We start from the raw sequence: 125,233 nt of genomic DNA on the forward strand, positions 1-125,233 counted from the left end.
ATTAATGGGAATAGTGAATTCAGAGCGCTGCTTAACACAGCTTCTCATGAATGCTGTATAAATAGGGGATATCATGAGAAAACCTTGAAACGCCAATTCCAAACATCAGGGGACTGATTCCGTTTTTCTGTATGTGCTGAGAAAACTCCAGAGCCTTTTGCGTCGATGAAAGCCTTAATGCGGAATGGCAAGTTCAAAATAACTAAGTATTTATTAGATTAGACATTTGGGGTGAAGCAAGGCTTTACTACAGCAACAAATTATCTGGAATGCTGTGACTTCTGTTTGGATTTATCCTGGAGCAGCTTCCCACCCTGCAGTGCTGTGGAAAAACAGCACGGTTTTGTGATGTGAACAGACTGGGGGGGCTTGTATTGGACTGTCGTGAACAACATGTAGCTATTATAGGGTGTGCTGATCCAGCAGATGTGCTCCTCTCAGAGGACAGACTCAAAGGTAATGCACATTCCTTCTATATCCACAGCAGGCTGACTCCCAGATTTACTGTTTATGGGCACCTTGGCTTGGCATCATAATCACATTCTGCTGTGTATGATATTTGTTTGAAGCTCGGTGGGGGCCGTAAAGTACATTTCAATGCTTTGAAGTGTAAATTCCAGTCTGGTGTACAAGAAGGCGACAAAAGCCTGATGGATACAAGCTGTCAAATCCGTATCTGACTGCTGAGGTGGCGCAGGCTGCAGGAAGGTGTGAGGTCAAATGCAGAGGGTCAGGAGTTGTTTGTGCTCATAGAGGTGATGACAGAGCAGGAATCAGCCCTGACCCAGATAAGCCTCCTCGGCTGAGCTTTGCATCAGACCCGAAACATCCTCGCTGTGAAAAAAAGAGAAAAAGAAGAAGCAGGATACAGTTGTAAACAGTCATCAATATGAAATAAACTTTCACTGGAGATATTGATTTTTCTTTACCTTTTTTTTTTGTCTCCACCCCCACATGTCAGCCAGTGAGGTATGTTGCTGTTTTCATTTCTGCTGATTTATTTATCCAGTCTGGCCCACAGTACCCTCAGTTCATGCCTGCTCTCATTTATTCTCACAGTCTGGGTGACACTTCCCACACGAGTTTTCTTCTGACCACTGATGTCCACGAAGGCTGCGAGTGACAATCAGCAGACATGATGGCGGCCTCCCTTGTGCTCAAGCTGTGGTGTTTCTGTGTGGCCCGTCATGGCTGTGCCATGTTTGTCAGGCTCAGCCGTCAGCAGAGCCCGCATACCACGCAACAGCTTCTGTCGCCTCAGGCATCCCCTCCCCACCCCCCGCCCCCCCCCGAGCCCAAAGGGACTAGAGTGACAAGGGAGAACAGGGCAGACAGAAATAGGGAGCAAGAGAGAGAGAGAAAGGAGAGATGGATTGAAAAGAATGACAGGAATAAAAGATGATACTGAGAGGCGTACTGTCACTCTGATTTAGTGTAAGGTACATGTGCGAGTGTGTTTGCATGTGTGTGTATGAATGAAGTATGTCGCACCCACAGAGAGGCTCATGTGTTTGTGTAATATCTGCACGAGTTGCATAAGTACGCGGGTTTATGCATGCATCTGAGTGGGTTGCATGTGTACATGTGTGCACTCGAGTGCACAGTGGTGTCCATGTGTGTGTGTGTGCAGCACAAATAAAGACATGAAGGCGGAAGGGCGGCCACAGTGCTTATATGTCATCCAGCCCTGGAGGGGAAATGACTCTCTCTCTGTCCCCGACCTAAAGGAGGCAGAGGAGGAGCACGGCTGACTTCTCCTGACTTCTCCTGCGTCTCTGGCTTTTTTCTCACCCTCTGTCAGAAATGTAAAAAGCCTCAGTCACAGCCTCTTCCTCTCTGTGTGAGTCACACACACACACACTTGTGCTTGTTCACACATAGAAGTACATTTCTCATTATTCCACTGTCCTCATCTTATGCCCCTTAACCCTCCTGTTCCCCTCCACTTATCTCTATCTACCTCATGCTTCCTGTGCCCCCATCACCATCACCATCACCATCACCACTACCTTCTCATTCTGCCATTTTCAACCACCCCTGCAGCTAGATGTCAACGTGAGATCCAGTTTTAACCCCTCGGTCCACACATGTACACACAGTCTCTCACATACCCATTTGTCCCCCCCCCCCCCCCCCCCCACAGCCACTCCAATTCTCTCTCAGGAAAATGGAAAACAAACCCAACAACAAACCAAGGCTTCTGATATTTCCTTCCTTCTGTTCAATTAAACATGGCCTCCATCTGCTTCTTTGTTTCCAGCTTTTCTTCTGCAATATTGACTATGGTTGTGCTTGTGATTGTTTCTTAAGACTGTGTTTTAACCTGTTATAACCACAGATGTGAATATTAACACTGGAGGAACATGTCATGGGTGTGTGTGTGTGTGTGTGTGTTTGGCAGTGAGTGTGCTTAGAGGAGGGTGGGTTTGATCTGCTTCAAGGTTCTGTGCCAAATCTTTTTCAGAACATTCAATCTCTGTTCATGTGCCATACCGAGAAATTTATGAAATAAAAATAACGTTTTTTCACAAACTTCAAAGTGAGAGTGTGGTGCTTATTTTTGACACTAGCTCTTAAACTTAAATATTGGTGCCCTTTACACCTGACATCAGAATGCCTTTTCTTTTCTGGGGTTGCGCTTCCCCACATGCATTTACACCTGATATTAACATTTGTCTCTGGTGTCCAGATCGAGATCTGATTGGTATCTGATCATGGTCATCCCCGGTTACGTCCCCTCCCCCTCTCCTTCTGCAAAGATTTCCAGCAGCAGACTCTGGCGTCACGTCCTGTGTGCTACCATATCAACAACAACAGCAATGTTAGCCGCACGTGAAGTGAATTCCTCTTCTCTTTCGAAGCAGGGGAAGAACGTTAGCTGCGCTTGTAGCCACCAACTTCTGTTCAATGTGGTCACAGTGTATTTACTCCTGTATTTACAAGTGGTCAGGCACATTCCGATTACAGTCCGATCACAGAAAACACACTTTAATGCCAGATGTAAAGGGGGCTTGGAGACAGAAAACAACTGCAACATATTGTGTTTGTCTGCAGGTTATTTTGCATGTGTGCATGCGAGCATGTGTGTGTGTGTGTGATTGACTGATTTCATTTTAATGAAATTGTGTTACTAATATTTGTTGATGTGCATGTTCGACTTCACATCATTTTTTCTATCTGTGCTGCAGCAGAGTTCCAGTGAGTGTGTGTGTGCACTTTTTTTTTGTGACATGAACACTGACCTTTTCAGGAGCATGGACACCAAAACCTGGTCGTAATTAGGCAGAACATCATTTTTAAGGTTACCTTAAGATTGTGGTAGGTATTAACTTAGGTTAAGCTTAGGGATAAGGCTTTGTTGAGGTTGTCCAAATGATTGGATGTCAATGCAGTGTCCTTGGAAGTATAGCTGCACAAACCTGTGTTTGTGTGCATGCACGTTTCAATGGCATCACGTCAATGTGGAAAATTTGATTTCAGACTGTGCATCAGTTGGCTGTAGGATGCGTATTGAGACCCAAGCAGATGACCCACGTCTGGGATTCACATTTGCCTGTATGTGTTTTTATTTGTGTGTGTGTGTGTGTGTTTTATGTGTGAATTTGTACGTGCGTGGATGGTGCAGAGTTGTTGGGGTTGGTTAACATTGAGTAACCGAGTCTTCTCGTCATTTGAGGATGAAATTGTTTATTTAAATGTCAGCATTCTCGTGGTTAATTGGCACAAATTAACAACAAAGGCACCAAGCTTGGAAAGTGTTAGATGTGATTTGCCGTTCCCAATTTATCACTAAACTTCACTGCTGACAGCTGAGCAGTGATAGGAGTTGCACTGTGTCCTTGTGAATCTGGAGAAAGCTTATGATCGGGTGCCGTGAGAGGAACTGTGGTGTTACATGAGGAAGTCGGGAGTGGCAGAGAAGTATGTGAGGTCGGTGCACCACATGTACAACAGACAATAGAGAGGTGTGCAGATGGAGTCATGGATGGGTTCAAGGTGAAGGTGGGATTATGTCAAGGTCTGAGCCCCTTCTGGTTTGAAATGGTGATGGACAGGTGGACATAGGAGGTCAGGCAGGAGTCTCTGTGTACTCTGTGTGTATGTTGTTTTGCAGGGGATATTTTAATCTGTAGAGAGAGAAGGGGACAGGTGGGAGAGAGTCTGGAAAGGTGGAGGAGGTATGCACTGGGGAGAAGAGCACTAAAGGTTAGTAGGAGCAAGACAGAATACCTGTGTGTGACAGAGTGAGACAGGTGGTACGGTGAAGATGCAAGGAGTAGAGGTAGCAAAAGTGGGACGGTCTAAATACCTAGGGCCAACAATCCAAAGCAATGGGCACAGACAGGATGTAGTGGGTGGAGACGAGTGTCAGGGGTGAGGTGTGACAGAGGGATAGCAGCACAAGTGAAAGGGAAAGTTTTACAAGATGGTGGTGAGTGAGTCGCGATGTATGGCTTGGAAACAGTGGCACAGTCTAAAAGACAGGTGGCCGAGGTTCCATTGGGAGTGAGCAGGATAGGCGGGATTAGAAATGAGCATATTTGAAGGAGTTTGGATGTTAAAGATGGAGCTGCCAGGCTGGAGGAAAAGAGGCAGACCATAGAGAAGGACAATGGATGTTGCTAAGGACTACATTAGGACAGGTGGTATAACGGAAGTGGACACAAGGGATGGGGCAAGACGGAGGCAGATGATCTGCCATGGCAACCCCTAAAGGGAGAAGCTAGAAAAAGGGAGTGTCCTCACGAGCAGAGCTCATAGCTTTTGTTGGAATGTGCAGTCCTACACAATTATTAATGACCAGGTTTAACCAGTGTTCAATAATGCAATCTGGAATGAAACAATCATTGACATTCAACCAGAACTGTACTTGATTTGACCATGAAGGCCAGGAGACTTGACTCCTGTGGTGGTGTCGTCAAATCCAGGAGCATTGCTTGAATATTAATGAGCGGATAATACATGTGTTTACAGCAATTCTAGCTTTTCTGACACGCTGTGTTCATCTAACAAGTTTGTGATTATAAGGCCAACATGCTGCTGGTATATATTCATCATCATCTTAGTTAAACGCCATAGCATGCTAATTTAATATATATATATATATATGTATATATATATGTTTGTATTGATTTGATCATAAACCAAAATTTAAGAAAATGCCACTGGATGAAGAAGATCATCAAAGCTGTTGCAATTCATCCCGAGGTCGACATGAATCTGTGATCCAATAGTTGCTCAGCATTTGAACCAAAACTATAAATGTTATATGACTGTGATGCCAGAGGAAGATTTCATGACAGCAATCTAATGATGGAGTTGAGATTTGGAATAACGTGGTGGACTTAAAGCAAAGCCAATTTTGTTAACAACGATTTGTGAGGAAAACTTTGAAATGCTGTATCATTTTAATGAGTTGCATTCAGATCTGAGAGACTTGCAAATCACGATATGCAATTTTCAAAACTTGTCTCCAGTGTTTGTCTCTTGCTCTCTTGAGGACTTGATTGGCCCAACTCTTAAAACATTCCTGATGTAAAAGTTTCTAAACGACTGTGATGTTACATTGTGGCTACTTTGCATGTATGAAAATCAAGTCACACAACTCTCTGAAACACACAAACAAAAGGTATAATTACTTTATGCACAATGTTTTGTCTTAATTCATTTTGTTTCACATTTACATGTATTCATAAACAGCACTGAACTGTATTACCTGCAACTATTTTATCTAATTTATTTCCCCCCTCAAACTGCTTTTACTAACTGTGTTAATTAGAAAGCATTTATTCATGTTCCCAAAGCTGGTAATCTATCAACTTAGGTTTTCTCATTTTTTTCTCCAAAGATTCAGTACATTCTGTAATTAGATTATTGTAATCCAGTTAAACCTATTACTCCTGCAGCCTTTGTGTTGGCGTGTGCGTTAAGAGCAGCAGCTGCAAAAATGCAAACAAGCGATGTTGCACCGACGCCCCGGCACAATGAAGCTGCGCCGTGTAAGTTGTGTTAGCGTTTAAAAAAAAAGTGTGTGTAACATGTTCCCTGCATGGATGCATGAACTTTAAGTAGAACATGCAAGTGCTGTTTCTCTCTACAAAAGTGCTGACGTGACACTACCTCCATTTGCATACATGGTTTCAAGGGTGCAGCCCATGGTCAAAGTGATCATTCTTTTCCCTGATACACTCTATATAATCTAAGTAGAACAGCAAGAGTGGACTACACTACGTGAAATGTCCCCTGATTTATATGTGACAAAAAAAGTCACGCATGCATCTTACAGGTGGAGTACGCAGGACTTGTGAGCTGGTGTTTGTAAACGCAGCAGAAGTAAAGTTGGCCCACCGTCTCCGTCTCCTGTGTGCACGCCTGGAACAGCTTTTCATACGTGCTTATGTAACCAGATTAGATTGGTCACACTGCCTCAGATCCAGACGCGGCAGCTTGCATTAGTGGTGATTCAAAGCTCAAACGCTGCACCGCAGACCTCCCGTGTTTCCATCATGGGAACACGGTTTGGTTTGGTTTGGAATGGTGAAGTCCTCGGTCAGGCTTGTGTATCCCTTTACTTGGTAGGCAGCGTGTGCGCTGTGCCTGATGTCCGTGTCAGCGAGATGCGTCACAGTTTAGTGTAAACTGTTGAAATTAGAAGTCATTTTTATAATGGTGGTACATTTTGTCATTGGCTTGCATTAATGGTACACACTCGTTGTCCAAGACTCCTCCCCCCTTTTATAAATGCTGCAGCTATCACTCCATCACCGTTGTCCTTCACCGCTTGAAGCACGGTGTGAGTGATGGAGAGGCTGGTCTCACTGAACACCTCACGCAGCTGCAACTTGGTGTCAGAATTCACCACCAGACCTCGACCCCTTACTGCTCTGCCATCTCTTCCCTCCTCCTCTCCCTCAGTTCTTGGCATTTTTTCAAAATCAGGCATTTGGCAGAGTTTGCTTCAGAAGAGGGGGGTTAGTTGCCCTTTAAGGATAATCTATAGTTTCTTTTTTTTAGCAAAATGCTGCATACTCATCTTTAAACATGACTCTTTCTCATTGGGGGGGGGGTTGGCATGGGGAACTGTGGAAAAAACTAGTGGAAGGATGGGGATTTGAAAAAAGAAGAGGAGGGCAGTCCTAATTATAAAAGGCAACCTGTTTCCGTTTTCTGCCTCTCCTCCTGAAAAGGCCAATTCTTGTGGTACGCTGAAATCTAAGTGATTTGCCCCCCTGCTTTCACCCCTTCTGGGGCCTGTCACATGTCACTCTCCTCTCCGCTGCCATTTGTCTCTGGTTTTCTGCTCTGGTGCTCATGCTGTGTTGGCGTTGGCAGTGTCGTCGTCGGCGTCGGCTACTCTGGGAGGCGTTTGTCGTCCGGAGGTCAAGATTGGCATTAGTCCTGAATGTGAAGGTCAGAGGCAGAAAAAGATGCCTCTGTCTTCTTTAATTCCGTCTGGCGTGATGAACAGACCGAGTCACCCTTCCTCTGCCCCCACCTGCTCACTCTTCCTCCGTATCAGTCCTCTCCTGCTCTGCAGCGATACAGTCGTAAAGTGTAACCTTGGAGACAGGGGCTAATCATCCATCCCATAGCTACCCTTTCAATCCTTCTCACCTCACCACCTCGCTGCCTTTCCTTCTCACCTTTGCCTCCCACCTCCTCTCCACCTTTCCCCTCTTCTTTGTCCCAACAGGCAACTTAGGTATTTCATTGGGTTTACAGTATTTTCTCAATTACCTGCCTAACTCTGTACCTGCACTCCCTCCTATTTCCCCTCCATCCTCCCCTCTTTTTGTTTGTCCTGTGGAAGGACATTTGTTTTCCTGTGGGGGTAGAGGGGAATCGACATCGAGAGATGAGTTATTGATTAGAAAGCAGGTTACGGGGAGAGGTAATGCAACTCTGGGGGGGGGGGGGGGGGGGGGGGGTTAGTGAAGACCTGATCACACGTACAACATATGACATATCCTGCATACTGTATGAGTGCCACTGTAACATATGCCTTGTGTGCATGTTGTTACATGGACACACTTTAAGGTGACAAAATTGTCAGTGATGTGTGAAACTCTCAACAATTCACAGTCTCTTTCGATGAAAAGCGTTTGAAAGGTGATTAAATGACACATGCTTATGGCATAATCAGCCATCTGCAGCAGGCTTTTGTTTATATTGATCATGAAATTTTCTTTTTAATTAGGATGTGTCAGTGGTGTCGTCAGGGAGGAGTTACTTAGCAGTCTTTTTAAAATAAAATTAAAATGGAAATATGAATCTACCACTCACTGCATGGCCTGTCTTTATTAGATCTAAAAAAAAAAAATTGTTGCAACTGATTTGGAACGTCAGCACATTTCACTGACCAATTCTTTACCAAGTATTCCTGTTGTGTCGGAGATCTACTGTGCAATGAGCTGATTTGTTTCGATTGACGTTGCCAGACTCGGTCAAATCCCTGTGGAGCTTTTCCGGACTAAAATGTCTTTCCAAGGCTATGCACATTGGTCAAGCTGAAAACAAGGCCATTTATTTCAGCTTCAGAGACACCATTTTTTTTACCACCCTGTTAAACTCTCTGTAACGTAATGAAAAGCCTACACACGTGGGCCACATGTGGCTCACGCACAAGGGCAGGTATGACACCGGCAGTTTGCAGTTATACCAAGCAGAGAACGTCATCCCAGGAGCAGGTGAAAAAAATCCAGCAAACAACACAAGATGTAATTTATAACAAGGATTTACCCAGGGACACCATTTCATGCACAGCTATCCATGAAGAGATGTCTTTTTCCCTCCTAAGAGCAGGCATATGTTTTGTAAGACACTGGTGGAAGCATGTAACACCAGTTCACCAGTCAACATGTTCGAGTGTGTGTGCAGTAAAAACAGCTCTTTAACAAGATGCCAGAGCCTCCTCTGTGGTTCGCACTGTTTCCCCCCCTTATGTTAACTTGTGATATTGCGCTGTCACGCGCTGCGGTCTGGACCCTGGCGATGGGCTCACATCCACACATCCGTTTCCATAGAGCTCCTCAAACACTGACATCTAACGGGACTCATAGGGCATGAGAGCACTTCAGCCAGGGTGGATTGCAGCCCACTATATGTCAGATAATTATCTCTGATATTGTGCATTCCCAACGAGAGCCGAATAACCCGGAGACAATCTGTACAAACAAGCACGATGCGATTATGAATGCATTACCACCCGGCAGACAGACAGACAGACAGACAGTCAACACGCGACGACTTGTCATGCAGCCCTGCAGAATTAAGAGTCCGCTCAGGTTTCTTACACATTGGATTGGAGATGATTGACATGCAAACAGCAGCTGCTTGTGTAGAGTCAGCCTCTCTTCAATTCTCCCATCCTCACCCCAACTTGCTCTGACTCTCCTCTCTGTGTCTCCTGGTTACATAAAGGAGCTGTCTTCCTTTTATCAATGTGAATGGATTTAATGGCGTAACATGTGATGACTCGCATGTAGGACACTTTAAAGCCCCGTGCTGCCACCTCTTACTTCCATCCCTATGCTGCAGTGCTAAATGATTCAAATTGTTGCAGTAATGACTTGAGGCAAAGGTTTGGGGTGAATCTCTCCCGTTCTCTCCTGTTCTCTCAGTCTCATCAGCATCTTCAATCCATCGATTTTCTAAGGGGGGGGGGGGTGTTGGCTACTGACAGGCAGCAGCCACTGCAGTCCTGCAGGATTGCCTGTGTGTGTATCATTCTGTGAGTGTGAACAACAAATAGGGATAGAAGCAGCAGACATGGGGGCAGAGCCATGTAGTCGCACACCTGTGCGAGGGAGTGCGAGAGCCTTATTTACTTCACTATCTGGTTTATTGAGTCAACCTCCGCGGTCAGGCTCCAGTGCAGCTGCCTGCCTGTCCCTTCAGCCTCGGCTTGGGTGCTTCCACCGCTGCTGCGCACAAAGCCACTAGGCCTTACCCGCACTCATGCTGCCTGACGGTTAAACGCAGCCGGCAAAACCAAATGCAAACCATGCAGGTGCACCGCACCTCTGCGCCCGTGCACTACAGGCCTATTTAAGCATGGACTAGTGGTGGCAGCAGTGCTGCCTAATGAGACGACATTATTTATAGTCCACTGTGACAGCAGCAGCCTCACCATTAGGCTGATAATGAGTCATTGGGATATTGATGGATGCTTGTCTATATTGGTATTCACCAAGGAGCTAGTGACACTTCTCTGGGTTGCCGTGGATACCGACATTGCCAGCAAAATGATCCAGTAATAATAATGATAACAATGACAACACTATGTGGAGATTGACTTTGTATACCACAGGGAAAGAGGGACGTGGACGTGGACGTGAGCACGAGCGTAATAGGGACGGAAGGAATAGAATAAATGTTGGGACTCGGGAGGGAGGTGCGGGGGGGTTGTTGTGTCGGGCGTTTGGTGTGGGTGATTAGTCGATGATCAGTGAAGTAGCATTAGCATTGTTAACACATCCCCAGCTTCGCCCTGCACCCCTGCACCCCTGCACCCCTACACCCCCCCCACATCCCCACCACCCCCTTCCTCTTGCGGCCTCTTTCTTTCTTGCTGCAGCGTTGCCATAGTGACTGAGAAATGTGGGAATACCTCTGTCCTTCAGAGGGAGAGAGAGAGAGAGAGAAAGTAAAAAAGGAAGAGATGTAATGAGAGAAAGGGGTAAGAAAGGAAAGAACGAATGAACGAAGAAAATGGGGACAGAGGATGCTGCGGAGCCGGGGAAGGGGAGCAGACATCACTCACTGGCTGAGCACACGTTAAAAGACTTGTTTAGTCCTCGAAGGAGCAGCAAAAGTAGGAAACATTGTGATTTTTACACACTCATGTACACACATAAACAAATGTGCGTCAGAGTCGGTGCTCTGCTAATGCATTTAGCTCCCGTCACTGGCTCCACTTCCATGAAGGAGAGTTAGTGGAAAGTGTTGTGAGACACACACACACACACACACGCTTTCTCATGCACATGCTGTTAGAGACGCTCCTCACCTGCATTGCCTATAACGCACACACACATGTTAATCAGTGACCCACCAGACTCAGATGTATTTACCTGCTCTCTGTGTTGTGAGACCATGGTTACTATGGCAACCCGTCCAGACTGAAATAGTCTCTATGACTTTTACTTTCCATTGCATGGCATGTTTCCCCCTCACCTTGTTTTTTTCCCTAAATTCTCCCCCTCGTCGTCTGCCCGAACAAGTAAGCGATTAGAGAGACGAGTGAAGTGGTCTTCCCCTTCTTCCTCCCTCCCCACGCTGTTGTCGCTCCTGTTGTCCCCTTCTCCCGCATTGCTCTCACCTTCCTGCCAACCTGCTGCAAAGATCCTTCTCAAATTCATTTTATTGGCAGCTAGCATTTCCATGGAAACATCTCGAAACCATGGCAACTATGTGAACGGAGCCAAATGCTTTCGAAACTGCAGCACTCGTCCCCTCACTCTACCTTTTTTCTCCCTCACACCATTTTACTCTCTCCCTGCTCTTTTACTCATTATAGACTGTTGTTGCAGTCAACCTATATGGATATATATACATATATATATATATACTCTATATACTCTATACATTATAGCATTGCCTTGCACACAGCACGTGACCTCATGACTGCATCTGTGTACTTCATGCATGGATTTGGGCTTTGATGGGTTTTGGCTGCGTGGCTGTGTGAACACATGTGAGTGTCTGTGCATGTTTGCGTTGTCTCCTTGTGCACTCAATGCAGGAACCAAACACGATTACGGCTGAGCACCTAATGCCTGAGCCTCCTCTTCCCCCTGCACGACTTTCCTTGAGCTTGTCCTCTCTCAAGTTTCAGCAGCACGCCTGCCTGTCAAACTTCTGACTCCTCTCCTGGGATGCAGCCTGATGATGTGAACTGAAGTAAGACTGAAGTGAACGGCAGCCTGGGAGTCCAGTCACCGCAGCGCTCTCCTGAGTGCGCTTGGCCCTGCTGCAGGTTCTAGCCTTCAGTCAGACGAAGACCACCACTGATATTTAAATTCTGCTTTACTTTTGAAAGCAGCAATGGGTTTGTCTTCAGTACCTAAATGAAAGTAGCTAGTGAAATAGGTTCTCAGTGAATTTGGACAATACGAAGTACAACACAAGTGGCTGCAGGTGTGAATGTAAGAGTAAGTGGTCGTTCTTCTCTGGGTGTTAACCCTTTGATGGACATGGCGGCCTGTCCACGAAATACCCCGTCTTTCGCCCTATGTCAGCTGGGATAGGGTCCAGCTCCCCCCCGCCACACTCATGTGGAGAATAAAGTGGTAGACAATGAGTGAGTGGACGAGACAGGGCAATAACCCCCATTAATATGAGTTCCAAGCTAGGTTTTAATGTAGGACAGACTGTGGCTTAGTAGTTATAGCGGGCCGTCTTTTGACCGGAAGGTTGGCAGTTCAATCCCTATCTCTTTTAGACTACATGGTGATGTATCCCTGGGCAAGGCACTTAACCCTGAACTGCTCCTGGCAGCTGTTCCTGCAGCACATAAATGGGTGTGAATTGGTCAATGGCAAAATGTAGTGTGAAACACTTTGAGTCAGAAAAGTGCTACATAAATACAGACCACTGACCATTCAATAGATTACGTAAACATAATATTTACTGCCTCATTTACCAGCCCTGATAGACCCCTCCTCAGAGACAGGAGTGGGCAGGGCCAAGAATATCAGCGGCATAACGATTTTTGTAGAAAACAAAAACTAAGCATTTAAGAGGGATTCACAACCCAGACTATACTCAGCGTGACATCATCTTAGCTCTATTAAAAGCTCTTTATTTTTGTTTTTTGAAGCATATATCAGAGTATCTTCTGAGGCTTTGGATGTGACAGCAGAGGGAGACAAGGGATGTGAAGTGTGTGCTGCAGAAATGCGACCAGTAATGCTTTGTGTGACTTTGTACTTCGCTTGCGTGCCAAAGAGGGACGGGCGGAGAAAAAAGTGCTATTAACTGTGAAATTTAATTTGTCCTATTTTGTATCTGTCAGCAATAATTGATGTCTCGCCATAGCTCTGATGTGCCAAAAGGCTTTGATTTTTATCAGAAGGATCTAAATGTGAGGATGTGGTCATACAAGCATAAGGAAACTAATAACATCACTCTCAACACCAAACTGGGACGATAACGTTATTTCCATCCTAAAGGAGGAAGTGCAGATATGTGGAGACAACTCTCTGCATCCCTTTAATGCTGAGCTCTTCTTATTGTCTTCATCAAAGAAACACATTTACACATACAAAGCATTAATCACAACTCTTCTTGAACCGTGATAATCTTCTTCTTCGGCTTCTCTTCCCCTTACACTTTACCCTTCCTTTTTTTCCCCCCAACATTTTTCTGCCCCTAGATTCTTAAAATAAAGTAGTTTGATTTTATTATTATTATTATTATTATTAGCTTCATTGTTTTAATGGTGGAGCCCTCAAGGCATTTTTTTTTTTTTTTTACTCTCCACCTTTTGATAGCATATGAGTTCTTTTTAACAAAAGTGTAAGACCCCAAAATCAGAGGATGCACACATAAAAAACAAACAAACTGTGTGTTAATGCAGCATCAAATATAACTTATAGGATGTTATTCAAAGGAACAAAAACAATACTCAACACAATGCGGATGAAAGCAAAATATACAAAATTCTATTCCCCTAGGACGTCCAAGTGCGGTGGCATGAAATGAATAAAAGGTAAATTCAGCTATCCAAGTCTTTTGAAGACGAGTGAGGACAAGTAAGCAAATCTAATTCAACAATGAGGCTTTTCCACTGCAGAGGAACCTTTGAGAAATAAATAACTAAATAGTAGTTGTAGTTAGTCGTGCCAGTTTTATTTTCTCTGGGGAATATGTGTGTGTTTGTGTGCGCGTGTGTACACCTGGTATTCCTTATGTTGTGGGGACCTAAACCTGTTTACACAGTCACATTATGGGGACACAGAAAATCAAGTCCCCATAATGTAAATGAGGTGCAGCCATGTTTTAAAGTTAGGCTAAGATTAGGGTTAGGTTAAGTGAATGTGAGTCAATGCAATGTCCTCTGAAGTCATGGAAACCAGTGTGTGTGTGTGTGTGAGCGGTGGCTGGGTGGGGGGTTCTGTGACAGACTGGGGTGACAACTTCAACAGTTGCAGGATTCCTGGTTAATGACAAGGAGCCAGCAGTGTTGAAGACATTATGATCAAACACATGCGGCGAGAACAAGATGAACACAATCGGGGGGCTGACAAGATTGAAAAATGCACCCTAATGATATGTGAAAATCAAGCAGCTAATAAAGGAGGACAAGCCCCCTTTGCTGCCTTCACAACATCCCCAGTCTTCCCCTGTGAAGCTTTCATGCCATTACTTGGACTGTGTGCGTTGGGATTTTGAGCTTCTTTCAACCACAAGTCATATGAGGGAAAAGGGAAATGCTATAAATAAAAGTTCAGTCATGTGTTGAGCTTATATGAAGCCGGGGCTGATATTTTTATTCTGATTTGAAGGAGCAGATTAAAGATGTTTTACAAGTGTCAGGCAGTGTGTATTGTGTCACAGTGCCATGAGTGCCGCCTTGCTCCTTTATTCCGTCTGTGTACTGAAGTTCCTCCCAGACCTTTTTGTCTATTGTTTCATACGCTTGAACTGATTTAAACTGCATTCTATGATGATAACAATTGCTTGTATTGTTCTTTTATTGGACGCTACTTGCAGTAGCGCTGATACTGATGGTACAACCAGCCTGACGTAAAGCTTTATAGAAATGTAAGCGACACTCTGTTCTGATGTAGACTGATCCATCTTTGTAGTATTTCACAGAGGCCGGACAACTTCATCCAGACATTTGTCCGACACAGTTTCCATACAACACGGGACTCTTTTTTTTTAGTAAATTAGGATTAAGATCAAGGCTTGCATTATGTGGAAGTGGGTGAATAATGATGGAGAAACCCAAGTCTTCTTCTTCCTCAGTCAGTTCAAGGATTGTACACATGTATTGCATCATCTCCATTCCACTGCAAAGTTTGCAGAGGTTTGATTTTCTTTCCTCCATTTCAAATACGATCCATGTGTGTGTGTGTGTGTGTGTGCATGTCTTTAGTAGGCTGTGTGGACCAGTTGTCAAGCAAACCTATCTTTGTAAGGACATTTTGATCCTGTGAGGTCATTTTGGCTATTCCGCACAACTTTAACAGGCTGTTTTGAGGACTAGGACCTGGTTTTAGGGCTAGGGTTAGAATTGGGTTAGGGTTAGGCATTTAGTTGTGATGGTTAAGGTTAAGGTGTTCATTATGTCTATGAGTGTCCACACAATGAATGCAAAAGCAGCGTGTGTGTGTGTGTGTGTGTGTGTGTGTGCAGCAATGTGGCGACATCATGATGGAGCAGTACAAAGAGCAGATGCATCTGCTGTTTGAAAATTGCCTTGTAGACCTGGCCTTGTTGCATGACCATGCAGATCCATCCCAGCACATAACTGACTGAAGTTACTACTACTGACCCACAGCAGCAGTTTCTGGACTGAGGGAGTTCTTCCTTTCTCCAAAAGAAAAGGACAAACCAGAAGCAGATGCTTTATCTACAGGTAGAATTTGTTAACCATCCGTCTGTCCTCATCTGACTATTTGTAAAGCTCATCCTGTCTTTTTCAGTGACACTTCAGTGAGGAGTTGATTACACTGTAATATTTTAGTCTGTAGTTTTGTTCTTTGCAGTTGTCATCGCATTAAGTGTCTGTGTGAACCACTCGCTGTCTTTATCTGTGCAGTTCACTGGTGTTTTGCATATGTTTTCATGATTTTCAGACCGCTATTCCTTTTTCCTTTCACACTACGCAGATGGATTTACATACGCAATATGTGAGTCATTTGTGTCTGCCAAAACATTAAACACCTACACACAAATGCACGCATGTGTGCACCCACACACGATACGCACAGGAACCTTCTGTTGGCTAAATGTATTCTCCAAACCCATGTTCTCACCTCTACGTAACAATTTACAACATTAAAGGGTTAAATACAGTCAGGATTTTAACACCATTCTTTTCCACCGTCTTTTTTTTCTCTCCCTCTCGCTCATATGAATTCTGAGCAAAACCTCTAACTCAGCAGACATGATCATTACAATGTCTGGATACGAACATGGTTTTGAGGGTGGCCTGCTACGACTGGCAGAGGACGGAGATGGTTCATTACAACTCAACTGCTGAATCTGAGGTAAGAACATACACGTTACCAAGAGATATTACACTCCAATGGAGCAGATTATGTTATTATGAGACTTCACTGGTCTGGTCAAATCAAGAATGGACCTTCTTCCACTCTTTCGGTTCACTTCGGTTCTTTGAGTTTCAGTGCAAAGATTCAGAGAAGTTCAGAGGAGGACATTCATAGCTTTCAAAAGATTTAAATTTAAATTCATAGAGGCTTTCACAGAACTTTAATTTAAGACTATAGTCTGTGTTCGCCATCATCCACACTGATAATGAGACAGGATCTTTGTATGACCGTTGTAAACAGAAGTGACTGCAGCACCTGTGTGAGTGCACCAAACAAATGGAGACTTTTCAGCTCATCTTCAAGTTGAGATCGTCAGGAGGTCGTTGTACGTTCAGCGGTGGTAAATGTGTTGGATTGAATATGCATGATGAAGAGTGTTTTCAGAAAGTGAACACCTGCAATTACTGGTGAGATCTACAAACCAGCTTTTACTCTCATTCCAGCAAGATTTTGAATAAAACCAGCCAAAATGAATCAGCTCTGTTGAGGGTCTGGACTGAACCTTAGGGCTCTTCAAATTCTTTTGAAAAAAAAAAACTACATTTACAGTTCAACTTCAGTTTGGAACCACTGTTGCATCACTGTTGCTCTCTCTCTCTCATTTCTTCAGTACATCAACTTCACATGAAGGCAAAAATGTTGACAAGAAACCATTAAATATGGCCTCAACTTAGGGCTTGAACTTTGCATGTACTCCCAAATAACTCCAGTACCAGACCTACTGAGTCTATCTTGTTAAGACATTCTTTATAAAAGTCATGTTCTATGTGGATGAAACTGTCTCTTGCAGTCATGAAGTTGTTATTGGGAAATGTTCTTTACTTTAATGTTCGGGTTACCCTCTGAAGCCGACCAGGAAAAGACAATGTATTCAGAAGTCTATGGTCTGTTTCCCACTTGATTTATAACATCAGTAAACATTTTTTTCCAAGGAGTAAATGACCTCGACCACGGGTTTCTGGTTTTCTTCAACAGAGCTCCAGACGCCGCGAGACTCAATTTGTTTAAACATGGTGGCAGGAAATGTTTCCACTAACATAAGCACCAGTGCTGGTTTAAAGCCATCAGAGGTCAATGCACACTTAAAATCCCATGAGACTGAGGAATACATGGCAGAACTTGACAGACTGAATATATCTGACCCTTCTATTGCCCCTGGGTGCTTTTCACACTTAGGGGAAACAGCCCGAGCGGAAATAATTTCAGACATGCAGTAACCTGACATCTTCAACTTTCTGATAAACCATCCGTCATCCTACTTTGAAGAACGCTCACACAGAAAAATACACAAGATATTAAAGCTAGAAAGATTCTATTCCTGATGTGATCATTACACAAGTGGAATCTTCCCACTTCCTGTGGGTTTGCATCACTCTGTTTTATTATGCTCACCTCGAGTGTGTTTTATGGCAGTTATCAGCCGGCGAAGAGACGAAGTTGCTTGACATTATTGCCGGTTATTTATCTTATCTGGTGTATACGTGTATGGATTTGAACAGCATGGCTTCCTGCCACTAGAGCTCTACAGAACAGGATGTTTATTTCGCGTATTAGAAGAAAGTAGATGATAAAGTACGGCACATATGAGTTCACACCAGTGGGATTATAAAGTTGGTATCATCTGACGTGATGCCTCTGAACGTCCGCATGAACAGTGTCAACATGGCTATGGGTGATGTCATGACCGGATGCCATTTGATAGTGGCTCAAAAGAAGACATAAGGACATTGAGTGCAATGCTAAGAAAACCGATAATCCTATATGATAAGTGTGTTTTCTCCTTCTGTTTAATTTAGTTCTTATACTGTAATTACACGGATGAGACTCTGTTCCCTCCAGTGCTCTTCCTCTCTCCGTCTCTCTCTTCCTCTCTCCGTCTCTCTCTCTCCCCAAGTCTGTGATTTCATGTATAATTACTTGCATAATTATAGTTTTCTTCCATCGACTGTTTCAAGAGGTCTGTTTCTGTCTCTCCGGTATCCCTTGCCTTGTCTTGTCCCTTGAAAGCTTCTGTGCGCACAATGCCATGCACACAGACACAAGAAGGCTCGCACCCCACTGATCCTGCCTCCCGTTCACCTGGCGGTGAGACTTGTCTTGTCACTCTCTTTTGTCTTGCCTTCGTCTGAGGCTGGTCTGTTCTAATATTGGAAATACAGCAGATACAGTGCACATGAAGAGGCTGATGGTTTACCCCTGGGCTGACATGCTGCCCCATTAAGTATTCATTCAGGCATCACAAACTTAAAGAGCCTTAAGGTGTGTCACAGGGAATGAGGTCAAAACAAATTTCTCTATTTCTTACAACTTAATGTAAAAGCAGAGACACTCGCACAGAAACACTGACGTTAGCATTGAACACCTGCACCTTCTCATGTTGTATGAGTTTCTTAGGGACTTAGGGTTTCTTGCGGACCATGCCACCAGATACAATTAGTGTGATTGCTAAGCAACTGAACTTCACTTTTAAGAGTAAGACCAGCAAGTACAGCTCAGTTGCAGCAACGAGGTTACACATTGTTTTCGTTTTTCTAAAGAATTGGGTTTTCCCAGAATTTTAATGCAAAGTAGGATGCGGCATACACCGCTTTCATGTGTCAATCAACGCAGTGTCACATGCCACACTGTGTCTCTGGTTAACTGACAATAAGATTATTAAAACACCTCACATAATTCACACAGCCACACACTCTTGCAGAGTTATTTCCTGCCTGACAAGGTTCAACATGTAAGTTTCTTGCTGCACTGCAGGTCTACTGTGCAGCCAATCGTGGCCTACTTTCAGGTATCTGGAGGATTTCCCCTGCTTTATCTGGGCATTCTATGTTCTCACCCTATTTGAACTAATCTCTATCAGCATGCCGCCAAGTCAAGGAGGAAATGCAACATATTGTGCTCAGTGTGCTTGTTTCAAGGTGAGTGCCAGCAGTCAGGATTGGGACCTCATGTTTGGCACCCTTCAGGTTCCAAGCTTGAGTCACTGATGCGTTGCTAATGTAATAATACCACATAACCTGCCAATCACAATTATGCCTCAGACCTTAATGATGGTCAGACGTGGTCTTTGTTACTGTGTTCTTACCCCCTCTGCTGGAGAGACATGAGACGAGGACCTGATGTCAGTGGTGGATTCGGCCTGGAGAGTGAAGTGCGCGCGCATCCCCAGCCGAGGCCTGATGTACAATGTCCAAACTTTTTGACGTGTTGTCGGAACTTATGCCTTTTGTCTCTGATTTGTGTCGGGGTGGGTGTGTGTGTGTAAGGGAGGGGCGGGGTTACTTGGGATGGCGGTTGGGGCTCCAGCAGATCAGTGAGATTTTAATTTGGCGTGTGAGGCGAGCCGTGGTGGACTCTCCCAGCAGAGACGGTGCTGTGTTTGTTTTGCGGGTGTGTAAATTAGCGGTAATTCGTTTGCTCAGTAATGACGTGGGAGCGCTAATTAGGGCAGTGTTGATGGGTGCATTAATTAGTCTCTGGTGAGTGATGCTAATGAGACCCTGATTTGGAGTGTGTGTTTGTGTTTACATGTGCATGAGTGTAAGCCACGTATCTAAAGGCCCCCCGCTACAGGTCATGCCATTAGGAATGTTGTAGTAAGAGTGCTTGTAGGAATGGGTAAAGACGAGGAGAGTGTGTCTATAATTCAGCATGTGTGCCCTCTCTCTCTCTGTGAGTGTGTGTGTGAGAGAGAGAGAAGAAAGCAGCAGGTCTATATCTGTGTATAAGAACCCCTTTAATCCCAGTGGCTCCATGATGTCGGCCATGCTTGGCTGAATACTGATCCCTCCGTTCAGCCATCGCAGGTCCGATGGGCCCCTGCTCACACATCACCACACCGAACACCACAGTGAAGAGGCAGAGGTGCAGCCAGTCGGTCACACTGCGGTGGTTTCAGTGCTACAGCTGCATCACAATCATAAATTCATCCCAACCTATAAAAACGTCCCCGACACAAAACAGACAACACATGGAGCCGTAATGGATGAAAGGCTGTTTTATAAGTGTGCTCAGTGACAGGTCCACTTCACAGATAAGAAGGATCCATCTGTGTGTGGTCACAGTGGGGCAGCGCTACTACACTATTCTGTGGCGCCTCTCAGTCAGGAAGTGACAAGGTGGCAGCTTGCTGTAAGAATTACGAATTTATAGCCTTTTACTGATGTGGCATTAATCAAAGCAGTGGGGAAAGGCATGCGTATAGGAAGGGGGATTGGCTTTAAAATCTCACCAGTGATCTATTCTAATCATATTTATTCATGACTATCCTGTTAGACATAATCTACTACTATTCCTGTTTGGCTGCATCCTCCGCAGTTTTGTGCTGTCGCTCATTTCTTCGACTCCCCTTTTTTCTCTTGTAGCTGTGCTGTGGAGAAAAAGAGAAACTTGAATCAGTGCGAGAGGCTACTAGATCACCCTGTTTACAGAAGCTACAGCAGCTCAGTATCATCTGTGGCAGAGCTGCAATTTCCATCACTGGTCAACAACAAGAGATCAGGCAAAGGGTTGAGGAGATGGAGGTTTGTCATGCTGAGCTTTATTGAAAACTGTCAGAAAGAGACTTTATTCTGACCCAGCTCACTCCTTTTGGATTTTTAGCACGATTGGAAAGGAAGTTTAGGCAGCATACCTCGAACTTCAATCTTGCACTCCACCTCATCCTGCCCAAGATCATTGATGGCCCTGCAGGAGTATCTGCCCCCGTCGAACAAGCTTGGCTTGCGGATATTTAAAGTCAACACACCCTGGTTGTTCATCATCAGGTACTTGGGGTCTTCACCGATGATCATGTTGTTCTTCATCCAAACGATCTTTGGCTGAGGTTCAGTGTGTTGGAAGTTGGATGCAACATTGTCAGGATGGAGGAGGGAGCAACAGAGAGAGTGAGAGATGTTGGGAAGGTGTGATAACAGAGGCAGAGGTGAAAGTAGGTCGACATTTCAACCTGACAAATCTTTACCGATTTGGTCGGAAAGAAAAAAAATGTGTTCAAAGACCTTTTTGTCTCCACCTCTTCTATCTTCAGACGTATAAATATAATCCTGTTGCAAAGGCATCACAATCCTATCTGACTGTTCTACACTCAAACTCAGGCACGTAAAGCTTGCATGCTTGCTCCATTCAACACAAATCAGTGTTGATAAAATGAATGCAGGCTGGAAGAACCTTTAGTTTCCTCATTTGCAAAATGCAGCTGAAAAATGACCTACGATATTTTCCACAAATGTAATCTACATCTAGAACAGCATCTTAAAAGGAGCGGGCATTTAATGTCCTTAATGATTTAAGATTCTTGCGAGAGCTTTTAAACATTTAACTGGCTTTTTAAATCAAAGCAAAGTAAGACCTGATCAATGTGAGGACGAGAGGTAGCTGACAACATTGTGAAGATGTAAATACCTTGGGGCATCCACGGACGGAGCAGCTGATGGCAGTGGTGTAACCTGCAATAACACTTCTGTCCACCAGGGGAGCTGTAAACTTGGGGGATCTGCTCATGTCTTGCTCCATGAAGGGTGCAGGGTTAAACTGCAAACCTGGATGGACAGAAATGTGCGACATGTCTCAGTTTATCTCTAACCTACTTTCTAATTTCTTACGTAACAAAGTGCAGACCAGTATGAGCTCCTCCAGTAGACTATGCTTCATCTACCAAACATTTTTCATCGATCTTTCTTGCTCATGTGAGGTCAGTATATTGTCTGGTCTTGTACTAATATTGCTAAACTTGTTTTTACCCATTGATGGGTTGAGTTGATGGATTGAAAATATTCTGAAAACAAATGTTTCTTACTGTATCATGATCATTTAGTCGACATTTGGCTAAGTTTGGATCAGTAAAGGACTTGGTCCTTGTGTCAACGAGATACGCAGCGTGACTTTGTACTGGTGCACCATGGGAATAGACTGCAGGGGTTGAAGAAACACCAGTCGCAAGGGAGTGACACTTGTCTGGCGCCCCAATCAGCTGACTATTATGGTTCTAGCTCCACCTGCACCGTACTCTGCCATTTCTCTGGTACCCCAGGGGAAGGGTACCAAAAATGGAATGGTTTGGGACGGTTATTTTGGTACAAAATAATAGCTAACTGGACTGTTCAACTGAAGGACTTCACTGACAGCAGGTTTAAGTTTAGTATAGATAGTAGACTTGCGAGCTCTGACAATTACTCGGTTCAATCCCATTTCACGTTTCAGCCATTCTCCCTTGAAACTAGGATTCCCCCTCACAGGAATGTGCAAAATGGAATGGTAGGGTTAAGTAGTAGAGGTTAGGGGATTTATGCTGTTGCTGAACAAGGAATGAAGCCGTTTACAAGGACATAATCCTGATGAACACAACACAGGCTTAAACATTTGGGGGAATGATGCAGTGCCTACTGAAGAATATTTGCACGTGTTGATAGATATGACTTCATTTAACCCACCCTGAGGTATTTCACACATTGTTGTCACTTATGTTGTGTCAAATCTGGTGAAACACAAATGCATGATTGCAAACCTAGTGTATTGTTTTGCCTTGAATAGCCATACCGCATTCTGTTAGACCGACAAATTGTTTTAATTTGCAGATTATCATTTCAATTATGAAGACTGGAAAGCGACTTTTGTTCCATCTTGAGGTCAGGTGGGGCACTGTGATCAACATTTCCCACAAACAAGATTGGCTGGTTGGCTGCCAAATGTTCTGGTGGAGTAAACAAACGCAACGACACAACAGTAGCAGCATTTGGCCGGTGGCAGGTGTTAATTTCCCAGCCTAGCTGCTTCCATAATCCACGCCGGCCAGTAATAAATGTTATTTAACACTCTGTCGAAGAATATTTCTGTTCAGCATAATCAGAGTGGATTTAATTTTCTTTTAAATTAGATTCAAGCAATTAATCACAACCAGCAATTAATCTCAACTTGCTAGTGATATCATTACTGTGTTCTATAGTTATATTATATTACATGACATATTTTTAGTCATTTTCGCAAGTAATTGCTAATCATCATTCCTGATTATTTCCTCTTTTCAGTGTCATACCAATTACATACCATAATACTCAGTTTATTTTTAAAGTGGACACATTGTGGCCGACAGCTCAGCTCACATTAGCTGTTCCTTGGAAAAGCAAAAGCAAACGTTATCACATTATGTTGCACGGTGCTCTGCAGGGATTTCATTACCTGTTTTGGCAATGAAGGCAGTGTTCTTGCTCATGCCAGGCTCGTCGCTGAGGCCACAGATGTTCTCAGCGTACACTCGGAAGGAATACTCGTTCCCCATGACCAGGTCCGACACGGTGCAGTTGGGCCTGCGGTTGTGCTCGTAGACCAAAAACCACTCCTGGTGTGAGGGAGACAGATAGACAAACAAAAAGGTGAGAGAGAGAGAGAGAGAGTAGGGAGGGAACCGAAGAATCTCCTATTCAACCTTCACGACCACTCATGAAACATGATGACGACAACATTACAGGAACTTTTGCACTTGTGTGACGATGTAGGAGCACAGATCAAAGCACCGCTGGACACATGGAAAATAACAATGACGCATGAGCTGTTTATCTTTGGACACTTATGTCTTATTCTGTCTTGTCTCATCTCCTCACTGCATAATGACAACAGTTAAGCTGTCCCTTTTTATTTAGGAATTGATTGTTTAATCATTCACCGTGGGACATGGTCCTTAAAACCTTCTGACCTCATTGCTGTAAAATGGAGTACTCTACTGTTCACAAAAATAAATTGCAGGCTGTGACACGCAAATAATCATGATACCAGCAGAGCCACAAATAACAATAATAATAATAATAATAATAATAATAATAATAATAATAACAATAATAATAATAATAATAATAATGATGATAATGATGATAATAATGATAATAATAATAAGGCTGTCCAGATGAGAAAATCATTTGAACATGTATTCATTCATTGTCTATCGCTTTATCCTCCACATGAGGGTCGTTGGGGTCACTGGAGCCAATCCCAGCTGACATAGGGAAAAAGGCGGGGTTACACCCTGGACAATATAGAGACAAACAACTGCTGACTCACACATTCACACCTACGGTCAATTTAGAGTGTCTCATTAAGATCTGCATGTTTTTGGACTGTGAGAGGAAACCCATGCACACACAATTCAATTTTCACTTTATAACACTGTCTTATGCTAACGTCTGCTAGGTGCATTAGAAATATTGACACGTGATCTCAGATAGAGAACACGTGGACACTGATCACAAGGGAAAGGTTGTGCTTTATGCCGTGAAGTGGAAGGAAAATAAACTGACAAGTGACTTTGTTACAGTTGAACGGGCATTAATTCTGCATGCTCGGATTGTTGGATTTTTACCAAAACAAAACTGCTTGGCCAGTCATTTTTGCAGAACATGGCTGCCATTGAGTCGCTTCATTTGAACCCCACATCTCTACTATATCATTGTCTATACACTTGTCGTCATGCGTACGTTAGTCTTCTTGTCAGCCCTCTGAATTGTGTAGCCGATAATCTCGCAGTTGCCGTCGTCTTTGGGCGGCTTCCACTCCAGCGCGGCGTTGAAACCCCACACGTCTGTGACACGCACATCGATGGGAGGACCAGGCTTTTCTGGTGGAATGGTGACAGAGGTGAGACAGAGTCAGAGGATTTTGTGTGAACGGGACAGGTTCATTAGACAATCATGAGAGGAAAAAAAGAGAATAATCAGCTGTCTGAGGTAACTAAATCTTATTTCCCTGACTGTATAGAAATGCAGGCAAGCTGTCTGAGGTAGTGAGAAAGAGAAGTGATAAACACTTCTGGAGCAGGGTAGTTGATTTCTTCCCCCTTCTCTCTCTCTCTCTCGCTCTGTAGAGAGGAAGAAATCAACACACACAGCAGGAGAGATTTTGCAAGGATTGACAGACTAGCGGAGCAAAAGACAAAGGTTCAAGGAAAGAAACTGATAGCTGCATTTATAAATAGAAGAACTCTTGACATAGAAGTGACAAACTGAGAGACAGTAAGCTTTGCCTGGCTGAATTACACAGCAGGAGAATGCAGTGCATTCATCATCAACCACTCTGTGTGGCCTGTTCTATACACAGCACAGTACAGAAATACGGCACAACATAGTAATGTATTTGCCATAAATCTTGATATGAGTGCTCTCCTCTCTCTGTGGAGTTCAGTATAGACTGTGAGCAGAGCAACTGCTTTAGCCTGTTAATCCTTTATGTAGCGTCTCATGCTGAAACAGTAGGCTGACAGAGCCGTTGGGGGGGGTGGTCTGATTAGACGAGTCACAGCCTTTCATTAGCTCAACCTTCTTAGCAGAGGAAGTGACAGAGTAACCCTCAAAATCCAAACCTAATCCCAGTCTACATACAAATAATCCCAGCAAAGCTCTGCCAAATAATCCAAACAGTAACCTGACCAAGGGAGACAGGGCATAAACCGAGGAATGATATGGCTGCCACAGAGCAGGGATAATGCAAGAGCGTTGACTCAGCGCTTTGATGATTTGCTCTACTCTAAGTCCCAGAGTCTTAGAAGTGTAAAATTAGGAGTCATCATCAAATTAGAAAAGAAAAAAATGTGACATTTCACAGATTAGGACTCCAGTCATCATCTCCTTCCAAAAAGGTTATTAACTGTGTACCACGTGAAGTTTTCTAATCTTGGAGAGAGAACTTGCAACCTGGAAGAACATGTCTTTAGGTGAAGTGGAGAGGGTGCTGGTGCTGTGGCAGGACTGACCTACTATCTGAATGAATATGTCGGCGTTGTCCAACATGTTCTCAATCTGAACAGACAGGGTGTACTTTCCAGAGTGGGTTCTCTGTGATGAACGGATGAAGAGGATGGTGTCCAGGCCACTGGTACGAATGCTCACCGATTTGTCTTCTAGGGGAACGCCATCTTTGAACCAGGTCACGATGGGATGAGGTTTACCCTGCAGGGACAAGCAAAGTCATGAAAAAGAATTGTTTCCAAGAAAAAGCTAATCTGTGAGTCTGAGATTATCATAGTCCAAGTCAATCTCTGAGTTTTGACCACGGTTAGTCACGATTGTGAAATGTTATGTGGTGTCCTGCTCTTGTAAATTGTGTCTTAAGAACAGAGTAATGTGAGTCCTCTTTTGTCCAACGTGTAGCCACATCCTCGCTCTCTTACAACAATCTTTTCATCTGCTTTCTTAATTACAGCAAACGCGTCGCCTTTGCTACATTAGACTTCTTTTCACTATAGTCACTGTCGAATGTTGTGAGGCTTCTTGAGCGCTTGCATGTTCCACTGTGAGCAAAGATTATAGATCTACATTTACATTTCAGAAGGCACCAGTATTGCTGCCTCACAAATGTGTGCCTTTTTTTTTTTAACAACATAAATAGCAAATTACTTCTGTGAGGTCACAGTGACCAAGGTCTCAAATCCAAATTTGAATATAATCCTCCCAAAGTGTCACTGACACTGAGACAACAACGAGACAGACAGCAAGACAACATGGAATGCCTCCACATCTAAAAATCGTCATCAAATTGGATTTCTCAATTCCACTATCAGAATGGTCAACCAAACACTTAAAGTGTTTTTTTCTTCTGTCTTCTTGGTCCAATTAGAGACCTTGACCTCACAGCAAACTCCTCCCTTTAAGCCTGATGTTACTCTGCCATTGGGAATCTAGTCTGTGTATTCAAAATTGGGCATTGGAGAAAGCCAGAGCTTGATCAGATCTCAACTGACCTGGAAGGGGATGACCAGGTTCACCTTCTCGCCCACAACCTTGATGAGCTTGGTCCTCAGCTGTCGAGGCAGGCGGATCTTTGGGTTTTCTGGTTGCAGGACACAGGAGAGATGGCAAAGGTAAAATGTGTGTATGTGTGTGTAATGTGGAGTGAGTATGTTATGTATACAAGAAGTATAAATAATTGAGACATTGGAATACACGGCGGAATGATTCCATTTTAGATTTAGCAGTACATGGTAGAAGAAATAGCCCATGAGAAGATTTAGCGGAAGTGTATGATGACTAACACCTAGCATTTTAAGCTTGATAATTGGATGTTTGTTTTAGTTTATTTCCACCGTGCAGTACTTTTGTGGCTGATCATGGTGTCAGTGGCACATAAGTGTTGGCAATTTAGTTTCAACAGATGTAGATGTATTCGCTATTTTGTAACAAAAAGACCAAAATGTATCTATTCAATTTCTGTGTTAGGGAAAAAACAAACAAACAAACAGAGAATTTCAAACACATATCTGACCCACGATCTCTCTGATAGTGACTGCCTGGGCGGTCGTGGCAGGGGGACTGCAGCCAGCAATGTTTACAGCTGTAACTCTGAAGAGCATCTTCTCTCCCACTGGAAGATCCTTCACTCTGTACTGGGTTTTAGACACTGGTGCCTCATTGGCCTGCACCCACTGGTCACCTGAGGTCAGGAGAGAAGGTGTCATTCAGGAACAAATCAATCCATAATATATATATATATACTGTATATATATATATATATATATGTATATATATTTGTATATATACATATATATATATATACATATATGTATATATATACTGCAGTAATATTATATAACAATATTATTTAATAATATTCTTCACAAATGAAATGTTTCACTGCGCATTCTTGCATATGCTGTTTAAAATAATAATGGTGATTTATTTGCAAGATCAAATTATGACACGATACCTACTATTTAGCTAAAAACGATAAATAAAATAGAATTGGGAAAAGAAAAAGTCAAAGTCAAATAAATCCTACATCATACATACATACAACAACCCTACATCATTATTTTTTTGTTAAATGAACAGTGTGTTCTGGCCTTGCACGTTATTGCTATTGTTGGTATTATAGTTATAACAGGTTTGTTAATAAATACAGCCTGTTTAATCAATTCCTTACACATTTTTGCCTGTTTTTTGGTTTTAGAAAAGCTAAAATAATACAAGAAGACAAGAATGCGTCGTTCAACTAAAGCTTTTTGAATAAACTAATTCAAATCCTGCCAACATTGACATATACAGGAAAATAGAAATAAATTGTTTGCACAAAAATGTTTTGTGGAACTTGCTAAAAAGTTTTGTTGCGCCAAAAACGGCAGTTAAAAGCTAATTGTCAATCATAGTGATGAATTAGATTTTAATGCAGCCTTTAGTTACAAATGATAAACCGTCAATAAGACCTTAACATTAAGTGGTATGTACAGTATGTTTGCATGTATTTACTTCCTTCTTTGCAGTACTCGATGATGTACCCATCGATGCCTCCTGCGCCGATTTTCTCTGGAGGAAGCCACTTGAGTGCACAGGTAGTGTCTGTCACATCATCCACCATGAGACGAGTGGGCTCACTGGTGGGGGCTGAGAGAGACAGGACCTAATTAATACATTAATACCCAGTGTGTATTGAATGGCAGGTAGGTTAAGCTGCTTCGATGAGCACTGTGTGGAAAACCTCTGTTAATTAACCATTCGGCTAATGACAAATGGCAACGCACCGATGGGCATGAAGGGCTTTGAGGTAGCGCTGGGCTGTGAGACACCGATGCCGTTGACTGCAAACACTCTCATCTCATAAAGTACACCTTCAATCATCTTCTTAGCCTCGTATGTGGTGGACTCATAAACATCAAAGTTGAGCTTGGTCCATCTGGATGAGCCCACCTTCTTCCTCTCCATCAGGTACCCTGGAGGAAGCAATAGCAGCGTATGGTGAAGTAATTAAAAAGGGCTCAGTGTTCTTTGGAACGGAGTTAAAAACATTGCACTGTAATAAACAGGGAGCTTTCTAAACTACTGTTTTTGTCCCAGGAGGAAGACATCAGATGTGAAGATTAGACACTGCGAGTTCCAGATGTACCTTTAATAGGAACGCCGCCGTCATATGGAGGAGGATCCCATGTGATCGTGCCAGTGTCCTCGCCAATTGATACGCATTTGACATTCTCAGGAGGATTGGGCACATCTGGAGAGGCAGGTAACAGTTAGAAATGGAAAGAGAGGCAGGATGAGAGAGAGAAAATGGAGAATGTGTGGCTAGGAGAGATGGAGAGGAGGCATTTAAGCATGTGTGCAGTGAGAGAACAAACTTATATTAGCTGCAGAATTTATAAATAAATATACAGTATGTGGGTTTTCTTTAAAACTAATCAAATAGTTTATCAAGTTTTAGTTACATTTTTAAATAATTTTTTTTTAAATTACATCATTGTCAGTTCAGAGTAGTTGGTTTAACTACTACATGTGAGGCATCATTAAAACAATCTGTCTGTTTGGTCTGAAAAAACAAATGAAATCTAATTAGGAAGCTTGAAACTTGTTTACAACGAACATCTTTTCTGTTTTATTGGTCTCGAAGTTATCTATGATTTTAGGGTAATTGTTACTCGTAATGCTCAACAATACCCTCATTTTATAATTGAACAAAGCACACTATGGCTAATGATGTAGTAGTAGTAGATTGTGTGTTGGGTTTTTTTAATCACATGACAACAAATACAAAACAGTGGCTTCCTTGAAAGTCTGAAAGCATTCACATGAAGCATGTTTTATGTTTTCTTTTTGCATCAATATTCTCTTTACTAATAATTTCAGTGTAAAACAACTCAGCTCTTAGGAAACCAGGAAAAACAGAACATGATCATCAAAAGGCAGATATATCAGAAAAAAAGGACAAAAATGATAACAAGCCACTGACCCACGACCCTGATAAAGACATCAGCCTTGTCCTCTCCAGCAGGGTTGGTCACAGTGATGGAGTAGAGGCCTTCATCGCCTTTCTCCGCCCCCTCTATTACAAAGCTGCTCAGATTCTTCCTCGACTCCACGCGGACTCGTCCCTCTGTCTCAGACACCACCTACAAGACATGGGGAAAAACAAACTGGTGTCACATGATGATGATACAGCTGCCACAGTGACAGGTGATTCAACCTGTCCACTTCACGTTTCACTCCTCCTCTGTGCTCCTCAGCGAATAACAGTGGAGTTATCTTATTGATGCACAAAGGCTGAGCACATCTGAGTGTTTATGAAGTGAACAATGAGAATAATCTCTGTTTTTTTTTCTCTCACGTTGTCTTCTTTCATCCAGCACACTGTGGGCGCCGGTTCTCCTGTGATATCGATGTCAAGGCGGAGTTTGTTTCCAGCCACCACAGTAATGGTGTTCTTGTTGCCGCCACTGGTGTCCAGGTGGATTTTGGGAGGATCTTTCATGAGAGCAGAAGAGGTCGTTCAGGTGAGGAAGATGCGTGCATGCATCAAAACATGCGTCTCATGCTAATAAAGAAAACAAAGTATAATTTCATTCATAATTGATCCCTGTCAGTCATCCGTAACATCACCATACACTCCTAGTGTGGATGAAGAGCAACGCAGAGGGAGACTCTTTTTTGTGTGGTAGTGGTTAGCCTGAGCAGTGAAGTACAAATACTTTGTTATGTTAAGTTAAGTACAATATCATGTATCTGTACTTCTATTTCTAGCAATTTCTACTTTTATTCCTATACAACATACGTTACTCATTACTACGAATAAAATCCGAGGAAGAAGAGTTGGTAAAATGGTCTGTATTTATAAATAACTTTTCTCTTTGGTCTTGATGATGACCACTCAAAGCTGCTTTACACTACAGTTATTCACCCTTTCACTCTCACATTCATGCAGCACATATCTACGTGCAGCGCATTTTCTATTACACTTTTTTCGCACCTATTCACAGCCGTCAGGAGCAACGTGGGGTTAAGTGCCATGCCAGGACACATATATAGACCGTGGAGCCAGGAATTGAACCCACGACTCCCTCTACCCAGGAGCTACCGCCGCTTTAGATTCTAACTTTTTTAATACTTTTACTTCTAACACTTACGTACATTTTATATCAGACAATTACTCTTGATATTTAAGTACATACGTATCTATCTATCTATCTATGGATAAGATAAATGTGAAACAACATTTACCTTGTCGGGGAACATAATCAATCTTGATCTCTGTGGATGAAACACATACAAAAAAACAAACAAAAAACACAACTGAATTCAAATTCTGATGTGGTTAATGTAGCTACAGAGAATGATTCATACAGTATGTTCTTTTTTATACGTTGGCTTTCATGTAGCTCTCACCCAGGAAGTTGAGTTTTGCAGAGAGAGACAGTGCATGGCCGTCAGGGACGAAAGTGTAATCTCCAGCGTCCGAAGACTTCACATCATCAATTGTCAGCTTGTGGACCCTGACACATTACCAGATGTTACCGAGGAGACAATATTTGTTGTGACCCACAATTATGCAAAAGAGAGTTGCCGTGGTAACGTACTCCGTGAGGCAATATGGCAGAGTGAAAAATATACAAAATGGCTTTAACCTTGTGTGACTGCTGTTGTTTCCCACCAAAGGCTGCTCTGACGGGAGGGATTACTGAAAGAAGCTGCAGACCCTGGGGTGTGTAGGCTGTGCTGTGCTGTGTGTGTGTGTGTGTATGTGATCCATGGTTTTACAGAATCCAAAAATGGGTCAAATACTGAGAGAAAGCATTGGAAATATTGTAGTTTGGCGTGCCATGTGACAGACACTGCTTATTGTATAGAGATAGATATATGCATAGAGAGTTTAAAGAAAACTCTCCGGGATTCAAACATGAACCAACAGCAGTCCGAACGTAATTACCTTCCAATATGTGTCATTTTGATACGATCGCTGGCGATCACTTCGACGCCGTCCTTGAACCATTTTCCCGTCACTTTCTCATCAGACACTTCACACTTGAATACGGCCTGTTCAGCAGACTTTACTGTCAGGTCAGCTATGCTCTGCAGAACCTCCAGCTCCGCATCTGGAGCAGAGACACCGGAGATCAGTACACAGTGTAGCATACAAATGTTTCCTCACACACTGCAGAGATAGAGATACTGTGGCACTATACGCTTCATTATACGTCATTAGTTTATCATGCAAATGTAAAGGAAATGAACTACATAATGTAATGTACGAGGGATACGAATGACATCAATATCTTAAGTTTCAGGAATAATTTGTCATTCCCAATTTGACCAATTTTCCACTTTCTTGGGAGAGGAAGGCATAACTCCTCTATCTAGTTTAGCTTCGGACAAATTATGGAAACTGTGCAAAGGTGACACAATCTACCTACCAGCACTTAAAGTCCACTATGAACATGTTTTCTCATAATATATTGTTTTTACGCAGTAAAAATAGACATTTCCTGTTTTTGGTTGTGGTCCAGAGAGCATCAGACTAACTGTTAACTATTTTTTTAAAACTTGCCACCTGGTGCACTCTAACTGTCCAGTATATGGAGGGACGACAGATTTTTTCCTCACAGGCTAATCAATTTAGGAGATTCGTCTGGCTTGCAGGTTTGCGGCGGTTGAGGCGGCCCAGGATCTGAAGGGCGAGAACTGATTCTCAGCCATTAGTTTTGGAGGTGCAAATGCAAATTAGCACGATGAATAGGGTGATACAGGGGGAGCAATATAAATTACAACATGAGTTATGACTAATTTATTGCTTTTAATGCTTGTCAAAATGGAAGACATCAAGACCCACTGATGTGTACATTTTCTTTAACTTCTCAAATAGTTGTTTGGTGTCTGTAACTTTCCGCTTCAGCTGACGTAAGACACATTGTATGGTAGTATGGTATTTTTTCTTCCTTCCTTATGCCTATTCTGATTTGTGCTGCGCGTGTATTTGAACGTGCAAAATGCATAAAGGAAGCCAGATGTTTTTAACTAAACTACTTGTTGGGTTGTTGGGATAGATTACCAGTGAAGCTTTTCACCTCGAAAAAGATAAAGAGGGTATTGGACTGATTGTCAAATACCCATTCACACACTGCTGGCACAGCCATCAGGGGCAATGTGGGTTTGAGTGTCTTGCACACATCTGCATAAAGACTGGTAATCAAACCAACAACCTTCAAGTTGAAAGACGACTCACTCGACCACTGAGCCACTCTCGTTTGATGTACACCTCCATCCATTTAAAATAATATATTTGTGCACTCAAAAGATGCTGCATGTAAACGGCCCCTAACGATGCATGATTAGATTTTCACCAAAATGGTTGTAATGATATTGAGTTAGCATAGAATAAACTTTATTGTCATTGTGGACACAGCGTACGAATTGGGAGCACTGCTCCGTGTGGTTCATCAGAATGATTTTACTGTTACTATGAAGTCGGTCAGAATGCATTTCCCTATGATGAAATAATCTCTGCACCGAGGATGTTATACTGTATATATTATGTTCATGGGAATGCTGTGTAGGCAACCACCCATTGTTAATATTATTATTACTATTATTACTATTATTGCCTTTAATCATTGACTTTTTATAGCAGTTGATGATCAGCTATTACTGTAGATCCACATGTAAAGGGGTTAGAAAATAGATTTATGTGGTGAGAGTATGAATATTCTTTTCACTGAGATTCATATGTGATCTTTGAGCATCCTTGCACGTGTTGAACTTAAACCCACCCTAAAATTAAACCTACTTAGAACTTAACTTAGGATAATAGCCTGGTCTCAGGCCCCCTCATTGTTGCTTGCAGCTATTGTAAGTTTGTGACTGGATGTTTTTTCTACTCATATAATAATATATAATCATATCCCCCTATGCTAATGACTAATTCTATGAACTGAATGCGGAGATAAGTACTATCATTATTCATCAGTCGTGATCATGGTTTAATGTCAATGTGAAACGTGTTGTAGGCTACGTACAGAATGGATGCTAGGTGCATTGTTTCCTTGACACAGAACTATCACGTTCATGTCAATCACTGGCAGTGACATTTACCTTCAACCTCAAGCTCTGCTTTTGACTCTCCACCATTGGTGAAGGCGTAGTACATCCCGATGTCCTCCTTAGTCGCTTCATTTATGATCAAAATGTGCCTCCTCCCGTCTTTCTTAAACCTGTACTTTGAACCTGCATTTTCTCTGTTCAGTTCAACTCCATCTTTCATCCTTGGGAGAAAGAAAACACACAAACACCAACACACATATGCTTTAGTGACCACAAGAGAACACACAGAGCTGACTGACATGTCTGCAGTGTTCTACTTGGCTGCAGTCTCTGGGGATCACACGGTTTTGGCACATTTTAAAAAATGGTGCAGAAGGAGGACAGGTCTTCCTATCAAGCTTCGGTGCTGCTATAAAAAAAAGTCATACAGATACTGTTTTTCCCAGACGTGTGTGAATATCCCTGGTTCATTGTTGTCTCTTTGTTAATCTTCTTTTTATTTAGGAACATTTGAAACATTGGTGACAGATTATTAAATGACTAATGAGGCATGTTACTGTGTGAACAACCACAGGGAACACTGGCTCACCATTTGACGTGGGCTCCTTCCTCGGACACCTCCACCTCAAACTCCACCTTCTCACCCACGACAGTGAGGACATCATCCAGCAGCTTGGTGATGGTGACTGGTGGCTCTGAGGAGAACAGCGAGGTATGGCCTCACTTCTACTACTCTTAGTATCTTAATCATCAGTGTCGTAATGACCAGGAACAGGTGGAGAAGCGGATAAAGAAGAAGTAGGGGGTGCATGGGATAAACACACCTGAGCAGAATGAGTAATGCCTTTATACTGAGTCTGAGTAAATGTATGAGCCTGAGGATATAGTGTGGCACATGCAAATGTTTGATTCTTAATAAAGTATATCTATGGACACAGTTTAACCTACTAAGATTACCTAATATTTTGGTTCAGAGTTTTCTGAAGTTATGAATTACAATTAAACAAATAACTAATAACTCAAATGTCAGTGGTCAGAACATTTCTGTTAAAGGAATACTTTGCATTTAGTTTTGTATTACTAGAATAGGGGTAGTATTTTCGAAAAATTTTGCTTCCAAACCTCAATTTCCCCGGAGTCGAGAAATATCATCATTCTTTTTTTTGTTACGTGAATTAAAACTATGTTATTAATTTCAACCAAATTATCCAGCCCCAGTAGCCACAGCTTTAATTTAATATAACAGTTTTTCCCCCCCTTTGTGGCTGGATGGTGGGTGGCACGTATATTAGTGATCTCAATGAGCAGAAAACACACACAACATATGCACACCAGCTTTTGAATTTGAATAACAACATAATATGCTCCTGGAGGCCACACGAATGCCACCAAACACACACGTCTCATCGAGGTGGAAGGTGCTTAAAGTCCCCTCGGGTGGTGGGATTCACATTATGTAACACCACGATGTGACGCCTGTGATTCTCTGCTAGTCTCCGCCATTTGTCACTGTCAGCATTCTGTGCCCTAAACGAACGTCTCAATTGCCTCTAACCCCCGGCTGAAGAACCCAGAAGCCTCCGAGCCACGGTCACAGCGCCACACAAACGTACACACTTTAATAACATGGCATCAAAAAAGTTGTGTGAAATGAGCTCGACCTCTTCAGGGTCATTCAGGATTGTTGTTATTTTTTGTTTGAATAGAAACTAAGAGCGGTCCTGCTCCCAGAGGAAAGCACGGCTGAGACACAGCTTAAAAAAAGCAGAGGTTTTACGCACAGAAGTAGGTTTGCAGAATGTAAGCTGTTTCACTTCAGCTCTGATCTAACCTAAATACCTGTGTGAAACCTTTCTCTTATGAATGACATTTTAAACCAAGACGTGTTTTCAAACAGCCAAAATTGAGTATTTAGTTATCATGTTCTTTGAAACGTACTTGTTTGTGTAGAAGCTACTGAATTCAGAAAAAAATGAAGCTGCAGACGACACTTAATCATAAGCTGCTTTCACACAGACGGCAGTTATTCTCCCAAAGATGTTGCGGAGCAGTTGTACGTGTGAATGCAAAAGCCTAGGGTGTAATCTGTGGTAAATTTCCAAGAAAGCTCATGGTAGAACGCAGGTGAGGATCCATAGAGAGTGAGAATCTGAGTGTCCTACTTCCTGCACCGTGCACCCACTCACTCCTTCAAAGATCCTCCTGCTGTTTTGAATGCATCTCAGTCAGATGATGTCCTACTGCATTTGTCATGAACGGTAAACGGTAAACATCCACCTGGGGTTCATCTCTTAAAATGGAGTATTAGGGCCAAACTGAAGAGGGAGAAAAATGAATCTTTCGAGAATAAAGTCGTAATATTGTGAATGTTTATCATAATTTAATTACATTTAACATTATTATTATTATTGTTGTTATTGTTATTATTATTGATAAGTAGCAACAGAACGCAGTCAACCACTAGCAGCCACTTCCTCCTCCACATAAAAGATGATTTCCGCCATAGTCTGTGTGATTCTTTCTTCAAAACAGACTCAGTTTCTTCCACAATCTTTTCAAAGTCCTGATGCTGATGATAGTGTGGTGCTGATGTGCCTAAAAGATTAAGTATTTCTTTATTTGGGCTTTATTAAGCCCAAATCAAAATGTAACTTCACAAAATGCTCCGTGTTCCTCATCTTGACGAAGGTTGCAGTTGATCATCTGAGATTATTTTTAAGTCTTCAGTTTGGCCCAAATATTCCGTCGTAGATTATCAAACAAGATGTTAATCAGTGAGCAGTGACACACAGGTAATTGTTTCATAGTTTGGTTCCATACTAAGCGAAGCTAACAGGTGCTGGCATGAGGATACTGAAAGTGAATGTGTTTTTTTAAAGTCCTTTTTTTACCATTAAAAACTATCTTTGCCAACATTTTGTAAGCATTTGCCCGAGGAACACAATTAACAAACTGTTTAATGCAGAAACCGAACATGATGAGACTCATTCCACAAAGCTTGTGTGAGCGTTTGACATGTGGTGGAAGCTCAGTATTCACCCAGAACAGAAGCAAAAGCCCAATTTTGCTCAGGTACTTCATGTCTACAGTGTAGCTGCTAGTTTTGGCTCTATCTGTCATCTGCCGAGCGCCTCACTGCCCTCAGCTATGTCAAGACAAATCAGAAGTGATGTAAATGTTTGCAAAACAGCCGCATGACTGATGGGGTGGACACACACAGACACAGACTGTCGCTGCATGGGAGTCGTTGCTGAGCTGAAGAGCTTACCTTTTTCAGTCTGTGGTAGTCTACGATCAGAAGAGGCAGCAGTGAGCACACTGAATAAAGTATGGGGTTAATGAAGCAGGAGCAGCAGCAGCAGACACAGTTACATCCATTAAAACATCTCAGACCCACTCACAAAAAATGAGAGTTAGACAAACACATCAGTCACAATACCAAGCCCAGTTCACTTGAGTCTGTCCATTTGTGATAATTAATGCATGCAAATAAAGATATTGTACCATCATATATAATAACATGGCACAACCATTATACTGAATGGTCTTGGTGTGACATAAACCTGAAATAAATACTACAATATATTCATATTTCAGTTATATAATATTCAAACATTTTCTTTTGAATGCCAGTGAAACTCTTACAAACGGGACAGCACAGACACATGAAAGCAATCAAAACATAAACATCTCACACACCACGCAGCCGTTAATAAGGCGTGAGCATATACGACAGAGCGCATGCCTCTGTGTGGCATGAAAGCGTTGGAATAATAGTTGGCAAACACAGACGCACAGGAAGACAACAGAGCCGTCAAGCCTCTCAGTGCCTTAATGACGGCATTTGCAAAACCAAGCAGAAAAAAAAAAAACTCTCCCTCCTCTGAGAAGGATTCCTCCAAAGACAGAGTGACTCATATACCTTTGACAAAAACCTCTGTGTTGCACTTCTCCTCCCCAACCCTGCACTCGTACTCTGCGTCATCCGAGAGGTTGCACTTGTTGATAGTGAGAGTCCGCTTGTTGCCCACGCTCTCAAACACATACCTGGATGCACAGGGATGATGGTCGAAATTAAACATGGAGGATACAGACCGAATGAGGAGAGAAAGACAGGGAGGGAGGGAGGGAGGGAGTGAGGGACGGAGAGAGAGAGCGAGAGAGAGAATGCTTTCAGCAAATCAGAGTCACAGATGGACACAAAGGCCCTGAAGAAAATAGAGTGACTCACAAGACCAAGAATCCTTGCATGCACGCAGAAACCTTCAGGGCTGAGCCCAGCTCACAATTTGTAGTTCCCACAACATTTTGCCCTATAGGTCGTCTCTCAACTTTAGCTTTACCCCTAACGTTACATACAACTCACAACCATTGTTCTCTTTTGGTTGCATTAAGGTTCTCCTCACGTTACTTTTGTCACAACCTTTATGGAACCTTTGTAGAACATTATTGTGGTTACGTTGGCATACTCATACTTGCAGTCATTGACGAATGAACAGGCAAAAACATGGTGAGAAATACCGAACAAGTACAATAATGCTGCTATTTCATCCCATATTACATCGCAATGAGAAAGAGTAACCATGGTTACAAACTGCAAACGTTCACAAAACTGCTATTAGTCATAATTGTAACCCTTTAAAACGGGATCTAAATGATCTGTTGTAGGGCTGAGCAAAAAAAAAGGATGTGACATTCTCCAATTCAGTATGTTTGTCTGAATCTGTGTTTACATGTGCAAACTTTCTTCAGTCTGATTAAAAGCATTCTGAAAAGAAATTACAACCCTGTTTACATGCACGTACAGTAAAGTAATTCAATCTTAAAGTGCTTATACGTGCATTAAGCATTTCATCAAAATAATCAATTTTGACATGTGCAGAGTTGTCTGATTGTTCTTAAATAGAAGAAGAAGCTTCACTTCCACCTCTATATAAAGAAACATCTTTGTTTCGTAAGTCCAGAGTCCTCCAGAACAGCTTCCGCTTCCGCCATGTTTCTAAAACATCTAAAACATCATCATTTATAGAGCAGACGTGTGATAATCCAAACCAGATCGGGATCAATCTGCAAAAAAACAATTCCTTTAAAATCAGACTGAATGTGTCAATTTGTGTGGTCACATGATGCATTTTGTGTCATGTAAATGCAAAACGCTTGACTAGCGGGACCATCTTTGCTACTTAAAAAAATAATAATAATAATTATAATCCCCACGATTTTCTGCACCATATTTATAGCTGACTGTCCCTAATGTCCAGAAATAGACAGATTGTGCTTTGTTTCCAATAAACAAGACGGTTTCTATGCTCATTTTAGGAAGAGGAAAAATCATAATGTCGGAGTTTTAGAGAGTGTAACATAAAACTTCCCTTCTTTGACCTCAATAGTCACAGTGCACAGGCTGGAGGCTCCTGCTGGAATGTTCCATTTAGGGCAAGAAATGTCTCCCTTTCCCATAGTAACGGTCTTAATCAGAGCAGGAAGCGGGCTGAGCTGCATGAAGCTCCTCAAAATGGCAGATGGTGGAGTCATTAAAAAAATGCCAGTCGCAATAGTTATCAATCGTTATACTCACTGCAATAAAACACCAAAAGAAGCCTTTGAAGGAGGAGGAGGGAAAGCAAAAAAAATAAACACATAACACAGACACTGGAGAGAGCTGAACAAGCTAAAGACACTCAAAAGTAACATTTTAGTGTTAGTTTTAACATGATATCTTCTGTTTATATACTTTATATACAAATTCTTTTAAAGATTGTAGCAGTTTGGCTTACTTGGCTGATGGTTTGATTTCCTGTCCGTTTTTGAACCACTGGATTTGAGCGTCGGGGTCAGCTACTTCCACGCTGATCTGGATCTTCTTGCCCTTTTCCACCGAGTATGCTGAATCCAGCCTCATGAGGAAAGCTGAAATAAAAGTTAAAATAAAATGTTAGAATAGTTTAACCACTGCTTTAATAGCCAAATAATCTGTACCTATGCTGACAAACATTCTTCACATCGTCCTAGTTATTCTGTATAATTTGCCTCCTGAGGCCTTTGAAACACTGAGAGCTATCCTTTTAAATCTGCCACCTCCTTTGTAATGCACAGTCTGCTTAAGCCTCATAGCCCCTCTCCTGCCTCTTCCCTCCCACCTTACCGTCACTCTTCTTGGACTCCATCTTCATCTTCTTCAGCCTCTTCAACATGCCCCTTAGGTCTGTGATGCCATACTGAAAGGCAATCTTCTCATAGTCGCACGGCTTGGCTGCCTTAAGGATTTCCCACACATCCACTTCCTCTTTTTGCTGCACACGCTTCTTTTGCCTGATTATGTGAAAAGCACGGTTGTGAATTTCAAACCAAATTCAAGACCGTTGAGGATCTAGATTAATCTGAGAAAAAGGATGGACGACGTTACCTTTTCTTGAGCAGTGCACTGAAGTCGAGGTCCCCAGCATCTTCATCTGCATCTCCACTGGAGTTAAAATAAAAAGGATTTGGGAGATTATATGTCGCGTGTTGGCTGACAAACCTGCGCCATTTACAACAGCATTGACGAGAGAAACTACTCTCCTGTGTTATCCTGTGCTCAGATAACAAGAGAACACAACCGAACAAGTTAGTGTCATGCCCTAAATTCACGTGACAAACATCTACAACAGACAAGATAGAAGCCATCTCTTGCGCACTGTTCTCATAGAAGCAGCTGAATATGCTCATAAATGCATGAGCCACTTATTAGTCCTTACATGGCTGTTTGCACCACTTATTAGTCCTTATATGGCTGTTTGCACCACTTATTAGTCCTTACATGGCTGTTTGCATGTGATGTGAAAACAGTCCCGTGGTCTTGATCATAAGTCATTTTCTTGACAACCCCCAATAAATGTCTGCAAACTAAGTGCTGGCTGTTTTACACTATGTCCAGTTTTGGCACCTCCTTTACAGTATGGAGTGTAGTTTCTTGGCATGGCTAATGCTCATTGAACTCCCTCAGATAAATGCCAATAAATGTAAAGCCATTCTGAGCGATCATGTTTGTGCTGTGGACGCTGCTCATCCAACACAAACATTGAGTGAATTCTCAGAGGGTGATAATGCTGTCATTCACATGATAGTAAGCTGGGTTTATTGACTGCAAATGTACAGCCACTCATGACTCATGAGTTTTGCTTTATGTTTCCATTCATGTGTAAAACTGAGCGACTCATTAACTGTAGCACAATATAAATAATTCACAACACAGCTCCAAAGATTTTGTGAGAAACATGGACACAGAGTACTGTATGTACCCTACAGAATATGTTCTCATTTCCTTCAAAGCTTATTCAGCTACAACCTGCCACCAAAACAACACTAAGTCAACTATTTATCTATACTGTATATATATGTATATATCTATATATATATATATATATATATATATATAAATAAAACTTTAGCATTTAACAGTTTATCCACTTCTGCCACATTCTTTTAGTTTCAAACCGTCACCAATGTTCATGTCACATGTATCCCAAAGGTATGGCTTTGTTAACTGTAACAGTTTCTCCAGTACTGTATTAAGTTTATATAATTTCTTTTTGTCACCTTTAGCTATTGTTGGTTGTCACGTTGTGTCAGATGATCTGTGTCTTTGACACCTTATATAAAAATGAAAGTGACACCCATTCCAAGCCAAGACCTTAAGCTTCCATTTAATGTCGGAATGACTCCTGAAAGATGAGACTCACTGTGCTAAACAATGGTTTGCAGCCACGTGCACTCGGCTGTGCTGCCGTAAAGAATTTTCGAGAGCAATAAAACTCAAAGAGGAGATGATTTAGAGACTGACGCCAAAGATGTGATGAAATCTATAAGACGCCAAAGCATGTGGGCTGCTTGGTGAAGCAAACCAGCAAGGAGGCAGACACACTTAGATGTGACAGAAAGACAAACATGGCAGACAGTCTGTCTCGCACAAAGTCAGCTACAACTAAGGGAAAGAGAAACACACGGGCAGAGACGCTCTCTGAGACTGACAGTCGCCTAAAGGCAGGGATCTACAGAGGAGCATATGGGAGACAACGTAACAGGTGACATGTTGAGTACAACCTCCCCACCACTGACACTTACGATCGCTTAAATGCCTCCAAGATGTTGTCCTGCTGCTCCTCTTGTGCCGCTGAAACCATACAGAAGGACAAAGACTGGTGAGAACTTGGCCAGGTTAATTCATTACTCAGCAAGCGTGAGCTTCGTAGGGAATAATGGACTGATGACCTTGCTGGGCCACTAAATGATGGCCCTAATGTGTATCACTCTGTGTGAGTTATTGGCTGACAAAGCCAGTTACATAGTAATGTTGGATATGCTGAATGGAAGATGACAATAATGTGATTAAGTGTCGGTCTCAGGACCTACCCTGCACGGAGACTTCAAATGTGCAGCTGTCGCACTTGTCTTTGGAGGTGACCTCGCAGCGGTAGCCACCTGCGTCCGCCTCTACTGCTTTGATGATGCTCATCTCGTAAGTGTAGATCTGACAGAGAGAGAGAGGGGATGATGTGCCAAGAACACAGGATGCAGGAATATGCAGTGGGTGCACAACGACGACTGTAGTGTATTCAGACGACACAGCTGACCACATGACACTGGAGTAAAATAAGTGAAGTGAAGTGAATGAAAGGTGTCAGTTGGTAGTTTTTTCCATCCCAACAAAAAAATGTGAACATGTAAAAATAGTTGTTGGATAGCGAGGAAATTGTCTATAAAATGATACAATCCGCTAACAATGGTTCTATTTTACATTTTGTAATCAGCAAATATTGACTAAAAATGGATTGTTTTGTAACGTGCCACCATAAAATCAATCATTTTGATTATGAGGCTCATTAGGTGCACAGTTTTTCCAATTATACTGTATTAACTGTCTGGGAAAGTGATTCTGATTTGCTATTCTCATTTTGATTAAAGTCTACAAAGGCATTTCAATTTGCAGTATTTGTGTACCGCATACGTTGTGATGCTGTGAGTGTGGTTTCAGGGGCCTTTATTTTTTATCTTACAACTATAACTGGATATTTTTGTAGTGTTTTGAAAGAACCCAAAAAGAAACTTTTACAAAAAGTAAGACCTACTCACTGCTCTGTGAAGTTGTACCTTGACACATGGGCTGCCAAAGCTAACATATGGCAAACTATCAAACTTTAAATCCACTCAAATTAATGTGTGCACATAATGACCTGCTGCTGAGCGTGATAACTGCTCTGAGAACTGTAAATGTTTGTAAAAAAAAAGTCATTACAGTCCATCCATTGGTTTTTCGCTCCGAATGCACAAACATGCACGTACAGTGTGGACATGGGCACCTTGGTGTTCCTGTCATAAGACTCTTTAAATTGCAGGTGCTTTCCGGCTTTGCTACCAAGGTCAAGCCACTTCCCCTTCAGCCATTTCATGACCGGCTTCCTCGTTAAGCTCGAGGAGTCCACTTTAGCCACAAACTTGATGTCATTGCCTGCCAAGAACAGTAATGAAATACGGTGATTAATTAAAATTCCAACTGGAATTTGGCATTAAGGGAGCACTCGCTTTGGATGCAATTCAGCACTTTTTTTCATATCACCTTTTGTTGCTGTGACACTCTCCGGCTTTTCCACAAACAAGCCTGTCAGCCCGGCTGGCTGAGGATCCTCCCCTGGTACATGCTCTGTGATTTGTGGGATATAGAAGGATCAGAGCAAACAAATGGTCCCAACTTGAAGCAGTCTCGCTCAACACTCAGATAACGACATGACAGACGGAGAACAACAGGAGACAAGGTGACCAAGCAAACCTTTTTCTTTTATTACACTAAAATACCAACATTTTTCCTATGGAATATCTTAGTGCTACTTTAAAGGACAACCATAGTGTCTTTTATAATGTATGGAAACCCTTGTTTTGACCGTTTTCCTAGTAATCGTGTTCATTTATTGCAGAGTGGGCGCAGGTAAGTCAAATACTGTTAAATAACTAACAAAAACTACTTTCGTAGTTGGTAAGATCTGTGCTATCTTTTTCTTTTGTTTTTTTCAAAATTTAATAAAAAAAGACAATACAAAAAAATACCAATTTAGTCATTTTGAAAATACTTAATTGTATAATTGGATGTGTAATTGGATGATATTGGAGTATTTGATATCAGTGCAAACTGAGCAACTCTCTTTACATGCGGCATAAGCAGTTAACCAGCTTGCATAAAGCTTTTGCTGTTTCACTGTACAAACCATCTGAGACCCAAGAAGCTCTTTACATTTAAGCATTTAGCAGATGCTTTTATCCAAAGTGACTTACAAAAGAGGAATAAGCTACATAGAAGAAGTCTTGGAAAGAAATCCACTAGACAGGAACAGTGCACTGACAGAGGGTGAGAGTGCAGAAGTGGATCCATGTGCAGGGGAGGGGGTAAGGAAGGTAAGTGCACGGAAGCAACCTTGATCAAACTGTCCCCAGGGAATAAAGAAGCTCCTCAGATCACCTGTGAAGACTTTACATCATGGTTTGATGCTGCAATCTTTTGCCGCTTCGACAGAACACATAAGCTGAGGCTGTACGCCGTTATCGTTGCGATTACGGTTTCATTAGTTCTTTTCACATAAATTGATGTGACCTCTGTGAGGTGTTTGCTTGTCAGGTGACATGCTTCACAGACACGCCGACATATTCGTTTCTCTTACCATCAGGAGGCAACTCTGCTCCGCAGTGGGAAGAAGCAAAGAGAGAGCAGGGATCACGTCAGTCTGTAACTGTGCTGTTAAACATAGGCGTTAACTGGCTGAATGGTAATCTCGATTTAAGGTGAGGAAAACTCAAATATCATATCTATGTGCTCACATTTTCCACACCAAAAAAAACCAAAAAAAAACGGACTCCATTTAACAAATCCCGGATTTTTGCTTTTACAAAAACCCTCACAGCTGTTAATTGGTTATGTCGTCAACAATCAAGTTCAAGTCTCCTGAAGTCAGGAGGTTGTAAACAGTTCATACGTGAATTGTTTTTCTTTAATACGAAACGAAACGGACAAGCAATTGTTCAAAAATACAGTCACACTGCATGATGCACCAGTCAGGTAAACTGAGAAGCACCCTGGGTGGACATCCATTGGATTATACCAGTTGCTGGAGAGAATGGATCCAGGGTCATGTGTCAGATAAGGTCATGCACCTCCATAAATTCACAGTGCCTCTTCCTTTCTCTCTCTCTCTCTCTCTCTGCTTTTATGGGCTCCGTTAATTTGATCTTTTAATCAAAAGTGCCCCTGAGGACAGATCCAAGTTCAGATGTTCAGGATGATTTAAAAGGTTTCAGTTAGAATGCTAAGTGGGCAAAGCTGATCCTGGAATGGTATCCAGGGGACACTTTTGAATGTTTGCACTCACTTATTTATTTATATCACTCTGGAAACTTTGCGTGTGTGTGTGTGTGTGGGACGAGGGTTGCCAAGTGAAATTAACTCCAGACACTGTCCTTGACTCGGTATGTTTTGGTTTTGGACACGAGCCGACTAGGTCTAACTGTGTGAGAGGAACCCTGTTGCGAACCTTATTTAAATTTTAGGTGATTTGAAATCAGCCAAAAACAAACTGCTTTGCTTCCTACAGTCACAGTATTCTCTCCAAATATCCTGAGGAAATGCTGTTGGTGATCAAGGTCCTCTGATCTGAATGAAATCAGAAATTCAAATATAGAACACATCTCCCTGCGTTGAATGTAGAATTTTGGCCCAAATCAGCATCTGACACTGGTTTTGTCTTCATGATAGTTTTGGATGGCAGGAACAACCAACATCACCCTATCATTTCATTTCATTATGAAAAGACAGTTTTGGTACACCAGTCTTGGAGGCACTAACTCAACATAACATTGTATTTTACACCTGATTTCTGCTATAAATATCACATTCTGTATACAATCTGTTTCTAGGAAAGTGTGAAAAGTTGAAAGCCTGCATTTCTTCTCTGTAGATTCTCTGTTGTGTGTTATATCTCCCCGTGTGTACATGGGATTTGGGAATTAGGCAAAGTGGACACTCTAAATTGACCATTCACCATTAACATTGTCCAGGGTGTACTCCCCCCTTTTGCACTTTGTCAGCTAGGATTGGCACCAGCGTCCCCCCGCGACCCTCATGTGGAGGATTAAAGCAGTAGAACCCTTTGTTTTTCTGACTTTTTTCTATTTGCTGTGATGTACTCTGTCTCGTGTCTTTGCTACAAAGTGAAAGTCAATTATATGTTTACATATTACATACAAACAAAGAGGCTGAACACTGGCCATCACCAGAGCAATACCAGGCTTCGGGGATGAGAAGATTTACTCACAGATGCTTTCACGCACAAGTTGGTTTACACATACAGTAACACGCTCAAACTTAGACACAAAGCAGGCTGTGCAATAATGCATGTTTTTCCTTACCATCCCTAGGTTCATTGTTTGCTGAATGAAAAGAAAGTTGGTGTGGAATTTAGTCATGTGGAGAACAACGGGGTCAACACAGTACTGCTCTCCTCAGGCAGCAGAGGCGAGTATGTGTGTGTGTGTGTGCGCGCCTGTGAGCCTATTTAATGTTCTACATATCAGATTGATATATACACACAGTGCACATAAACACACAACAGTGTGACAGAGTAACACTTAGCCTCATGAACCAGCGATGGCTCTATGAGTTATACTGATCAGTTCAAAGATAAATCAATGTTGATGTGCAATTTAACAGGTGAGTAAAGCCACAGAGAGCACAGACATACATTACACAACTATTTGTCCCACGACGCATACAACACAGCAGCAATATAATGCAATGAAATATAATATATATATAAAAAAAAAGAATGTTGACACTTTTCTAACACTCTGTTATCAAAAGGATTTACGGAAAATTGAGAAATTGAGTCAAACATAAGAGATTAAGCAGTGCACTGTCTCAGTGGGAAATAGACAAACCAGAAGAGATTCATTTGCATGAACTGGATGTCTTTGCAGGGCCACGCGGCCACCGCGTCGAGTCCCAGTTTGACCGAGGGCTTTTCTGTGTGGAATTCACATGGTCTCCCTGGACACGCGTGAGTTTTCTTCAGGTTCTCTGGTTTCCTCCCACAGTCCAACAACATGCAGAGGTGGGTAGGGCACTCTAAACGCTCAACGCTGAACGGCTCTTTCTCTCTGTGTGTTTTGCCCTGTGAGGGACTGGCGGCCTGTTTAGGGTGTATACCCTGCCTGTCACCCTATTTTAGCTGGGATTGGTTTCAGCTCCCTGTGGCCCTCGAGTGGAGGGTAAAGCAGTAGCCGGTGTTTTTTTTTTTTTTGCATTTAACGACAAATAGAGACAAAGACACAGTGTGAAGCTCACCTACTAATTAACGGCCTTTATTAATTGGCATCTCTGCCCAAAATATGCGTATATCACGTCCTCATTGCTATAAAACTGAACAGTGTGTGTGTGTGTGTGTGTGTGTGTGGAAGTGGGGAACATGCATTTCCACTCTCAGCCCCATCACCACAGAAGTTCACTGCTTCTGTGTTTGCTTTTTTTACTTTAACTCTTACCCTCCTCCTCTGCAGGACTCTCTGAATGAGGGGAAGACAAACATTATTTTGCAGATGACGATGATGATGATGATGATGATGATGATGATGATGATGATGATGATGGATAGACAGCTACATCAATGGAACAACAGACAGACGGACAACACGCAGACAGGCAGTGTGTTTTTCTTACCCTTCACGTCTGAAAATGAGAGAAGCGAGAGTGAATCAGAAAATTGAATTATCATTACAAGTAGCTTCTATTAAATCATTTGTTTTCCATTACGTATTATAGTTAACGTGTATTATAGCTGATTGCTGTATGAATAACTCCAAAATAAATTGGATTTTTGGAGCACAGCTTGTGGGCTCAGATTAGATGCCATCAAGGTACTTACCAGCAGGGGCTGCTGCAGCCTTATCGCCCTTGGCTGCTGCAATTAAACAACAATTATGTAAAATAATTTGTACATTCTCATTATTTCATATCATGCAACACCAGCAGCATAGTGAGAAGCCACGGCTTTAAGAGCGGAGACTCTGTAAATTGTTTAAAGAGCTGCAGCTTCTGATTTGAATCCTCAGGAGGCGAAAATTAATGATAATTTCTATACATATCCAAGGGCACTTATTCATCAGTTGACTTATCTACATTTCTATCGTGACTTTTGAAATATATTTATTTTTTTGTATTTCCCCTCTAAATAAAAACATGTTTTTCTAAACTCTGAGGAACCACAAAGATACGCACTTCTCATAAACCTTCATAGGTATATGGATCTACAAGAGCATGTGTGTTTATTCTAAATTACATAAACACATTTGCAAGTCCATGCAAACTACATTCAGGTAACCTTGCTTTGTGCACATATTCTGATTTCTCTAGGGTTTGCCTCTGACAAAAGAGAGATTGGATGTCAGTGGTGAAACAGTGCATGATTAGTTCACACGAGAACCAGTGAGGGTGAGATAAATACAATCATGAGCAATAATTGGGCTTAGAAATTGTGAAAGTTGTGGCCTAAAGACAAAAATGCTTTTAATAGGATAAGTACATCAAAGATCCAGGATCCCAGATCTAGGTTATTTTAGAAGCTCAAGGGTGTCGAATGAGATGCCAGATTAGGAACGAGTTTCTCTCTGCCAAATGAACTACAGCACAGCTGCACAGTAATAATTCAACTTTGGCAAAGGCCACATCTTCAACATCAGTTTCATTAATATCACAGGTCTGTTCCCCTCATTACGACCTCTGTTTTAATGTTTTTAAAAAAAAGTGCTGCACGCGTTGCCAGCATGCTGCAGATGACACAACAGAGCAAATTAAAGGACTGAGCTTCAGAAATGAAAGAGGACATTAGCTTAACAACTGTCATCTCTCCAAAGCACCAACACCAAGCGACAACTGGCAGTGCGGTGCAGAGCAAGTGTCCCATGAGCCTATTTAACAGTGGGTCTAAGATATCAAGGCCTGGCCTTGTGCTCAAGGCTGGCATACTATGTCTGGCATACTGGTGTGTGTGTGTGTGTGTGTGTGTGTTGGGGGGGGGGGGGGGCAACACTTCTATTTTGGATTAGTTTTTTTTTCAGGGTGCAATCTGTTAATGCTTTTCTCAGCACTGGAGTCCAAGAGGGGAACCATGACGCACCAATCACTATGAACTTTCTTTAGATTCCTGCTGAGGCCACAATTCCACCCTACACTGCGGTAACTCAGTCACATCATTTCATTGTGTTATGTTCTATCTGTGCTCTTCCTTTTCTTTTAGTTCCCCATTTTTTTCTGGCTGTTTTGCCTTGATGTCAAAGTGTTTGCAAACGGAATTTGATCACTGACTCATCATGACATATCAGAAGACACAGGGTGGGGTTTTTTTTATCTGAGAAAGAATCCTCAGCCAAATGTAAATCTAAATAAATGTTCTTATTAAATTATGATGGGAACAGACTGCCGCTGTTGCAGAGATGTGAGATTAATAATGACATTTTAAAGTCTGTGCGTACAGAGCAGTCCCGGGACGGCTAATCCAAAAGGAATATTCCAGATTCTGAGAGGAGGTTTTTCCATATGAATAATAAATGCAGTTGTACCCGACTGTATGACAGCGTAGAATAAAAAGTATCTGCTTGAAGATCAGTCTTAAAAAATACAACTAACCTGACACCATGTGTTTATTTCTAATGTATTGCATTTCCATTATACAGGCTGTGAGGACGGCTTGCTCTGTGTCACATCCTTCCGTCTCGTAAAAGACAAGAGCTTACAGCTATATAATGTCACGCTAATATGGGCCAGTGTGAGTGAGGGACGAGGAAGGAAGAGGTGAGTATGACGTTACTCTGACACTGTTTGATGGCGATGGAGCATTTCCTGACTAAAAATATAAAAAGTGGTCTAAGATTGTAAAAACTTCATCTGCCATCCTATGAATACCTATAGTCTTATTTATTCATGAGTGCAGCGGCTGCATATGAACCTGTGTAAAGATTTGAGAGAATGACATTTCCAGAATGCTGGAAACTTTGACTTTAGGTTTTTAGGTTTTAGGTTAAACCTTAAAAAAGCAAAGTCATGGTTCAAAAGATACGCAACTTAAATCAAAAAAGAAACATATAGCAGTTAAAATTATGTATATGTAATGTAATTCTGTATTTCATTGTTGCTAAACGCTAAAAATCCTGAAAGCTCAAAACCTATAAGCTACAACGTGGGGTTAGGGCCACGCATGTCGACAATAAACTCCAAATTTTCAGAATAAAGTTACAATATCACGTTGAGATTTCAGTCGACATGTCCATCGGAGAGAGCGACCACTCCACAGATGCTGCCGCTGAATCCGGACAGTCACAATGTGACTTTTTGACCTGCTGAAACTCTTTTCTTGACCTGAAGCAGTAAAATATGAATACCAAAGTTTTGAGTTTAAACTCGACATGTCAGTTGAAACTCGACGTGACAAAAAAAAAAAAATCTGCATGCATGGCCACAATTCTCAAAAACAGTACATGAATAAAACACAAGAGTTGGCAGAGATTTAACAGATGGTTTAAAAAAAGCCTGTAACTCATATTTCAATAGACATAACTTAACTAACATAAAAATACCATGACAAAACATCACAGGCTTGAACAAACTTTACATATGTATATATATATATATATATATATATATGTAAAGTACACACATTTTCCTCCTGGATGCCGTTTCGCTAAAATGAGGGGAAAACACTGTTGTGCTATTCCCCCTTTTTTTCAGCAACATTGTGCAGCAAATTGAGTTTCCAGAAAAGATGTTCAAGGTCACTGCTGCCTCCTCTATGGATGATTACATTGGCATTATTACAATCATCCTTTCATATTTCATTTATAACCTATTCTCTGCTCACCATTGCATATTTTGTGCTATTTCGGTGGTTAACAATGTGAGGTTGGGTGTCAGGCGAGCACTTTAGGCTTTTTCTCCAAGTCCCTGGTGAAATACTTTATGCAGATGACTACAGGGGGAATGCATATTATTATGCAACATCAAAAATACCACACAGAGAATATATCTGAAGCGGTGCAAGGCACCTTCCATGTGGCAGTGAGGGATTAAGCATGAATTTGAATACCTTTAATTAGATGACATGGCTTAAAGAAAACATATATGGTCAACAGAGGTGACTGTTTTTCTAAGACCATTTGTTTCTTTACTGCCTAAAAGACAGTGTGTGTGTGTGTGTGTGTGTGCGTGCGCTGAAAATGACACAATTTCAGTGCCTCTGGTGTTTGACCTTTGCAGATGTCACTGGCCGCTGGAAACACACTGGTTACACAGTGGAGCACTGATTTGAATTTTCATTCTAACATCCCCCCAGTGACATGGCTAACATGCTGCTGTCAAACACATAGAAAGCTTTAAGTGTTCACCATCTCAGTTTAGCATGTTCGTCATACAGGGACATTGCCGATGCGCTGAACGTGTGACGCTGCAGCTGTGGAAGAGGATCAGTTCACCTTCTTTATACCACTTCATTCGATAGCTTTTGTTACTATATAGTTTCTTTGCAGATTATAATACATCTAATTTAATTTGGGCACATCTACACCATCTCAGTTAGGCTGAGGGTTTCACATTGCTCTACTGTGACTGTTTAGTCTGATAGGGTGCATGGCTATATTTTTTTTTTTTCTTCTATAATTAGTAAATATACCCGTGTCCCATTTCTCTCTCCTGTCAGCTCACCTGTCTGTCCCGCTCTGTTCTAAAAGCTGTGAGCAAGCTGCGAAGTCACAACGAGGACAACTGTGACCGCTTGACCCCTGCCTCACTAATGCTGAAGGTAATGCACAGCTGGTGAACACTCTGTCTGGGAGGATCCATCCCCAGCATCTTAACAGTCCACACATCTCATCCTGTCTGGCCCAGATAATTTCACGCTACAGCCATCTCCTTCCTTGTCTTCCAGGTATCTGTTAAATGGATAATGTTTCTTATGCTCCGTTCCTTCTTCCTTTTCACTTAATGCAAATCCCCTACTCTCAGCACTTTTTTTGGCCCAACATTTCTTTGTCCTACTTTAATCTGATTCAACATTCGTCTAAGGGGAGAGGAAAAAGTTAAGTAAGATGAAGTGCGAAGAGGTGGAAACTAAAACGGGGAGAGAAAAGAAGAATGAGCTGGGCCACCGAGGTCAAGGATGGTGTGAAGCCTCATTTTAAGAGCCTGAGGATTGGGTTCTTCAGTATCGGAGATGAGATGAGACACGCTGTTTATATTTAATGTGAGATGCTTGTTGAAAGGGGACTTAATTGACTCAGTTTTCGCTGACTCTGTCACTGCCACTTCTTCCTTTAAATACACATGTAGGGAATGTCTGTGGATCATAATTATAGACTGTTTTTATGACTGAAAGCTGACATCATTTTAAACACCTTATACATTTATAGTGACTCAGTAAACGGTTCTGACTGTAAACTGATTAAATATACTGACATTAAGACACGGAGGGGATCTTTGTGTATGTGTTGGCTTTTAAAGGTCTGTTGGTTGAGCAGAACACTGAGCTGGGGATTTGTCTTTGACCACAGATACTAAAAGATGTATGTATTCTTGAATTTTTAAAGCTCTTACAACGTAAGCATCCACTCAATGACATATCATGTCCTATATACAGATAGATCACTGGATTACATGAAACAATATCACATGCTCTTAAAAAAAGTTGATGTTACATTATTTTGTTGCCCAAGAATTATGTTTATTATTTCAGTAAAGGTTTTCACATAGTTATTTCCTTGATCCCTCGTTGTTTTTTTTCTCTTCCATCGTGAACTTGTCAGCTATCTTTTTATTAACATTCAGATGAACATTTCTGGCCACTTTGTTCTTTTCTGAGCTCTTTTCTTACATTTTAAGATACTTCATGAAGTTTATCTGCTATAACTTTGCTGTTTGCAGCTGAGCAGAAAGTAAAAAAGCTGTCAATAGAGTTGCAGGATTTAAAATAACACACTGAAAGATACTTCAGTGCATAACTTCTGTGAACAGACGCAGGGGTACCAACAACTTTAAAATGAATTCACTCTCTCCAAAGTCCAAATTCTCTTTGGTTTCATCACTACAATCAACCACTTTCACATTAAATATAGACATGTCATGAATAAATAAATTTTAAAAAAAGATTACACCAACTTCATGAATGTATGAATATCACTAAGCTGAAGTGATAGTTAGCCAGCAATATAATCCTATACATAGAACATTACAGATGTTTTGTATATATTATACATATATATATATATATATATATATATATATATATTATGTATTAAATCAGATTTTTCCCATCACTCTAAAATATACCTTTTTGGTAATATTTGCTCATTGTTGCGCTTAAAAATGCCAAATAACACCAGAACCAATTGATAACCAAATAGTAAAAATCAATAGTTTGAATAAATGATGAAACAAGAGGTTTTATTTTGCTTGATGGATTTTGAAAATTAAAACAAATATCAACGTCATCTAAATTAAATTGAAAAACAACAAGCAGATTCCACGTCTGAAAAAAGCCAAATAGAGGCACAAATTCTTCACATTTGTCTCACTGTATTTTATGATGCTACACACTGAGCAGCTGTCAGATACAGAATGCTGCTGCTGCTGCTGCTGCTGCTGCTGCTGCTGAGGAAGGCACCACTGAAGTGGTTTTGTTTAGAGGGTGATGTTGGGAGACTGCTGAATAAGAACAAGACACCAGGCCCACATGGCCTCCTCTCTGGCTAAATGCAGTGCATTTTGGTGCTAGCATATTCCCAGTGTTCATGCTTAGTTAATGCAGCCTGTTGCCCTTTTACACATCACTGCTCTTGTGTGTCAGTCACAGGAGAAACTATACCCTCGTGTTGCTGTAGGGCCGCATGGTAACTACCAAAGAGTGACTTAGTCTTTAGAATCGACAAATCGCACAAGACATACACACTGCTAGTGAAGTGAGATGTGTGTAGACGGATGGAGTCCAGCTGAAAAGTACTGTTGAAAGGTTTTTGATCTGTCACACAAGAAACTATGTGCACCTTAAGTGCTTCCACAACATCAAGCCAAAATCGAATGTTTTCTGCTCCCGAAAATTACTTGTTTTGTGTTCTGTGAATCCGTTTTGCTCAGTGATAAAAGAAAAGGCATGAGAGGGGATTATTCTTAAAGCAGACCTCCAACAACTGTACACATCAATATTAGTTCACTCATCACAGGGAGTTCTGCTCGGCTCTGCCTGTAAAAAATTGTTGTAAGCTGTAAAAGTAAAAAAGAGTTCTCTGGGGCCAAGCTTCATCGAGTTCGGCTCGTGCTCCAAGGCAGACGACGTTGAAGCCGCACAATAGTTTAGCGAAACTGAATTAAATGTTCTAATCTTGACAATAACTTTGTAGGTTTGACTTTGGAGTTCCTTTCTGAAACATTTCTATGTGTTATTTGATGAAATCTTTGATACAATCTTCTCCATGTCGCAAAAGGCATGAAAAGAAATATTTGTCTGGTGGGAAAAAAAAAAGGAAGCTATCTGTTGTGGTCGCATGGGAAAGTCTGGATAAGCTTGTAATAGGTTACAACTGCAACTGTGGCAACTGTTGCCTTCACAATACAAGAACACACACACATGCCTGATTACTGCTAAAAGCTGTGTGGAGGAGAGAGCGCTGAGAGGACAGCTTTGATGACAGTTTCAATGACACTGATATTAAGAGCATAATGCAGGTCACTTAGTGACTGCCAATCAGTCAGTCCGGTTCAAAAGTATTAGCACATATTAAACAATCTTATTAAATTTGATTTAAAAGTTGCTGTTTGTAGTTCCTAAAAATCCCATCTGCTCCAATGTATACGCATATTTATTACTGCAGTCCAACAGGGGAATTCCTCAAGGATTTAAAAGCACCTTAATCCCCCGTTTAAAGTAACAAAGTCCATGATTAGAACCAGTGATTACACTAGGTCATGCCACTGTGCTGGTGGCACAAGTGAGAGTCTGTATTTGCATAATATTTAAATAAACATCACTGGGAATGTGGGCAGTGCAGTTTGACGAGAGGATTAATATTGAGTCTATTTATAAACCTGAGTATCAATGGCATTATTAGTGGCACTTGGCCGGCATCCATGTTTGGGGGCCGAGTGTGACTGATGGAGTTTCACCATTTTATTACTAAGTACAGTGCTGTTTGCAGAACTGGAGTACACCTAAGCCTCTGCCTCCCCAGTCATTCGCTCTCGTGCCAAGTTAATATGACAGTTTTGATGATCTGACTCGCAACAACTGAATATCATGTTATAAAAAGCAGAAGGTAGGGATGAACTCGCAATTAAATAGTAGCTTGATATGCAGATCAGTAAGAGATCCTGTCAGACCAATGTCAGGGTTACAATTTGAGAATCAAGCAGTGTCGTTTTTATACAAAATACATCATGGTTAACACTTTTTAAGAATCTGGTCATGACGTTGTATTAGCTTTGTTGCGTCAATGGGGTGAAGTCTGCCATCTCTGATTGCCTTGTTGAAAGATGCAATGCAGAATTCATATGACTTTGCATTTTCATCTCCACGTCATTTCATCGGTACAGTATACATTAAACTCCCAGAGCGTTTAAATAAACGCAGAGGTCAATAACAATGTTTCTTTTGCTGAGACAAGATCATAAACCTTCAAATTAGCTGATGTTGCTGTGTTATTTAGTCATTGTGAATGCTGTACCGGTCATGAATTAAGGCTGTTGTGTCATAGACAGAGAGTTAGGACCTGCAAGCCTGTGGAGGGAATGTGAGGAATGGGCTGGGCTGCATATAACCTTGGGTTATAGTGACGATGATGATAAGAATTATGACTTGTTTGGATTCCACTGGTGATGTCTTTCCCCGCTCCCCTCCCCGTCCCTCTCCTCTATGCCACATGTGTGGATGAAGATTTATGGATGAACAAGGAGGCAGAAAGGGAGGGATATAGTAATAGGGTTGGAGGAGGAATAAAAAGGTGTGAAACTGAAGATGAGGATTTTATGGCGCTGCTGTAAACTTTCTTAATGACGTGAATGAAACGTTAAAATGTGAATGGAGTGGTCTCCACATAAGAGACAATCCCTAAATGCAACTCTTGTTTAGGGACGAGGCATCTGTGGGGTTGGGTAAACACAGGCAGCTTTAAATGCCATATTAAGCTGTCATCCCCTTCAGCTTTCCATTCATTTCCTTGTCTTTCCAGCTCACACCAACACAGCCTGCACTGCAAATAGGCCAAGGCCTTCCAGTCACAGAAGATGCATTTAGAATCTGGCATACAGTCTATCTGCGTATACTCTGAACTAACACATTGCTATGGCTGTGTAAATTGTCTTTGCTAAGGACAATCTATGATCAGGTTCACTTTCCATACCCTCTTTCTTGTAGGACTGCTGTCACTTGACTTTGCATCTGTCTGTGATTCATCAAGCACGGCTGCATACCTGTGAGGACTTGTTGATGGCCTTGGTATGAGGTTACGTTACCCTAGACCAGTTAACGGGGGCCTGTCAGGATATGAGGCTCCTTCTACCATGCAGCCGACAGGCCTGTGAAGAGGTTTACTATTCACTACACAAATGCTACCCTCCAATTACAAGGAGCTGGACATGTAGATGTCCAATATCCTGGGTCAGAATCACAAATACTTCAACAGGCCTTCAGAGTAATAAATGCACAGTGAACTTGCTAATTCAATCTTTTTTTTCCACAACATTTTTTTTTAAATAATTTAGTGCAATACCCACTCAAGCAGAAAAAAGTCGCCATATTTTTTTCTACAAAATAAAATATTAATGATCAAAAGATCCACCAGGATTTAGCTTTAAATTGCATAGTTCATGTTTACCCAAAGTGAACCATCCTGACACATGCAAGCACTGAGAGAAGGAGCCAGAGGTAGAAGACGACATCATTTGTCTTAACCAAGATGGTGTAAGCTAAATAGGGAACATTTGCCAACGGACCATCACAAGGTCTGTTACATAAACAAGCAATATTGTAGTATATGTATTCATTTATAAACTTTATTTGAAGAACATGTGACTTATTTGGGGGCATTTATTATTATTAAAAGTTCCACCTAATTCTAACTGCTGACTGATGCTATCAAAGTGCATCATGTATTGTGGTTATAATATATTCACATATCTAGCAAACAGAGAAACTACATATACAAATACTTGACCATCTGTATGTTGGGTATTTATTTAGTCAGAATTCACAATTTCCATTTTAGTGAAACTGATCCCTGCTCTGCCTCCTACAAAGAGCAAACTAAGGCCTGTTTCAGTAGCATTGATGGCCCCTGGCAGTAATACAAGTAATTAAAGGTTGGGTTGTCTGCACACTCTCGGGAGTGAACCAGAGCCAGAGAACAGGCACACCGGCATCCTGCAACGTTCAGCAACTCTGCTGCACACGATCCTCTTATTCCAAGCGTCATTCACACCAAAGAGCTCATTGCTACACCAGACAGAACAATTTGTAGCCATTGTGAGAAACGATGTTCGGCTTTGTTTTGTTTTTACAATAAATCTGGGGGCTATTAAAGGGGCTGCACCCCTCCCTTCCTACAGGCGCCTTTCTCTTCATGGATCCACAAGGCCACACCCAGCCACCCCTACTTGAAACTCGAGGCTGTTTATTGGGGTGTGTGCTTCTTCCACAGCTTTCTTTTCCCAGTGTGTTCATACCCACTGAGATCAAGACGGCGGGAGGAGTCATATGAGCCGACTGACCGGCAGTCAAATCAGAGCTCAAAAGCTGACAAAATGTGATTAGGATCAAGAGATGGGCAACTATTCGTAGTGAGTGGAAACTCTAGAACAAGAGGAGTCTGGGAGACGTTAGTAATATGGTGTTGGGAATATGATATGTGTGATATCAGGACATTGGATTGGAACACGTTGGAAAGATATAATCAAATGTAGAGGTGGGATTACTGCATGAAGGAGAATACTGAGTGGAAGGCACGCAGGGGAAATATTTCGGATCTATTCAATGCAGCTCATTTATCTCACATCAATGCTGACGTGCATCCTCAGATGCGGACTTTTAAGGACACACCTACAAAAACTTTGATTTTTTTGAATTGGAAGTTGAGTGAGGGGAAAAAATATATAAAATAACAGTGATTTGGGGGAAGTGCAGATTGGTGAGGGGAGGTGGATGCCAGCAAATGAGACAGTGTAACAGAATGAGGGAGGCAATCAGGGTCAGATAGATTAGGTGTCTGCAGTGCAGAGATATGACACAAGGTAGTTACACCTGACTTGGCAGAGGCCCCTCCAACAAATCATCACGCTCATCTCTCGCTGCTTTTATCTCTTACTTCCTCCTTTCCCTCCCGCCTTCCTTTGACCATTTCCTCATACCTGCATTTGTTTCTCAGCTTTCAAGCAAACAGCTGATTTACAGAGCTTTGAGGTCACTGTTGACAAAGGCAGCATTGCATATTTTAGACACCATTAGTGATAAAAAAAACCCCACCTATATATATATATATATATATATATATATATATATATATATATATACATATATATATATATATATATATAGGGCATACATTGCAACCTGTGGAGTTTATGTCACATATTCCTGTGCTATTCATGTTTAACTACCTCAGTCATAAACACAATACCGCACATATATGGTAATTCTGCACTGATGAGACTCCACAAATCCGGTTTAGTTTATGGTTGTAATGAAAAGTCTTATTATCAGTCATGAAAGAAGCCATTTACTGTCCTTTACACACAGTTTTTTCAATCACTCTCATTTACTTGAAACATTCAGGTTAATTGGTTTTCTAAAGCCCTGCAGATTATATAATGTAAAGCATATGGACTTAATCTTCTTATAAAATATAATCACATAAAATATTAAGACAGCAATTCATTTCTACAGTCATAACCGTGAACTGAAGTGTGCTCACATTTGCCCTTTAGCCTGTCGTGCTCTCCTCAGCTAAATGTATTGCATTGAGGATTTACCCTATATACAACACCCGAGTGCCTAAGAATGACTGCAGCATCCATAAACACTGTCATTACAGGCTGCACTCTCCAGCATTTTCTTTACTACTGCTACAACTGGTTTTTCAATTATTTTAATAAAACAAATACTACGTGACCTGTGCATCAACCACATTGTCTTCCCAAACATAAAAAGCTTTAGATGTTGGTTATTGTACGAGTAAAGTTAAAGGAATATCTAAAACAGGATTCAGATTATGTTTTGTTTTGTTTTGTTTTGTTTTAAAAGACAGAAATATAGTCCCAATGTAGCTCAAGGACATTGTTAGTGAAACAGAAAGCAACACAGGGACAGTGAAGATGAGTTTATGGAGATATGATCCTTTTTTTAAGAATTATTTATACTTGTCCTTCCTTTTGGGAATTAGTGAATATGAATATAAATAATACTGCCTTGACTAATGTGAAACTATGATTATTACAGAAACTGAGATGCAGAGATTAAAAAAAAAGAAATCAAACATTCCTTTGTCATTTTACTTGGCTCATCTGAGCTTTTCACTACAATGTCACTCCCACTCTTGTTTTTCATTTTTTATAATCCTACAGGTAGGACCATCTTACCTGGCTTCTGGGGCTCAGGCATGGCTTTGTCTGTTTATAGCTATTCCTCCAAAAGCGTCTTCCTCCCTCCTTGTCTGTGGCTCTGTCTGTATTTCTTCGTTCATCCCTTTTTATCACCTCTACACCTCCTACCTCCCTCCACCCTACATCCCTCTCTCTCTGTCAGTCTCTCTCTCTCACGCACACACACACACACACACACACACACACACAAACAAACCCAGTACTACTGCCAGTCAACTTCAACCTCCCTCCCAAGAAATGGAACGAGGAAGGAGGAGAGTGACAGTACGGTTGTCACTTGAAACCTTGGCAGGAGTCGCAGAGCTTTGAGGAGGAGAAGGAAGACACCATGAGGGGTAAAAGTAATTCAGAGCCATAAAAAAGTCTGGCCCTCGGGAAAACCTGCCAGCTGTTTAACTCGTATGCCCTGTAGGAAGAATGACTGATGCTTATCATGATCTGAGTGACAGTTTGACTGAGTGACGTTTAGTTTGCCAGTAATTAACCCGGGCAAAAACAAAAGTAAAACAAATATTGGGGGTTAGAAGGGGCGCTTATACATTTTGTATGACAAATCCTTTACCCAACATTTATACTTAATTTGCTCCTTTTTCAAAATTTGAAAACAAAATACCCATAGATCCACTGACACAAGACATGTTGTGCCTCCTGTTTAACTGTTCATTCTTCTCTTTCATTTTTCCTTTTTTTGTTACTGTATTTCTTTTGCTCCGATTGACTTTCCAAACGACAGTCTTGTCATATAGAGGTTCTGGTTCAGAGCCTCTCGGTCCCTAGACCTGAATCAAAGACTCATCCATGGGTCTAACATGCCAGTTGCAAGTAAATATTTTGTAGAGATTGAACTTCTCATGATAATAATTATTATAATAATAATTAAAAATACGAGCCACTCCCCTTTGCTTTACTCTACTTTAAAAAAGGTAAACAGAAACACACAGGTAATCTTAGTTAGGAAGAATGTTGGAAGAGCAGCAGCAGCAGCAGCAGCAGCAGCAGCGTTCCTACAGTCTCTGACAACCCCATTTGTTCTCCACTAGCCAAAGCTGTCAACAGGAGATATTTTATGAGACTGGAAGCCTGTGCACAGGGACGTGAGGAACAAGGTCATAGAGTGGAAAGAGGTCGCTAACCTTATGAGTTCCTGGGAAAAAAAAGTAAATAAATATCCCAACCAATCACAGACTTTTCAACACTGCAGTTAGACATGTAGTCCTAATGTTTGTTACAGCAAGGCTTTTTCACAGTTACAGTGGTAGAAATACTTCACCACACAGTAAAGAGAAAATACACAGAATCATATGAGTGACAGAGGTCCATCTGTGGACTGACGCTGAACGACACCGTAGACCAATTATGGATGTTAGAAACATCAGTGTTAAATTATGCATTTAAGCTCTTTTTCACACTCTATTAATTCATCCCTGTTTTTGAAGTCTGTGCATGTCTTGTGTTTTTCCCAAAGTGCCCGGGCAGCCATAACCTTGACTATGACAATAAAAAAAAAATCTCTGAGATTCTAATTTCAGAGCAAGAACTAAAGTCAGAAAGAGAAGCAGACATTGGAGAACAGCTATTTATGGCAAGTGCAACTTGAGATTCGGATGTTTAAGTGGAAATAAAATATCCTCAAGTAAGTAAGATTATGGAGGAGTCTTTGAATTGCACATAAAACTTCCCTGAGTCTATTGTGCTGTGTGTTTTAACTTCACATTTTCTGGACTTTTAAACACACTTCTTTGGATTTATTCCACACACGTCCGCGGGTCATCAGAAACGATTTGTACTGCGACTGATCTCTTTGAACAGGTTGAAATTTATCAGATATGGTCGAGTCAAAGCGATAATAGGAGACTAACTATAGGTGTCCCACATGATGTGAGCCATTAGTGGAGGACACTAAAGTTACACTTGCTTTTGTTAAGCCTCACTGAGGTTTAACGCACATTAAACTGGAGCAGGTTCTCTCCATTTTTACGACCACTTTCCCACGACTGGTAGCAACTAAAATTTAAGTTTGTTTTGGAAAAAAATAAAACAAAAAACAAACTGAATTTATTTTGAAAAGATTTGTTTTATAAATTAGAACAAGGAGTACAGACACAATTGTGGACTTTTGAGCTTAAAGTATTATTATTGTGTAAACAATGAGGCCTGATTTGGGGCAGCTCCATGCAATTATGAAATATTTTGTAACATGCTACCTGAATGTAATCCTCTGATATCATCCATCAAAATATGCTTATCGGTCTGATTTGTTTGTTTCTGTATTTTAAACATGTTTTTCCCTGTGTGAGAATACATAAATCAATAAATCAACACATTTGAGCCATGGAGAACATGCATGTTTTTGTACAAAGTCGCTGATGTGTATGAATCACATTATACCTGATCAAAATGAGCTAAAGTTAAAAAGAATAATGTGACCTATAAATGAAAGGCCCAGTGTAGAGCCAGTGTTTGGTTTCACTTCATTTAAACACAATAATTGTTATAGTTACATCTTTAGTAATATTCTTTACTAAGACAGTTTCTGTCAAAAAAAGTTTAATTCAGACATTTAAATAATGTTTAATGGTTCACCTTAAGTATCCAGGCAAGCAAATAAGACACTGCAGGCTCAGTTATAAGAAAACCTGTCAGGATGCGATGTTTTAGCACGACATTAAAATATTAAAAACAGCTTCTTGTTTATTTTGTGACTGGTTGGCTCATCTTGTCTGTCTGTGTACACAACATTTATTGCTGATGGCTTTATAACCTGAGAATGTGAACGTATCATGTGCCGTCTTACTTCAAACCTAGAACATGCATCATCACATTCTGGTGACGCTCTTTCTCAATTTTTCTTAATGCTCCATTTTTAACACAGTGAGAGATGAGGTGATGTGATGTGACAGCATCCTCCTTCAAAGTGAAACTCCTGTCATCTTTCCACATAAATATATTTGCTTTCATATCTCAGTAAAAATAGTAAGGCGACGCCATTGTTTAGGACAGTGACAGAGAGTAATGGGCTGTCCAAGTGAGAGGAAATAAATACAGTAAGGGTCGGAATAGTTTCAATAGTCGAGACACAGCAGGGAATTACATGCTTCAGTCACCGCTCAGTACAGCGCGGCTCCTGCCCTCATCTTCAAACCGAACAGGAATCCAAACTGTTTCCAGACAGACAGCAATACGATAACAATGTCTCAAACACAAGATATCATAAGAAGACATTTAAGAATTAGTGATATGGTGATTCAATTCAATTCAACTCAAAACACTTTATTTGTCCCAGATGGAAAACTAAAATGCACAGGGAGCACCACATAGGACACAGACAGACCATGAGACATCTGAACAAGCGTAAACATAAAACACCAATGTAAATACTGTCTGCAGTGACCGATGGCGAAGTTTGTTGAACCACAACCTTTGCACAAAGCACATAAAAGTAGTTTGTATTAAGGCTAAAAAAATACCTTTTTAATCTTAAAAGCAATTATACACACTGGACACTGTTTCTATTTTCTGCAGCCAAAGGCAGTTAACACTTTCATATTTAGTTATTATTTTGATATTTATTTATATTTTATGTATAGCATTTATTTTACACACATGGAAATGTGTTTTCGCAGATAAATTATTGTATAAATGTAGTAGAAAATGATCATCAGGGTCATTGTGGAGCTTTTTTTTACCCACGTTTTTGGCCTCATACAGGATATTATCAAATGCGTTTTTGTAAATGTCAGAAGAGAATTCACAATCATTCCTCAAGACATCTGTGAGAAAGTCGAGCCAAAAAAGGGGCAAAAACAAGTCTCGTATTAAAGTTTTGACTTCTTGATTTTTATTTTAAACCTAGAGGATTAACTTTGGATTCAAAAGTCCTTTTCAGCACTTTGATGCTGCGCTGCTGAAGTTTAAAAATGATGGATGCCTTTCACTTGTATCCACAGAGGCTTTATTGCATGTCAGCAGAACCCTTCAGCCAGAAATAAGAATGGAGAAATAACTTACATCAATCATTTGGGGAACAATCCTGCTGCAGCCTCTGTCTTCTTTCTGGGTGTGAAACCCTTTAAGTTATGGGCTTCTCTGGCCACAACCCCAATCGGTGAAATCACAGACTCCCTGTCCCTTAGTTGACCCTGGGACTGTTTAAAAGCATTCTGGCAACTGCAAACCCAGTTAAATCAGTGACTGAAGTCAGAATCCAAAGCGCGTGAGCCCAGCGGAGAAGAATAACAATCTCTAAAGTCTTGTTCAGAGGTGCGACATATTATAGACTGTACTCACTAAGCCTATTAAACTGAGAGAATCTTGCTTACAAACCAAGGTCTGAGTTGCTGCCATACTGAACAGAATACTGTGAATCTGTGAACTGCAGACTAGTATGCACTGACAATGTTGACCTGATCAAATGTATGCAGCTTTAGGAGTTGAAAAACGTGCTGGAATCCAGATTCATAATGCTTAATTCACGTATAAGATTACTTTTACAAAGTATGTGCACATTCAAATTCAGCAAATCAGCATGTCCATTCAATATATAATCATGTTTATTTCCATGTCCTACTTTGTATTTTTGCCTCTATTTAACTGGGACCAGAAAAGGACTAGAAAGAGCAAAACCCTGGTGAAAGTCAAACCCAGGACATGCTTGCATACAATTTAAAGGCTACAGCAGATGTGCCTGTGACAAACTTGGATTCAAACAGCATCAAACAGCCCCTGAAATCCTCTTCTCCAGTTTTACAGCCTGTAATTACCATGACAAATAACTGGTCAAGTTCAAAGAGCAGATGAGTGAAACCCAATCACACGTCATGCCAGCTGGATGAATATGTGGTCGAATAGCTAGTAAACTGACACAGGTCTTGGGATCAGTGTGCAGCTCTGTTTTTACTCTTTAAAGGAACATTTTGGTTAGAAAACAAATCTGGCTGGCACATGCTGACTAAAAGATGTGAAAGCATGACCTTCACTTTTCATCACAGAACATAAATATTTGCAGTTGTATTGATAAGATGGCTCTTTTAGAGCCTCTTTGAAATTAGGTATGGGTGAAACTGTGGTTGCAGGCCGTCTTCTGGTCTGTTAGCAGCCTCTGTTGGCCCTGGATGTGTTAGTGCATCCAGAGTCAAAGTGGTAACGAATGTTCACTGCACTGACTTTAAGAGAAACCTTTTTTTTCTGCCAAGGATGGCAATCGTTTATTTATTTGTTGAGTTTTATCATAGATAGTGATTTATTAATCCAAAATATCATATTAGATTACTTGTTTGGGTATAAAAGTTTTTCATTACCCTATTCATTCTGATTTACCCGTCTTTGTCACTGCCAAATTATAGAGCAACACAATCTGACATTTGAGCAGCCAACAATAGAAATCATAACTGTTTTCATTTTTCCATGCAAATGTAATTGACATGGTACAAGACAGCCATACAGATTCCTCCTGGTTCATTATTCGAATTCTGTCATCAGAGTTATGTCACAAAGTATTGTTATTACTTAAAGAAATGCAAATTTAAATAATAATAATAAAAAAACTTGATAGACAAAGTCAACATTTTTCCACATGGCAGCACTGATATAAACACAGTAGATGACAGCACTGCATGATGTCAGCAATGAAAAGAAAAGAAAAGAAAGAAAGGAACAGAAGAACATTTTGTTTGAGTCTTGTAGTTTATATGTTGAGGAAATTAGAATCCACTGGATGTTATCGTAGGCCTTTGTTGTGAAAAATACCGGAAGCGTTAGTGTTGTAGTGACGAGTCACCTCGACAGTCTTCCGCTGCTTTTCCTGTCAGAATGGCTCGTCTATTCCCTTTTAAAATCGCGATTATTTCCACTGTTTTGTTCCTCGTATGCACGAATTTTGTATGTTGTAATACTGGCAGACGGGTAAGTGAAATATGTGACAAACTCGACCGTAACATTTTGACCACAGAACTGCACCTGTTATTCATGTGATTAGCATTAGCTTGGCGTGACCGGCTAAAGGCTAACGGTAGCCTGTTTTCTCAGGTCGGTGATGACTTGGACACCGAGTTCAGTGGTTTCTCTGTGCCTCTCGAGCACTCTTTCGAAGTTGGTGAGTAGTTTTTGTTTTTGTTGTGTCAACAATGTCTATCATAATATTCATATTGTTGAATGCTAGTAAGCTAGCTAGTAACTGTTAAGCCCAATGTAGAACGCTATACTACGCAACAAACTCCGGTCAATTTGTGTACATTGTGATGCGTTTACCTACATCTTTATATTTGTATCTTCATTTTATGATCTATTTGGCATAATAATACTAATAGTAACTACAATACCATTTTAAAAAAGTCGGACTTATTATAATGTTCTAATTGATACACATATTTAATGTCTACTCTATTAATAAATGATCTCCCATAGTACCCATACCACACAGTAAATATACATAGTAATTATGTACCATTTTTCCGGCATTCACAACTGATGGAGGCGTGGTGGAAGCACTGCAGCTACATACAGTAGTTCTAGTAATGCAATATGGTTGCATACAGTGTGAAAACACTTTTCCTGCTGTTGGAAAATAAGCTGAAAACACCAGAAGTCCACTGCAGGAGATAGAATGTCCTCACTGGAGCTTTAGCAGTGTCCCTACTAGTATTAGTCCTATTTTTCTTTTAAAAATATCATTGTGTCACTAGTATGCTTTCTTTCCATTCATTTTTGATATATACTCTCCACCTTGTTTTAGATGATGTAGCAAAGTTTCAAGGTCGTGGAGCACTGGTGTTCAAAGGTGGAAGGGAACCCAGTGTCTCACTGAGCCAGAACCAGCTGTCGGAGGAAGACAGAATTAAACTGAAGGTAAGCTAAGGGTTAGCTGGCACACTGGCCCATAACGGGTAATTGAGTCACACGTGATTGTGTAAATCATATTTTTAATTAATTAATTTGTTCATGATAATATTGGAATTAAAAATGAATGTGTTCAACAACCACCATCCCTAACCTGTGTGATTTGATCTTGGATGACTACAGGAAGTGGCTGCAGTGGATGGTCTGTACAGAATCAGAGTGCCCCATGTTTTCCTTCAGGCAGAGAGACAGACGGAGCAGCAGAGTGAAGGTTACCTCACATCGTTTGTCAGAGCCGTATGTATTTCTTTATTTTTGTATTTTGTATTTTTGCCAGCAAATACTCAGAAAAAAGCAGTTGCTTGATATGACTGTGTAGATTAGTGGTTCCCAAAATTTCAGAAAATGAAGTTTTAAGTCTGTCTGTAAGCCAGACTTACAGACAGACTTACGTACTAGTTCTCATTTCAGAGGTTGATAAAGCAGTATTCACAGCTGTAAATTGATGACATGTCCAACTGTCTGACCTGACAGTTCCAGGGAAATACCTGTGCAGCCAGCTCACCAAGGTGCACGGTTATGTACATTTTCACATGGTCGGTCAAACAGAGTTCATTTACACACAAGTCATGCAACGATGGAAAGACCTTTGATTTGTTGTTTGCCATGCAGCTTAACTTCTTTATCATGGCCTCAACTTCATCTCACACATTGGCTCGTTGTTTCTTTTGCATGTCCCTGTGTCACTTTGCATACCCCGTTTGGGAGCCACTGGTGGAGATATGTCAGCTTCTTATAGTGCCTTTAAACCTGCTAGTTAGTCAAGTAAAAGTGTAGAAATCACACTATGTGGATTACTTTGTTCTCAGTGGACTTTGTTTTTAACCATTGTTTTTATTGTTCAGAATTTACTGACTATTTTGTATTAGTATTTACCATAGTATTTTAATATCCGTAGCACCCTTGGTTAAATAAATTGACAAATCATATAATACAATACCTTGATATTGTCCCCACAAAACAAGTGTCAGTATAAATTGAATGTACAATAAACATTTTTTTTTTTTTAAATTGAGGAATAAAATGTATGCATGATACCAACTGGGTAATGGTGTAACTGTAACGTGGGCCTGTATTCTCCTCTGATCTGCAGTGTGCTATGGTTGAGTCCCATCTGAGCGATGCAATCACTCTCCACACTGATGTCTCTGGGTATCTCATCGGCGTCTCTATAGTGACATTACCTGGGGCCTGTAGAGGCATTGAGGTTGAGGATGAAGTTGATCTTGAAGTTTTCAACACCACGCTCCGTGTCATGGCACCTATTAATGCACCCGGGTCAGTCCTGAATTATGTGTCTTGTATTTTTATATACACTACTTATAGTAGCAATGTATTGCTATCTCTCATACCATTAGCTCTCTGTGCAGCAGTGAAAGTGTCATGTTTATCTGACTGTAATATTCACTTACCATTGATTCAGTTATGTTGTATTTATCCTGGTGCATGAGCCTCACATAATTTCCCCAAAGGTGGAACAAGTCTCTTTGCTCTTTTCTGCCTTTCACATTAACTCTGTTTTCGGGGTTTGTTTGTCTACTAATTGCCAATGTTATTCCAGGCCGGAGACAGCTGTGTTCCTTGAAAGAATGGAACAAGAATCTGAGAAGAAAGCAAAGAATCCACAGGAGCAGAAGTCTTTCTTTGCTAAATATGTAAGTACATGTACAAAAAGTGCTGACAAGGCTGGAGGGTGTTGCCTGCAAACTCTCTGCTTTCAGTAATTGGGCTCTGATAGTTGTAAGGGCCCATAAACAGTAGTTAATAAATACATTACATACATACAAATACAGAATAAATGGTAATGATGGTTAATCTACTGATTGAACAGGTTGTTGATTGTCAACTTGGGTCATTGGTGTTCATGGACTCGGGTATTAAGATGACAAAGAACAAAATAACTTTTTCTACTCAATCAAGGGAGGATAATTACTGTGGTCAACTACTAAAATAGTCCACCTAAAAGTGCCTGAAATGTGTCTCAGGCCAGGTTTTGTCAACACCAAAGCCCAGATATAGTTTTACCAAACCAAACATGTCAGGTGTGATGGAGCCCGAAGTCGGTCGGATTTTAAGTCTCAGCTCTGTCGCGCCATGCTTCCCCCATGTGATGCTTTTTTTTCTTCAGTTGAACTCATCCTCCAAAATAATTCTACCCCCAAAATTCAGTCCTACACTATATATTCAACACATAAGAATAATAATTCCATAATTAATATTCACATACAAAACACAAGTTACAATACCAAAGTATTTCAAAAGACAGAGAGAATAAAAGACCCAGCACTTCCAGAAATAAAAGATTCAAGATAACCCACTTAGAGAGTCATCTTTTAGAAACCTGTTGGTTGGTGTAAAACTTTGTTAGAGCTCCTTTTTGAGAGCATTCCCTCAGAAAACCCGGTCTTGTTTCCGTGACTGTCTTTCTCTTGCCCCATGTTGTGTGTATGTTGCCATGTTCAGTGACCTGTGTTGCATCCAGTCACCTTGTGTTTACTTGATGCTGTGCTGTGTTCCAGTGGTATTTGATTCTGGGAGGTGCAATCTTCCTCTTGGCCACCAATTCGGCACAGCCCCCAGCAGGGGGAGGCAGAGAGCAGAGCTGATTCCCACCAAAGTACTGTTTTCTTTCTCGTGGCTCATTCTGTCCACTCACCTCCTCTGTCTGTCAAGTTTAGTGTTAAACTATTTAACTAACTGAAGACCACCCCCTTACTTCCCACTTGTTCCTCGTGTTCATCCTCCCATTCTTAAAAGTTTCTTCCAGGTTCAATGCCAAATACTTTTCAGAAAGATACAATTAAAACCCCAGTTTTCTGAATTCTTTGTACTTGGTGTGGAAAAAGGCCAAATGTTTAATTTTAAATGTTGGTGTGAATATATTCAACCTGTGTTTGGTGTCTGATCCTGAGATTTCTTTTTTGTTTGCAAGCTCTCTCTCTCACCCCTCTCTCTCTCTCTCTCTCTCTCATTCACTTTTACTCCTCACATTTTTCTTCTTCTGTTCAGAGTCTTAATTTAACCTAGTCTGGGATGACCTATCTGGAACTGTTGTAAACACACATCAGTGATCACAATTTGTTCATCCTAAAAACAATGTGGATGTCGTATTCACTTTCTGTTGTTTTGTGTTTTCTTCTCCAGTGGATGTACATCGTTCCTCTTGTTCTCTTTTTGATGATGTCTGGTGCTCAGGACCAATCAGGAGGAGGAGCTGGTGGAGGAGCAGCCAATGGAGGTGGCCGATGATTAGTGCACTAACGCCAACAACATTTTGACAAGATTTACTGATCAATAAGTCTCTTGAACAGTTGTAATTGCTCTACATTATGCTGATTCAGGTAATTTCTGTCACACACACACAGACACATCACTGAAACCTGTACAGTACGGAGGATATATTGTGCCCTGCAGATGACTGCATTTTTATTACTAATGTGAAAATAAAGTATTTATTAGTGGAATACTCAGACTGAAGATCTTTGGGCTCTTTGTGTTCAGTTACAGGTTCTCAGATTTAGTTGTAACACCAGTACAGTAATATAAAATTCTAAGTAAAACACATATGTAATTGGTGGAAGATGTTTATTTACAGTGTCATATCAGAACAAAGGTCTTTTGTGTAAATTAATAAATGTTAATTTAAAGGTTTTTTGAATATACAGTGTATCATTGGATTCTAACTATTGACTAATTACATTTAATGTTTAAGCTGGATATTCATTTATTGTTATTTATTCCTAATTGCTATGTTGGTTATGTTAATCTTCATCTATATACTGAATGTCCTGCAGCTTTAGTTTTGCCTTAATGTAAAGTGGATAATAACCCTTCTTTTAAAGGGGCAATTCTACTTTCACTAGTCTGTGATGCATTCAGTGTTAACAAAAATAACCCAGCACAGGCTTGTTCTTAACTGGTTTTTCCTACTAATGCAGCAAACCAGACATTTAATGCAGGAACAGTTCATCAGTAAATGCCTCAGAAATAATCTGCATGATAGGGTTTGATCATTTAATGATTTACTTTGGCCTTTTTGTGTGAGGATCTGTGTCTTTGCTCCATCACCCTGCCACATCTCTGTATTTACATGTCTATGACTGAAGGTTCTCAGTCATCCAGGCCGTGGTCTTCTTCTGTAGTTGGCTGTAGCGACTACAATTGCTTGAGTTGAGTTGAAGACATTTCACCTCTCATCCAAGAGGCTTCTTCAGTTCTGATTAATTGGTGGGAAAACCTGGCATTTAACGCCTAGAGAGTAATTAAGTTGAACAATGCGGATCGTTCACCTCTCCCAGCTTCTCTGTATTTAAAAATGCAAGTTAGGGTATGAGATCACATCGCTTCACAACAACACAGCCTGAGAAACCGAGTGTCCCAAAATCCCTATGTCAACATCACCTCTCATCGTCCTTCAGTCAGTCTGGCTGGCTGTTTTTTTTAGTCTGTGTGTCCAGCTGTGGGGAATATCCGCTTATTTTAGGAGCTTCAACACTTCATGCCCTCTGCCCCAGGCAAATCACCAGTCAGGGCCTTTCTCAGAATCCCTCACCAGGCCACACAAGCACGCGGCATACTGCTCTGTGATTCCCTTTCAGTGCTGTCTTACCTTACAACATGACGAATAAGGTGGTAACAACAGCTGAGAAAATGAGATATTTAAATGAAGTGACCCTGACCACTTAAGTCATCTGTTTGAAAAGGGATCTGTTTTCTATTATACTTGTAGAAAGCATTGTGATTGGTCAGCATTTTTTTATGTTTTGGCATCAGAGAAACATTATGAATTCAGATTGAACTTGGTTGAAAGTGTTCCAAATAACCCAGCTCTGTATGTCACTTTATAACCTCAGACGTTATTCTATGTTTGCAAATGTATTTTCAGCGTTAACACTAATGAATCACGGGAGACCTATCAGCATGGACTGATGTTTGCATGTTTGTGTGTGCGTCTACCAAGAAGCCCAGAGATGCAGACACTGAGACACATGGCTCGTGTGAGTAGAATCATACGTGTTTGCATTTACAGTCTACATATAAACATATGTTGTTTTCAACAAGGGCATAAGATAGTGTACATCTAGGCTAAAATATACGTTCACTTCCGTCCAAACATAAACAGATCTCATGATGTTCTACAAATCCTGAATCACCAAAATTAAACATTTCAACAGAGTGGGGATGAATGTCTATACAGTGCATGCAAGCATATGCATGATCCCCAGGGAATGCCCCTGTCTTACTTTGATAAGCTGTTGCTAGGTACTCAACAATGTCTTTGACTACATTTGTTTTATTCTGCTGTCTTATCTTCCAATGTGAAGCCACAAAACCCAAAACTAAGAGCTGTTTGATAATCCTCCTGAAGGAGTTCAGTCTAAATAACTGTTCAGATAATTAAAGTTTAGCATAGAGTGTTGTTGACATACGTTTTATAATTATACAGTAATTACAAACTTAGACTTGTGTCTTTTGTCCAGTACTGTGACAATTTTAAACTACACACGTTTACATAATGTGATCAAATCAAAATACTCTCCTAATGTGATCATTAATTCATGCTAATCAGCACAGGTTTGGGGTAAAGAAATCAGACATCTCATATTCACTCTGATCTGTTTAATATCAAAAATATTGGTGGTACAAACCTTCCACTTCATCCAAAAATAAATGTCTCATTCTGTAGCCACTGCAAACCTGCAAATACGAGATTGCCAAAGAAATACTGCAGATGAAAGCACGATGTTACCTAAATGAAACAGGTTGCCGTGTGCATAGTATCAGCTACACATAAATCTCAGGCCCCTGCGTTGCTTGGGGACCCCTCATCTCAGCGTTACACCGTCTGTTGTGCAGGTAAGCAAGACTCCCACCTCCCTGCACCATCACCACCACCATGACACACTGTGATTTAGGAGCAGTTACCAGGTTTATGTTGCACTGAAGCTGTGGAGGTTTTGTCCTGTTGTTTCCACACTGTAAAAGTAGACACTTTTAAACTCGTGTGGTTTGTTATTGATGCTCTGCATATATATTTTTACTGGTGTTAGCTTTTACTTTATCTCCTCCACAGCTCCAGCACATAGTTGAGAGTAAAGTTACTGTGGTTTCATTAGGGGAAGTCAGGGGTGAAATGTAAATTTATGTTCAGTGCATATGTAGGTGAAATTTAAGATATACTTTAATTTGTAAGAAACTTTGCATTTCAGGAAGGGCAATACATTGTGTTTTAATTCAGTCATTTTACAGTGAAGGTTTAATATTAAAAAAATAATTTAAATTAAATTGAATAGCTGAAGATCAAGCCAGTGCTTGCCTACAAGTTTCTAGTTTTGGCCTCACACATTTGTTTGGGGCCAATAGAGGTCTAATTTCAGAAAACAAAAACTGCAGAGAATTCTCAAGCAGTAATGTTGCATTTTGTTCTGTCCTTTCAAGTTAATCCTAATTTTCCAATCTCATGACCAATCCGATTCACTTTATGACATTTTTGAGCAGCATACTGTTCATGTAACCTTTTGAATAATTTTGTAACGTTTTTTTTTATATATATAATTAACATGAACGAACGAACAAACAGCAGTTGTTGCAGAAGCTTCGGTTGCTCTGGGAAAAACACACACCGCAGCATGTTCACAAAAGTGAAGAGGGTGGCGAAAAGGACGAAGCACCTGCCTTGTCAATCAAGTGAGAGCCAAGAAAACTACAAGTTAAGGTCTTGACAGCCCAGCTGGTCTTCACAGATTACAGCCTTGCACTAAATGTACTGTATTCCTGGCACCCTGATGCCATTTCGCATATTAGCATGTAATGAAGTAACATAATATGCTTTTTAAATGGCCAAGCAGTGTACGTATAGTGATCACTGAGTGTAAAGTGTTTTGCATAGCAGCTTTTAACATACTTATTGTAGGTCATGGCACAATACTATTTAAGCCCCTTCTCTGACAGCAGTAAGCAGCAGGTGTTGAAATATTTCTTTTGTGGCTCACTCAAGAGGTTTAATAGAATCCGCCACTAAGCAGGTCGTTGCACTTCATCAAAATTTTTCAAATAGCAGTGAGACACTTTCTCGTAACAGGGAGTTCGGCAATTAACGAAACTGTCCAGGCACAGAGGTTCAATGGAGACACATATCCTGCTGCATGTAGGACAATACCACCAGAAGCTTAATGACGGAAACAGAAACTTTATTGCATTTCATTTGTTGAACATATATCAGCATGTGGGTGCTGATAAGAAGAAAGAATAGAGGAGACATTGTGGACATGGTTTAACACTATCTCCATTGCGGCTATTCTTCAAATGCTACCTAGATACACTTTTAATGTACAAGTATGAGCCAGTGACATAATGCAGCTTCAATAGATTACATTACAACTAATGATTCAGTTTACAATTGTCTATTTGTTGCAGATCTCATACATTTTTACTAGTAAGACTCAAGATACCTGTAAATTTGACGATGAGTGCAGGAATTCTAACCAGTGTGTTCTAAAGAATATTTTTTGTTTGTTTCTTTAGTTCTTTTAAACTACCTTGCATTCTGGAGCGACAGTGTTTTGTTCAGATTTGTCCACTTATTAATCATGGCGTAAGATCCTTCTTCTCAGGCTCAGGAAATCTGTAATCAATATTTTGAGAGAAAAAAAGGCTCACTGTACTGCCCCCAGGCTTTGAATTAGTTCAGGTAAATGCACTAAACTGATGAATACGTGGGAAAAAAAGCTTATTTCCTTAGTGCTCATCTCTTTGAGAAAAATGGAAAAAAAAAATGATATAGTACATCAAATCCACATAAAGACAGATTAACTTGCATCCAAGCGCGATTAAAAGGAGTTACTTGAGTGTCGACGGCTTCCCTGTCCTCTTCTCTCTACACAGAAATGTGTCCACTGAGGCACCAAAAGTTCAAGAAACACGTGGGCAGCACATTGGCAGCACTGTTTGTCTTTTTATAAGTTATATTCATTTGTATAATTTTATGTGAATGTGTCAGATGTTAGGCATGTACCTCATGCACATGCCCAGTCCATGTGTATGCAAATGACCATGTATACTTGGGTAATACCGGGTGTTTGCGTGTCTCTGTTCCCAAGAAAGGACCTCGAGTTTCACGTGACAGCACCATCTCTTTGGGCAGACGTTGCATCCAACCAGAACTTATTGCACATTCCCTCCTCCCTGCTCATTTTACCCCCTCCCCACCCATTTGTAAGTTAATAAGAGACACCGCGGAGATACAGAGGCACTGCTACCACAAGACCTCCCTGTTTGATGCCAAGCTGCACGATAAGCCCCAAAGGAATCATGTCTGTGCCCAAGAAAGCAGGTAGGGAAGCATCCTCACCTGACGCTCTGTGAAAAATTTAATAATTGTGGAACATGAACCAAAATTGGCATTTAACAAATTTTTTTTTCAGATATTAAAGGTAAGTTGTATTTGAATTAGAGTAAAGTAAAAATTAGTTTTGTGTGTGTATGATTTTACATTTCTAAATCAAAGTAAAATGAAAAAAATCCAAATTGGACAACTCAGTGATGTATGTACCCGAGGTAACACTTTATATTACAGTACAGTAACAATATGGTAATTATGTAATTGGGAGGTAATATTATGGTAATTCTGTGTGTTTTTTTTCTAAAGCCATTTCCATCTTGGTGATAACAATTGTAATAATGTAGTAATGAGGGGATAATATTATACCAATGCCATGTTATTTACAAAGTAATATCCAGCTTTTATCATGTTGTCACTGTAATATAAATGTTACACAGTCCAAAAATCGTGCCTTAGTTGAGTTTACAGACACGAACAATGTTAGTTTAGTTTCAAAGTGTCACGACCTGAGATGGTACATTATTCATCGCTTGTCAGTGTTTTATTACCTATTTATTACGTGTTTCCTATGTTGTTTATGAGATGTTATTATACTGTATCTCATACTGACCATCCCTGAAAGTCAACACGGCACCAAACATCCCTTCTCACCTTGGATTCTGCCAGGCTCATTAATCATGTCGACAAGTGTTGAAAGATTCTCTCTCCAAAGAGGTTATGTTTTCTTGTGCTGTCAATTCCCAAAGTCTCCTCAATGTCAAATCTGCAATTGCATTGCTCATATTTCCATCTCATTTCACTCTCTATGGGGCAACTGCCTCAGTCTGTCTCAAAGAGCTTCCATTGCTTCATTTTCATCCTGTCACCAGTTGCTCAATATGAAAGTATATTGTGCGTCTGCTGGCCTCTTTTGAATTTTTGTAATCCATGCTTAGTGTCCCAAATTCCCTCTCCAAATGTTGCTAATCCCTCCGAGCAGCCACAGCAATGAAGTGTAAAAATGTTGCGCCATAATTCACAACCTAAAATGCAAAACATCTCTTTTATACGCTAACCCAGCACCCACGGTATCTGCACTTTGACTTGTCTATAAGGCACTGGTACCACCAACAGTTTACTTTGTTACTATAATTATAATACATGAACAAACTGTACTAGTATGGTATTTTTGTCTGCGTAAAATAGAATGAATGTGATTGAATAACATTTTTAATTAACAGCAACAGTTTCTTTACTGAATTCCTCTAACTTTGACCATATTCCTTCCCATGTGTTTCATTCAATTCTATTCAATTTTATTTGTATAGCGCCGATTCATAACATTCATTATCTCGAGGCACTTTACATGTTGAGGTAAAGACCTTACAATTATCTCCTCCCCATCGCCATCTCACCCACGCACTCGCCATACAAATCCTTCACACTTGACATGGACCGGAGGGATTTGTACCACCTCCGCTTTTCACTACACTCTCACACTCTCCCTCCCTCTGATGTGCTGCCTCAGTGGGGCATTTTGAAACCGATCTGCTCAGATAAAGTAGCGATGTCCCACTGAGAGATGAGCCTGAGTCTGAGGGGATGGGAGAAGTTTACCTCAGGACTGCTCAACTCAAACCTGCCCCAGTGAAGCATGCAGATTTCCAGCAGTGCTGACCTTTGGGCCGGGCCAAAAATGTGCTCAGACGGATAAAAAAAAAAAAATCTAAATCCAACCTATCAATCTGACTGAAGAAACTTCATCTTTGATGGACTCAAATGTGGCTGTTTCACAGTTTTTACAAGTCTTTTTAATGGTCCCCTTAAATATTTTCATGCCTCACACCTCAGTTTTGCACTTGTCTCTCACCATGTCTCTTACATGTGTATCTCACTGTAACGTCAAGACGTCCATCTTATTCATGATCTGTTCATCTATTTGGGACTTTCCTGTTTGTCTCGCTGAGTGTGGACAGACATCTGAAGGGGTTTAACTCCAGAGCAACTGGGGAGCTGGCATCACCAGAACCCCCATATCACCTCACTTAAAGCCAGGCTGATATCTCACTCAGAGGTTAGCCGAGTGTTGTGGTTGCCAGAAACATCTGAATGTATTCTCTTACGTAATTCTGCTTAATGCCTTATTAATCCAACAAAATGCCACTCAGCTTGTCTTTCATCCATCTGTCACCTCACCTGCTGTGGGGAAAGGATGGGAAAGGAAGATAAATTACGTGATCTGTCATCTCACATCATTCTACTCTGTGATGCAGTTTCCAATGACAACTGCATGACCATTAATCTGTCTATTATTGGATCTGAAGTCTCAGTGGGGTCCAGTTCTCCAGATATCTGCATGTTCGGGCAGTTATCACATTTTCTGGTCTTAGTGGCTTTACTCCAATAATTGTATTTTGCATAATAGTTTCCTGCATAACACTTACATTCGCAATTCATTTGCTCATGGTATCATAGATATTAAAGGGTTAGTCAACTGTTTTCTTAAAAGCAAGCTATTTAGAAGTTGGCACACCCTGTGGAAACACTACACCCCTTCCCACATTCATATGAACTTCAGGCCAACATGATTCAGAGAACGCAACATCATCCGCTCAGTCACCTCCGATGTTTGCAGATGTGATACCACACTCCCATCTGTCCACCCTTCTTGTTGTGCCATGGGCATCCTCCCCTGCTGAGGGTCATGCTTGTTGGATGGATTATGTTACTTTCCTCATGCTCAAGGATGATACACTGCCCCCCACCTGGAAGAGCTGACTCTCTTCCTCACAAACCCAAGGACACAAGCAACACGATGTCAGTGTAGTTATGTGGACACCTAAGACACATTATTGACCAAGGCAAACCTCTTAAGCTTAACACCCTCCCTTCTCTTATGTGCACACAGGCAAATCTCATCTACAGATTGACAATTCATCTAAAGCAATCACTTAAACAACAAATAAAAAAGCTGAAGATTAAAATAATATATACATTCTTTATATTTACAAGAAAGCAAGTTAAAAGAAAGTTCTTCCTCCTTATGGCACTATAAATTCACCATGCTATCTCTTCAGATGTTAGTAATAATTATTATTAGACAAGTCATTCAGTTTTGGAATTCAAATTTTTGAATATCTGATTACTGCGACATGTGAGCAACCAACTAACATAGTTTCACAGTAATGTAATGCTGCAATTATCCAGCAGATGGCAGAGCCATTTAAAATTAAAAAAAAAACCTGTGTTGCATCATTTTGGCAACAGAAAAAGTACAAGTGTCTGATAGGTGAGTAAGAAGGATGGGTAGTTATTCCAGTTGTCTGTGTGAAACCGGAGAGGCGGTCACATTAACGTTGATGGCGTACGCAGGGGTGGTGATGAATGACAAACTGACCGGCCGGTTTTCTACGACTATCAGAACACACACACACACAAACGGTGACTTACAAATTGGAGGAGGAAGAAACGAACAGAGATGACACACCGTCCCACAACATGACAAACATGCCCTGGGCGGTGTGAAGTAACAGCATCATGTAGAAAGTATATTCTTAGAATGAGACCCATGCTGCTGTCGGTGTCCGTGACTTGTGTGCTTAACAAATGCAGGCTCGGGCCTATAGATTCCCCATTTGAAACCTAAACCTTCAACAGCCTGGGCGGAAACATCATGAATCAATGCTGAGCCGACATGGCACACATACTCCACTGTGATCTATTGTATGTTGAGAGCAGCAGGTGATTTACTAGATGAATGGCTGCATGACAGAGAAACTGATGAAGGGAGGGGTTCCAGAGAAAGATGAGAGTATTTAGTCTTGACACTGAATAGTGCAGTACATTTGATTTCATACAAGCCATTGTGAGAGGAATCTCTGAGGGGAGTCCATAAAACGTACATTTGTCACACAGCTGTGGTAAAATAACACGGTATTTCTTTTTATTACAGGAAGAAAAAACGGTGCTGTGGCAGAAGGTAAAGAGCAACATTAACTATTGGTGCTAGAATGGCTTCATTAATCAAAGATAATGAGATCAATTTGTTAAATTTGATTAATGGTGCGATGTAAATTCAGTCAACCACTCGTGATACAGTTTGAATGCAGTTCCCTCTAATTGTCTTATGTCTTCTGTCTGACAGAAATGCTGCCGCCATATGAGCCCAACGTCCCTGAACCGACCACCAGGGCTGATTACATGAAATGTAAGAGCTCCTGTACATTTTAAATGGTGAAGGTAAAATTAAGCCAGCATAGTCTTTAGTGTGCAAAAATAAACACCATGAGTTGCTGAGATATAATACAATTTTATTAGATTTGGAGAATATATATATATATATATATATATATATATATGTGTATATATGTGTGTATATGTGTGTATATATATATATCTCTTCTCTGCTGGCTATTTCTCAGACCTGTCATAAAGTGTGTGTAAAGCGAGGAAAATGTGTTACTAACAATCTTGCCAAATGTGAATGATTATGAGTTACTAGTTACTAATTAGGTGTGAAATTCAGCAACATTCTCTGCTCTGAAACGTTGGGGAAGCAATCAAACACACAAACATACACACATAAACGCTTGAGAAGGGACCAAAGCAGGTGAAGTTCGCTGTTCATCAGTGTTTGTACGGTATATAAATGTAAGTTTTATCGAATAACCTATGCAATCAAATTGCAGCTTTACTTATGGCGCTTTTTTATGCAGTTCTAGCAGGGCTCGACTCTACTTGTTTGGTTTTTTTTGCTTTTCTATTAGCAATAGACACTAAAATGTCACGCCGACGGACTGCCGACCACTGATTGGTCAGCGAAGTCCGACACAGGAATCAAACCGAACAATGCCGGACTGTAGGTCAGTTAAAAAGACTTACATTTTAACATACATTAATCTCCAACATTTAGCAAGGAAATTTCTAAAATCTTAATATTTAACAGAGGAGTCTGGTGTATTTAGCGACAGCACTGCCGAAAGCCGACAATCGTGATCCGAATCGCAACCCATTCAGCCATATTTAAATTCAGTGACAGAGTCTGTGCTCCGATTATGCAGGTCGTACTGAACAAATCTTTTTAATGAACTGATTCTAATGATTCAGTTCACTGAAAACAACAGCTTTCCTCGTCACTAGTTTGTATGTTTGTCCATCCATCCATCTTCTACCGCTTTATCCTGCTTTGTGCAGCCATGCTATGGCGACTCTGTCCACATTGAGGAGGTACTATAGTAATGGAAAACATGTCTGACACCAAACTAAGTAGAGCCGAGTAGTGCTAGAACTGTATGGTGGAAAAGCACCACTACAGTCCTGGTCTCTCTCTTTATCAGCAGCCCCTGCAGCCTGTTCTTCCTTCTGTTCTTCTGCACTTAATTTACTTTTCTTTCGGAATTTAATTAATCTGTTAGGGCTTTTTTACATTGAGGGAAGTCATATTTTTGCAACAGATATCTCAGTTATCAAGCAATCCAAAGGCCGTAGTGTCAGGGTAGATACCCACCTTACATCTTATTCTTTTATGCATTTTGTTCTCTCAGATTGGCTCGATCTCTCTCTGGATGACAAAACTGCGCAGAAACTGTTGTGGATTTCAGAGGGTGCGTCTAAAGTGGCTCGTACGACTGATGCCATCTGCCCTTACCCTAACAGGCCTGAGAGATATGAACACTCACCACAGGTAGGTCTGAACACTGGAAACAGCCTGAGCTCAGCAAGTACTCAATCTTCAGAGGGATGTCATGATGATAAAAAAAGTAATTATATATATTTATATTATATTATACATATTTCTAAATATTAGTTTATACTAATAAACCTAGTTATTCCTTTAGTTATTCACATTATTTTTGGGCAAAAACAGGATGTTCTGTTAACACATGAAACTAATTCTAAAAGTCATGAATACCCACTGTGTTCCTTCTCTCTGTTCTAGGTGCTGTGTAAGCAGAATCTGCTCGGCAATCGCGGGTATTGGGAGGTGGACTTCGAAGGATGGGTGGTTATTGGGATGGTCTGTGAGAGCGCACCCCGTAAGGGCCAGGAGGGGGCCTGTGGTCTTGGAGAGAACAGCGGCTCCTGGGGTGTGGGCTGGTCTGGGTCCTGCTACCAGGTCTGGCACAGTGGAGAGAATGTGGATGTCCAGCTCCCCGACTCGTCCACCATAGGAATGTACGTTGACCAGCCTGCAGGCATCATCCAGTTCCTCTTGGTGGTGGGAGAAGGTGAGAAGGAAGTGCGCGAGATTCACAAGTTCAAGTTCGACAGCCAGGAGAAGATTTTTCCCGGGTTCTGGATTGGCACAAAGTCCAATTTGCTTATTCGAAAAAAGGATCAGTGATGAGAGGGGGGTAAAGCCTGCAATCGGGGGGGGGGCGCTATCAAGTAGTGTACATTTAAGAAGGTGTCAAGAATGAGGTAAAGTTAGTGATGTTTGGGGAACAAGTGTCAAAATTGTAGGTCAGAACCAAAACATGCCATAAAATCTTTGTAGCTTGTGTTTGCTTTCTCTGGAGCATTAAGTACATAATATATCCAAATGGGCCTAATTATTTTATTGACAGTGTGTTTATTTATACATTTTATTTACTTTATGTAGAAAGTACGCAAAGTTGAGTGTTTTTAATAGTACAAGGTGCTATGCATGTTTGAGTGCAGCCTATGTATTTTTTTTTTTTTTTAAGTGTTAAATGTGGTCAATAAATGCAACTGTTGGAAAATTACTTACGCCACTTTTCTTTTTTGTTTCTAGTTCAGGAGTCTGACTTTGTTGAAGTGCTGATGTCCTCTAGAGGATTTTCAGTGACACTGCATGCTCACACACAATTACACCAGTCTTGATATCTTGGTGTTGCTCCTTTATTTGAAACAAAAACTTAATGGAACTTTTTTAATATCACATGTGAACATTTGTTCCATTTTTTTTTTTTTTTTTTTTTTAAATCAAACCATCCATCTCTCTCGCTCTCTCTCACGCACACGGTTTCTTTCTCATTCAATCAATTCAATAACATATCTGGAGAAAAACAAAAACAAATGTCCTCTATGATTCTGTATTGCTTTACAATCATACTATCAGTCAGTCATTCATTGGCAAAAGTAAAAGTACAAATAGGCATATTATGAGGAGGTGCTGGTGTCCTCCACTCACATTTTTTTAAAAGCCACAAGCTTCACGTTGAGTCAACCACTTCTTGAGATCCAATCCTAATGTAGTGTTTGGAGACATGTACTGTGAGATGTGTAGTAACAGGGCAGTGGTGTTGGGGGTAGTGTTGAAAATGTTATTAGTGTTCATATCAACATTACTTTTTCCATTACTCCTCAAAGTATGTGTCATTAATTAGGGTTAGTGAGAAATAAGTGGAGGTACCATCTTTTACGCCATTTCACAAACATCGGCCAACCCCCTCCGTGCCGTCACAACAGTGTCGCCCAGTTTTCCTTATCCACTGTAATTCACTCCCCTTAATCCCTTTCTCCTTCCGTCTGCTTGTCTCACTCGCTCAGTGCTTGAGGGAGAAGTCCCCTGTGTTGAGTCGGGGCCGTGGCAGGGCCCCAAACATTTCTGTTCCGTCAGTGGCTCCAGGTGCCAGCAGGGCTTTCATACTGGCAGCAATGTGCTCCAGGTCGGCACAGCCCACCTGAATGACAAACACAGAGTCAGAGCTCAACAGAGTCACGAGTCAGTTCTGATTCTTATTGCACATTCACTTAGAAAAAAAAAGTATTTTGTGAAATGCTGTTTGTAAAATATTTTCCTAGCATGACCTCACACAAATGACACGCATACTTTTATGGTCACATGAACTGATGGAGCCGTCGTGGCCATTTGCTGGTGCATCAGAATACTGAGCACTGAACTGTTTCTTTGTCTTGGACAGCATGAATTATGTCAGCACTACTGCAACAACATCACACAAAAACTCACTTCATTTATTCTTTCATTACCTAACCTAGAAACTAGTCACTCTTGTCATGGGGATGACAAAGCAGCAGCTTTTCAAAGTACACACTCTGATATCTGCAAAATACAGTAGAGGTCTTTATAGTTAAATAACATACTCACAACTTTCTACATTAAAACATTTTGGACCAACTTATCTCCAGTTGGCTGCTGAACATTTCTGCAGGATTTATTCAGTAAAACTCTTAAACTCATCTAAATGTAACCTTGTTTGACTGGCATCTTAACACTGGTGGCCACAGCCAATTCTCATATTGATGCGCCAGTGGTCAAAAATCCTGGATAACTAGAATAATGACAGTGATTATAATCTACTCATGTACTACTATGCATGGCACGGGGTGAAAAAAACCCATAAAATGATATCAGAACAGTTCCGGAAAACTGTACAATAAGTGCCACTGTTGTCTTCAGTCTGTAGAATAAGATGTGTATAGATCAAGACAATAATTGATCTAAAATTATATTTTGACACACCCTGTGGCTTTTTACAAATAATGCGCCGCCTGCGATTTGAAAAATGAACTTCACTATAAACATTATAATACCTGATAAATGCCTGACATAATTTTAATTTCAAATAAATCATCTGATTTAGTCTTAAAAGATTGAATATGCATTGAGTGTCCTTATTTTATCAGGATGAATTTTTCATCACAATAAACATATGTCTATTATATCTACTAAACACTAGTCTTTAAAAAATATTGCTCTTCTAAAGTCAGTTTAGTGTAAATTGTAGAGTGATTTAATGTGATCAACCGATGTTAACCTGCTGAACAGCAGCAGGACAGAAGAGCTAATTGTGATCTACATGGTTGCAATTTGAGCCATCCTTGAGAAACTAATGTCAACCAGCAGCTTTGTCCTTTGCGAAATGATCGTGTGTGTGTGTGTGTGTGTGCGCTCACCCGCTCGCCACTGTTGCCGTCTCCCTGAGCGGCTCGGTTTCCTCTACAGCCCCACACGGGCACAGATACAGGCAGCGAGCGGGCCAGAGCCATGGGGTTGGCATGACGGAACGAGTATACACTGTGACCCATGGCCATGCCACGAGATGGAGGAGGAGCATCTTCACTCAAAGAGCCTGAGGTGGACATTTAAAAGACATAATAATAATGGAGATGGGGCACAGATATTCTGTAGATACATGCAGCTTTTTTTTTTTAATTCTTACCATCTGTGCTCTCCTCCTCTCCATCAGATTCAAAGAATGGCTCGCAGTCCCGAGACAGAGAGTCCTCGTCCATAGAGAAAACACCTGAAGCACAACAATGACGTAAATATTCAGAATATAGTTGTAATTAAGACAAGGAAGAACAATTATCCAAATCGAGATTGTCTGATTTTCTTGGCTATAGAATTATTGCATCTCTAAAATAATCTTTGTTACTCCTCACCAGCACTTTCATTCCCATAGGTTTTCCTGTCATCCATGTCCTCCTCCTCTTCCTCATCTTCACACTCCTCTTCTAAATCCACAATCCCAGACCTCTGTCTCTCTCGCTCAGCCTCCAGCACACTCTTCTCCCTCTCCCTCTCTCCATTACCATTGGGCCCAGCACCCTGCCCAGTAACTGCTCCTGTGCTGTAGATTGAAGGGTAGCTTTGGGAATACAGTCTGCTGTTGGGACTGACTCCACCCACCCCACCATCTCCTGTAAAGTTCTGTAACAACAAACAATTCACCATATTATGGATGCGGGCATGTGGATGAGAACTATGTGTGCATGTGTTCAACACAAGCAGGCTACTTACCACCCTATGTCCAGTGTCAGAGGTCTGGTCAACCATCAGCTTGGCTCCCCTCTCCACCCCAACATGGCGTGTGTGCTTTTGGGCTGTTAGCATGGTTGTGGAGTGAAGCACACCAATGTCGTCTTTGTAGCGACACGCCGACTCTGCCAAAAGCCCCTGACCCCATACATTGTAGGAGAAGTCACACTTCCTCATCCCATCTCCACTGGACGACTGAAACTTTTTACAGGCTGTAAGTATGGCCAAGTCACAGCCTGACTTTTGGCAATATGTTTCTGCAGCGGAAAGTAGTGCCAGCCAGCTCTCTTTGTGGTTGTCTGGGATCTCAAGCTCGGATGTGTGGGTGATGGAGGCCATGATGGTGCTCACACAACTCACTTCAGTGGACTAACTATCTGAGAGTAGTTTTCAGTAGAGTTCAGACCAATCAGATTGTGTAGGCATCGGACTCAGTTTTTTAATGATGAATAACTTAGTCTGCCTTTGCCTAAACAGTTCAAGACTAACTTGAGTTTTGTTTCTTCTGTGTTGCTGGTGTTGGAATATTTTTTGTACTGGTGAAGAAGCAGGGGAGGAATAATGCTTTGTCAGGTAGAGAGGCACTGGGTGATTTTGAGATATTATATTATATTATATATAGAGATATGTGTGTGTGTGAATATAATTGTATATTATTTTTTTATAGTGACCAATTTATTTACACACTGAAGAGCCAGGGGAGAGAAAAGATGTTTCCAAGTTGCTGGTGATACCTAAGAACAATAGAAACAGAGAAGAGCAGGTTTCCTGTAAGACACCAACATCATTCACCTCCTGAGTTCACGTACGTCTGTCACTGAGCACAAAAAACATCCTCCAAACAAATCAGTACTCAGATGTCGCAGCCCCCACCCCCACTGTCCAGAGCTAACTACTGAAGCTACTGTAGCATGATAATGATCCCGTTCACGATGAAACCTCCTCAACTGCCACTCGTTTCTGCTTCTGTTCAAACTGCATGCTACAGACTTTCCAGCATAGACGACACTGCTGCTGCTGCTGCTGCTGCTGCTGCTGTTGTTGTTGTTGTTCTTCTTCTTCTTGTTGTTGATTCAGTCTTGTGTGCAACCGCTTCATGATGGAACCACACTTCACCTCCATTTTCAGGCACAGGAGCAGAGACGCGCAAGTACAAACAACAGTATCGTGGGAAGACGTTCACCTACCTGTCCTGTTTCCTTCTTCCACGTTAGCAGATGTTTATTGACCTTGAACTTTATTCGTTGTTTTTTTAAATCACACGGATTCTGTCTTCTCACACGGTTTCTCTCCCCTAGCTAGGCTCTGCACCAGCTTCAACTAAGCGACCGCTGGTTAAAGCTTTTCCGGCAAACCCTTTCACAATAAAAGCTTTTATTTCACCCCCCACTACTGGGTATAAGGTGTAAATATGTCTTTTGCTATAATAATGTAATAACAATTGAATAATACAATGAACTAACCTGTAATGAAATGTGTCCGTTGTCTTTACTTTATGAATAGGACTCCAGACGTCATGTGACTCAGTTTGCGCACACCACCATGTTTGCAGGAATTCTGGAAAGTTAACAGCACCAGTGCAAGTTTCAAGCTGTAAGAGTTCAGTATGCACTTTAAATCCACAGAAATAGAGCGATATCAGTGGTGTAGAGTGGTCAACTGAGGTGTGCATACAGGTTTATTTTAGGGATTGTATCGGTTAATATCTGTATCATAGTTTATTTTTTGCCAAAGGTTTGTGAAAGGCTTCCACCAATGATTTTATCACTTCTATACAATCATCTAAAACCAATATCATGTCAAACATAATCTGCCTTTTGACATATATAACTAACTAATGTAATGTTTTAATTTGAAAGGTGTAGTGAGCTCGTATCCGGGTTTGTTTCGGTCTTCTCAACTTGATACAGTTCTGACGTCACCTGTTTACTGCCTTCCAATCGAACCCACGTTGTACACGTGATCGAGCGGGCTCGTACTCCCTTGTTCTCGTGCACTTTGCCAACCCACCCAACAGCTGCTCACACACACACACACACACACACACAGGTACACAAAACAACTACAGACAATCACAACAAGTCAAAACAACTACAAAGTGATAACTAAAAATATACATACATTATACTATATTATACATATATTATACACATATATATATATATATACAAACTGACACTAAACAACTACAAAGACACACACAACAGCTACAAAGAGACACAGAGCAGTTACAAATACACACAAAACTACAAGAAGCACACACAAATACAAAAACATAGAGCAGCTATAAACAAAAAAACTACAGAGAGACATGACTATTACAAAGACACAACAGCTACAAAGAGACACAGAGCAGCTACAATTACACAAACAAGTATACTGTACAAAAAAACCCACAACAAAACAAATTACAAAGACATACAGAGCAGCAAAAGACAAAATACTGCAGAGAGACAATAACTATTACAAATCTCAAAAGTCTGAATTTTGACTTTAATCTCAGAATTCTGAAGGTGTTTTGTATGAAGGATGATTAAGGCCGCATATGATTTTTTGGAAACAAAATTTAAAAATGTAAAGTCCAAATTATGCCTTTAATGTCAGAATTTTGAGGGGGGAAAAGTCCTAATTCTGACGTCAGGCTTTTTTACATTTGGCCCTGCTAATCCTCTTCTGTACATTTGGTCCTCAAAACATTCTTGTTCTTGTGTTTTTTTCTTTTGGGTGGAACTGTGCTTTTCTCTCGTGAATGAATAAAGGAACAAAAGTGGTTTTGTGTTTTGTATAGGTTATCATGGTCATTTTCTCGAGGCACAAATGCTTGTACATGGCATCATCACTTCTTTAGCCCCTTGCGTCTCTTTGTATGGTGTGAATCCCACACCCTGGATTGTCATTTAGGTCATTTTCAACAAAAGGTGGTAAACTGTATTGCATGGGAACAAGCTCTTTCAAAGTCTAACAGCTAACAAAGGGGCCCTGCAGTAACGTAATACTTACCCATGCTCACGATACTTGCCACCTGATGTGGCTATCCTGTTTAAAACTTTGTTTTCATTATGCAATTATTGACTATTGAATACATTTTTGATTGTTGATGGATCAGAAAGATAAATCAATCACTTATTGCACCTAAACTAAATACAAAAATAAAAAAAGCAGGTGATATTTCAAGTGTTTTGTCTTTGTATGGACTAATATTTCTGTCTGGTATCATCTAAGGTAGTTATATCATTTGTTGCACAAGTTTCACTGTAATTTTAACTGTGTAATTATCCCTCAGTGATTATATACATCAGTGTTAAACACTCTTAATTCTTCCCAGGATTTTTATTCCTTGCTTTGTCTTCTCATTGGTTTTGTCAGTCCATGGTGTGTTATGTGTTTGTGTGGGAGTGGTCTAATATCCTTTTATAACCAAAAGTTGTATAAATATCTGCTTTGGACCGTTTTCAAACACACAGAAGAAACACAATACTCAGTCAGGATGTAAGTATATTTTTGCATAAAATATGCCAAAATGTTGTGTTATTACTCTGCTAATTTCTCTAGTTTAGCAAAATCAGACTATTGCATTGCATGTTCCATGTGTGTTCCAGGTTCTGTGTTTCAGGGCTTGTTGTCTTTATGCTGGTGCTGACGGCTGAGGCCAGAGTTGGGTAAGAAATCTCTATTTCATCTCCCTTGTTGCATTTGACCATCATGTTTTGAAATTAAAGTGCTCCTATACTATGCACTGTTATATTATCGCCTTAACGACTCAGATTAGTTTACAAATTTGCTAACGAAGATGAATTGATGACAATGAACTCACATTAGTAAAATGTGTAATTATTCTTCCTCAAATGCAATAAACTCGGCTGTACCCCCTTTTTCCTTAAATAATTGAATCTGTGTTCTTTTATTTACGTTTACTTTTGTACATTTTTGAAATTTGTAAATGAATGCTTCCAGGTTTTGTATATATGTTGAGCTCTTTTAAAGTGTTTATTATGTTACTTTATTTTGTACAGTGTTACATTTCTTTGCCTTATAACATTTTTAAAAAAGTGTATTCATCTGTATTTTGTTCAGTAGTATTTGAAGACAGTAATACATTATACCCGTTAATGCCCTATTTAAATAGTGTCCTCTCTTGTTTCTTGCAGGAACTCCTCTGAGTTGGAGTTCTGCACTGACACAAAGGAGTGCCTGCTGTACAAAGAACAAATTTGTAAGAATGACGATTATGAGGTCAGAGAAAAATCCTTTGACACCTTTACTGACTGAAACTACTGAAAGTGTACTTGACCATTTTTGCTCATGTGCACAGGTGCGTCACTACGAATCTGCAAAATGGGCTTCAACCAACATGACCACCACATTTGATTTGGCAGCATTTTCTTGTTTCCAATATCTGTTTAAGTACATCAGGGGAGAGAACGATGGGGGTTTGTACATCTGAGATACATACATTACTTTTTCTCCTTTTTACCCCCTCTACTCTCTCAGTTTTTGTCTTATTCTTCTACTGCTCAGGTGCTTCCCAAAAAAAATACGTTCTTCGATCTAATATAGTGTGTAGAAGAAAAAAAATAGATGCCACAAATAAATCTAGAAATCTTTAGATATATTTAGATATCTAAATAATGTTACGTTTGGAGTTGAAGAACCAAAGTCATTTCACTGGTTGTTTAATTCAAGTTCAGTATCACCACACTTAGAACTTTGAATACGAACATGCAAATCAATACTAGGCCAGCATTGTGATTTTACTGCAAGGTAAAAACAAATAGGGACACGGGTTTGGTGTTAATAACACAACTATACTTGGAATACAATTATTATGCAATTAATAGTGTTGCATTTGTATCAATAATAGTAAGCACTAAAAAGCCCTAAGGCTACTCTGAGGTGGTGGGAGGAGGGGCCCAAAATCAAATTCTGCTTAGGGTCCCATAAAGGCTTTCTCCGGCCCTGATAATAAATCATAATCCGTTGCCGATCAGTTCAAGCGGATAAAGAGCAGTTTTCTATATAAAAAATCATTGTATTTTCATTGATGCCACTCAAGTCTAAAGTTTTTTTTAATTAAATGATAACACAAACATTAGGCATTAGGTGGATATGCCAGCATGTACTTTGTCATTTATTTATTGTATTCCAACCGCAATAATGTCCCAGGTGAATTTGATTCCAACAAAAAAAAGTGAATATTACACAGAGATGAATGCAATTTTTTTTCATCATCTGTTTGACATTGGGTCAAATATGCTGCGACACAACATTTCAATTATAATTGTGATCAGAAAGTAGATACTGTTAGAGGCAACTACATATGGTATATTGTGTATATTTATCACATGCGTTGTGTGCAGTTTATGTTTCTAATGTGATTCTTGTGCCGTTGTGTTGTTAGGGCATAACATTGAAATGACATCGCCCGTTGTGATGACAATACCTGAAGTCAAGTATACATTTCTGGGGATAGGTATGTACGAGATGAGTTTCTTGCTGCCATCTGAATATCAGATGAATCCCCCAAAGCCTACGGATTTACGCGTAAGTTTCTGTTGCCCTTCAGTCATTGTTTCGTTGACATGTTTGAGCTGATTCTGTGACATCTACCAGAAGCTTTTTCTAGCAAATGATTAAAATTGACTTGCAGGTGTACATCAGCGAAACACCGGACAGGAAAGTGTACGTAAAGAACTACAGTGAATTCTTCTGGAAAGACACTGACGAAATGCACGCAAATTCTCTGTCCAACAAACTTGATTCAGTTGGTGCAAACTTCAAAAGACAAGCTCACCACGCCGCTGTGTATAACTAGTAAGTCATTCTCCCATTGATCATTGAAAAAGTTATTTGGTGATAACGATCAAATATGTAATACATTATGACGTGAATGTATGTTGTTTTTTTTGCAGTCCATTTTCAATGGATAAAAAACACAACGAGGTGTGGTTTGTCGCTGAGGGGGAGCCGGTGTGTTTCAGTGAGGACTGAACTGCTGCAGCTGGACTTTGTGTCCTGTGACAACGAGGATTCGGGAAATGTAGATGATCTATTCTAGATGCACCATATTAATCATGACATGGAGCCAAATGTTCAATAAAGTTCTGCTTATTACATCACATTAGATCATCACGCCTTTATTTACAAAAGAGGAGATTGTTTTATATACTTTCGTACACGCTGCTGTCAAGGTGTCATGTCCAAATCTGCTGTCACCACCTTTATGTCCACACTTATGAATATCTCTTGAGGAGAGCACTGGACTACTGCCCCTTAGTGGTCACAGAGAAGAACTGCACACACACACACATCAGCAGATCAGGAACAAGCAGCAAGACTAACGTTCATGAAAGCCAAAGGTGTGACCCTGTGACCCTGAAAATAAAATGGATGGCTGGAGAGTGTGTGTCTTAACTGACGCTCATTATTGATAAATGAGTTTGAACTGAATTATTATGAATAAAAAATAATAACAAACAGGAATATGAGGACATTTCAGCACAACATTAATATCTGTAGATGTTCTCTTGAATTTGAACAGCAGCTGGCTGCAGTTGATACGAGTATTCCTATATGTTAACCTTAATGAAAGACCAAGTGGATAGTTTGGAAATGATCTGATGGAATATAATACACCAGATTTCACCGATTCTCTCACAGAGTTAAGGTGTGATGAAGCCAACATTTTCTCTAAGTTTATGATCATTAATCAGGTCAAGAAAACTCTACAAACTGATGATAACGGAGGCCAAGAAAACACCAGTTACTTCTAAAATGACTCTTTCAGAGAGGTTGTTGGAAAAAAACCTGGGATGCTGTGGTGGTGACTCTTATTCTACAATGTTTTGGGGTTAATTATTTATTCACTAAACAATAACTTGAAACCATGAAATAATTGGAGGAGAGGTATTTGTTAGATGAGGAGTCTATATTGTATTTAGTGATATCATGTCATTTACAGGTCTAATCTAAAGCCAGCTGCTTTATGTGTTCAGAAACTGGAACAATGCAGTCTCGTCCAAGGCGGCAATTTATTCCAATTCTGTTTTGAAAAATTGGCCACTCCCTCAGACCTGTTATATTTTTGTGTACTCTTGTCTTCTTTCAACAATATGAAAGATCAATGTCCTCCAATAGTAGTTCTGTATGTCACTTGTTTGCCAAGACATAACAAAGCAGTATATAAAGTATACCTAAAAAAGTATATCTATATATATATATATATATATATATATATGCTGCAGGGAAGAGTGTCAAAGAGGGTGACATATAAACCACCTGACTATTTTCTGGTCTTGTTCTATTCTTGTAGATTTTTAGAAGAGTGTTCACCAAACTTTAGAGGACTGACTTTATGAAACTTTTGAGACAGGATTTTAATGACTAATTCACTCAATTCCCTCCGCTTGGTTTGTGTTATTTAAAGTTTTATTTATTATTTTTCTTGGCTCGTGTATTATTTCCAAACCAGATGATGATGACAACTGCACAGATGAAAATAATAAAGTTATTTGAATATTAATTGAAGTGATATATCAGATGGAACTGTTTAAAGCAAATGACTTTATCAGGTTCAGGATGCCTTGGGCAGTCATTACAGGATGTTTACACTAGCTTTGGTAAAATTCATGGAACATTTGAAGTTGAACCAAACGGAAAAGTAAATACAGGTACACGGACGCTCTTCTGCGCTCAGCAGTTATTAAATTAGCTTCATGTTGGTTTTAGTTCATTAAAAAGTGATGTCATGTGAATTAGTTCACGTAATTATTATATTCAAGGTGCACAAGTATGTGCCTATATTCGACTGAATATTAATTTGAACAGAATGTATATTGTTCCAGGTGTTTCCTGCAGCTATTTGACCCGCCATTAAATATTTGTTCTCTCCTACGAAATTGGAACATTTAAGGTTTGTTTACCTTGCAGGTAAACACCTGGAACAATATACATTCTGTTCAAATTAATATTCAGTCGAATATAGGCACATACTTGTGCACCTTGAATATAATAATTACGTGAACTAATTCACATGACATCACTTTTTAATGAACTAAAACCAACATGAAGCTAATTTAATAACTGCTGAGTGCAGAAGAGCGTCCGTGTACCTGTATTTACTTTTCCGTTTGGTTCAACTTCAAATGTTCCATGAATGACATGTAATGTTTACCTTCTAGTTAAATTAATCAAAGAAGTTAATATTATTGATGGTTTAAGCAGTTCCCAGTCTGTAGAAAACAATACTACCTTTTTATTAATTTACTTAACTCCCCAGTTACTTCTCGCAATAATGGGAGAATCATTTTCCAAATTTAAGCAGAAAACATATGATAAACCACACTAAACATACAATATGTTTACAGACTTTTTTTTTTTTCAAATGTCCTCCCCTTGGTTGAAACATCTCTGTTTCTGGTTACTTATTCTTATCACCAGGGGGTACAAAATGTATCCCTCCTTCTACTTTTGATTAATATCAGCTTCCCTTATACAAAACCAAGAAATATGTGACACAGGAGCTTCAGAAGTCAAATAAAGACAAAAAACACTGCAACTCTGTGTACAATTTTGATTCCACTGTGATATATAGAGCTTTTCAGAATGTCACTGCATTTTTTAAACGCTAAAATGTGATTTCGTATAACTTCCAACAGCTATTCTTTTGAGGACTCTGCATTGACTTTCATTCATTTGGAGCCTGACCTCTAACCTTAACCATACTTTCCATTCTTCCTTCTTTAAATGATCAATACAAGTTAATAATTTTCATTTCATATGTTCATATATAAACTGTAGTTATATGAACATATTAAATGAAAATGATTAACTTATATTGATCATTTAGCTCATCATGTGTGTCCTTCAGATGTGGGCGGACAGATGAGTTTTTGTCCAGATGAGCTCTCACTCATCTGTGAGAGCTCATCTCACTCATCATGCAGTGGTTGTTTGGTTTCTCCAATGTGAACTTCAGTATAATCCTCATTACGTTGCACTGCATAAACTACATTGCTCTGTTTTTGCCTTGGGGTTTTGTCCTTTGCATCAGCGAGTTTCTTCTTTCTCTTTAAGTGATGCAGGGTTTTAAGTGCTCAGGATTTAGGACCAGGGAAAATCTGTCTTTCTGTAACAATGTCTGTGAAACAATGTCTTTTCAGCAATATCTGCTGTCCTTTGTGGAAAGAAGATAAAGATATGGAATATCTTCAATCTGGATTATGTGTATTAAAATGAAATCTATTCAATTAAATTTCAATTTGGGACTTCTATCAAATATGTAATAGGCCTTGTTAAGTTGTTTGCAAAATTAGATAGATAGATAGATAGATAGATAGATAGATAGATAGATAGATAGATAGATAGATAGATAGATAGATAGATAGATAGATAGATAGATAGATAGATAGATAGATAGATAGATAGATAGATAGATAGATAGATAGATAGATTTGTCAGGGCTTGTTGTCTGTCTGCTGCTGCTGACAGCTGAGGCCCAAGTTGGGTAAGAAAACTCAATATAATCATCCTTTTAACAGGTTGCTGTATTTGACCATAACAGAGGTTGCTCTGAAAATCTAGATGTCAAAGGTGATTAAATTGAAGAAAACTTAACATCTGCATCAGTGCCATTTTTAATATTTCCCATTATAATTTCACAGATACAGCTCTCTGCCTTTCTGTGCTGAGGCAAAGCAGTGCTTACTGTTTAATGTGATCTGTAAAACAGATGATTATGAGGCGAGCCCCAAAAAAATAAATGTTTAAACACTTCAGGTTCCTGACACTTTTTAAAAACCCACTCCACTATGTTTTCTTTGTGTCCCAGGTGCGTCGTTATGAATCTGTCAAAGTAGCTGCAACAATAGTGAGAGCCTCAACCCTGGAGGATGCACAGATTATTGGATACCCACGATTACTTGCCTATTTTAACGGTTCCAATGACATGGGTACATACTCATGTGTCTCATTTATTTATGAAATGACTTGACATAAAGATGTTGTCATGAAAGAGTGGCTTGTGCACAAGGATAAGTATGTGTGAGAACACTCAACACAAACCTGCACACAAAACAAACAATAACAGAAACAACTATGTAACAACAACAATAATTGAGTAAAATTGTTTTAAAGCTCCAAAAACAACCACCATAATGCAAAGATCAAGCATGTTTGTTCATGTCATTAGAATTATTGATCTGAAATTTTAAAATGTCATTATTTAGGAGTAATCCTGCAGTAGCTCCTGCTTTAGTGATAGTAACTCACAAGAAATCTGGCTACTTAATACAGTTACTACTCCTACTGATAATTTGGTAAGCGTATATACACACACACACGTATATATATATATATATATATATATATATATATATATATATATATATATATATATATATATACATTTATATTATTCAGAAACAAAATACCAAAGAGCACTTTAAAAATAATGTATAATATAGTTGTCAAAGTATTTTTGTCTAGTATGTTTGTGTTGATTCTGTGACATTTACAATAGGCTCTGATAAATAAAAGAAGTTTTCTTGCAGGTGTTTTTCATGCAGTCACCAGCTGTAACAGATTATGTAGCGTGATATCATGGATGGAATACAGACATCACTATTAATACACAGGGCAACTCAAAATGTTTTACAAGGGCAGAGAAATACATTAAGAAAATCATAGATTAAAAGTGACAAAGTGCATTTAAAAGACAAGAATGAATCGATAAGTAAGATGATTTTAAGAACTTAAGAAAAAGCTGCAGTAAATAAAAATGTTTTCAGGTCTGATTTAAAGGGACAGGGAGCAGGAAAGGTAGGGTAGGGCTTCTGAGTCTCTCTCACTCTCTGTCTCTGTCTCTGTCTCTGTCTCTCTCTCTCTCTCTCTCTCTCTCTCTCCCTACACATTTTAAAGGGTGATTCCACCAAAATACCACTTTCTCTAAATAAGGCATGTCCAAAGTGTGGCCAATCACGGCAGATTTTGTACGGCCCGCAGCTTCAGTTTTTTAATGTATTATTTATGGCTAGGGAGGGACTTGGACAAAATTTGGTGTGATGTGTTGCCTCGATTAGCTCAGCTGGTTAGAAATTGCACTTTGGAATGAGGGTCCAGGGTTGTAAACCAAACTCTTTTTCTTTTCTTTTTTCACTCCTGCCGATGTGGTTACATTGACATTTAAAAATGATAATGATAATGAAAATTAAATTTTAAATAAACTGCATTTGTAACTTGTATCTCTGCACCTCTATATCTTGTATCTCTGCAAAGCATTTGAACACTCTAACTATGACTTTTTGTCTGATTTTGGATGTCATACTAAACTATGACTTTTTCTTCTCATGTTGGACATCTTACTAAACTATGACTTTGTTTATCTCATTTTGAACGTTTTCAACAAAAAATGCCAACTCGCACCTTTTCAAGGCGAGCTCTTTCCTCCCATTATCCCAGAGTTGTCGATGGTGAAGTTGAAATCGTAATGACGCAAACAAATGAAAGCACACACACGATGGAGAGTTTTAGTTAGGTTTTCGGAAGTTGTTTTATTTGCTATTGACGATTTTTAATTTGGTTTTGTTGTTTTTGAAACACCCAGACAGACACACACATATGTCGTAGAATGTTTTGAGTCGTGATGCGACGTTCTTATCCACTGGACTATCTTCAGTGCTGGTGATGCTGCCGACAGGGACAGAGGACCACATGAAAATAGTGAACTGATGAAGGATCAAACAATTTGTCCTCGTAATTCAATGGTTACATTTTTTAAAAACGCTGACCATGATGAGAAACCAAGAAATTCAGAATAAGGGCATGAAGACAAGTATATCAATCCACCAGAGGTTGACTTGTATCTCTGAGGTTATGTATTCTAATCTTAAAAAAAGTCCCCAAGAAGTCATACGTATGACTTTTCGTATGTCGTCCATAATGTGACAAAAAGTCATAGTATAGTCAGTCATCATCTACCGCTTTATCCTCCGCCAGAGGGTCGCGGGGGGTGCTGTGCCAATCTCAGCTACATCGGGCGATAGGCGGGGTACACCCTGGACAGTTCGCCAGTCCATCGCAGGGCCACATACAGATAGAGACAAACAACCATTCACTCTCACACTCACTCCTATGGTCAATTTAGAGTGTCGAATTTACCTATCCCCACATTGCATGTTTTTGGACTGTGGGAGGAAGCCGGAGAACCCGGAGAGAACCCACGCTCGAACCCGGGTCTTCTCGCTGCAAGGCGAGAGTGCTAACCACTACACCGCCGTGTGGCCCCCTCATAGCACAGTATGTTGTCCAAAATGTGACAAAAAAGTCGTAGTATAGTATGTCTTTGAAATTTTGACAAAGAAGTCGTAGTATAATATCTCTTTGAAATTTTGACAAAGAAGTCATAGTTAAGTATGTCATCGAAAATTTGACAAAAAAGTCATTCATTTAGTATGTCGTCCAAGATCTGACCAAATAGTCATACTATGCTGTCCAAAATTTTGACAAAAAAGTCATAATTTAGTATGTCGTCCAAAATGTGACAAAAAAGTCATAGTATAGTATGTCATCGAAAATTTGACAAAAAAGTCCAAAATGTGACAAAAAAAGTCATACTTTAATATGTCGTCCAAAATGTGACAGTATCTTGTCCAAAATGTGACAAAAAAGTCATACTTTTCTTGGAAATGTCGTCCAAGATCTGACCAAATAGTCATACTATGCCGTCCAAAATGTGACAAAAAAAGTCATACTTTAATATGTCGTCAAAAATGTGACAGTATCTTGTCCAAAATGTGACAAAAAAGTCATACTTTTCTTGGAAATGTTGTCCAAGATCTGACCAAATAGTCATACTATGCCGTCCAAAATGTGACAAAAAATCATACTTTAGTATGTCGTTTAAAATGTGACAAAAAAGTCATACTTTAGTATGTAATCCAAAATGTGACAAAAAAGTCATAGTTTAGTATGTCGTCCAAAATGTGACCAAAAAGTTGTAGTATAGTATGTATTTGAAATTTTGATAAAGAAGTCATAGTTTAGTATGTGGTTGAAATTTTGACAAAGAAGTCATAGTTAAGTATGTCGTCCAAAATGTGACAAAAAAGTCATAGTATAGTATCTCTTTGAAATTTTGACAAAGAAGTCATAGTTTAGTATGTCATCGAATATTTGACAAAAAAGTCATTCATTTAGTATGTCGTCCAAGATCTGACCAAATAGTCATACTATGCTGTCCAAAATTTTGACAAAAAAGTCATAATTTAGTATGTCGTCCAAAATGTGACAAAAAAGTCATAGTATAGTATGTCATCGAAAATTTGACAAAAAAGTCCAAAATGTGTCAAAAAAAGTCATAATTTAGTATGTCGTCCAAAATGTGACAAAAAAGTCATAGTATAAAGTATGTCATCGAAAATTAGACAAAAAAGTCCAAAATGTGACAAAAAAAGTCATACTTTAATATGTCGTCCAAAATGTGACAGTATCTTGTCCAAAATGTGTCAAAAAAGTCATACTTTTCTTGGAAATGTCGTCCAAGATCTGACCAAATAATTATACTATGCCGTCCAAAATGTGACAAAAAATCATACTTTAATATGTCGTCCAAAATGTGACAAAAAAGTCATAGTATAGTATGTCTTTGAAATTTTGACAAAGAAGTCATAGTTTAGAATGTGGTTGAAATTTTGACAAAGAAGTCATAGTTTAGTATGTCCTCAAAATTTTGACAGAAAAGTCATTTAGTATGTCGTCCAAAATGTGACAAAAAAAGTCATAGTATAGTATGTCTTTGAAATTTTGACAAAAAAGTCATTCATTTAGTTTGTCGTCCAAAATTTGACAAAAAAGTCATACTTTAGTATCTCGTCCAAAATGAGACAAAAAAGTCCTACTTCAGTATCTTGTCCAAAATGTGACAAAAAAGTCATACTTTAGTATGTCGTCCAAAATGTGACAAAAAAAGTCATACTTTAGTATGTCGTCCAAAATGTGACAAAAAAGTCATAGTCAAGCATGTCGTCCAAAATGTGACAAAAAAAGTCATAGGTTAGTATGTCGTCCAAAATTTGGAAAAAAGACATACTTTAGTATGTCGTCCAAAATGTGACTAAAAAGTCATAGTTTAGTATGTCGTCCAAAAAATGTGACAAAAAAGTCATAGTACAGTATGTCGTTGAATTTTGACAAAAAAGTCATAGTTTAGTATGTCGTTTAAAATGTGACAAAAAAGTCATACTTTAGTATGTCGTCCAAAATGTGACAAAAAAGTCATAGTTTAGTATGTCGTCCAAATTTTGAAAAAAAAGTCAAATTATAGTATGTCGTCCAAAATGTGACAAAAAGTCAAATTATAGTATGTCGTTTAAAATGTTACAAAAAAGTCATACTTAAGTATGTCGTCCAAAATTTGAAAAAAAAGTCATAGTATAGTATGTCGTCCAAAATTTGACAAAAAGTCATAGTATAGTAAGTCGTCCAAATTTTGAAAAAAAAGTCATTGTATAATATGTCGTCCAAAATGTGACAAAAAGTCATAGTATAGTATGTCGTTTAAAATGTGACAAAAAAGTCATACTTTAGCATGTCGTCCAAAATTTGAAAAAAAAAGTCATAGTATAGTATGTCGTCCAAATTTTGAAAAAAAAGTCATAGTATAGTATGTTGTCCAAAATGTGACAAAAAGTCATAGTATAGTATGTCCCTTCTAAACTAGCAATCGTGGGTTCAAGTCCCATCATTGACAGCCCGATGGCATTCTAGTATGTCGTCCATAATGTGACAAAAAGTCATAGTATAGTCAGTCATCATCTACCGCTTTATCCTCAACCAGAGGGTCGCGGGGGGTGCTGTGCCAATATCAGCTACATCGGGCGATAGGCGGGGTACACCCTGGACAGTTCGCCAGTCCATCGCAGGGCCACACACAGATAGAGACAAACAACCATTCACTCTCACACTCACTCCTATGGTCAATTTGGAGTGTCCAATTTACCTATCCCCACATTGCATGTTTTTGGACTGTGGGAGGAAGCCGGAGAACCCGGAGAGAACCCACGCTCGAACCCGGGTCTTCTCGCTGCAAGGCGAGAGTGCTAACCACTACACCACCGTGTGACCCCCCCAAATAGTACAGTATGTCGTCCAAAATGTGACAAAAAAGTCATAATTTAGGATGTCGTTTAAAATGTGACAAAAATGTCATACTTTAGTATGTCGTCCAAAATGTGACAAAAAAAGTCACACTTTAATATGTCGTCCAAAATGTGACAAAAAAAGTCACACTTTAATATGTCGTCCAAAATGTGTCAAAAAGTCATAGTATAGTATGTCGTCCAAAAAGTGACAAAAAATTCATACTTTAGTATTTTGTCCACTATTTGAAAACAAAGGCCATGTCACAGATGCTGCAGTGGCCTAAACTATCACCCTCCTAAACCAGCAATCATGGGTTCAAGTCTCAGCATGGACACCCCTGTTGCATTTTTGTTTGTTGTCCAAAATTTTACAAGAGAGTCATAGTATAGTATGACGTCCAAAATGTGACAAAAAAGTCATACTTTAGTAAGTCGTCCAAAATGTGACGAAAAAGTCATAGGTTAGTATGTCGTCCAAAATGTGACAAAAAAGTCATACTTTAGTATGTCGTTTAAAATGTGACAAAAAAGTCATACTTTAGTAAGTCGTCCAAAATGTGACGAAAAAGTCATAGGTTAGTATGTCGTCCAAAATGTGACAAAAAAGTCATAGTACAGTATGTCGTTGAATTTTGACAAGAAAGTCATAGTTTAGTATGTCGTTTAAATATGACAAAAAAGTCATACTTTAGTAAGTCGTCCAAAATGTGACGAAAAAGTCATAGTTTAGTATGTCCTCAAAAGTTTGACAATAAGTCATAGTATAGTATCGCTTTGAAATTTTGACAAAGAAGTCATAGTTTAGTATGTCATCGAAAATTTGACAAAAAAAAGTAATGAAAGTAATTCATTTAGTATGTCGTCCAAGATCTGACCAAATAGTCATACTATGCTGTCCAAAATTTTGACAAAAAAGTCATACTTTTCTTGGAAATGTCGTCCAAGATCTGACCAAATAGTCATACTATGCTGTCCAAAATGTGACAAAAAAAGTCATACTTTAATATGTCGTCCAAAAGTTGACAGTATCTTGTCCAAAATGTTACAAAAAAGTCATAGGTTAGTATGTCGTCCAAAATGGGACAAAAAAGTCATACTTTAGTATGTCGTCCAAAATGGGACAAAAAAGTCAGAGGTTAATACAGTATGTCGTCCAAAATGTTACAAAAAAGTCATAGGTTAGTACAGTATGACGTCCAAAATGGGACAAAAAAGTAATAGGTTAATATGTTGTGCAATATGTGACAAAAAAGTCTGACTCCTGTCCAGCTAAGCGTATAAATGCAAGAAAACCTGTTTCTCATATCAGTGATGCACTGTACATATTTATATATTTATATACATCTACAGAGTTTATTAGCGTGTCCCGTGTCTTCAGTTATTTGTATATGTCTGTATACTTATCCTTATGTGTGTGAATAAACTGGAACTATTTACGCCTTTTTCATTCAAATGTATATTTGATTTGTTAAAATGTACAGGTGTCCCTGAAGGTATTTCACCCCCCTCTACCCCACCCACCCCTACAGAAAATAGCATACAGTCAAACGTGTTTTTCATATGAGTAATATCAAATTTGTATTTTTCATACAGTTTATTCAGGTTAGTGGCCAATTTTTCTAAACTGAATTGGAAAAAATTGCCCCCTTGGACGAGACTGCAATGTTCCAGTTTTTGAACACACTGACACAGCAAGAGTACTGAAATGTATACGTCGTGTGTTTATACACCGTGTGTCAGCGCATGTTATGTGCGTGTAGCAAAGAAAGCACAGGATCTCCACATGCATCATAAGGATGCAGACATATACCAAAATAACTCCGTCTTCCGTCCTCGTTTGGAGCAAAACTTCCACAAAATTCAACTTGTGCTAAAGCAATAGCTAGCACTGTAGACGTGTTTGTAGCATCAGACATGTGACTTTATTCAGTGGTGGATGGAATTAAGAATATAAATAACGTAACCACACTACCATATACCAAGCTGGTCACATCTTACTACAAAGGTGTTTCCTTCCATGAATGATAATTTTATTGGAGGTCAGGTGATCTTAACCACAGATTGCTGGACCTTCAGAGCAACACAGAGCTACATGACTCTCTATGACTTTTCTTCTCTTTACAGTTAGCTTCCAATTGACTGGTTATTGTTACAATTGTATTGTTAAAAAAAATATTTCAATTTGAGGCCTCAGTGTGGTACATTGCAAACAAATGATGGACATTTGTTTGTAACCCTGAACACCATGTCGACAATCGAAATGGGAATAAAAGTATTTAATGAGTAATCATGACGTAAAAACCAAGGATCTAAACTAGACAGATCAAAAAATGGCAGACCCATCTGCGCTCAATGAAAGAAAAAAAAGATTGAGAATAGCATAGAATTATAACGTTAAAATTGAAAATCAATGGGCCATATATATATAATCCCTAAACACCATTTCTATTTGGAAAATGATCCTATGAGCTAATTGAAACTTTACATTTGTGTCCCAGGATTTATTTTTTGTCTGCTGGTATTGACAGCTGAGGCTAGAGTAGTGAGTAACAGAGGTTGCTCTGATCTGTGATTATAATTTCACAGACACAGCTCTCTGCCTGTCTGTTCTGAGGGAAAGCAGTGCTTACCATTTGATGTGATCTGTGAAATGCTTACGAGATGATATAAATAAATATAAAAAGTTAATAAAACAAAAAGTGTGCTTTCAAAAACTCCATCCACCATGTTTTCTTTGTGTGTCCCATTTGTGTCACTATAAATCTTTAAACCTGGTTGCAACCATAGTGAAATCCTCCACCATGGCTGATGCATCGATTAAGGGATTCCTACGATTACGTGCCTATTTCAATGGTTCCAAATGACAAGGGTACGTACTCATGTGTCTCATTTATTTATCAAATACCTTTCATGAAACTGGTTTTCTCCTTGACATGAAGATGTTGTCATGAAAGAGTGGCTTGTGCACAAGAATAAGTATGTGTGAGCACAGAACACAACACAAACAATAAGAGAAACAACTATGTAACAATGACAATGAGTTCCTGCTTTAGTGAGAGTACCTCATAAGAACTCTACAGAAATGGCTTACTACATCATATACTTACCACTCCCAGCTGAATATCAGCAAGATCCCCCCACCCCTCATATCAGTGATACACTGCACATTTATAATTTATACAGTTTTATTCAGTTAATGCAGGGGAGTGGCCCATTTTTTCCTGATCAAAAATGAAATAAATAGCCGCCTTGGACGAGACTGCAATGTTCCAGTTTTTGAAACACACGGACACAGCATTCATTCACAATGTAAGTATATTTCCTGATTTTCTTGGACAACAAAAGTAATAAGAGGTTTTGTGTGTGAATTAAGCTGAACTTTTTTGTCTCCCCTCTTTTAACTGAATGAAGAAAAATATCTTATGAGATGATTGAAACTTTACATTTGTGTGTCCCAGGATTTATTTTTCAGGGCTTGTTGTCTGTCTGCTGGTGCTGACAGCTGAGGCTTATGTTGGGTAAGAAAACTGAATTTAATCATCCTTTTAACAGGTTGTTGTATTTGACCATAACTTATGGAGTAACAGAGGTTGCTCTGAAATCTAGGTGTCAAAAGTGATTCAATTGAAGAAAACTTTGGCTCCATAACTCAGACTAACATCTGCATCAGTGCCATTTTTAATGTTTCCCTTTGTAATTTCACAGATACAGCTCTCTGCCTGAGTGTGCTGAAGCAAAGCAGTGCTTACTGTTTAATGTGACCTGTAAAACAGATGATTATGAGGTGAGTGTCTCTCAGCAAAATAAAAATAAACCTTTAAACACTTCAGGTGCCTGACACTTTTTAAAAATCCACTCCACTATGTTTTCTTTGTGTCCCAGGTGCGTAGCTATGAATCTTTCAATGTAGCTATAACAATGGTGAGAGCCTCAACCCTGAAGGATGCACATATTATTGGATTCCAACGATTACTTGCCTATTTTAACGGTTCCAATGACATGGGTACGTACTCACATGTCTCATTTATTTGTGAATTACCCTTCACAAAACTGATTTTGGATATGTTTTGACTTTTGTCTGCTCCTGTGTTTATTATGTGATTCAAGTTTTTGAAAATTTAAAAACAAAAAACATTTCAATTGTCTTTCTTTAGGAGTAAGCATGGACACAGTAGCTCCTGCTCTTGTGTCAGTACCTCACAACAAGGAATCTGACTACTACATACAGTTAGCACTCCCAGCTGAATATCAGGGAGAGCCCCCCATTCCTACTGATAATTTGGTAAGTGGTATGTATATATATATATATATATATATATATACATGTATATTTATGTGTCATAATTGTTATAATTATGTTTGTGTTGATTCTGTGACATTTACAATAGGCTCTGATAGATAACAGAAGTTTTCTTGCAGGTGTTTACTGCTTATTCAATGCCCGCAACATTTTATGTAGCGGGATATCAAGGAAAGAAAACAGACCGAAAAGAACGAAAGATAATTGAGAGTCTGTCTCGTGACCTTGACTCTGCTGGTGCAAGCTACATTAAGGAATACCACATTTCTGCTATATACAACAAGTAAACAATTACTCACTCATAATCCCACAGAATAATGAAGAGAAAAAGTAAACATTTGAATATTTGGTGATGATTATATACTTTCTCCCTCTCTCTCTCTCTGTATTTGTGTGCATTCATTTCAGGCCAGGGCCAGAAGGAAAAATGTACAATGAGGTGGCGTTAATTGCTTCGGGTGAGCCTGTGTGTGAGGATTGAACATGGGAGTCCTGCAAGTACAACATAAATGATCAGCTGTGGTAGCTGGGATTTTTGTTTCACTACTGCTTCAAGTCATTATGTGTCTTATACATAACCTTCCAGTGACGACCCAAATAAATAACTTTATATGGACCAAATATACCACAGTGATGATGGTTTTAAACAAGTTTGTTTGATGGTTTCCTGTCCAATAAAGTTACCTTTCAATGGTCATTTCTTGTTGTGATTGTTTTTGCTGATCCACTTCAATGGATTCATTATAAATGTATCAAAGCATCTGGCTTTGCAATCAAAATAAGGCCTGTAAAGTACTTGATATCACAGTCACAAAACTGCTGGTCTGAAACATGTTACACAACACTGTAAAGTCACTGCTTCAGTTGCAATGAAAATGCTAGCTAGCTAGATGGAGCTTTATCAAGATAACACCTTTTTTTTTCATTCAAATGTATATTTGATTTGTTCCACGACGCAGGTATATCTGCATGTACAGTCAAACCGGTTTCTCATATCAGTGATACACTGCACATTTATAATTTATACAGTTTTATTCAGTTAATGCAGGGGAGTGGCCCATTTTTTCCTGATCAAAAATGAAATAAATAGCCGCCTTGGACGAGACTGCAATGTTCCAGTTTTTGAAACACACGGACACAGCATTCATTCACAATGTAAGTATATTTCCTGATTTTCTTGGACAACAAAAGTAATAAGAGGTTTTGTGTGTGAATTAAGCTGAACTTTTTTGTCTCCCCTCTTTTAACTGAATGAAGAAAAATATCTTTTGAGATGATTGAAACTTTACATTTGTGTGTCCCAGGATTTATTTTTCAGGGCTTGTTGTCTGTCTGCTGGTGCTGACAGCTGAGGCTTATGTTGGGTAAGAAAACTGAATTTAATCATCCTTTTAACAGGTTGTTGTATTTGACCATAACTTATGGAGTAACAGAGGTTGCTCTGAAATCTTGGTGTCAAAAATGATTCAATTGAAAAAAACTTTGGCTCCATAATTCAGACTAACATCTGCATCAGTGCCATTTTTAATGTTTCCCTTTGTAATTTCACAGATACAGCTCTCTGACTGAGTGTGCTGAAGCAAAGCAGTGCGTACTGTTTAATGTGACCTGTAACACAGATGATTATGAGGTGAGTGTCTCTCAGCAAAAAAAATAAACCTTTAAACACTTTAGGTGCCTGACACTTTTTAAAGATCCACTCCACTATGTTTTCTTTGTGTCCCAGGTGCGTAGCTATGAATCTGTCAAAGTAGCTGGAACAATAGTGAGAGCCTCAACCCTGGAAAAGGCACTGGTGACTGGATACTCACGATTACTTGCCTATTTTAACGGTTCCAATGACATGGGTACGTACTCATGTGTCTCATTTATTTATGAATTACATTTCACAAAACTGATTTTGGATATGTTTTTACTTTTGTCTACTTTTATGTTTATTATGTGATTTGAGTTTTTAAAAAAACAAAAAAACATATTAATTGTCTTTCTTTAGGAGTAAGCATGGACACAGTAGCTCCTGCTTTTGTGAGAGTACCTCACAAGAAAGACTCTGACTACTTCATACAGTTAGCACTCCCAGCTGAATATCAGGGAGAGCCCCCCATTCCTAATGATAATTTGGTAAGTATATATATATATATGTATATACATATATATATATATGATATATATGATATATATGTATGTATGTATGTATATAATTGAAAAACCAAATGGCAAAGAGCACTTTCAAAACAATGTATGTGTCATAATTGTTTTAACTATGTTTGTGTTGATTCTGTGACATTTACAATATGCTCTGATAGATAACGGAAGTTTTCCTGCAGGTGTTTTTCATACAGTCACTACCCACAACATATTATGTAAGGGGATATTATGGATGGAAAACAGGCGAAAATGACCAAAAGGAGAGTAAGAGTCTGGCTAATGACCTTGACTCTGCTGGTGCAAGCTACATTCAGGAATACCATTTTTCTGCTATATACAACAAGTAAACAATTACTCACTCATAATCACACATAAAGACATTTGAATATTTGGTGATGATTATATACTTTCTCCCTCTCTCTCTCTGTATTTGTGTGCATTCATTTCAGGCAAGTGCCAGAAGGAAACATGTACAATGAGGTGGCGTTTGTTGCTTCGGGTGAGCCTGTGTGTGAGGATTGAACATGGGAGTCCTGCAAGTACAACATAAATGATCAGCTGTGGTAGCTGGGATTTTTGTTTCACTACTGCTTCAAGTCATTATGTGTCTTATACATAACCTTCCAGTGACAACCCAAAGAAATAACTTTATATGGACCAAATATACCACAGTGATGATGGTTTTAAACAAGTTTGTTTGATGGTTTCCTGTCCAATAAAGTTACCTTTCAATGGTCATTTCTTGTTGTGATTGTTTTTGCTGATCCACTTCAATGGATTCATTATAAATGTATCAAAGCATCTGGCTTTGCAATCAAAATAAGGCCTGTAAAGTACTTGATATCACAGTCACAAAACTGCTGGTCTGAAACATGTTACACAACACTGTAAAGTCGCCGCTTCAGGTGCAATGAAAATGCTAGCTAGCTAGATGGCTAGCTTTATCAAGATAACACCTTTTTTTTCATTCAAATGTATATTTGATTTGTTCCACAACACAGGTATATCTGCAGGTACAGTCAAGCCTGTTTCTCATATTAGTGATACACTGTACATTTATAATTTATACAGTTTTATTCAGTTTATGCAGGGGAGTGGCCATTTTTTTTCATAATCAAAGATGAATTAAAAAGCTGAACACACAGAGACAGAGACTGCAGTTTATACATCATCTCCTTCTACTTCAAGGTCAAAGACTGGGGAAGAAATGTTGGTGCATGCGCAGGACGCCAAGTCTGACTCCTGTCCAACTAAGCGTATAAACGCAAGAAAACCACGGTGTGTCAGTGCATGTTATGTGCCCTTAAGACCGTGCCGCACTCTGAAAATGCTCAAGACAGCACTATACACTATATGTACAGCCATTTGAAAACTACAGTAAAGTTACACATTGCTGTTAGGGGAGTAAGTGAGTACAAGACACTGAATCCGTACGTTTCACATTTTTACTGTATATGCTATGTATATTCACAGTGGTTCTTCCAACATTTGGTTGCACCCTCCGACCAGCCTCAGCCATTGTGAGACCGTGATTGACAACATGGTCCACAACTGTAGCCCTAATGTCATAAGGAATCTGCCTATGTATTTGGCCTCTTCTCCCTCTTCCCCTGTTTTGTCCCTGTTCCCCTTCCTCCCCACATCCTCACCTCTCTTCCACGATGCTGACCTTCCATTTCTGTGTCACAGAATAGTAGAAATGGTAGACACTATGTCCTGCTTGGTTCATATCTGCTTGCCAAGTGAGGGTTCATGGGATTCATCCCTGAGTGACTGTGAACAAGTGGCTTGTCATTGGTTACACCTCCTCGTGAGTGAAAGCTGAAGTTAATCTGAGAGCAATTGTTTAATTTAGGAGACATTTCCAGGAAAAAATCATAAAGAAAGCTATAAAATTTGCTTGACAGAATTTGATAACTAGTTCAACAATTTTGTATGCAATGAAATGAAGACTATTAGTTTTATTGGGAACGACTATTCAGCATCCGTAAGTATAGTTCATTTTGACTGACATGACATAAGCAAATGATAATATTATAAAAGAGCAAAGAATTGTATGAAAGCAACTGATACATGTCCAAAAGCATTTGCAATTTGTTCAGAGGGAGGAGAAATTGTTACTATGATGTGCACAAATGACTATATGTTGTGGAGGTTGAACTAATAGTTATGAGAATTTTCATTCTGATCTGAGAAAAGCAACCAAAGCGACTGAGAAAAATTGTAAAGTTACACAACAAGTATGGGATTCAGCTGGTCTGAAACATGTTACACAACACTGGCAAGTTAATACGGCTTCAGGTGCAAGGAAATATGTAAATTATGTGTTATGATGTGATGCTTGTTATGTGATAGATAGATAGATAGATAGATAGATAGATAGATAGATAGATAGATAGATAGATAGATAGATAGATAGATTTTTCAGGGCTTGTTGGGTAAGAAAACTCAATTTAATCATCCTTTTAACAGGTTGCTGTATTTGACCATAACAGAGGTTGCTCTGAAAATCTAGATGTCAAAAGTGATTAAATTGAAGAAAACTTAACATCTGCATCAGTGCCATTTTTAATATTTCCCATTATAATTTTCACAGATACAGCTCTCTGCCTTTCTGTGCTGAGGCAAAGCAGTGCTTACTGTTTAATGTGATCTGTAAAACAGATGATTATGAGGCGAGCCCCAAAAAAATAAATGTTTAAACACTTCAGGTTCCTGACACTTTTTAAAAACCCACTCCACTATGTTTTCTTTGTGTCCCAGGTGCGTCGTTATGAATCTGTCAAAGTAGCTGCAACAATAGTGAGAGCCTCAACCCTGGAGGATGCACAGATGATTGGATACCCACGATTACTTGCCAATTTTAACGGTTCCAATGACATGGGTACATACTCATGTGTCTCATTTATTTATGAAATGACTTGACATAAAGATGTTGTCATGAAAGAGTGGCTTGTGCACAAGGATAAGTATGGGTGAGAACACACAACACAAACCTGCACACAAAACAAACAATAACAGAAACAACTATGTAACAACAACAATAATTGAGTAAAATTGTTTTAAAGCTCCAAAAACAACCACCATAATGCAAAGATCGAGCATGTTTGTTCATGTCATTAGAATTATTGATCTGAAATTTTAAAATGTCATTATTTAGGAGTAATCCTGCAGTAGCTCCTGCTTTAGTGATAGTAACTCACAAGAAATCTGGCTACTTAATACAGTTACTACTCCTACTGATAATTTGGTAAGCATATAGACACACACACACGTATATATATATATATATATATATATATATATATATATATATATATACATATATGTATATATATAGATATATATATATATATATACATTTATATTATTCAGAAACAAAATACCAAAGAGCACTTTAAAAATAATGTATTTTGACATAGTTGTCAAAGTATTTTTGTCTAGTATGTTTGTGTTGATTCTGTGACATTTACAATAGGCTCTGATAGATAATAGAAGTTTTCTTGCAGGTGTTTTTCATGCAGTCACCAGCTGTAACAGATTATGTAGCGTGATATCATGGATGGAATACAGACATCACTAATAATACACAGGGCAACTCAAAATGTTTTACAAGGGCAGAGAAATACATTAAGAAAATCATAGAATAAAAGTGACAAACGTTTTAAAAGACAAGAATGAATCGATAAGTAAGATGATTTTAAGAACTTAAGAAAAAGCTGCAGTAAATAAAAATGTTTTCAGGTCTGATTTAAAGGGACAGGGAGCAGGAAGGGTAGGGTAGGGCTTCTGAGTCTCTCTCATTATTACACTCTCTGTCTCTCTGTCTCTCTCTCTCTCTCTCTCTCTCTCTCCCTACACATTTTAAAGGGTGATTCCACCAAAATACCACTTTGTCTAAATAAGGCATGTCCAAAGTGTGGCCAATCACGGCAGATTTTGTACGGCCCGCAGCTTCAGTTTTTTAATGTATTATTTATGGCTAGGGAGGGACTTGGACAAAATTTGGTGTGATGTGTTGCCTCGATTAGCTCAGCTGGTTAGAAATTGCACTTTGGAATGACGGTCCAGGGTTGTAAACCAAACTCTTTTTCTTTTCTTTTTTCCCTCCTGCCGATGTGGTTACATTGACATTTAAAAATGATAATGATAATGAAAATTAAATTTTAAATAAACAGTGCATTTGTAACTTGTATCTCTGCACCTCTATATCTTGTATCTCTGCAAAGCATTTGAACACTCTAACTATGACTTTTTGTCTGATTTTGGATGTCATACTAAACTATGACTTTGTTTATCTCATTTTGAACGTTTTCAACAAAAAATGCCAACTAGCACCTTTTCAAGGCTAGCTCTTTCCTCCCATTATCCCAGAGTTGTCGATGGTGAAGTTGAAATCGTAATGACGCAAACAAATGAAAGCACGCACACGATGGAGAGTTTTAGTTAGGTTTTCGGAAGTTGTTTTATTTGCTATTGACGATTTTTAATTTGGTTTTGTTGTTTTTGAAACACCCAGACACATATGTCGTAGAATGTTTTGAGTCGTGATGCTACGTTCTTATCCACTGGACTATCTTCAGTGCTGGTGATGCTCCCGACAGGGAGAGAGGACCACATGAAAATAGTGAACTGATGAAGGATCATACAATTTGTCCTCTTAATTCAATGGTTACATTTTTTAAAAACGCTGACCATGATGAGAAATTCAGAATAAGGGCATGAAGACAAGTATATCAATCCACCAGAGGTTGACTTGTATCTCTGAGGTTATGTATTCTAATCTTAAAAAAAGTCCCCAAGAAGTCATACGTATGACTTTTTGTATGTCGTCCATAATGTGACAAAAAGTTATATAGTATGTCGTCCAAAATGTGACAAAAAAGTCAGACTTTAGTATGTTGACAAAAAAGTCATACTTTAGTCAGTCAGTCAGTCATCATCTACTGCTTTATCCTCAACCAGAGGGTCGCGGGGGGTGCTGTGCCAATCTCAGCTACATCGGGCGATAGGCGGGGTACACCCTGGACAGTTCGCCAGTCCATCGCAGGGCCACACACAGATAGAGACAAACAACCATTGACTCTCACACTCACTCCTATGGTCAATTTAGAGTGTCCAATTTACCTATCCCCACATTGCATGTTTTTGGACTGTGGGAGGGAGCCGGAGAACCCGGAGAGAACCCACGCACACACGGGGAGAACATGCAAACTCCATGCAGAAAGGCCCTTGTTCCAACCGGGGCTCGAACCCGGGTCTTCTCGCTGCAAGGCGAGAGTGCTAACCACTACACACACCATGTGACCCGTCATAGTATAGTATGCCGTCCAAATTTTGATAAAAAAGTCATAGTATAGTATGTTGTCCAAAATGTGACAAAAAGTCATAGTATAGTATGTCCCTTCTAAACTAGCAATCGTGGGTTCAAGTCCCATCATTGACAGCCCGATGGCATTCTAGTATGTCGTCCAAATTTTGAAAAAAAGTCATAATATAGTATGTAGTCCAAATTTTGAAAAAAAAAGTCATAGTATAGTATGTCGTCCAAATTTTGACAAAAAAAAAGATAGTATAGTATGTTGTCCAAATTTTGAAAAAAAAGTCAAATTATAATATGTCGTCCAAAATGTGACAAAAAGTCATATTATAGTATGTCGTTTAAAATGTTACAAAAAAGTCATACTTAAGTATGTCGTCCAAAATTTGAAAAAAAAGTCATAGTATAGTATGTCATCCAAATTTTGAAAAAAAAAGTCATAGTATAGTATGTTGTCAAAAATGTGACAAAAAGTCATAGTATAGTATGTCGTCCAAAAAGTGACAAAAAATTCATACTGTAGTATTTCATCCACTATTTGAAAAAAAGGGCGTTTTATAGATGCTGCAGTGGCCTAACCGATAAGCTATAACCCTTCTAAACCAGAAATCGTGGGTTCAAGTCCCATAATTGACAGCCTGATTGCATTTTAGTATGTCGTCCAAAATGTGACAAAAAAGTCATAGTTTAGTATGTCGTCCAAAAAGTGACAAAAAATTCATCCGTTAGTATGTCGTTTAAAATGTGACAAAAAAGTCATACTTTAGTATGTCGTCCAAAATGTGACACAAAGTCATAGTATAGTATGTCTTCCAAAAAGTGACACAAAATTCATACGTTAGTATGTCGTTTAAAATGTGACAAAAAAGTCATACTTTTGTATGTTGTCCAAAATGGGACAAAAAAGTCATAGGTTAGTATGTCGTCCAAAATGTGACAAAGAAGTCATAGTTTAGTAAGTTGTCCAAAATGTGACAATAAAGTCATAGTATAAAAAGTCCCTTCTAAATGTCGTCCAAATTTTGAAAAAAAGTCATAGTATAGTATGTCGTCCAAAATGTGACAAAAAGTCATAGTATAGTAAGTCGTCCAAATTTTAAAAAAAAAGTCATTGTATAATATGTCGTCCAAAATGTGACAAAAAGTCATAGTATAGTATGTCGTTTAAAATGTGACAAAAAAGTCATACTTTAGCATGTCGTCCAAAATTTGAAAAAAAAGTCATAGTATAGTATGTCGTCCAAATTTTGAAAAAAAAGTCGTAGTATAGTATATTGTCCAAAATGTGACAAAAAGTCATAGTATAGTATGTCCCTTCTAAACTAGCAATCGTGGGTTCAAGTCCCATCATTGACAGCCCGATGGCATTCTAGTATGTCGTCCAAATTTGGGAAAAAAGTCATAACATAGTATGTAGTCCAAATTTTGAAAAAAAAAGTCCAAAAAGTGACAAAATATGCACACGTTAGTATTTCGTTTAAAATGTGACAAAAAAGTCATACTTTAGTATGTTGTCCAAAATGTGACAAAAGTCATAGGTTAGTATGTCGTCCAAAATGTGACAAAAAAGTCATAGTTTAGGATGTCGTTTAAAATGTGACAAAAAAAGTCACACTTTAATACGTCGTCCAAAATGTGTCAAAAAGTCATAGTATAGTATGTCGTCCAAAAAGTGACAAAAAATTCATACTTTAGTATTTCGTCCACTATTTGAAAACAAAGGACATGTCACAGATGCTGCAGTGGCCTAACGGATAAACTGTCACCCTCCTAAACCAGCAATCATGGGTTCAAGTCTCAGCATGGACATCCCTGTTGCATTTTAGTTTGTTGTCCAAAATTTTACAAGACAGTCATAGTATAGTATGACGTCCAAAATGTGACAAAAAAGTCATACTTTAGTATGTCGTCCAAATTGTGACAAAAAAAGTCATACTTTAGTATGTCGTCCAAAATGTGACAAAAAAGTCATACTTTAGCATGTCGTCCAAAATGTGACAAAAAAAGTCATAGGTTAGTATGTCGTCCAAAATTTGAAAAAAAAAGTCATACTATGCCGTCCAAAATGTGACAAAAAATCATACTTTAATATGTCGTTTAAAATGTGACAAAAAACGTCATACTTTAGTATGTCGTCCAAAATGTGACAAAAAAAGTCATACTTTAGTATGTTGTCCAAAATGTGACAAAAAAGTCATAGTTTAGGATGTTGTTTAAAATGTGACAAAAAAAGTCACACTTTAATATGTCGTCCAAAATGTGTCAAAAAGTCATAGTATAGTATGTCGTCCAAAAAGTGACAAAAAATTCATACTTTAGTATTTCGTCCACTATTTGAAAACAAAGGACACGTCACAGATGCTGCAGTGGCCTAACGGATAAACTGTCACCCTCCTAAAAAGTCATACTTTAGTATGTCGTTTAAATATGACAAAAAAGTCATACTTTAGTAAGTAGTCCAAAATGTGACGAAAAAGTCATAGTTTAGTTTGTCCTCAAAATTTTGACAAAAAAGTCATAGTATAGTATCTCTTTGAAATTTTGACAAAGAAGTCATAGTTTAGTATGTCATCGAAAATTTGACAAAAAAGTCCTTCATTTAGTATGTCGTCCAAGATCTGACCAAATAGTCATATTATGCTGTACAAAATTTTGACAAAAAAGTCATAATTTAGTATGTCGTCCAAAATGTGACAAAAAAGTCATAGTATAGTATGTATTCGAAAATTTGACAAAAAAGTCCAAAATGTGACAAAAAAAGTCATACTTTAATGTCGTCCAAAATGTGACAAAAAAGTCATACTTTTCTTGGAAATGTCGTCCAAGATCTGAACAAATGGTCATCCTATGCCGTCCAAAATGTGACGAAAAATCATACTTTAATATGTCGTCAAAAATGTGACAAAAAAATCATACTTTAGTATGTCGTCCAAAATGTGACAAAAAAGTCATACTTTAGTATGTTGTCCACTATTTCAAAAAAAGGGCGTTTTATACATGCTGCAGTGGCCTAACCGATAAGCTATAACCTTTCTAAACCAGAAATCGTGGGTTCAAGTCCCATAATTGACAGCCCGATTGCATTTTATCATGTCATCCACATTATGAAAAAAAAGTCATTTATAAAGTCATAGGTTAGTATGTCGTCCAAAATGTGACAAAAAGTCATAGTATAGTATGTCGTCCAAAATGTGACAAAAAAGTCATAATTTAGGATGTCGTCTAAAATGTGACAAAAATGTCATACTTTAGTATGTCGTCCAAAATGTGACAAAAAAAGTCACACTTCAATATGTCGTCCAAAATGTGACAAAAAAAGTCACACTTTAATATGTCGTCCAAAATGTGTCAAAAAGTCATAGTATAGTATGTCGTCCAAAAAGTGACAAAAAATTCATACTCATACTAGTATTTCGTCCACTATTTGAAAACAAAGGCCATGTCACAGATGCTGCAGTGGCCTAACGGATAAACTATCACCCTCCTAAACCAGCAATCATGGGTTCAAGTCTCAGCATGGACACCCCTGTTGCATTTTAGTTTCAGTCAGTCATCATCTACCGCTTTATCCTCTGCCAGAGGGTCGCGGGGGGTGCTGTGCCAATCTCAGCTACATCGGGCGATAGGCGGGGTACACCCTGGACAGTTCGCCAGTCCATCGCAGGGACACACAGATAGAGACAAACAACCATTCACTCTCACACTCACTCCTATGGTCAATTTGGAGTGTCCAATTTACCTATCCCCAAATTGCATGTTTTTGGACTGTGGGAGAAAGCCGGAGTACCTGGAGAGAACACACGGGGAGAACATGCAAACTCCATGCAGAAAGGCCCTTGTTCCAACCGGGGCTCGAACCCGGGTCTTCTCGCTGCAAGGCGAGAGTGCTAACCACTACATCACCGTGTAGCCTTGCATTTTAGTTTGTTGTCCAAAATTTTACGAGAGTCATAGTATAGTATGACGTCCAAAATGTGACAAAAAAGTCATACTTTAGTAAGTCGTCCAAAATGTGACGAAAAAGTCATAGGTTAGTATGTCGTCCAAAATGTGACAAAAATGTCATAGTACAGTATGTCGTTGAATTTAGACAAAAAAGTCATAGTTTAGTATGTCGTTTAAATATGACAAAAAAGTCATACTTTAGTAAGTCGTCCAAAATGTGACGAAAAAGTCATAGTTTAGTATGCCGTCCAAAATGTTACAAAAAAGTCATAGGTTAGTATGTTGTCCAAAATGGGACAAAAAAGTCAGAGGTCAATACAGTATGTCGTCCAAAATGTTACAAAAAAGTCATAGGTTAGTATGACGTCCAAAATGGGACAAAAAAGTAATAGGTTAATATGTTGTGCAATATGTGACAAAAAAGTCTGACTCCTGTCCAGCTAAGCGTATAAATGCAAGAAAACCTGTTTCTCATATCAGTGATGCACTGTACATATTTATATATTTATATACATCTACAGAGTTTATTAGCGTGTCCCGTGTCTTCAGTTATTTGTATATGTCTGTATACTTATCCTTATGTGTGTGAATAAACTGGAACTATTTACGCCTTTTTCATTCAAATGTATATTTGATTTGTTAAAATGTACAGGTGTCCCTGAAGGTATTTCACCCCCCTCTACCCCACCCACCCCTACAGAAAATAGCATACAGTCAAACGTGTTTTTCATATGAGTAATATCAAATTTGTATTTTTCATACAGTTTATTCAGGTTAGTGGCCAATTTTTCTAAACTGAATTGGAAAAAATTGCCCCCTTGGACGAGACTGCAATGTTCCAGTTTTTGAACACACTGACACAGCAAGAGTACTGAAATGTATACGTCGTGTGTTTATACACCGTGTGTCAGCGCATGTTATGTGCGTGTAGCAAAGAAAGCACAGGATCTCCACATGCATCATAAGGATGCAGACATATACCAAAATAACTCCGTCTTCCGTCCTCGTTTGGAGCAAAACTTCCACAAAATTCAACTTGTGCTAAAGCAATAGCTAGCACTGTAGACGTGTTTGTAGCATCAGACATGTGACTTTATTCAGTGGTGGATGGAATTAAGAATATAAATAACGTAACCACACTACCATATACCAAGCTGGTCACATCTTACTACAAAGGTGTTTCCTTCCATGAATGATAATTTTATTGGAGGTCAGGTGATCTTAACCACAGATTGCTGGACCTTCAGAGCAACACAGAGCTACATGACTCTCTATGACTTTTCTTCTCTTTACAGTTAGCTTCCAATTGACTGGTTATTGTTACAATTGTATTGTTAAAAAAAATATTTCAATTTGAGGCCTCAGTGTGGTACATTGCAAACAAATGATGGACATTATATCACTCAACACCATGTCGACAATCGAAATGGGAATATAAGTATTTAATGAGTAATCATGATGTAAAAACCAAGGATCTAAACTAGACAGATCTAAAAATGGCAGACCCATCTGTGCTCAATGAAAGAAAAAAAAGATTGAGAATAGAATAGAATTATAACGTTAAAATTGAAAATCAATGGGCCATATATATATATATAAACACTAAACACTATTTCTGTTTGTGTGTCCCATTTGTGTCACTATAAATCTTTAAACCTGGTTGCAACCATAGTGAAATCCTCCACCATGGCTGATGCATCGATTAAGGGATCCCTACGATTACGTGCCTATTTCAATGCTTCCAATGACAAGGTTACGTACTCATGTGTCTCATTTATTTATCAAATACCTTTCATGAAACTGGTTTTCTCCTTGACATGAAGATGTTGTCATGAAAGAGTGGCTTGTGCACAAGAATAAGTATGTGTGAGCACAGAACACACAGCACAAACAATAAGAGAAACAACTATGTAACAATGACAATAATTGAGTATAATTGTTTTAAATGTCCAAAAAGAACCAAAATAACACAAAGATCAAGTGTTGTTGATTTTTGTTTTTTTTAATTGTCTTTCTTTAGGAGTAATCCTGGACTCAGTAGTTCCTGCTTTAGTGAGAGTACCTCATAAGAACTCTACAGAAATGGGTTACTACATCATATACTTACCACTCCCAGCTGAATATCAGCAAGATCCCCCCACCCCTCATATCAGTGATACACTGCACATTTATAATTTATACAGTTTTATTCAGTTAATGCAGGGGAGTGGCCAATTTTTTCCTGAACAAAAATGAAATAAATAGCCGCCTTGGACGAGACTGCAATGTTCCAGTTTTTGAAACACACGGACACAGCATTCATTCACAATGTAAGTATATTCCCTGATTTTCTTGGACAACAAAAGTAATAAGAGGTTTTGTGTGTGAATTAAGATGAACTTTTTTGTCTCCCCTCTTTTAACTGAATGAAGAAAATGATCTTGTGAGCTGATTGAAACTTTACATGTGTGTGTCCCAGGATTTATTTTTCAGGGCTTGTTGTCTGTCTGCTGGTGCTGACAGCTGAGGCTAAATCTGGGTAAGAAACCTGAATTTAATCATCCTTTTAACAGGTTGCTGTATGTGACCATAACTTATGGAGTAACAGAGGTTGCTCAGAAATCTAGGTGTCAAAAATGATTCAATTGAAGAAAACTTTGGCTCCATAACTCAGACTAACAGCTGCATCAGTGCCATTTTTAATGTTTCCCTTTGTAATTTCACAGATCTGGCTCTAAGGCTTTCTGTGCTGATGCACAGCAGTGCTTAGTGTATAATGTGACCTGTAAAACAGATGATTATGAGGTGAGTGTCTCTCATCAAAATAAAAAAACCTTTAAACCCTTCAGGTGCCTGACACTTTTTAAAAATCCACTCCACTATATTTTCTTTGTGTCCCAGGTGCGTAGCTATGAATCTTCCTATGTAGCTGCAACAATAGTGAAAGCCTCAACCCTGGAGGATGCACAGATGATTGGATACTCACGATTACTTGCCTATTTTAACGGTTCCAATGACATGGGTACGTACTCACATGTCTCATTTATTTATGAATGACCCTTCACAAAACTGATTTTGGATATGTTTCTACTTTTGTCTGCTCTTGTGTTTATTATGTGATTCAAGTTTTTGAAAATGAAAAAACAAAAAAACTTTCATTTGTCTTTCTTTAGGAGTAAGCATGGACCCAGTAGCTCCAGGTCTTGTGATAGTACCTCACAACAAGGCAACTGAGTACTTCATACAGTTAGCACTCCCAGCTGAATATCAGCGAGAGGCCCCCATTCCTACTGACAATTCTGTAAGTGGTATATATATATATATACATATAAATATAAATATATATATATATATATATATATATATATATATATACATATATATGTGTGTGTGTGTGTGTGTGTCATAATTGTTTTAATTATGTTTGTGTTGATTCTGTGACATTTACAATAGGCTCTGATAGATAACGGAAGTTTTCTTGCAGGTGTTTGTCACTTATACACCACCCACAACATTTTATGTAGTGGGATATCATGGAAAGAAAACAGACCGAAAAGAACGAAAGGCAATTGAGAGTCTGACTCGTGACCTTGACTCTGCTGGTGCAAGCTACATTAAGGAATACCATTTTTCTGCTATATACATCAAGTAAACTATTACTCACTCATAATCACAAAGAATAATGAAGAGAAAAAGTAAACATTTGAACATTTGGTGATGATCATATACTTTCTCCCTCTCTCTCTCTGTATTTGTGTGCATTCATTTCAGGCCAGGGCCAGAAGGAAACATGTACAATGAGGTGGCGTTTCTTGTTATGGGTGAGCCTGTGTGTGAGGATTGAACATGGGAGTCCTGCAAGTACAACATAAATGATCAGCTGTGGTAGCTGGGATTTTTGTTTCACTACTGCTTCAAGTCATTATGTGTCTTATACATAACCTTCCAGTGACAACCCAAATAAATAACTTCATATGGACCAAATATACCACAGTGATGATGATTTTAAACCAGTTTGTTTGATGGTTTCCTGTCCAATAAAGTTACCTTTCAATGGTCAATTCCTGTTGTGATTTTTTTGGCTGATCCACTTCAATGGATTCATTATAAATGTATCATAATCAAAGATGAATTAAAAAGCTGAACACACAGACAGAGACTGCAGTTTATGCGTCGTCTCCTTCTACTTCAAGGTCAAAGACCGGGGAAGAAATGTTGGTGCATGTGCAGGACGCCAAGTCTGCCCTTAAGACCGTGCCGTACTCTACAGCTCTCGAATCATTTGGTGTCCCTGTACACAAACATCAAGATTGGTTTGATGAGAATGATGCAGAGATCCAAGCACTCTTCAGTGAAAAACATTGTCTGTATAAAGAGTACCTGAAGGACAGCAGCTCAAGATCAAATAAAGCTGCCTTTCTCAACATCTGGACGGTTGTCCAGGAGAGACTCAGAGCTATGCAAGATTCCTGGCTGCAAATGACATGATATCACAGTCACTTACAGTTTTTCTCAGTCGCTTTGGTGCTTTTCTCACATCACTATTAACATTTGCACAGCAGTGAGTGCATTTCTCAAAACAATTAGTGCAAACTGCACAACTCAGTGGATTACCTGCATTAGCACGTGACTTGCTCAAAATGGATAATCCATTCATCAAAAGCAAGTATTCATGTCAATGAAACTGCCAGTGTCATCAAAATGAGAAGTCTTGACACCAGAAAATGCTCAAGACAGCACTATACACTACTTGTACAGCCATTTGAAAACTACAGTAAGGTTACACATTGCTGTAGTTAGGGGAGTAAGTGAGTACAAGACACTGAATCCGTACATTTCACATTTTTACTGTATATGCTCTTTGCAATTCTCAAGCATTGTGCAAAAGAAAAATACACTACAGTCACTTATTTACAACAAACCTAAGAAAACCCTTTTGGTAGAGCTGTGCACAAATGCGAGGTTGTAATTCAATCCTATGTGGTAATGCACAGTTAACATCAGATGTTTGATTACTGTCTAATACTATACATACTTGTCCTCCCTACGAAATGTTTGAATGATTGAATTCACAGTGGTTCTTCCAACATTTGGTTGCACCCTCCGACCAGCCTCAGCCATTGTGAGGCCGTAATTGACAACATGGTCCACAACTGTAGCCCTAATTTCATTAGGAATCTGCCTATGTATTTGGCCTCTTCTCCCTCTTCCCCTGTTTTGTCCCCGTTCCCCTTCCTCCCCACATCCTCACCCCTCTTCCACGATGCTGACCTTCCATTTCTGTGTCACAGAATAGTAGAAATGGTAGACACTATGTCCTGCTCGGTTCATATATGCTTGCCAAGTGAGGGTTCATGGGATTCATCCCTGAGTGACTGTGAACAAGTGGCTGTCATTGGTTACACCTCCTCGTGAGTGAAAGCTGAAGTTAACCTGAGAGCAATTGTTCAATTTAGGAGACATTTCCAGGAAAAAAATCATAAAGAAAGCTATAAAACTTGCTTGACAGAATTTGATAACTAAAAGTCATATAATTACTATGCTGTCCAAAACGAGACAAAAAAGTCATAGATTACTATGTCGTCCAAAATGAGACAAAAAAGTCATAGGTTACTATGTTGTCCAATATGTGACAAAAAAGTCTGACTCCTCTCCAACTAAGTGTATAAATGCAAGAAAACTTGTTTCTCATATCAGTGATACACTGTATATTTATATTTATATATTTATATACATCTACAGAGTTTATTAGTGTGTCCCGTGTCTTTAGTTATTTGTATATGTCTGTATACGTATCCTTATGTGTGTGAATAAACTGAAACTATTCACGCCTTTTTCATTCAAATGTATATTTGATTTGTTAAAATGTACAGGTGTCCCTGAAGGTATTCCACCACCTCTACCCCACCCACCCCTACAGAAAATAGCATACAGTCAAATGTGTTTTTCATATGAGTAATATCAAATTTGTATTTTTCATACAGTTTATTCAGGGGAGTGGCCAATTTTTCTAAACTGAATTGGAATAAATTGCCCCCTTGGGCGAGACTGCAATGTTCCAGTTTCTGAACACACTGACACGGCAACAGTACTGCAATTTATACGTCGTCTCCGTCGACTTCTAGGTCAAAGACTGGGGAAGACATTTTGGTGCATGCACAGAACGCCAAGTCCGACTCCAGTCCAACTCCAGTCCAACTAAGCGTATACATGCAAGAAAACCACCGTGTGTCAGTGCATGTTACGTGCATGTAGCAAAGAAAGCACAGGATCTCCACATGCATCATAAGGATGTAGTCATATAGCAAAATAACACCGTCTTCCGTCCTCGTTTGGACCAAAACTTCCACAAAATTCAACTTGTGCTAAAGCGATAGCTAGCACTGTAGACGTGTTTGTAGCATCAGACATGTGACTTTATTCAGTGGTGGATGGATTTAAGAATTTAAATAACGTAACCACACTACCATATACCAAGCAGGTCACATCTTACTACAAAGGTGTTTTCTTCCATGAATGATAATTTAATTGGAGGTCAGGTGATCTTAACCACAGATTGCTGGACCTTCAGAGCAACACAGAGCTACATGACTCTCTATGACTTTTCTTCTCTTTACAGTTAGCTTCCAATTGACTGGTTATTGTTACAATTGTATTGTTAAAAAACATTTTCAATTTGAGGCCTCAGTGTGGTACATTGCAAACAAATGATGGACATTATATCACTCAACACCATGTCGACAATCGAAATGGGAATATAAGTATTTAATGAGTAATCATGATGTAAAAACCAAGGATCTAAACTAGACAGATCTAAAAATGGCAGACCCATCTGTGCTCAATGAAAGAAAAAAAAGATTGAGAATAGAATAGAATTATAACGTTAAAATTGAAAATCAATGGGCCATATATATATGTAATCCCTAAACACTATTTCTGTTTGTGTGTCCCATTTGTGTCACTATAAATCTTTAAACCTGGTTGCAACCATAGTGAAATCCTCCACCATGGCTGATGCATCGATTAAGGGATCCCTACGATTACGTGCCTATTTCAATGCTTCCAATGACAAGGTTACGTACTCATGTGTCTCATTTATTTATCAAATACCTTTCATGAAACTGGTTTTCTCCTTGACATGAAGATGTTGTCATGAAAGAGTGGCTTGTGCACAAGAATAAGTATGTGTGAGCACAGAACACACAGCACAAACAATAAGAGAAACAACTATGTAACAATGACAATAATTGAGTATAATTGTTTTAAATGTCCAAAAAGAACCAAAATAACACAAAGATCAAGTGTTGTTGATTTTTGTTTTTTTTAATTGTCTTTCTTTAGGAGTAATCCTGGACTCAGTAGTTCCTGCTTTAGTGAGAGTACCTCATAAGAACTCTACAGAAATGGGTTACTACATCATATACTTACCACTCCCAGCTGAATATCAGCAAGATCCCCCCACCCCTCATATCAGTGATACACTGCACATTTATAATTTATACAGTTTTATTCAGTTAATGCAGGGGAGTGGCCAATTTTTTCCTGAACAAAAATGAAATAAATAGCCGCCTTGGACGAGACTGCAATGTTCCAGTTTTTGAAACACACGGACACAGCATTCATTCACAATGTAAGTATATTCCCTGATTTTCTTGGACAACAAAAGTAATAAGAGGTTTTGTGTGTGAATTAAGATGAACTTTTTTGTCTCCCCTCTTTTAACTGAATGAAGAAAATGATCTTGTGAGCTGATTGAAACTTTACATGTGTGTGTCCCAGGATTTATTTTTCAGGGCTTGTTGTCTGTCTGCTGGTGCTGACAGCTGAGGCTAAATCTGGGTAAGAAACCTGAATTTAATCATCCTTTTAACAGGTTGCTGTATGTGACCATAACTTATGGAGTAACAGAGGTTGCTCAGAAATCTAGGTGTCAAAAATGATTCAATTGAAGAAAACTTTGGCTCCATAACTCAGACTAACAGCTGCATCAGTGCCATTTTTAATGTTTCCCTTTGTAATTTCACAGATCTGGCTCTAAGGCTTTCTGTGCTGATGCACAGCAGTGCTTAGTGTATAATGTGACCTGTAAAACAGATGATTATGAGGTGAGTGTCTCTCATCAAAATAAAAAAACCTTTAAACCCTTCAGGTGCCTGACACTTTTTAAAAATCCACTCCACTATATTTTCTTTGTGTCCCAGGTGCGTAGCTATGAATCTTCCTATGTAGCTGCAACAATAGTGAAAGCCTCAACCCTGGAGGAGGCACAGATGATTGGATACTCACGATTACTTGCCTATTTTAACGGTTCCAATGACATGGGTACGTACTCACATGTCTCATTTATTTATGAATGACCCTTCACAAAACTGATTTTGGATATGTTTCTACTTTTGTCTGCTCTTGTGTTTATTATGTGATTCAAGTTTTTGAAAATGAAAAAACAAAAAAACTTTCAATTGTCTTTCTTTAGGAGTAAGCATGGACCCAGTAGCTCCTGGTCTTGTGATAGTACCTCACAACAAGGCAACTGAGTACTTCATACAGTTAGCACTCCCAGCTGAATATCAGCGAGAGGCCCCCATTCCTACTGACAATTCTGTAAGTGGTATATATATATATATATATATATATATATATATATATATATATATATATATATATATATATATACGTGTGTGTGTGTCATAATTGTTTTAATTATGTTTGTGTTGATTCTGTGACATTTACAATAGGCTCTGATAGATAACGGAAGTTTTCTTGCAGGTGTTTGTCACTTATACACCACCCACAACATTTTATGTAGTGGGATATCATGGAAAGAAAACAGACCGAAAAGAACGAAAGGCAATTGAGAGTCTGACTCGTGACCTTGACTCTGCTGGTGCAAGCTACATTAAGGAATACCATTTTTCTGCTATATACATCAAGTAAACTATTACTCACTCATAATCACAAAGAATAATGAAGAGAAAAAGTAAACATTTGAACTTTTGTTGATGATCATATACTTTCTCCCTCTCTCTCTCTGTATTTGTGTGCATTCATTTCAGGCCAGGGCCAGAAGGAAACATGTACAATGAGGTGGCGTTTCTTGTTATGGATGAGCCTGTGTGTGAGGATTGAACATGGGAGTCCTGCAAGTACAACATAAATGATCAGCTGTGGTAGCTGGGATTTTTGTTTCACTACTGCTTCAAGTCATTATGTGTCTTATACATAACCTTCCAGTGACAACCCAAATAAATAACTTCATATGGACCAAATATACCACAGTGATGATGATTTTAAACCAGTTTGTTTGATGGTTTCCTGTCCAATAAAGTTACCTTTCAATGGTCAATTCCTGTTGTGATTTTCTTGGCTGATCCACTTCAATGGATTCATTATAAATGTATCAAAGCAGCTGGCTTTGCAATCAAAATAAGGCCTGTAAAGTACATGATATCACAGTCACAAAACTGCTGGTCTGAAACATGTTACACAACACTGTAAAGTCGCTGCTTCAGGTGCAATGAAAATGCTACCTCACTAAATGGCTGGATAGATGGAGCTTTATCAATATAACACCTTTTTTTCATTCAAATGTATATTTGATTTGTTCCACAACGCAGGTATATCTGCAGGTACAGTCAAGCCTGTTTCTCATATTAGTGATACACTGTACACTTATAATTCATACAGTTTCATTC

The 125,233-nt window shown here is 39.5% G+C and overlaps 8 protein-coding genes and 1 long non-coding RNA gene across 10 annotated transcripts; 6 read left to right on the forward strand and 3 right to left on the reverse strand.

Moving 5' to 3' along the window:
* Positions 1-20,262: 20,262 nt before the first annotated feature.
* Positions 20,263-47,639, reverse strand: mybpc2a (myosin binding protein Ca; the record flags this gene model as incomplete). Its single annotated transcript, XM_058653220.1, has 29 exons — positions 20,263-20,649; positions 20,914-21,100; positions 21,684-21,820; positions 23,457-23,616; positions 24,746-24,885; positions 26,017-26,212; positions 27,004-27,092; positions 27,525-27,692; positions 28,505-28,639; positions 28,777-28,965; positions 29,139-29,243; positions 29,976-30,135; positions 30,351-30,487; positions 31,241-31,270; positions 31,406-31,512; positions 31,947-32,112; positions 34,106-34,275; positions 34,644-34,749; positions 37,977-38,101; positions 39,832-39,964; positions 40,200-40,366; positions 40,461-40,517; positions 42,158-42,206; positions 42,446-42,563; positions 43,393-43,541; positions 43,650-43,733; positions 44,743-44,757; positions 46,484-46,504; positions 47,615-47,639. Coding segments are annotated over 29 exons (3,363 nt in total), but the record flags the coding sequence as incomplete, so codon positions are not given.
* An 18-nt stretch (positions 47,640-47,657) lies between these two features.
* Positions 47,658-60,022, reverse strand: LOC131475257 (uncharacterized). The gene is made up of 3 exons (XR_009242496.1): positions 59,733-60,022; positions 47,995-48,030; positions 47,658-47,798 (listed from the first exon to the last, which is right to left on the reverse strand). It is a non-coding gene; the product is annotated as an uncharacterized LOC131475257 (long non-coding RNA).
* A 5,477-nt stretch (positions 60,023-65,499) lies between these two features.
* emc10 (ER membrane protein complex subunit 10) lies at positions 65,500-70,122 on the forward strand. 2 transcript variants are annotated; one of them, XM_058653572.1, is made up of 8 exons: positions 65,500-65,657; positions 65,781-65,847; positions 66,487-66,599; positions 66,774-66,887; positions 67,744-67,928; positions 68,212-68,305; positions 69,170-69,267; positions 69,795-70,122. In XM_058653572.1, the coding sequence occupies exons 1-7, from the start codon at positions 65,565-65,567 to the stop codon at positions 69,254-69,256; spliced, it is 753 nt and encodes a 250-aa protein (XP_058509555.1). In that variant the 5' UTR covers positions 65,500-65,564; the 3' UTR covers positions 69,257-69,267; positions 69,795-70,122. The 2 variants fall into 2 exon arrangements, with proteins under 2 accessions (XP_058509555.1, XP_058509554.1); XM_058653571.1 differs by lacking the exon at positions 69,170-69,267.
* A 4,752-nt stretch (positions 70,123-74,874) lies between these two features.
* On the forward strand, positions 74,875-81,695 carry zgc:195001 (uncharacterized protein LOC567531 homolog). Its single transcript, XM_058654162.1, has 5 exons — positions 74,875-74,982; positions 78,923-78,949; positions 79,115-79,177; positions 80,514-80,653; positions 80,909-81,695. The coding sequence occupies exons 1-5, from the start codon at positions 74,928-74,930 to the stop codon at positions 81,311-81,313; spliced, it is 690 nt and encodes a 229-aa protein (XP_058510145.1). The 5' UTR covers positions 74,875-74,927; the 3' UTR covers positions 81,314-81,695.
* Positions 81,696-81,813: 118 nt separating this feature from the next.
* On the reverse strand, positions 81,814-86,060 carry akt1s1 (AKT1 substrate 1 (proline-rich)). The gene is made up of 6 exons (XM_058654161.1): positions 85,903-86,060; positions 84,698-85,449; positions 84,340-84,607; positions 84,117-84,200; positions 83,851-84,026; positions 81,814-82,616 (listed from the first exon to the last, which is right to left on the reverse strand). Exons 2-6 carry the CDS (start codon positions 85,052-85,054, stop codon positions 82,479-82,481), a joined length of 1,023 nt encoding a protein of 340 aa, XP_058510144.1. The 5' UTR covers positions 85,055-85,449; positions 85,903-86,060; the 3' UTR covers positions 81,814-82,478.
* A 2,097-nt stretch (positions 86,061-88,157) lies between these two features.
* Positions 88,158-90,831, forward strand: LOC131475606 (heme-binding protein 2-like). The gene is made up of 7 exons (XM_058653831.1): positions 88,158-88,204; positions 88,315-88,374; positions 88,864-88,948; positions 89,028-89,145; positions 90,114-90,256; positions 90,363-90,526; positions 90,625-90,831. Coding segments are annotated over exons 1-7 (651 nt in total). The 5' UTR covers positions 88,158-88,202; the 3' UTR covers positions 90,704-90,831.
* A 14,423-nt stretch (positions 90,832-105,254) lies between these two features.
* Positions 105,255-107,035, forward strand: LOC131474844 (heme-binding protein 2-like). Its single transcript, XM_058652536.1, has 7 exons — positions 105,255-105,304; positions 105,454-105,513; positions 105,701-105,779; positions 105,876-105,996; positions 106,143-106,270; positions 106,477-106,640; positions 106,747-107,035. Coding segments are annotated over exons 1-7 (627 nt in total). The 5' UTR covers positions 105,255-105,302; the 3' UTR covers positions 106,820-107,035.
* A 10,786-nt stretch (positions 107,036-117,821) lies between these two features.
* On the forward strand, positions 117,822-119,602 carry LOC131474845 (heme-binding protein 1-like). Its single transcript, XM_058652537.1, has 7 exons — positions 117,822-117,871; positions 118,021-118,080; positions 118,268-118,346; positions 118,443-118,563; positions 118,715-118,842; positions 119,026-119,189; positions 119,313-119,602. Coding segments are annotated over exons 1-7 (627 nt in total). The 5' UTR covers positions 117,822-117,869; the 3' UTR covers positions 119,386-119,602.
* Positions 119,603-123,121: 3,519 nt separating this feature from the next.
* LOC131475681 (heme-binding protein 1-like) lies at positions 123,122-124,884 on the forward strand. The gene is made up of 7 exons (XM_058653947.1): positions 123,122-123,171; positions 123,321-123,380; positions 123,568-123,646; positions 123,743-123,863; positions 124,015-124,142; positions 124,308-124,471; positions 124,595-124,884. Coding segments are annotated over exons 1-7 (627 nt in total). The 5' UTR covers positions 123,122-123,169; the 3' UTR covers positions 124,668-124,884.
* Positions 124,885-125,233: the final 349 nt, after the last annotated feature.

This window comes from Solea solea, chromosome 16, assembly GCF_958295425.1.
Source record: "Solea solea chromosome 16, fSolSol10.1, whole genome shotgun sequence".
NCBI lineage: Eukaryota > Metazoa > Chordata > Actinopteri > Pleuronectiformes > Soleidae > Solea > Solea solea.

Bases quoted from the DNA above. Each gene is read 5' to 3' on its own strand.
- emc10 (XM_058653571.1), top strand. From the start codon at position 65,565: ATGGCTCGTCTATTCCCTTTTAAAATCGCGATTATTTCCACTGTTTTG. The intron at 65,848-66,486 runs GTGAGTAGTTTT...ACCTTGTTTTAG, and splicing joins CGAGCACTCTTTCGAAGTTG to ATGATGTAGCAAAGTTTCAA. The intron at 66,888-67,743 runs GTATGTATTTCT...TCTGATCTGCAG, and splicing joins TCACATCGTTTGTCAGAGCC to TGTGCTATGGTTGAGTCCCA.
- zgc:195001 (XM_058654162.1), top strand. From the start codon at position 74,928: ATGCCAAGCTGCACGATAAGCCCCAAAGGAATCATGTCTGTGCCCAAG. The intron at 74,983-78,922 runs GTAGGGAAGCAT...TTTTTATTACAG, and splicing joins GTCTGTGCCCAAGAAAGCAG to GAAGAAAAAACGGTGCTGTG. The intron at 78,950-79,114 runs GTAAAGAGCAAC...TCTGTCTGACAG, and splicing joins AAACGGTGCTGTGGCAGAAG to AAATGCTGCCGCCATATGAG.
- akt1s1 (XM_058654161.1), bottom strand. From the start codon at position 85,054: ATGGCCTCCATCACCCACACATCCGAGCTTGAGATCCCAGACAACCAC. The intron at 84,027-84,116 runs GTAAGAATTAAA...TGTCCACCTCAG, and splicing joins AGAGGAGGAGAGCACAGATG to GCTCTTTGAGTGAAGATGCT. The intron at 82,617-83,850 runs GTGAGCGCACAC...TTTGTCATTCAG, and splicing joins ACGGCAACAGTGGCGAGCGG to GTGGGCTGTGCCGACCTGGA.
- LOC131475606 (XM_058653831.1), top strand. The intron at 89,146-90,113 runs GTTTGTACATCT...TTGTGTTGTTAG, and splicing joins CAGGGGAGAGAACGATGGGG to GGCATAACATTGAAATGACA. The intron at 90,527-90,624 runs GTAAGTCATTCT...TTTTTTTTGCAG, and splicing joins CACGCCGCTGTGTATAACTA to TCCATTTTCAATGGATAAAA.
- LOC131474844 (XM_058652536.1), top strand. The intron at 105,514-105,700 runs GTAAGAAAACTG...GTAATTTCACAG, and splicing joins ACAGCTGAGGCTTATGTTGG to ATACAGCTCTCTGACTGAGT. The intron at 105,780-105,875 runs GTGAGTGTCTCT...TTTGTGTCCCAG, and splicing joins GTAACACAGATGATTATGAG to GTGCGTAGCTATGAATCTGT.
- LOC131474845 (XM_058652537.1), top strand. The intron at 118,843-119,025 runs GTAAGTGGTATA...GTTTTCTTGCAG, and splicing joins CCATTCCTACTGACAATTCT to GTGTTTGTCACTTATACACC. The intron at 119,190-119,312 runs GTAAACTATTAC...CATTCATTTCAG, and splicing joins TTTTCTGCTATATACATCAA to GCCAGGGCCAGAAGGAAACA.
- LOC131475681 (XM_058653947.1), top strand. The intron at 123,381-123,567 runs GTAAGAAACCTG...GTAATTTCACAG, and splicing joins ACAGCTGAGGCTAAATCTGG to ATCTGGCTCTAAGGCTTTCT. The intron at 123,647-123,742 runs GTGAGTGTCTCT...TTTGTGTCCCAG, and splicing joins GTAAAACAGATGATTATGAG to GTGCGTAGCTATGAATCTTC.